Consider the following 144,179-nt stretch of genomic DNA (forward strand, 5'->3'; position numbering starts at 1 on the left):
GAGTTCCTTCTGAAGGCTCTAGGAGAGAATCCGTTTCCTTACTTTTCCCAGCTTCTGCAGGTGCCCTGTGCTCCTTGGCTGTGACCCCTTCTTCTGTCATCAGAGCCAAGAGTGGCACTTCTCTCTGACCTGTTTCAGTGGTCACATCTCTCTCCGACTACAGACAGGAGAGGCCCTCAGCTCTAAAGAACTAAGTGATTAGATTAGGCCCACCTAGTCTGGAGAATCCAGGACCATCACCGCAGCTCAAGGTTGTACATCTATTGTCTCTTTTGCCAGCTCAGGCTACATATTCCCAGGTTTGGAACCTTAGGGCACAGACATCATTGGGGGGGGGGGGCAGGGAGAGGGAAACACTGTTCTATTTACCACAGGGAGAGAAGTGAAAGAATGCTTTCCTCTTTAAATGTCTGGTAGGATTCTAGGGTGAAGCTATCTTGGCCTAAACTTCATGAGGATTTTAATTATGGATTATCTCTTATTATGAAATTTCCTATTAATTTTTTATCAGTAAGCTATTTTTAAAATGAATTTATCATTTCTTCTGTATTTTCAAATTTATTGATGACACTTTAATGCCTAACAGGATCTGTAGTGACATCTTCATTTCCATTGCTTTTGCCTTTAACTTTTTAAGAAAAAATATCAGGCTTATTGAGGTATATGGAATATTTCCACCACTCTAAGAGATTTCCTTGTGTGCATTTGAAGTCAATCTTCCTCCCTCAGCAGGCCCAGCAACTATAGCTGATTTCTGTCCCTATGGTTTTGCTTTGACAAAAATGTCACATAAATGTAGTCATATAGCCGTTTGTGTCTGGTTTGACTTAGCAAAGTACTTCTGGATTTATTCATGTATCTACATGTATCAGTGTGCCCCTTTTTATTGTATGATGAACTACAACTTGTTTATACATTTATCAGTTGATGGACATTTGAGTTGTTACAAGTTTGGCAGATTATGGAAAAAACTGCTATAAACATTTAAATACAGGTCTTTGTATGGACAAATATTTTCATCTATCTTGAATACATTTTTTAGGACTGGAATTGCTGGGTTTTATGGCACGGCAGGTAGAACAATGTCCTCCTAGAGATCTGAATCCACAGAACCTTTGAATGTTAGGTTGCATGGCAGAGGGAAACTAAGGTTGCTAGCCAGCAGATGGGGAATTGCTGCTAGTGGGCCCCATGTAATCACCAAAGTCTCTTAAGGTGGAAGAGGGAGGAAGAGAAAAAGGTCAGACTGAGGCCATGTGAGGATTCAACTCACCACTGCTGACTCTGAAGATGGGGGAAGCAATCATGAGCCAAGGAATATGGGCAGCTTCTGGAAGCAGGAAAAGGCAGAGGATTCTCCCCTAGGGCCTCCAGAAGGAACAGATCCCTGGCCACACCTTGATTTTAGCCCTGTGAACCCCATGTCAGCCTTCCAGCCTCCAAGAATGTAATACAGTGTTTTTTAAGTCAATAAGTTTGTGGCAATTTGTTATAGCAGCTGTAGAAAACTAACACATATGGTGAGGGAACAGGAAGCTGGCCGACTTTCCAAAATGACTGAACCATTTTGCATTCCCACCAGCAATGCAGTGTTCTAGTCATTCCACAACTCCCCACCTTCATTTTCGTAATGTCAGGTTTGTTGTTTTCAACTCTAGCCATTCCAAGTCTCTTTCCTTTCTTCTTGGTCATTCTTCCCTTGGTTTTTTAATCTTAATATATCTTTTAAAAATATAAGAAATTTGGATTTTTTTTCTATTTCACTAATTCCTGTTTTCATCTTTATTATTTTGCTTTGGGTTTAATTTACTATTCTTTTCCTAACTTCTTGAGATGAATGTGTACAACATTGGTTTTCAGCCTTTTTTCCCTCCTGATACTAGCATTTAGGATTATAAGTTTTAGCCTTTTTTCTCTTCTAATGCTAGCACAGCATGGAGAATTATAAATTTTGAGCCTAAGCATAACTTTAGCTGTTTCTCACAAGTTTTGATATAGGTTTTCATTATCATTCAGCTCAAAATATTTTTCAAATTTCCTTTTTGATTTCTTCTCTGACCCATGGGTTACTTAGAAGTTTATTTGTTAGTTTCCAAATATATGGGAATTTTTGTTACTAATGATTTCTATCTTAATTATATGATGATCAGTCTACATGTAACTCCTTCAGAAGGTACTCAGGCTCACTTTGTAGTCAAATGTCCTGGTCAGTTTTCATAAATGTTCCCAGTGGGCCTGAAAGCAGTGTGTGTTCTGTGATTTGGGGTATACTGCTCTATAATTAATTGCTCACCTGGCCAATGTGGTTGAATGTTTTCTTCAAGGCTCCCATATTTGTACTAATATTGGTCCGCTTGGTCTATCATATACAAAAGGTGTATGGAAATCTCCCAGAGTATGGATTTGCATACTTCTCCACATATTCTCATCAATTTTTGCTTTAAATATGCTCACAGAGGCTGTAATGTACATACAAATTTGTTGTTATATATTCTTGTATTTGAAGGTCTATCTCCAACATTACCTTTGCGTTAAAGTTTTTTTTTAATATATAGAAAATATAGCTACACATTAGCTTTTGGTTAGAGTCTGCATGATGTACCTTTTCTTATCTTCTGTCTATGAAGACAGAGAAAGTTTCAGGCCTCTCATAAAATGATTATAGCTGATTTTTAAAGACTTTGTCTAAAAAAATTATAGCATGTAATCAATGTGATAACATTTACTTGGGTCTACATCTACCATATTATTAAATGTTTTCTGGTTGTCATACCTGTTTTATTTTCTTTGCTTTCTTTTGAATTATCATTTATTAGACTAGTGTTCCCTCTGTCAGTTTGAAAGTTACATACTTTACTGTGTTTACGTGCACTCTTACGAAGTCTCATGTTACTGGGCTGACTGGGACTCATTCTCCTCCCAGTTAATGGAAGAACCTTAGATGACTTGATTTATCCCACTCCTCCAATTTATATGCCACTCTAGTCTTGTGTTTTAGTTTTCTGTATATTTCCAACTCTTTAAGACCTTATCATTGTTTTGCAGTCATTATTCATTTAGATTTATCCATTTGGTTACCACTTCCATTACCATATATACCTTTCTGCATCCGTATTTTTTAAATACTACTTATTTATTCTATTACACAAGAACTGCTCACCTGTTTTCAGTATGGAGGTTCCTCAAAAAATTAAAAATAGAATTACCCTATGACCCAGCAATTGTACTACTAGGTGTTTGCCCAAAGGATACAAAAATACTGATTCGAAGGGGCACATGCACCCCAATGTATATAGCGGCATTATCAACAATAGCCAAATTATGGAAAGAGCCCCAATGTCCATCGACTGACGAATGGATAAAGAAGATATGGTATAGAATACTACTTGGTGATGAAAAGGAATGAAATCTTGCATTTGCAACAACATGGATGGAACTAGAGAGTATTATGCTATAAAAATAAGTCAGTCAGAGAAAGACATACATTTTTTCACTCATATGTGGAATTTGAGAAACTCAACAGATGAACACAGGGGAAGGGAAGGAAAAAATAAGAAAAACAGGGAGGCAAACCATAAGAGATTCTTAATACAGAGAACAAACTGAGGGTTGCTGAAGGGGAGTTGGGTGGGAGGGAGGATGTGTTAAATGGGCTCTGGGCATTCAGGAGGGCACTTTTGGGATGAACACTGGATGTCATATGTAAGAGTTCAGGTTCTACTCCGGAAACCAAGACTACACTGTAGTCTTGAATTAAAAAAAAAACTTTAATTAAAAAAAAAAAAAAAAAAAAGAACTGCTCACCTGGACTGCAGTCTCTCTACTGAGTCACCCCGCCCAAGCCAGTTCCAGCTCCTTCCAATACATCTTTTCTGTTAACTCTGGAGGAATATCTGACCATGTGAGGTCAAATCTTTCCATGGCTCCTACTGCCTGTGGGATTGGGTTTATAAACTCTTTCTTGATCTGTCCCCTAATTCTAAAATTTCATCCTCACTCTTTTTCCACATCTCCCCTATACTCTCTACTCATAGTTAGCTATTTTCTAGAGTACACAGATATTATCAAAAACATGCTATTCCTTGTACCTGGATTATGGTTCTCCATTCACATATCTAAAAAACTGCTTCCAATCCTTCAAGACCCAGTCACTTCCCTGAGTGCTTTCTTGTGTTCTGTGGGTGAGATAAAAGCCCTTCTGAGACTACTCTATGCGTAAATTTGCTCTCTTGTCTTGTTACTGTTCTGGTTGCTCCATTAGAGCATGGCTAGCCTTAACCATGTGTATGCCTATTTCCTAGCTCAATAGGAAAATGGGGCCTAAATTGAGTTCTTCTTCAAAAAGGGGATAATAGTCCCTGTAATGTTTTTTCCCCCTTTGTGTTTTTCTGAAGCTGAAATCATAGTCTATGTGAAAAAGCTTTAAAGATCAGACAAGTATGTAAAGATTAATGGTTGATAATGAGGTAATTGTTCCACATGCTTTATGGAAAACAAATTACCAAAACATGTCTAGCTTTATTTTGTTCCCAGGGAATTTATTAATTCAAGCTTCATTGGATCATAACTCACTTTGTAACCCTGCATCTGGATAGTGAAGAATAAATCAGGTTTGTAAGAAGAACATGAACATTATAGTGTATTTGTTCTCAAAACTTTTGAATCTCAAATAAATGAAATAAATTAAAGATCACATTGTCAGTTGAAGCACATGTGGTGAGTCTTGCTTACAGCAGAGTCAGTAGTAGTAATAAATGATTACCCTTCTGCTAAGTTCAGAGTCTTAGGCAGGTTTCCATAATCTTTTCAACTAGAAAATTGAATAATTTTTTTTAACATTGCCAACAACCAATTTGGCATTTAAACTTACTTTATTAAAGTTGAGGATAGCTGTTTAATACATAGTTTGATATAATAAAACTACAGATGACCAGCACTCACATTACATAATTGAGCTTCCAGGATGACACTCCCCTCAGCTAACGCTCAGTGCTGTGGCAGTGGATGGGCTCTGTACGACAGGCTACCTGCCCTCAGGGACTCACGGGCTCTCCTGCTCTCACCTTCCAGCTGGGCTCCGTACAACAGGCTACCTGCCCTCATGGACTCAGAGGCTCTCTTGCTCCCACCTTCCAGAACCTGGGCATTACTGATCCTGAGAAGAAAGTTCAGAGCTTTTTCTGTGATACTTATAACTTACTTTACTAATGTTTTAAAAGGCTAAGAGACATTTGTGAATTTCAAATGCAAAACTGGAATTTAAGGTGTTTGTTCTGATAAATTATGCTATGAAATGAAAGGTTTTATTTGCAACTTATACAATTTCATGAAAATATACACTGCTCAGAATCTGACATAGGCTAAGTAAAACCTTTTGTTTTCTGAAAAATACTGGTAATATACATCTCTGTCTTAAAATAATTCAAACACATGATTAAATGAACTAATTTTGACAAAATGTTTCTTTAAGATGACAGTTTGCAAAAAGAAAAGTTAAAGTAATTTTAAACCAATTTTAGTAAATACGTAGATATATTTTATTTGTCAAGAGGATATTTTATTTAGGATATTCAAGTACAAAAGTGAAAAATTATATACCTATCTATGACTGTTAAGAAAAAGTTAGAAGGCATCCAATTGTTCTAAGAATACTATGAAGGCACTGAATTCAAATATCTCAATATATGAGTTATCTAAATTTTTATATCTTTAATATTCAGATGCTGACAGATATTTTCTTAAGAAATATTTTTAATAAGACAATTCAACCTTATGATATTTTCCCCTGGAAGACAGTTTTAAACATATAAAATATCCTAATGAAATAGAGTGGCAACACCCCAGATTCAAAGGTACTCATCACTAGAAAAGGGATTTATACCTAGATGTTATTACTTTCAAACATATCTTGCTCCATTACAACAATACTTCAACCACAATAAGGTATAGTGAAGCATAGAAGGCCATCATGTTACATAATTTCATACAAAAGCGTAGGATCATGTTATCAATTGGATAATGGTACAAAAATTAAAAACTTCTATAAAACTATTAAGAGATTAGAGCTTCAGGTATATAATACATTTTAAAACATATTTCCCAAATTTTACCTTTGGTATGTACAAAAAAGGAGTTCCTCTTGGAATATAAATGCAATCAGATAGCCATACAATGAATGAGTTCTATATTTTCAATGTCACTGACACTTTGCTCCATGGTACAATGCATGTAAGTGACAATAACCAGGCAGCAGGAAAAATGATCTACATTCATCACAAACCAGCAACTTGAAAACCTCTAACAACAGTGAATATATAAGTGATATCATTCACTGTGGCTTATATATTAACTTTATACTTAAAAGCATTTAAGTGCCATTTGTGGCAATTTGCCAGATATAGAATAAGTGATACAGAAAATAAAAACAGCAAGAAAATCAGAGCATACTTCTAACATTTTAATAACTTTTGCTTGTGATGACCTTCTATGATCTGGAACCTTTGTTTTACATAAAATTGGAGCTGCAAAGAGAAAAAAAACCTTTTGATTGGTACAATAAAAAACTATATAGGAAATAAAAATTATTAAAATCATTAGTTTTACAAAGCTTTTACAGAAAGAGCAAATATACATCTAATATACTATAGGATATCTAGCTATGGGACTTTGGAAAAGAAAAAATAAAAATACCTCATCAAACTCTATTTTCTTGAATATTAATTCTTCTGAGCTCTCAAAAAACTATGGGCTTTGCCCTTACTTTATAAACAAGAACACACACTAATGGTTGTTAAGTGGAGCAGGGTGACAATTTTTACAAAGCAAATGTAAGCTGTCTTTCATACATGGAATAAACTTGGGGAATCCAATTTTAGTAACACTGGATTAAGATGAAAGGATAAGAAGGTAAAAGGTCCCTTAACTGTACAATTCAAAGCATATCTCAAAGCAGTAATAAACTATATTTATAGCTTATCTTTTGAAATTCAATTATTGAATAAAAATAGCTATTAAAAATCATATACATTTTTTTGACAAGTAATTGCATGCCCACTATATAGCAGGCACTGTTATAGGCTCTGGACATGGATGCATCAATGAACAAAACAAAGATCCATGCCCTTGTAAAGTTTATATGGAAGGATCACACATGAGAATTCCTTCCTTCTTTCTTCTCCCCAAACTATAAAATCCACAGGTCGGCTAAATCCACCAAAACCCTGTGGATTTACTTCTCCATAGTTTAAAAATTGGAAAGTCCCCATGGTCCAATGTTAGGTTTCCCTAATTATTTGAAGTAAGTCACAATATTCTGAAAATGCTGGGTTTGAAATAAGATATGATGATAAAATTAAATCAGAAATGTTGCTCTGTGAGGAACATAAGGAGAGCTGGATGCTGCCAAAACAGAGGCAGCTGGAATAAACTAAGGCAAAGAGTCACAGAGAAGCACTCTCAACAGAACAGGTTAATGATGAATTTCAAGAACAGTCAACTAGCCAAAATGACAAGGGCATTTTAAGTAGGAGAAATAAAGGACATAAAATATAGACAAGAAAAAAAATCTTATTTTCTAAAATGTTGGTAACTTTGATTTTAACACATACCCCAAACCTATAAGTCTTGAGATTATCATCCAAATGCTACTCATGGCCACCCCATTGTACAGGGGCCCTCTCTACCTTCCTCTGCATCTTTACGTCCACCATTGATTTCACAAGCTCTGACATCAAAGCACAGGAGTTCAAATCGATAGCCTGGATCCCTTATTAAAATAAAAATTCTCACAAAATCATTATCAGTAGAATTTGTAAAATAAAAAAAGAGAACCTAAGAATTTGGTCTTTTATCACGTATTACTTTACTTCTATGATTCCCCAACAAAGTATATACATGAAATTCAAAATATATATAACCAACAGTAGGTAAGTCAGCAGTTATCAGAAATACAGGCTAGGTGACAAAATAAGAACAGCCATTCTTCCCCCCAGGTAGCTGACCCTTTCTACATTATGATACTTTTTTTTCACTCATTCATTTGCTCACTTTGGCAAATATTTACTGAGCACCTAATATGTACCAGGTGCTGTTCTAGATGCTGCAGAAACAGCAGTGAAGAAAAGGGACAGGTCTCTGCTCTCAAGGAGCTGATATTTTAATCACAAGAGGTTGACAAGGAATAAGGAAACTGGTAAGTTCAATGAAGATCAAACAGGGCAATGAGAAAGAAAGTAATGGAGGAATTGGGCCACCAGAGTCAGGGAGTTGGGGATGGCTTACTTCTTACGGTCTTTGTCCTTCTTCAGGTTGCTGCCTGATGCCATGTAGGACTGGTTCTGGTATATCTCTGAAGTAGCTTTCTTTTTTGAGAAAGTGATTATTTCTTCTTCCAAGAGTCTTCTCTTTTCTTCAAGCTTCATTCTCTCTTCTTGGTGAACTCTTTTAAGGTGCTCAAATTTAGCCTGTAGCTGTGAAAGAAAGGTGCAGTTCCCAGCAACAACACACTGTGGCAGCACATGCACAGGAATGTTCTCCGGCTTAGCAACAATTTCTAACACTAACCTACACAGCAATCTACAAGTTTTCCTGATGTCTCGAAAGTTCATGCTTTAAGGAAAAATGTACATATGGAACTGCCTTGGTAACTTTAATTATAAATGAGTTCCCATGCAAAAGATGCATGAACAAAAACACATAATAAAAAAAATACAGTCTCATGTAAAATCCTGTTTTTTTAATTCTAATTTTATTTTTTCATTTTTTTTTTAAACATAATTGATTGTCAAGTTAGCTAACATACAGTGTATACAGTGTGTTCTTGGCTTCAGGAGTAGATTCCCATGTTTTTAAAACATTTGACCTTTTCTTAGAGTTTTCATTTTCTTGTTCTATATATTTCCCTGCAAAGCCTCTTCAAATAAAACTCTCTAAAATCCATGCTTAATAAAAGTGAGGGACACAAATTACAAAAGCAAGTTATTTTCCAAGTAAAGATACCAAATATAGTGAAACTGTTAAAAGTTTTATTGGTAATCCTGCTTGGAAAGTGTCAACTGTCAATTTAAATCAAGAACCTTAAAAATCTATTACATTTTCCCACAGTCATTCACCTTCTTGAAATCTAAGCTAAATCAAGAAATCCTAAATTGAGTAAGTTTTATTCATAAAAATAATCACTATAGTTGAGTTTACAGCATAATGGAAAACATAGCCCACATCTAATAAAGTCAAAAAGTAAATTTGTGCTAAATACACTCAATGCAACCATTAAAATGAGTTTGTAAAAGTTTATAACATTATAACATGATATTTCCTTGGTTTGTTTATCTAGAAAAAGAATCTAGGGACTTTAGTGGATCCTATATCAATGAGCCGCGTGTCTTGCCTGCCAAGAACACACGCACAGCATCCAAAATCTAGATAAAAAAGGTAACTTTTTGAATTCCCTGGTCTAGTTAGATAACGTTTAGTATTTTCAGTTCTGGGTAGCATTCATATAAAAAAGTAGACTTGGTTTCTAGAAAAGATGGCATATAAGAAACTGAAGAGCTAAACTCCATCCTAATAAAAATTCACTGTTCCAAATATGGAAGAGGTTGTCTTGTGCGCCAGTAAATCCTGACAGGAGATGTATTTAAAAGGAGACAGAACAGGATTGAAACAGATTAAGTAAAATTCTTCTTCCCTAAAATGCTTTTATTACTGAGGATGGCATTTCAGAGAAGCATCAGTTCATTACTATTTGCTTATTTCATAGTTCCTGCTTTTACAAAAATTTATGTGTGTGTGTGCATGTGTATTTAAAAAGTGGGGTTCATCTAGTTGTCATTCAAATCAATGGTATACACAGAGTCACAACTGAGTATGTGTGTATCTTCTATAAATGTGGGAGAGGAGCTGAGTAAAGCCTGGAAAGACAGGATACAGGTGTGGATTTAGATTATGTGTATAGGAGTGGATTTAGAGGACATGTATAAAGACATCTCTGATTACTTAAATGTAGGCTGCATACTCTATATGCATAGTTAAATATCTTGAAAGGTTATAGACTACTTCATAGATCATTCATGAAGTTGACTAAAAATTGCAGAAATACTACAAAAAGAAAAATGTTTTAAAAAGGGAGGCAGAGATAGGTATGACTATTATTTACATAATGTGGAATTCACAACTTTTGACAGCAGCAGTCTATTCCATGTACATAAAGCACTCACTTATGGTTCCACTATGTAATTCAAACATATTTCAAATACTCAGAAGCAGTGTTTACAAAAGATATAGCATATTGGTGGTACTGTCTTAAGGGCATTGGTGAGAAGTTATCAACAGCACAGAAGGTCTCCTGTTTTTTTGACCCTGACTCTAAAGTATTAATGCTACTGGCTTTACAGTATTAAAACTAGCCATGAAGTACCTTGTAACATTAATAAGAGAGGCCCAGAATCTACTGCCTATAATGCTATATAGTTAAAAATTTAGGGAGCACCTGGGTGGCTCAGTCAGTTAAGCATCCAACTTCAGCTCAGGTCATAATCTCATGGCTCATGAGTTCAAACCCCGTGTTGGGTTCTGTGCTGACAACTCAGAGCCTGGAGCCTGCTTCGAATTTTGTGTCTCCCTTTCTCTGTACCTCCCCCACTTACACTGTCTCTCTCTCAAAACTAAATCAACAGTATGGAGGTTCCTAAAAAAATTAAAAAATAGATATACCCTATGATCCAGCAATAGCACTGCTAGGAATTTACCCAAGGGATACAGGAGTGCTGATGCATAGAGGCACATATACCCCAATGTTTATAGCAGCACTTTCAACAACAGCCAAATTATGGAAAGAGCCTAAATGTCCATCAACTGAAGAATGGATAAAGAAGATGTGGTTTATATATAAAATGGAATTCTACTTGGCAATGAGAAAGAATGAACTCTTGCCATTTGCAGCAATGTGGATGGAACTGGAAGGTATTATGCTGAGTGAAATAAGTCAGAGAAGGACAGATATCCTATGTTTTCACTCATGTGGATCTTGAGAAACTTAACAGAAGTCCATCGGGGAGGGGAAGGGGAAAAAAAAAGTTACAGAGAGGGAGAGAGGCAAACCATAAGACACTTTTAAATACTGAGAACAAACTGAGGGTTGATGTGGGGGGAGGGGAAAGTGGGTGATGGGCATGGAGGAGGGCACCTGTTGGGATGAATACTGGGTGTTGCATGGAAACCAATTTGACAATAAATTGTATTTAAAAAATAATAAATAAATAAATAAATAAATAAATAAATAAACATTAAAAAATTAAAAATAAAAGTCTATAAAGGATCTACTGACAAACGGTCTTTCTCTTTTTCTTTCAACCATGTGATTTGAAATTCAACCCTGAATTTTCAATTTCCTTTTAAATAACACACATTTAAACAAGATAATCTTGTATCGGATTTTAAAAATTAAAAACTCAACTATAGGGGCGCCTGGGTGGCTCAGTCAGCTAAGCATCCAACTCTTGATATCAGCTCAGGTCATGATCTCAGGGGTCATGAGATTGAGCACCACGTCAATGTGGAGCCTTCTTAAGATTCTCTCTCTCCCTCTACCACTCATGCTCACTCTCTCTGTCTCTGTCTCTCTGGAAAAAAAAAAAAAGAAAAAAAAAGAAACAACTCAACTGTAAACCACTTCTACATCTTTTCTCCTCACTGGAAAAACTAAGAATCATGATATATGAGAATTAAACTCTTAAATAGTTTCACTCTACTTCTATCTTAAAGATGAATCTACTAATGAAAAAAAAGTCAGCATCCTCATTTCCTGCTCATTACAACTCTTTCCTCAATTTTTATACTTAAAAATAACTCAAAACTAGGGAACTATTCTTGGACAAAAGAGACTAAACAAACAGAATACCCGAATGTGATATGAGACCTACAACTGAATTCCAGTTCAAAAATAAAAAACTAAAAAATCTGTAAACAAATAAAAGAAAAAAAAACAATAAAAGACCATCTTGGACAACTGGGGAAATGTGACTGTGGACAGGAGATCAGGTGAGATTATGGCATTCCCATTAATTTTCTTAGGTGTAATACTAGTACAATGGTTATGGAAGAAAATGTGCCTAACTTCAGAGATGCACACTGAAGTGCCTAGGGATAAAGTGTCATAATATCTCCAACCAGCTTTCAGATGACCAGGGAAAAATGGACACCCCTCTCTCCCAGATGCATACACACACACACACACACACACACACACACACATATATGTAAAATAAAGGTGGCAAAACACCCATTGCTAAATCTAGGTGTGGGGAGGGACATAGGTAGGTACCCTTACTTTCACTTTCCTGTTCGAACTTTTTCAAAATACAAAGTTCAAATTCAAATTATAAACAAGATATATCAGACTATTAATTTTATAAAACTACTTACAAGCATACTGGAAAAAATAAATTTGTAAAAATATAAATAATTCAGAAAATCTTGTATTATCAAGTTCACTTGTATTAACATTTTTGTCTTAGAAGTTCCTTTTTGAACTCATCCTTTTTGACTCTCATCTTGAATGTGGCCATTTACTTAAAAGTAGCCATTGTAGTTAGGTCTATAGAAAATAGTTTAACTCAAATAAAACTAAAAGTGTTGCTTGAAGAACTAGAAGCAAACAAAACTATGGAAATAACTGCAATGTTTGTGTGTGCATGTGCACATGTGTGCCAAGGTTACCCAAAAGTGATTTGACCACCTCACTGGTCTGGAAAGCCTGAGTTCAAACTCAGAAGAGTTACTTAATTGTTTTCATAGTTACCTGTTTCATGGCATCAACCCTAACAGCTCTCAAGAACTCTCAAGAAAGGTTTTATTAAGCCACGGCTAAAACATTTCTGGTTCAAAGTTAAGGTATTTATTCCATTAGACATTCTTTCCTGCTTTGCTGAAGATTAGTTGACCATAATTTTACTATTAGGTATTTACCCAAAGGATAAAAAAATACTGATTCAAGGGGTACATGTTCATAGCAGTGCTATCAACAACAGCCAAACTATGGAGAGAGCCCAAATGTCCATCGACTGATGAATGGATAAAGAAGCTGTGGTATGTGTATACACACACACACACACACACACACACACACACACGCACACACACAGCCTCAAAAAGAATGAAATCTTGTCATTTGCAACAATGTGGATGGAACTAGAATGCATCTACTAAACAGCGAAATAAGTCAATGAGAGAAAGTCAAAAAGCATACCATATGATTTCACTCATAAGGAGAATTTAAGAAACAAAACAGATGAACATGGGAAGGAGGGGGAAGAAAAAGAGACGGAAACAAACCACAAGAAACTCCTAACGACAGAGAACAAACTAAGGGTTGATGGAAGTGGGTGGGAGATGGCTAGATGGGTGATGGGTATTAAGGAGGGGACTTGTTGTGATGAGCACTGGGTGTTGTATTTAAGTAATGAATCACTGAAATCTACTCCTAAACCAATAATTGCACTGTATATTAACTAAAGCATAAATAAATAAATAAATAAATAAATAAATAAATAAATAAATAACAAAGTTAAGATACTTAAAACACCTCTTAGTGACCTAGTCCCCTTGGAGAACCACTTCTAATGGAAGACGATTTGCTCAAAAAAGCCAAATTTTTATTTGATTTCAGATTTTTAAAAGTCTGTATCCAAAGACTATGTGTTAAAATAGCTACTTTTTAAAGAACAATAAGTACTCTCCAAAAGCATCTCAGCTAAATTCTTGAGATAAATCTCTCAAACAGGACACCTAAAAAACAAATGCAGATCACATCAAACCAGTGTACTTGCCTCTCTTTCAGCTTCTTTCAATATGGCTTCTTTCTCCTTTACTCGCTGCACAAACATCTGCTTCATTTCTTCTTCCTTCCTCTGACGTTCACCATAAAATTCATGTCTTTTGGCTTCATAGGTCTCTTGAAGACTACAAAGTTATTTGTGGTACTCTCATGTTAAAAAGCGATGTAGGAAACTTTCAAACAGTCAAACATCTTGGATTAATCCTCATAAGTATACCATACTTTCCAATACCCTCTTACACACAGCAACCCAAAACATGACATTTCCTATAGCAATGAGACATAAAAAGCCACCAGTGACACAGCTAACAGAGAGTACTGGACTTCTGAAATCTCTGCTTTTTATAAGCCCTTTACAAGAAGTATTCTAATTTTACCCCAACTGAATTCCTCTTTCAGTCTTTGTTAATTGGCATCACTGTGTCTGAAAACCTTGAAGTCTTGAAGTCATCCTTGACTCTACCCTTACCTTACCTGATCACCAAAGTCTGGGAGTTCAGTCTGTGCCCCTGACATCATTTCATTCCAATCTTCTGATTTTTAAAGATATCCTAGCTCAATCTTGGTCATTTTCTGCTTTCACTATTGCAATATCATAACTGATTTCTGGGCTTTTAGTTCCTCTTTCACTTTCTTCTTTCTTTTCACTCCTAAGATTTTCCAAAAAGCTCCACAAATCTCATCTTTTTTTCCATTGCACTAGTTATGTTATCTACAGAATAAGGTCCCACCTCCTTTAAATAGCACTCAAGAAACTTCACAAACTGGCCTAATTCTACCTTTCCAGATTCATCTCTTTTAAAACAAAAAAACTTTATTTATTTATTTTGAGAGAGAGAGAGAAAGAGAGAGACAGAGACAGAAAAAGAGAGAGATGGGGGAAGGGAGAGAGAGAGAAAGGGAGAGAGAATCCCAAGCAGGTTCCCTGCTGTCAGCACAGAGCCAGACGAGGGGATTATGAGATCATGACCTGAGCTGAAATCGAGTTGGATGTTTAACCAATGGAACCACCCCAGATGCCTCTCCAGATTTGTCTCTTAACAAACAAATCTAATGCCCTAAGGTTCCAGTCATAACAGCCTACTCGTTGTTCCTAAAACACACCACAAATTTCATGCTTTAGCTTATGTGTCTCCTGTGCTTCCCATGTTATTGCCCACCTCTCAATCCTCATTCTACCCATCTAACCTTCTACTTCTCAAGGTCAAATTCAAATGCAACTTCCTCTCTAAAGCCTCCCCTAGTCTCCCCCATTGGAACTAACTGTGCCTTTGAAGCATTCTCATGGCACTTTGTACCTTTTCCTTGGCATTTATATCCTATCTGCCTCTCTCTTCTAATAGATCATTATCTTTGTAACGTGACTACAGCAAAGCTCTCTAGACATTTCAGTCTCTTAATAAATGTTCATTTGGTGACAGAAATTGGCAGAAAGTAGAGCCAGATTTAACCAACCAGAGAAAGGACTGTACTGGAACACTATGCCTAGCTGCTCTTTCTTACTTATAGCATTTCAGATGTACTTCTTATACATCAGAAATGCCAAGCCCTTCCAGCTCACTATGAGACTATCCTAAAGATTTAACAGGGAACACAAATGCACCTTCCAGCTGTGTTGCAGTGAGAAATTTCTACTGCTTACAAGAAAAAACTTTACATCTAAATAGATATAAAATGTGATAAATTAAGGCATTTTACAATCTTAAATGTTGTAACTGGAGAAATAAATCTTCCAAGTATAGAATTTTAAAAGTTCATGAAGAAATAGAGTAAGAAATGTTGCATAACAGCTATTATGGCTTATTGCGTGTGGTATGCAAAGCAGGTGTTCTGAGGAGGAAAAGATCCTGAACACTTTCTTTAAAAGCAAAATGTACAAACTGCCCTAGATAAGCACATAAATGTCCCAGATCTCAAGAACATTTTACTTTTTACCAGGCTTTTTGCTTTTCTGTGGTTGTCTCGTCTTATTTTTGTTCTTTAAACATTTTTTTAATTTTTATTTATTTTTTTAAATTTACATCTAAGTTAGCATACAGTGCAACAATGATTTCAGGAGTAGGTTCCTTAATGCTCCTTACCCATTTAGCCCATCCCCTCCTCCCACAACCCCTCCAGCAACCCTCTGTTGTTCTTCGTTTTTAAGAGCCTCTTATGTTTTTGTCCCCCTCCCTGTTTTTATATTATTTTTGCTTCCCTTCTCTTATGTTCACCTGTTTTGTATCTTAAAGTCCTCATATGAGTGAAGTTGTATGATATTTGTCTTTCTCTGACTAATTTCGCTTAGCATAATACCCTCTAGTTCTATCCACGTAGTTGCGAATGGCAAGATTTCATTCTTTACTCACTCATTACTCCTCATTACTTGTGGAATAATTAATGAATTATTCTTTATTATTTCATTACTCCGCATTACTTCTGGAGTAATACTCCACTGTACATATATACTCATTGTGGTTTTGATTTGTATTTCCCTGATGATGAGTGATGTTGAGCATTTTTTCATGTGTCGGTTGGCCATCTGGATGTCTTCTCTGGAGAAGTGTCTATTCACGTCTTTTGCCCATTTCTTCACGGGATTATTTGTTTTTGGGGTGTTCAGTTTGATAAGCTGTTTATAGATTTTGGATACTAACCCTTTATCTGATATGTCATTTGCAAATATCTTCCCCCATTCCAACAGTTGCCTTTTAGTTTTGCTGATCGTTTCCTTTGCTGTGCAGAAGCTTTTTATTTTGATGAGGTCCCAATAGTTCTTTTTTGCTTTTGTTTCCCTTGCCTCTGGAGTCATGTTGAGTAAGGAGTTGCTGTGGCCAACGTCAAAGAGGTTTTTGCCTGCTTTCTCCTTGAGGATTTTGATGGCTTCCTGTCTAACATTTAGCTCTTCATTCCATTTTGAGTTTATTTTTGTGGATGGTGTAAGAAAGTGGTCCAGGTTCATTTTTCTGCATGTTGCTGTCCAGTTTTCCGAGCACCACTTGCTGAAGAGACTGTCTTTATTCCATTGGATATTTTCCTGCTTTGTCAAAGACTAGTTGGCCATATGTTTGTGGGTCCATTTCTGGGTTCTCTATTCTGTTTCACTGATCTGAGTGTTCTTGTGCCAATACCATACTGTCTTGATGATTACAGCTTTGTAATACAACTTGAAGTCTGCGATTATGATGCCTCCTGCTTTAGTTTTCTTCTTCAAGATTACTTTGGCTATTTGGGGTCTTTTCTGGTTCCATTCAAATTTTTGGATTGTTTGTTCCAGCTCTGTGAAGACTGCTGGTGTCATTTTGATAGGTATTGCATTGAATATGTAGATTGCTTTGGGTAGTATTGACATTTTAACAGTATTTGTTCTTCCTATCCAGGAGCATGGAATATTTTTCCATTTTTTGGTATCTTCTTCAATTCCTTTCATAAGCTTTCCATAGTTTTCAGTGTATAGACTTTTCACCTCTTTGGTTAGATTTCTTCCTGGGTATTTTATGGTTTTTGGTGCAATTGGGACTGATCCCTTGATTTCTCTTTCTGTTGCTTCATTGTTGGTGTATAGGAATGCAACTGATTTCTGTGCATTGATTTTATATCCTGCCACTTTGCTGAATTCATGGATCACTTCTAGCAGTTTTTTGGTGGAATCTTTTGGGTTTTCTGTATACAGTATCATGTCATCTGCGAAGAGTGAAAGTTTGACCTCATCCTGGCCGATTTGGATGCTTTTATTTCTTTGTGTTGTCTGATGGCTGAGGCTAAGACTTCCAATTCTATGTTGAATCACCGTGACAAGAGTGGATATCCCTGTTGTGTTCCTGACCTTAGGGGAAAAGCTCTCCGTTTTTCCCCATTGAGGATGATATTAGTGTTGGGTCTTTCACATATGTCTCTTATGATCTCAAGGTATAATCCTTCTATCCCTACTTTCTTCAGAGTTTTTATCAAGAAAAGATGTTGTATTTTGTCAAATGCTGTCTCTGCATCTATTGAGACGATCATGTGGTTCTTGTTCTTTCTTTTATTGATGTGATAAATCACATTGTTTTGTGGATATTGAACCAGCCCTGCATCCCAGGTATAAATCCCACTTGGTTGTGGTGAATAATTTCTTTAATGTATTGGTGGATCCAGTTGGCTAATATCTTGTTGAGGATTTCTGCACCCATGTTCGTGAGGGAAATTGGTCTATAGTTCTCCTTTTTAGTGGGGTCTCTGTCTGGTTCTGGAATCAAGGTAATGCTGGCTTCATAGAAAGAGTTTGGAAGTTTTCCTTTCATTTCTATTTTTTGGAACAGCTTCAAGAGAATAGGTGTTAACTCTTCCTTAAATGTTTGGTAGAATTCCCCTGGAAAGCCATCTGGCCCTAGACTCTTGTTTGGGGGGAATGTTTTTATTACTAATTCAATTTCTTTACTGGTTTGGATCTGTTCAAATTTTTTATTTTTTCCTGTTTCAGTTTTGGTAGTTTATATGTTTCTAGGAATTTGTCCATTTCTTCCAGATTGCCCATTTTGTTGGCATATAATTGCTCATAATATTCTCTTATTGTTTTTATTCCTGCTGTGTTGGTTGTGATCTCTCTTCTTTCATTCTTGATTTTATTTATTCGGGTCCTTTCCTTTTTCTTTTTGATCAAACTGGCTAGGGGCTTATCAATTTTGTTAATTCTTTCAAAGAATCAGCTTCTGGTTTCATCGATCTGTTCTGCTGATTTTTTGGCTTCAATAGCATTGATTTCTGCTTTAATCTTTATTATTTCCTGTCTTCTTCTGGTTTGGGGCTTTAGTTGCTGTTCTTTTTCCAGCTCTTTAAGGTTTAAGGTTAGGTTGTGTATCTAAGAGCTTTCTTCCTTCTTTAGGAAGGCCTGGATTGCTATATACTTCCCCCTTATGACCACCTTTGCTGCATCCCAGAGGTTTTGGGCTGTGGTGTTATCATTTTTATTGGCTTCCATGTACTTTTTAATTTCCTCTTTAACTTCTTGGTTAGCCCATTCATTCTTTAGTAGGATGTTCTTTAGTCTCCAAGTATTTGCTATCTTTCCAAATTTTTTCTTGTGGTTGATTTTGAGTTCCACAGCATTGTGGTCTGAAAATATTCATGGTATGATCTTGATCTTTTTATACTTGTTGAGGGCTCATTTGTGTCCCAGTATGTGATCTATTCTGGAGAACGTTCCATGTGCACTGAAGAAGAATATACACTCTGCTGATTTAGGATGAAATGTTCTGAATATATCTGTCAGGTCCATCTGGTCTAGTGTGTCATTCAAAGTCATTGCTTCCTTGTTGATTTTCTATTTAGATGATCTGTCCATTGCTGTAAGTGAAGTGTTGAAGTCCCCTACTATCATGGTATTATTATCAATGAGTTTCTTTATGTTTGTGATTAATTGATTTTTATATTTGGGTGCTCCCACATTTGCAGCATACATGTTTACAATTGTTAGGTCTTCTGGGTGGATAGACCCCTTAATTATGATATAATTCCCTTCTTCATCTCTTGTTATAGTCTTTATTTTGAAGTCTAGATTGTCTGATACAAGTATGGCTACTCCGGCTTTCTTTTGTTGACCATTAGCTAGATGGTACTCCATCCCCTTACTTTCAATCTGAAGGTGTCTTTAGGTCTAAAGTGGGTCTCTTGTAAACAGCATACAGATGGATCTTGTTTTCTTATCCAGTCTGTTACCCTATGTCTTTTGATTGGAACATTTAGTCTATTGACATTTAGAGTGAGTACTGAAAGATACGAGTTTATTGCTATTGTGTTTCTTGTAGAGTTGGAGTTTCTGGTGGTGTTCTCTGGTCCTTTCTAATCTTTGTTGCTTCTGGTATTTTTTTTGTCTTTTCTCCCCTCAGAGAGTCCCCCTTAAAATTTCTTTCAGGGCTGGTTTAGTGATCACAAATTCCTTTAATTGTTGTTTGGGAAACTTTTAATCTTTCCTTCTATTTTGAATGACAGCCTTGATGGATAAAGAATTTTTAGCTGCATATTTTTCCAATTCAGCACATTGAATATATTCTGCCACTCCTTTCTGGCCTGCCCAAGTTTCTGTGGATAGGTCTGCTGCAAACCTGATCTGTCTTCCCTTGTAGGTTAAGGATTTTTTTCCCTTGATGCTTTCATGATCCTCTCCTTTCCTGAGTATTTTGTGAATTTGACTATGATATGCCTTGTTGATGGTCAGTTTTTGTTGAATCTGATGGGAGTCTTCTGTGCTTCCTGGGTTTTGATTTCTGTGTCTTTCCCCAGGTTAGCAAAGTTTTCCGCTATGATTTGCTCACATAACCCTTCTACCCCTTTTTCTCTCTCTTTATCTTCTGGGACCCCTATGATTCTGATCTTTTTCCTTTTTAATGAGTCACTGATTTCTCTAATTCTTAAATCGTGCTCATTGCCTTAGTCTCCCTCTTTTTTTCTGCTTCATCATTCTCCATAAGTTTGTCCTCTATATCATTGATTCGCTGTTCTGCCTCATCCATCCTTGCCACCGTGGCATTCGAGATTGCAGCTCAGTTATGACACTTTTTTAATTTCATCCTGACTAGTTTTTACTTCTTTTATCTCTTCAGGGAGGGATTCTAATCTATTTTTGACCCCAGCTAGTATTCTTACTATCGTGATTCTAAATTCTGGTTCAGACATCTTGCTTTTATCTGTGTTGATTAAGTCTCTGGCTGTTGTTTCTTTCTGCTCTTTCTTATGGGGTGAATTCCTGCTGAGTTCTGTGGCTCAGGTTGTGCAGACTGTTGTGTTAATCCTCCAATCAGTTTTCTAGGTGTGCAGGATGGTTTAGTGTTGATCTGGCTGTATTTCATGGATGTGAGATGCAAAAAGACTTCCATGCTGTTCCGTAATCTTGGCTCCTCCCTGTTTTGGTCTTATTTTAAAGAAGCCTCTAAATCTATCAGGCTACCTTCACTATTGTCAGAAACCTCACTACATTTCACCAGCCCCATATTGGATTTGATAGTCTTTGATGACAAACTTGATTTAAATAATATGTGGAATTTAAATGAATTTTAAACTGTTTTCAAAATTCTCATTATCTGTTTATACATAAGCACTTGAGTTGCTTAGGAGGAAAATAAATCTACCTGGTAAAGAGAAAAGACCTAACATTTGTTGAATAGCTGCTAACAGCAAGGTAATTTTCTGGTAATTCCCATATCTATCTAATTTCCATACCATCTGTGAAGATCAAGCACTAATACTCTGTTTTACAGATAAGAAAACTAAAGCTCAGAAAGGTAAAGTAATCTGCCCAAAGCAACATAGTTGGTAAGTAGAAAGTTGGAAATTGAACCAGGTCAGATTTTTGGGTTTTTTTAAAGATAAAAATGTACTACTCCTGCATATTTTCCACCATGTCATATTGGTTTTTCAACTTTGACAACCAAAAGCCAATTGTAAGTAAAGAAACCTGCACTATCTTTCAAAAAGTCATAAAGAAACTCTTAGAAAATCTGTAAGGGAATGATTTATTAGTTAGTGTTGTAAAACTAAGACAACCACTGTTTACTATCATGGATTTATTCATTAAATGAAAATGAAAAAATGGTTTTCTTGCTATTTTAATATAAAATTCTTGCTTTTTCTAATATAAAAGTAGCTTGCTGTGAATATTCAACACAACATATTACTATACTTAAAGTATCACTGTTGAAAACCAAAAAAGAAAAAAATTCTCAGAAATTCATTTTCATCAAGAAAATCACTGCAGTCCCTTCACTTGGGATTTCTTTGTGTTTCATATACAGTTCTAATAAACCTGCTGAACTTTCTCCATTTCTGCTGTAGACTAAATGCAAAAGTTATTTATTTCTTGAGAATTCCAAAGACACAAATTTTATAACACAAAAAATCACGCCAAACACTTAAGCAACTCTAAAATACTACAAAAATCTTCTTTTCAAAACTATAGGTCCCTCAAATCTATAGGCCCCTTCTATTCTCTAATGTTAAAGATGATTAATTTGGGGAATAAGAGTGGTTATGTTAATCTAAAATAACTTGGGGATTTAAGGAGCTTTATAAGCATGTCTGATCTAGCTTAAATAACTAAAGATCAGTTAATTAAGACTAGAGGAGAGTATAATGCCATTTACTGGGACCTCATGATAAGCACCTGAACAGTGTTGGGAGATTAGGATGCTAACTATGACTCAGCATAACTGTTCAAAATAAAATGTAAGTGGAAAACAAGCTGACGGTATGGCAGTGAAGAATAAAGGTCATCCTAACAGGTTCATAGAACTATTTTTTATTGATAGATATAATAGGGATGGATTTCATATGCCAACCAAATCACAGTGACTATTTTTTTTTTTAATTTTTTTCAACATTTATTTATTTTTGGGACAGAGAGAGACAGAGCATGAACGGGGGAGGGGCAGAGAGAGAGGGAGACACAGAATCGGAAACAGGCTCCAGGCTCTGAGCCATCAGCCCAGAGCCTGACGCGGGGCTCGAACTCACGGACCGCGAGATCGTGACCTGGCTGAAGTGGACGCTTAACCGACTGCGCCACCCAGGCGCCCCCACAGTGACTATTTTTACATACACCCCAAATTAAATGGAAAACATTGCCCAGAAAATAGAATATAACTTCTTGAAGCTGTAAAACCTTCCTAAGACATCAGGTTATACTGAATTATAGAAGCTTTATCAGATAATTCATTCACGAATGAGAAAACACCAAGAGAAGAAACATCTGCCATGCCTGACTCAAGAAATCCAGTAAGAAATTTCTTCTCTCTTAAGGATGACAGAGGACCCATGCAGGCAGAGGTCTTCCTTACACTGAGATCTAGTTCCCCATCTTTTCTTGCTTGTTCCCTATCCAATCTAAAATCTGGCATAGGGGCGCCTGGGTGGCGCAGTCGGTTAAGCGTCTGACTTCAGCCAGGTCACGATCTCGCGGTCCGGGAGTTCGAGCCCCGCGTCAGGCTCTGGGCTGATGGCTCAGAGCCTGGAGCCTGTTTCCGATTCTGTGTCTCCCTCTCTCTCTGCCCCTCCCCCGTTCATGCTCTGTCTCTCTCTGTTCCAAAAATAAATAAACGTTGAAAAAAAAATTTTTTTTTAAAAAAATAAAATAAAATAAAATCTGGCATAAATTGAAGAACCTCCTTTGCCAATTTTCCATTCTTCTTCTGATTTGTGAGCGGATGTTTCCCAGACTGAAGATATGCTCAAAAAAAAAAAAAAAAAAAGATGTTCTAAGCACTCTTTGATTCCGACTGCCCACCATCTATCTATACCTCCTTTTGGTATTGTTACCTGGATTACCTTTTGGAGAGCTACCTCTCCCCACTGGGGATATCGTATGATGGGACAATTAATTAGATTCATGCCCACTCTGGCCAAGACGAGGCAAGACGTCCTAAGGTAGGCCTTTGGACACTCTCTCCTGGGCTATAAATTGTCAAGCAGAGAATTAAAAGTCTGGAAATGGTTTCAATTCATTCACTCCACTTCCAGTATAGAATGAAACTGGTTTCTACCTGTTCTAAGCCTTCCCTTTAAATCTGTAAGTCTTGGCCAATGTAGTCTTCCAACTATTGCCCTTTTTCTTTTAGACGGAGTGGTTTTCATTTTCAAAGAGCTGTAAAGGAAGCAATTGGATTGTATTACACTGCTATACTTCTACAGCAAGAACTTGATCCTCAGCTTCAACACAGCTGACCTCTTCCTTCCTGAAACCCTCTACATTTGGCTGCCAAGACATGACACTGCTGGCTTTCCTGCCCAAGCCTTCTCAATCTCTTCTATCTGCTTCTCTGGCTGAAAAATATTAGAGTGACTCAAGTCTGTTTCCAAGGTACCTTGCTTTCCAGATATACTTCTCTCTCCAGGCAATCTCATCCACACCCATACATTCAATTAAACATCTAAATGCTGATAACTCTTAAGTTTATTCCTTTGGCCCAGCCCTCTCCTCTGAGCTCCAGAGAAGTACCCAAAGTGCCTATCAACATTGTTATTTGGATGTTTGAGGGGAAATTCATGTCAGCAGGTCCCAAACCAAGCTTTTGATCTCCATCATGGCCATCACTGCTGCTCCACAAAAAAAGCCAGTTCTTCCAGAGATAACTATCTCAATGAAAGCAACAACCATCTGCCTAGCCAATGAAACCATAATACTAGGAAACCAGAAGTCTTTTTTTTACCATCTTCTGACATCTCTTGCTTCTTTACCTCATTACACCCAAACAATCACTAAGTTCTTTCAATTTCATCTTCTAGATATCTTGCAAGCACATCTAGTTCTATTTTCATTGCTTTTACTCTCCCACTGGTCTCTCCAAAGTAGCTTTGCATATCCCTTTAATACCTTCTTTGCATTATAGCTAAAAGTGATATTTCAAATGCAAATATGATATAACTCCTTGAATGGTTTTGCCTTTCCCTTGGGACAAAGCCCAAATCCTTACCAGGTCCTCCCCAGTTTGACTCCTATATACCTCTTCTCTCAATCTTATACCCCCCAACTTGTCTGTTCTCCAGCTACAATGACCTTCCTACAGCCTTCAAAATGTTATTCTCTCTGCTTACACAGTCTTTTCATGTCTTTCTCTTATTTCCCCAAATTATTAGCTCAAAACAGTAACTGCCTCAAGAAAGTCTCTAATTTTCCACATTAAATCAGGATACCCCCCCAATATAACATCTCTCCCTTAGTGTGTATTTCACAACTGTGATTGTGGAATTAGTTATTGATTTTGGCCTCCCCTACAAGAATGTAAACTCCATGACAGCCATGTCTACAGGATCTTATTCAGTATTATATCCCCAGCACTTAGCCCAGAGCCTTGCAAAGAGTAAACACCTTTAGGGGCGCCTGGGTGGCGCAGTCGGTTAAGCGTCCGACTTCAGCCAGGTCACGATCTCGCGGTCCGTGAGTTCGAGCCCCGCATCAGGCTCTGGGCTGATGGCTCAGAGCCTGGAGCCTGCTTCCGATTCTGTGACTCCCTCTCTCTCTGCCCCTCCCCCGTTCATGCTCTGTCTCTCTCTGTCCCAAAAATAAATAAACGTTGAAAAAAAAAAAAAAAAAGAGTAAACACCTTTACAATATTTATGATTTTACATAATGTTAATCACTGTTGATTCCCAAATTATTATCTCAGCATTAACTTCTCTCTAAGCACTAGATTCATTTATGCAAGAACCTACTGAAACTCTTCACTGTAATATTTAATAAGCAATTTAAATTTAACATGTCCCAAACCTCTCAATTATCAACCATAACTCCTAAAATTGACCCTTTCCCCAGCCTTGCTCATATTAGTAAACATCACCACCATTCAGCCATTTCTCAGGTCAACCACAGTGACTAGAGTTATCCTTGATTCCTCTGTCCTCTACATCCCATATCTGAAACATCAATGAGTCCTATTAACTTTACCTTCAAATTAGATGTCGTAATGTGTTTCTGACCACCTCTACATTACCACCCTAATCCAAGCCTCTCTGGTCTCACCAGAACTACTACAGCAGTCATCCTGACTCTATTTTCCACACAGGGCCAGAGTACCCTCCTCCCACCTCTACCCCAGAAACTCTGTAAGGCAGGGTTCCTGTTTAATCCCACAGTGCATACATATCCATTGACTAGCACTGTGTGGGGCAGATGGGAGACAAAGAGTAAATATCTACTAAATGACTGAATGATAATTTTAACTTAAATGTAGATCCTTTGGCCCATCCCTGGAAATTCTGAACCTGTCTTTCTTAATCTTTCACAGATGCCTGATGACTGACCCACCAGACAACCTGAATCCCTCTTTTCAGAGTATTTCAATGCTGTCCCACTTGCTCTCACTCAGGATCCATGTCTTAGTAATGTACATTGAGACCTCTGAATTTTTTTCATGTTTATTTATGTACTTTGAGAGAGAGAGAGAGAGAGAGAGAGAGAGAGAATGTGTATGCAAGTGGGAGAGGGGCAAAGAAAGGGGGAGAGAAAGAATCCTAAGCAGGCTCCATGCTTAGCAAGGAGCCTGATGTGAGGCTTGATCTCACAACACTGAGATCATGATCTGAGCTGAAATCAAGAGTCAAATTTGATTGACTGAACCATCAACTTGGTGACTGAACCACCCAGGCGCCCCAATGAGACCTCTGAATTGACCCTTAGACTTTAAAGAATAAGAAGTAAAGTCTCATCTGGGAAACAGTGGCAAAGCCAGATCTTCAATAGAGAAAATAATTTTATCAGAACTGACCCATAACCAGAAGCACAGCATGCCTGAAATTGGTGAGAGGGGTTAAGTACATATAATTCTTAATTTATCATGCTACTAAAGCTAAAACAGTAATTAAATCCATGGATAGAAAAAAAATTGAAAATTTAACCTCATCTATTAAATCTTCCCAAAGGTCATATGCAATAGCAGCATTCATTTAACATTCTCCTCCTCCTTCCTTTGTGTTTACTCTAGTGCAAATAGGAACAGCCAGGGAAATGACAGAAATGCAAATAATGAAATGGAAAAGGAATCCTTAGTCCCATAACAGAGTTTTAAAGAGTGTTTGTCTTAAAGATCTCATGCTTTCCTCCATGCAAAACTGTTCTGGAATGCTACATCAAATCAAATTTGATTAGGTTAAGGATTAGAGTTTCATGTTTACATATCTTAATAAGAAAAAAAAAAAAAAGTGAGGAATGTGGCAGCATATAAAATTACCCAGCAAGTTTACTATAACATTGAATGCTATAATCACTGAGCAAGAAGGTCATCAGGCTCTAAAATTCTTATAACTATACTGAAATATTTTAAGAAACAAGTCTAATCTCTGACTTCCTGCAAGCATGTTTATTTTTCCTTTACAAGATAGTTCCCTAAGTTTAAGTCATTCCAAACTTTCATCAGGAGGAAAACCAAGTGATTTTTTTGTTTGTTTTACTATGATGCACATTCTAACTTTCTTTTAGAAGAAAGGATAAATATACTTTCATCGTTTTCAGAAAAATACAAACATAGAACCAAATAATGAGAGTTCTTTCCTTTAGTTATTCATTTCAGCATGTACTGAGATAGTGGGCTTTTGCCCCATGTTCTTTCTTAAACACTTCAGGTCAGATGAGGTCTTAGAGACCCTTCAAAAGCAAGAAGGCCTCAACTAATCTGAGAAGCACAATATTAATCATTAGGAAATGATTCTACTTCATGGTTTGCCTGATTTCTGAAAACCACATTCTCCAACATCCTGGATATATAACATAGTATAGTTCTAACTTCCTCTTTGGTTGGCTTCTCAGAGAAATCCCCCCCCTTACCTGAGCGGCTTATTCTCTGGACCCACATCTGTAAAGCCCATTTCCTCCAGTTTGCAACGCCTGTAAAGTTCATAATGCCTAGTATGGGTCTGTTCTCGCAGATCCTCCATGTTTGTACAAATTAGCATTTCTCGGAGCTTTACAAAGTCACAGTGGTTTTCATTTTCCACTAGTCCGAAAAACAAGAAAACAGCAACACCAATTTTTAATTCCTGGCACACAGTTAGCATTTGTTGAATGAATGAATGTATAAAAACACATTTGAAATAACAGTAAAATGATCAGTTACCTACAACTATTTTTATATAAATAACCAAGGAAGAAACTCTTGAATTATATACACTGAATTACAGGCATGTAAATTAACAGACTGGGAGATTGCTTTAAATTTAGTAGGCAATAGATAAACAGGAAACAAATACATTATGTTATGTTACCATATGCTCCAGTTATTTCACTAATATTTTGTTAGCAATTTACAAAACCATCCTCAGGACATTTCACAAAGTGCTTAAAAAGAGTCTGTAACATTATTTTACTAAAACTTCAAAGTACTCAAGATACCACCTATACATGCTATAATTATCAAATTCTTTTTATACAATGTCACATTTATGATGCTATGTTTGACATGATACAGAATTAATGAATAAATACACTGAGTCCTCCTTACATGGTCCTTCATCTGTTTACAGTGGCTCAAAGACTACAAATAAATGTGTTACTGAAATGAATAGTTTTAAGTATACTATTTGTATATTTTTTTACACATTAAAAATGTTAAGTTTTGTCAATATTTTTATTAATTACAAATTTGTCAATTTAAAAAAGAAGCAGCACTGGGAAATCAGTACTAGTAGAGGTAATCCATTCCTCATTAATTAGCACCACAAGTAAATGAACCAGATAGTACTAATTACTTATTCATTATAATGCTAGATAAATCCTAAAGTTTCTTAATTGCCTGACTAGTTTGTTTTAGAAATAGTAATACTTTGATGAGTGAAAATATATAAATGTACAAGATGGTTTACTGTGCCTAGAATTACCTAGTAATTAGTTTATGTATCATGTTCAAACACTAGTGTTTACCCTCAAATTCTGTTCAAAGGACCTGACCACTGCTTCTACCATCTGAATGTCTTGGCACACCAGACATGAAATGTGTGTGGGATCATGCAGAAAATAGAGAAGCTCTGCCAGCCTCTACAGAGTTGGCTAAAATAAAACACATTCCACACTCCTGATAAACAAATCATAACCCAAAATAAATAATACCTCAGAATATACTGAATGCTACTTTCAGACTGTTAGGTGACATACATATTCCTAGTCATCATTCATCTCATTTACCTTGTACAACACCCCAAGGGTATTGGCGAGCTTTGACCATCTTATTTCCAACTTTTACCTCATCCATACTTCCTACAACAGCAAATGGCAAATGTCCCTGGAAAGGAACCATGATATCAATCATATCTCACATTACTGTGATAAATGCCTAACTAAAACAAGTTTTATAAAAATAACAGATTAGAGAAAATTTACTAAATAATGAAGTTATTAAAATCAAATGACCTGCTATGCCTCCAATTTTAAAACTTGGCAGTGAATATGTGCCAATTGTTCTCTAAGAGTAAATTTTAGGCCCTATAAAGAAAATTATTTATTGAGCATCCCCCACATGCAAGGTATTATGTAATAGGAATACAAAAAAAATTCTAGTATTAGTATAATTTCCCTCAACATTATCTTGGTTCTAAAAAACAATGTTTAGGAAATTGCACAAGTACATATACTCACACACACACAAAATACATAACTAAAACATATGTCTATATTTAGTGTGTGCACAGATATATGATAATATGAAGCAATATTTAAGTCCAAAACTAATGGTAAATGCAATAAATGCTACATAAACTTAGAAAAGTGAAGGATTACTGTAAGCAAGAAGATACAACCTAAACCAGAGATGGATCAAGGAGAGTAAGAACTAACTTTGGCAAGGGGAAGATTTTGAACAAAGACATAAATAGTTAGATTTAGGAAACAGTGAATAGACTGGTCTGTCTGAAACTGAGGAATACTATAGGGGAAAAGTCTAATATAAAATGTATTAAGTGTTTTGTTTAATATTTAATAACTGACAGTGTCTTAATTGGGCCTTTCTGGAAAATTATTCCAAGTGGGCACAAAAAATAAAATTGGATCGGAAGACAATATAACACATAGGTATTGAGATCACTTCATTTACATAGTCAGCTTTTTATATATTTAAAGTATCTGAATGAAAAAATCAGAAAAGGAAAAGGAGAAATAGCCTGCAGGGTTACTGAATGTCAATGTGTTAGGCAGTGAACAAGGACTGTCTCCTCACAACAACACATACAATAGGTATTAACCCAATTTTGTAGGTAAGTTAATAGTCTCAGGGAGGTTAATAACTCCCAGAAGAACATATGGTTAAGTCTATATAACTCCAAAACCCATGACCCTTCAAAATATAACCAGATATTTAAGAAATTTAGTAGCTTGGAGAAAGTAACACAAAGAAATTAGCCATATTTGGTTATATTAAATTAAAAGTTATATGAATGTTTAATATGTACATGTAACACCATAAGGGAGAATGAGCTTAAATACCAGATTAGAAACATATCGTTAAAGGTTTTAAGATTCTAAAGCATTCCAAGGGAGAGTATAAAGACTTCACATGTTTTTAAAGACAGGATAGAAAGGCATCTTCCTAAGGCAATTAGGAAGTATAGTGCCACAAAAGGAGAACCCCAGCCTCACCAAAGTATCATTCTATTTAGGTAAAAGTAGAGGAAAGAAAATATGCTCAAAAATATATTCTCTTTATATTTTTCCCAACTCTAGAAAATAAAACATTTTTCTATACTGAACATTTGAAAATTCACCTTGTGTGAAGTCTTTTGAGAAGACGCAAGTGGAAGTGTGTTAGTAGGAATGTCATTTATACATTACTCTTTTCACATGTAAAACAGAATTAACATTCAACTAGGAGCTTACATTCATTGAAGCATTGATTTTAGCAATAGTTTCATCATCTGTTGGGAATTGGTATATCTGGACACCATTGCTAACCAATTCACTCATGAGCTTGATCTTAAACTTCTGTAATTCAGCTTTAGAAATTGCATCTGCTTTGGCAATCACTGGTATAATGTTCACCTACCAACAATAAAGAAAAAACAAAATCTCACAATTGAGGATTTATTTTTTTAATTCTATGTTTTTTGCATTCAAAACCACTCAGTCTCGACAAACTTTTAACCTAAATCAGATGAACAAACTATAGTCCAGCTCATTGCCTGTTGATATAAATAAAGATTTACTGGAACACAGCCAGGCTCACTCATTTACATATTATCCATGACCACTTTCATGCTACAATAGCAGAAATGAGCAATTAACTCAGAGACCATATGGCCTGTAAAGCCTAAAATATTATTTACTACTTGGCCCTTCACAGAAAAAGCTTGCCAACTCCTAACCTAGAAAATCTCTGGCTGTCATTGTCACCATATTCCCCTATACAATCATTCCTACAGATGCTGGCCTTAATAGTAACTCCTTTTAAAATGCAGAGTTCTTATAAGATTAATCTTACACCTGAATTTATGGTTATAAATTTTACGTTTTCTTTTCTTTTTCAACGTCTCTTATAATTCTATCACATACAAAATGTAAGCAGGAAGCTGAGATCATCTGCTTAATTCACTAAGAATTTTTTATTTCTTAATAATCTAAGCACTAAATAATAAGAGTAATTGATCCCTTGGCAAAACTATGAAGCAGGTGAGTTTCTCCTTCTGCCCCTCATTTCAGCAGGTCCTCTCCCCAATCAATACATCCTATCTGAACCCTGTTGTTAGAGACTCCTACCTATGTTGAAGGAAGGAAATTTATGAATATTAACTGAAAGTGTTCATGACTCAAAGGAATAACACTCTTAGCATTAAAGCCCTATCACTGGCCAAAGAGGAAGAAATCTGGGGTTGTGAAGACTGACTAACTTTACAACATTAGTCCCACAAAAGACTAATGTCTCCACAAATCTAAGGGTTTGTAGGGTTTTTGTTTTTTGGTTATTTAGTTGGTTTTAGAGAAAAACTTCAGGCTAACTAATCACATGTATCAAGAGAGTGAGATATCAATGTAATTTTCAGAATGAAAAGTAAAAATCATGATTCGTACTCTATTCGTAAATTTCTTGCTCTTCTCCAATTTCACAGTGACTTACTATGTATATTCAGATTTATTAGTCTTAATATGCTCCACAGAAGATAAAGATTTTTTCATCTACCCATGAAAACTTTCCAGCAATTATGGGCAAACAGCTTTCATGCTAAATTAATCAAAGTACATAAAAATTTGATCCAAGTTCTTGGTTTCAATATTGTATACTTAGATTGTCAATAAATTATGCCAAGTTAATAACTTATAATTGCTTCCACAGTAAATAGCAGAAGCATGCTCTAATGTAAGTGCCTAACGTTAAGCTTTTGATTGCCAAGATACTCATTTCAAAGACATCCATGTTGAATAAACATATTGCCAGGTGTATGACACAGCTACTAGCAAAACTGAATAAAGCACAAAGCCACCCCCACCCATGAAGCTCCCCTTTTAGAAAACCTGGGTGACTTACCCAGGTAACTGACCACTTGAGTGAGCCCACTTCTCCCTCCCCGTGCCCTAATTCCACTCTTATCCTTTAAATTTGCCAGGAGTGAACCCGCAAAACCCTAGACACCCGGCCCTAAACCCTAATAAAAGCAGAGCCCAGGTTCACTGTCAACTTTATTGTGTGGCCCTCCTACATGTTGTGTACCCTCCAGGACCTGTGAGTAATAGATCTTGTTCTTCAAAGTTCCCTGATGGTATCTGGCTGAAGTGCATCCTGAAATCATAGTAAAAGAGCTATAAGGGCCGGCTCAGCCATGACACTGGTCCTGGGAAGGATATCTGTGGGGCATGCTGAGTAATATAGTTGGGGGAGTACCTCAGACATTCCTAGCCAAGAATATCACTCTAATTAGACTGGGAGGGTATATCACAGACTGAATGCTACACATCCATTTATTTGTATGTCGCTGGGAGGGAAAGAGATTTTACACTGTTTGCATAAGATAACTTTCCATGTCAAGCTTAGGAATAAAAGACAAGATATCAGTTTAATTAACCCTCACATCTGTCCCTTGAGGTAGGTATTTTTCTCCTTAAATTTTTATTTTAGAGGTGAGGAAACTGAGACTCAGGGGGCTAAAGAAACTTGCCAAAAACCACAAAGCTATTAAGGGACAGACCCAGTATTTAAAACCGGCCTCTACTGACACCAAATTCTATAATGTTTATACAGATTACATCATGTTGCTTCTGTCTAGCTAAGACAAACTAGCACATGCTTGACTTTATGAGTTTCCATATAATCAGACTCAACTATTAAAATACTGGGTAAATGGTTACAACATCTAATCAGATGAAGAGACTATCATGTAAGCTTCATCAAATTTTTGCTAAATCCAGGGGACTGTGCAACTAGTCAAAAATCAATCAATCTATGTACCATGACCTCACTGGCAGCTTTATGCTTTCCACACGGATTTCTACATAGAGAGTAGTACTGGACAGAATGCCCTTTTCCCTGAATCCTATTTCATAAAATCATTAGGCAGGATAATGAAAACTGCATTTCTCACACCATCAAAGGTTATGGGAAAACTCTGTGGAGTTTTTTTTAGAATAAGATAGTAGTCTTCAACCATCTTCTACGCAGATTAAAAAAAATGAATTAAAAAAAAACCCCAAAGTGAGTTAATTTGTGGATATTATTTTTATAGCTCCCTGAATTTATATGCCACTTCTTTGCTCAGATGTTCAAAACTAGCTTTTCTTGGTATGGTTCAAATTAAAACATAATTACTATAACACATGATGAAACATTAGATCTCAACCTTTGTCAATGAACTTCTTCTCAGTAGCATCATTAAGTAAAATCAGTGTCAAATTCTGGCATGCAATTTAATCACTAAAAAAAGGACTAAAGTTTTATGTTAACATATTTTTCTTTGCAGTTCATCTTCCAAATTGAATTTCCCTGGAAAATAACCTAAGATTGAAATTTATCAAATGTTTTTAAAATGCACAGAATAAAAGTTAACATATACATACATATCATAAAGATATTATAATAGTTCAAAATAAATATTAAAGCATAAGCGGATTCCTTTTCTAAGCCCACCTTGCTGTCAAGGGTCTTCATTGTTAAGAGATCCAGTGTCTTCAGAGAGTGGCCTGTAGGTGAGATGAAGTAGAGGCACACATGGATGCGAGAATCGTGGTAATTAAAGAGAGAACGCTTGATCTTTAGCTCTTCTTGGAGATAGGCCTCAAACTGAGCATCTATGTAGTCAACTACTGGTTGGTAGCTGAAAAAATTAACATTTAAATATTTAATACAGCATATTCATGCTACCGTAATAAGATATTTATGTAATTCTCAAGTGTAAGATGTGCATTTTCACCATTAATAAACAGCTACTATCTATGCTAACCAGAGAACTTTAGTAATAAAACAAATTGTGCAGAACATGCATATACAAAGGTAGTACTTTAAAACCATCAGTATACCCTGTGCTTTACAGAAATAGAATGAATATACAGACTCACTCTCACCTTCATTTGCACACTGCACGTCTGACAAGGATTCCCACACTTGCCAGACTGCTGAATGAGTACAGGCATCTAACTATAACCAAACTGGACATGACACATTATTTGACTGATAAAAGGTATGAGTACTAATACCTTAAAAGATATTTAAGTCAAATTCTATGATTTCTTCCTTCTTAAATAAGACCCATAAGGCATGAAGAATAGCAACATAAGGAGGAAATGCATATATAAAATGAACGTAACCAGTAATGCAGGCATAATTTTATTTTTAATTCTAAAAGCGCATCATACTCTATGCTGAGTCCTTGCCCAAATAAATTCTCCTCTAGCTATTTCATTCTATGCATCCTTCAAGATGCAAATCATATTACGTTGCATGTGCACCAGCATTCACATTAGTTTGTGACTGTTCCACTTCATTCTGATATGCTAAATCACTGTCTATTCAACTCAACTTTCTACTCTTAACCATTCTAGTTAAGTAAATCTGGGTTTCCAAGTGAAAATAACAGCAAATAGTTCCTCTGTCAAATTCTCTGGACACCTTATTAATTATCTTTGTAGCGCAAATGGAGTGGTACTTCATACAGCTGAGATACTCAATACATGTGCCCAGAACTGAATTCTTCCATGAAGTTGCCTGACGTTTTTAGTCCTTTAGGATCATCACCTCTTTTAATCTCATAGAATACCTTGTTCTTCCCACACAGATGGTAAACAATGTGAGGACAGAGACAGTATCTTCTATGTTCTCCACAACACTTAGTACAATACTTTGAACATTATCAGAGAGACTATTAGAAACACCAGTATTAACTATCAGGAACACTACACTTGGAAAACTTGTCTAAATGTGACTCAACATGATTTCCTCCCGCAAATAATAAAATACTAAAAATTAATTTGTTAAATACATATTTAACATAAAAAAATCCAAAGCTTTTATTAATGACTTGAAGGTGATGAGTAATATGACCTATTTTATGCCCTAATAGCCATAAATGGTCCTCTACCTGACTGTGTTGCATTATGCTTGTCAAAATGTAAACCAAAACATTTTCTGCTAAATAGTCTACCATTAGGTGTTCTTCCATAGTAATTTGCTTTAGGTTTCCATTTCCAATACACTGCATACTCATTCTTCCAGTGAAACAAAAGACAATGGCTTAAAATACAAAAATAACCTCCTTAAAAACTTCCAAGTACTCATAAAATGGTAAGGAATTAACCAGGTCAAAATTGAAGAGAGTGGAACCTGAGAGAGGTGAGCAGAGGACTTAGAGGAGAGGTAGTAAATGGGCCAAGTCCAGACGATGCTTGTATATTATAAGTTTCACTGAAACACAGCCCTGTTCACTGGTATATGTAATGCCTATGGCTGCTTTTGTGTTACAGTGGCTGAGTTGAGTAGTTTGGACAGAGACCATATGTCCCGCAAAGTCTGGAATATTGACTATCTGGCACTTTGCAGAAAAATTTTACTAACCCCTGCACTAAAAGCATCAGTGCTAGTTTTGTCCTGAGGTCACTTGTCAATCTAGTTCTTGAGCTTTAGTTCTGAAGGACTCACAGGACAAGAAAGAAGAAATCAAAGCCCAGGACCCACACAAAGTGGCAATCTATTAAGAGACTGCCTCCCCACATTGAGCTGAGATCCTGAGAGCCTACACCCTCAGGGTTAAGAATGAACTAGAAGTTAACCTACAATTCCTCCCCTCCCCCCAAGTTGTTGCAGGGAAGGTTGCCCTGGCAGTAAATGAAGTAGGGAAAATAAAAGGAAAGAAGAAAAAAAGTCTTTGAGAACTTGAGGCCACAGGGTCTGCCCTCACATATATCCACAGCCCAGGTTCACAGCCTCTTTGATGCTGAAAACTTCTAGCCATGAAACGGATTTAAGGATCCTCAGAGTATTAATGCCACAGGGGCATAACATAAGCAAATCTAAATCTGTTCAAAGGAAGGCATCTTCATCTTACACCTCAAAGTATCTCTGCAAATAATTTTTCAAAGACCATGATACCTACAATAAAAAATAACCAAGCATATGAGAAAAAAAAACACAATGAATAAGACCCAAAGTAAAAAAACAAACATCGGTAAAATAATTTATAATCTTAAGTATGCAAAATGGTATTTAAGATTTCAAGGCTAATTTACCAATGAAAACTCAGTTACTAAAATTCACCTTGCTACAGATTAAACAAGAGAAAGTAAATTCTTTTCTACATAATGAATAAATAAAATATCTGATAATATTTATTCATGAGGAAAAAAAGCCCTTACCAGTAATACAATGGAACTTCCTTACTACAACTAAAATGTTTAAAAAAGCAGGCAAGCATAATACGTGGTAAAAATCAAGCTTTCTCTTTGCATCAGGACAAGGCGAAGATACCCACTAATACTACTGGCTATCCAATATAATACTGTACACCCTACCCAGTGCAGTCAGGTTTTAAAAATGGAAGAAAGAAAAATAAAAACTCTCTGCAGCCATGATGAAGTAACTGGGACTGGATTTACTCTCCCACCCTAAACAATTAGAAACTTGGATAAAACACAGGAAAAAGGCTCTCAAGACATGGGACAACACATCGTATAAAACTGTGTTCATTGAGAAGGGAAATAAATGAGAAAAACTTTACAATTCCCTCAGCTTACTCCCTGGATATAAGTTTCCAGGGCACAGCACAAGAGAGCCAGAGCCTGGTGGACTCACCAAGTTGAGGAGACAGAAACAGGAGTTCAGGGAGGCCAAGGCAAATAAAATTTGTAAGCAAGAACACTAAATAGAAGACAGCTGCACCAACAAAAGTGCTAATGATCTGGACAGCAGTTCCCTCCAGTCTTTGGTGAAGCACTAATCTGCATATATGTCTGAGGAAAGAACCCAAGACTATAGATATATCCTATATTATAGTCCTGGTGGTGGTTATGAAACCATGTATGTGTAAAAATGAACTGAATTGTACACTTAAAAAAATCAGTGCATTTTATTTATGCTATATAAATTATACATCAATAAAATTTATTTTAAAAGGAACAAAAAAAACTGAAAAAAAAGATATATAAATGTCATTTGGAGATTACACATTACATACATAGAAAATCTACACAAATTTAGAGATGAATTGTTGGAATTAATCAGAGAATTTACAAATGTCCCTATATGCAAAATCAATTATATTTCTATACACCAAATAGAAAGTGAAGTATTTCTAAAAGATATCATCTATGAAAGCATCAAAATGCCAAATATCTAAGAATAAATTTGAATAAAGCTGTATAAGATGTCTACATAGAAAATTATAAAAAAATTATGAAGATTTAAAGCAACATGTCACAGGCCTTTGACTCTACCACTAATCTTCTTCCTCTAGAAAACCCACATAAATGTGCTGATAGGCTAACATAAGTCACATAAAGGGAGCCAATTATGCAAAGTATTTCTCCTCTCAAGCAAACTTTAGGAAACTAAAAAATTACCTCTAATAATGAAAATACATGCATTTCGAAAAGGAAAGAGAACAAAAAGTTATTGCTTTACTCCAATCTATTTCCCTATTTCATACTTTAAATTTCATATAGATTCTATAATCATTCTTCATAGTATCATAGGAGAAATAATGCTATCCTATAAAATATAAGTAATAATTTATTTATATCAGACCTTTCCTGCAATGCTTAATAATGTACCTGGCTGATTTGGTTAGAATTTCACACACAAAAAATTCAAGCACCATGGATTGGGCCATTATATATCTGCCACTGTATGTCTTGTTATTTTACCCTCAACAAAATAATTTCCTGCCTGAAAATTATTACAAATCACTTATTATATACCAAATTGGCATATGAATAATTAAAATAATTTTTGCTGAAATACACATTTCAATAATGTGATTCAAATTATTCTAAAAAAATTAAACTGGATAGAAAATGTCAATTTGTTAAGAACAAAATATAGCTGAATTATTAAAAAAATTAAAGTCTGGGAGGAAGGGTTTGAATTTCCATAGTAGAAAACCAAATCATGGCACAAGACAAATGTCTTTTTTTTTAAATGCTTTTACTAATTTTTAAGAGAGAAAGATAGAGCGTGAGTGGGGGAATGGCACAGAGAGAGGGAGACACAGAATCTGAAGCAAGCTCCAGGCACTCAGCTGTCAGCACAGAGCCTGACACAGGGCTTTAACTTGCAAACTGTGAGATTATGACCTGAGCCGAAGTCAGATGCTTAATGCACGCACCTCAGACAATTGTCTTAAAACAAGAAAAAACTTATTTCATTACAATAAGAAAACACATACCTTTCTTCTTTGTTTATTTGGTCACCAAATCCTACTGTATTCACAATGGTCAATTTCAATCGAACATTACTTTCATGGAGTTCATATGTCTGAGCTTTAAGTCTAACATGTGGGTAAAAATGTGAGGATTCATGGTCTTCAAAATTAGTATTAAACAGTGTGTCAATCAATGTTGATTTTCCAATGCCAGTTTCCCCTGAAAGAAACAAAGGTGTATCTTCACAGGTGCATTAAGACAAATGAGAAAAAAATAGAACTCCCAGAGTGGTTTCAAGGGATCCCAAATATTTCAAACATTTCAAAGGCTGAGTTGTCTGTGAAAGACATACATGTAAAGGCTGGTCCACTGAGTCATTAGCAGAACATAAAAGTAAGTATGTATGCTAAGTTACTCAGAACTCTGAAGAAAGCACTGAAATATTTAAAGAACAAAAAAAATTTAAAGCAGAAAAGCTAAGAAAAAACTAATAGAATTTAAATAACTGAAAAAATCTGCGATCATGATATCAAATTAATGACATGAGCATCATACACTTTGCAAGAATGAAGAGAACACAAGGAATATAAAGGAATAATATAGAAGAAGAGTTTGGCCCTTACCCACACAGAGAATATTAAAACAGAAGCCTTGCTGAATGGATCTATTGACCAGCTGATCAGGCAAACTCTCAAAACCAACATGGCCAGACATAGTTAAAGAACGAATATTTTCTCTTTTTTGCTGAAAGAAAACAAAGACAATGGCAATAATTTAAAAAAAAAACTTTTACTAAAATAGGATATAAACACATTTCAAATGATAAATATAATTTATCAAAGAAACTAAAGATTTTATGATCATTATACCTTCACCAAGATATAAATGTGTTAAGCAAATTTGTGAGAAATCTGTGTCCAGACCCTCAAAACACATCTGCATTTCTTATTTTCTTCATACAATGAGAGTCCAGCATTGTTTATCACAAATATTTGATTTCCAAAAAATAGGAAAATAATCATATAAACTATGGCATATTCATTCATAAAATGGAATGTTTAAAGTGATTAAATACGTTTATGATAAATATTTAGTAACTTAAATTTTAATTTAAATGTCACGTGAAAAAAGTACAATACAAAATTATACAGTTTTAGCTCCCAGCAATGGGACAGCAAACTTATGTCACACTAATGTTCCTACTAATTAACAATTATAATCAATTCTTCCAAGTTGCTGAAGTGCAACCAAAGGCCAATAGACACTAGAGGGAATGAGACTCTTGGGAACAGGAGACCATGTAGGGTGAGATGTACATTTTCTAGGTCTTTCCGAGGGCACAACCTAGTCACTGCTACACAAAGAAGATAGACCTCAAGATGGAAGTAGTAGTCTTACTGGGTTGAGTAGTCAGTTGGAAACAAGAGCAGGTAGATCAGCTGAAAATTGAAGAAGAAAATTCCAGAAAGGAAGAAGATTTTGGACTAAAATCCAGAAATACACTCCTCTTAAAACTCTGGCTGACTGGGGCGCCTGGGTGGCGCAGTCGGTTAAGCGTCCGACTTCAGCCAGGTCACGATCTCGCGGTCCGTGAGTTCGAGCCCCGCGTCAGGCTCTGGGCTGATGGCTCAGAGCCTGGAGCCTGTTTCCGATGCTGTGTCTCCCTCTCTCTCTGCCCCTCCCCCGTTCATGCTCTGTTTCTCTCTGTCCCAAAAATAAATAAAAAACGTTGAAAAAAAAATTAAAAAAAAAAAAAAAAACTCTGGCTGACTGCTGAACTTGAGTATAAGGGGAGCACAAAGAGCCTAAAGTGGGGAGGGGGATGGAAATTGGAAGGAGCTATATAGAAATGCCACCCTGGGGAGCATAAATTTTAAGTCTATAAGTTAAAGGGGCTCAGTAAACACTTCAGGCTTTCTATTGAAAAACTATATGGACTACACTTTAGGAGTAAGGATCACATCCCAGAAATCAGAAATGTTCCCTAATACACAGCTGAAATAGACCTGCCCTAAAAAAGCCTATAACCAAGGTTCAACATGAACAATGCAACAACCTAGCAATTTACTGCTTGCTAGAACAAAGGTCAACACTCTTCAGAAGAAGAAAACAAAATCCAACACCTCCACAATGTACTATCCACAGTATCTACCATATAATAAAAAATTACTAGAAGAAGTAGAAAAATGTGATTCACAGTCAAGGGGGAAAAAGGCACAGAAAGAGATCCACAAATGAACCAGATGTTGAATCAGCTGATAAGAACTTTAAAATAACTATGATAAATATGCTGAAGAAGAAAACTATACTCTTTTTCTACAGGAAAAAGAGATGGATATAATGGCTGACATGACAGAATTACAAGAGAGATATAGAAGCTCTCAACAACAAAAGTCAGCAAATGGAATTCCTGGAAGGAAATTACAACGTCTGAATAAAAAACTTATTGAACCATATTAACAGCAGATCAAACAATGGAAGGAAAGATTTCTTCAATAGTTATCATCCAAGCTAAATACCTTTATTTCTCCAAGCTAAAAGTCTCTCATAGAAAAGATAAAACTGCAATAGAGCTCCAAAAACTGTGGAATGATATCAAATGGTCTAACATACCTGTAACTGGAGTATCATATAGAAAAGATGGGGAGAGACTGGAGGAGGATGGAAAGAAATATATAAGTAACAGTGACTGAAATTTTTCCAATATTCTAAACATGAACTCAGAGATCCAAGAATTTCAGCAAACCAGAAACAGGAAAAATCCAGAGGAACCCACAACTAGCCATATCAGAACAAAATGTTTCAACAAGAGGATAAAGAAAAATTTTATGAACAACCAGATGTGGGGAGACATATTACACACAAATAATACATAAAATGACTACAGTTTTCTCACAAAAAAAACAATGCAAAGCATAAGACCACAGAAAATAATCAATAAAATGACAAAAGAAAAAAATGACATGTAAATGTGTGTAAAATAACTTTTTGTTTTAATTTCTTGAAAATATTATCATTTAAAGCAACAACAATATATTGCAGAATTTGGAATCATGGGAGAAATAGAATGTATGATAATGACAACACAACAGAGGGAATGGACAGTTATGGTTGTAAGGTTTCTGTATTATACATGAAGTATTATAATATTGTTGGAAGATATGTGTAATAAATTAAAGCGTACATCAACTACTATTTAAAAAAAAAAGACATAAGAGGTATAGGTAAGAAGTCAATAGTAAAGATGAAATGCAATAAAAAAAACTAATCCAAAAAAAAAAGGCAGAAAAAGAAGAAAAATGAAAGAACAAACGGGACAAAGGGAAAACAAATAGCAGCAAATTGGCAGACTTAAACCTAGCTATATCTATAGTTAAATTAAATGTAAATGATCTAAACCAGCGGTATCTGATAGAATGAACTTCCTGTGATGGTGGAAGTGTTCTGTATCTGATCTATGCAACAGGTAGCCACCAGCCACATGCAGATATTGAACACTTCAAATGGGACTAGTGCAACTGAGGAACTGGTTTTTAAATTTTATTTAACTAATTTAAAATTAAATAGCCACATGTGGCTAGTGGCTACCATAATGGACAGTGAATATATAAAAATTTCAGTTAAAAGAAGGAAATTGTCAGATTGGATAAAAGAATGACTCAACTCCATGCTGTCAATATAGTAACTGACAAGATCATTCTAAAATTTATATGGAAATGCAGATGATTTAGAATAGCTAAAACAATTATGGAAAAGAACAAAGCTAAAGGATTTATACTATCTAATCAAAAAGTTACAATCACCAGGAAGTGTGGTATTGGGATAATCTTATTATTTATATTTTTCTACCTTATCAATATTAAAAACTTGTGATCATCAAGGAATATGTAAGTCACAGACTGGAAGAAAATATTATATATATGACATATACATATGACAAAGCACATACACTCAGAATACATATGATTCAATAATAACAATCTATTTTTTTAATGGGTAAAAGACATGAACAGAGATAACAAAATAGCCAATCAGTGAATGAAAGAGTGTGCAACATTATCAGGCAAATGTGAATTAAAACTACAGTAAGATACCACTGAATAACCACTAAAATGTCTAAAATTTAGCAGGCATATAATGTCATGTATTAGAGATTCTGAAGAACAAATGGAACTCTGATAAATTTGCTGGTACAAAAGCAAAACAGTACAGCCACTTTGGATAACAATTGAGTACTTTCTTATAAAGTTAAATACACATTACTTTACATAACCAAAAATCCCTAACTGAAGGTATCCAAGATAAATAAAAACATGCATCCACACACATGAATATTCATGGAAGCTTTGGTCCAAATAGTCAAAAACTAGAAACAACCCAAATATCCAACAATTGTTGAATGGGTAAATAAAATGTAGTATATCCATACAACGGAATACTAAACTACTGATATGTGCCACAACATGGTTAAGTCTCAAAAACTAAGTGACTTTTTTTTACTGTGATTTGACTAAGAAAAAAAAGTATTATTTTTTCATATTTTCTCATATATATGAATATGGATGAAAATGTCCATGAGAGTGGTTATTACTGGGTAATGGATTTGCAGGTTGAGGGAGTGGTCTTGGAGGTGGAGGTGAGAAAGATTCACTTGTTACTGTATATGGTAGGTAGAATTCCAAGATGGACCCCAGGATTCATGGCCTCTGGTGTACTCACAACCTTCTATTTTTTCAACCCAACAGCAAACTATGTGCTGCCATGAAGGGATTTTGCAGATATAATTAAGGTCCCAAATCATTAATCTAAGAAAGGGAGATTATCCTTGGTGGGTCTGAACTAATCAGGTGAGCCCTTAAAATGCACTGGGATCTTTCAGGTGAAAGGGATTTGAAACCTGATTTGACATTAGTTCTCCCCTGTTGTATGAATGACAGAGAAGCATATGGCAAGGACATAAGAATGTTCTCTAGGAGCTGACAGCAACCAGCCAGCAAGAAACTAAATTCTGCCAACAACCTGAAAGAGTCTGAAGGGGAGCTTCAAATAAGAACCCAGCCAGCCAACATCTTAAGTGAGACCCTGAGCAGAGAAGCAAGCTATGCCAACCTAGTTTTATAACCTACAGAACTATGAGCTAATAAATAGGTATTGTTTTAAGAAGCTGAATTCACGGCAATTTGTTATGGGGCAATAGAAAACTAGTATACTATATTCTCATTTCTGCCCTTTAGATCCCTTTTAGTCACATAAGTATGTTATCTTTATCATTAAGAAAAAGAAAGTAAAGTGGCACCTGGGTGCCTCAGTCAGGTTAAGCGTCCGACTTCGGCTTAGGTCATGATCTTGCCATTCTTGAGTTCCAGCCCTGCATTGGGCTCTGTGCTAACAGCTCAGAGCTGGGAGCTGCTTCGGATTCTGTGTCTCCCTCTCTCTGTGCCCCTCCCCTGCTCACACTCTGTCTCTCTCTCTCTTCCTCAAAAATAAATTTCACGTTAAAAGAAATAAAATAAAAAAATAAAAACAAAAAGCTTTAAACTTTAAAATATATATAATTTTGATATGTCAATCATACTTCCTTAAAAAATATTTGAAATAAATAAATAAACATTAAAAAATTTTTAAAAAAAGAGAAAGTGAAGAAACACTGTGCTTCTCAGTAATGAAAGTATTCAAGATTAGATACTTGTTAGAGTTTTTACTTGATTAGCACATGCTTATCAGATAAAATTTGAACTAAATGGCCTGTAGAATCCCTTCGGGTTCTACAGCTGTAAGACTGTTAGGTCATGAAAATAACAGAAGCTTCTCAAAAATGTGCCAGTGGTCACCATAATTTAACGAAGAACAGGGACCAGAGAAAATGAGGACTAAGCAATCCACTTAGTGCATTCATCACTAAAGGATTACTAGTGACTATTGACAGCAGTTTCAGCAAAGCAATGTGTTAGAAGGCAGATAAAGAGTAATTCTAAAAGTTTGCAAGTTGATAAAATAAAGATGGAGCAGACCATTATTACCAATGAGAGAAAAAAGATAAAAAGGATGGTAGTTTGGTGGTCAAACTATAATTTATCAAAACCATGGGGAACTTAGCATTTGTGAAGGAAGAGGGAAAAGCAAGAAGAGGCTTAATGGGCACAGAACTAAAGGAAATCATTTAATCTTACTGAATTACCTGTGCTTGTTTTTGCCATTTTCTATTTAAAAACTCATCAACTCACCTCTTTCACCAAGTTAAATATACTCCCTCTTTTTTAATATATATTTTAATATGAATTACTAAAACACATCCCTCTTATTCAGGCACACTTAGAAGAATGTTGGAAGCATTAAGAGCTTGATCTCACACTCAGGAAGGCATCTGCAGGGCCACCTGGAGACTTCCTACACCCTGTCATTAAAGGAGTTCTCTATACCCACCAAGTTCTGTAAGCATGCCCAGCAAAAGCAGTGCTAGTCCTCCTACTGAATGCTCTGGAAGCAGTCAAGAGTTTTAATTTGTTTCAAGTCCCATACATCGGTAAGAGACACTGAAAACATTCAACAATTATTCAATCTATTACTGATTTTCAATTTCAATCAACATAAAAGTTAATTTACATTCAAGGTACAAACAAAATGTCAGGTCTCTGAGCAGTTATTTTGAAATCCTAGAGGTATGTGGAGTACAATATGGCTCTATTTGAAAGATATACTCACTTTCTGTTCATCATCAGATACTTGTGAGGATGGACAAGTTGTTTTTGTTGGCATGTGAGACTGAAAGAGCTAAAAAAAGAAAAAAATATATATATTAAAAAAGAGATTACTCTAAAAAACCCTATATCTAAATAATATATCCATGTTAAAAAGGAATTTAAAAATTTTCATTATCATCAAGTTGTCACTTGTAATCTACACACTTGACTCATGCTTAAAACCATGGTTTCCTTGCTGGATAAATATATGCAATATATAATATATATTAAAACATTTACCCACATATGCAAAAATATTATAAAAGAGTAAACTCCCATTTACATCCAGGAAAACAAAGCACATTACTCTTACTTAAAAGACTTTACAGGATTAAAAAGGGAAAATAAGCTATTTCACTAAAAAAATACTCTAAGAGCCAAGGAGATATTCAAAATTAGGTATTTGCCACAGAAGCATGCCAGAGTAAATACAATTGTTAATGATCCAATTTTAGTACATTTAAGAAAGCAGTGATCTAAAAATCTGAACAAGTCCTGGGGCATCTGGGTGGCTCAGTCAATCATCCAACTTCGGCGCAGGTCATGATCTCACTGTTCATGGGTTCAAGCCCCACATTGGGCTCTGTGCTGATGGCTCAAAGCCTGGAGCCTGCTTTGGATTCTGTGTGTGTGTGTGTGTGTGTGTGTGTGTGTGTGTGTGTGTGTGTGTCTCTGCCCGTCCTCTGCTCGCACTATGTCACTCTCTCTCTCAAAAATAAATAAACATTAATGAATTAAAAAACTTAAGTCCTTTAGTTATCCAACTAAAATAGAAATAATTATCATTTGTAGAATTCCTATTATATGTCTATCACTATGCAGCTCATTAAGTATATTTTATTTAACTATGTTTATTATTTTCTGAGCTATACATATTCAAGGCTTCTATAAAATTAAATAAATTACTCCAAATCATAAAAGCCAGTATGATGTAGACACAGGTCTGATCTGCCTGCAAAGCAGATATTCCTTCTACTACTGTCCCAAGTTGTAAACCAAACACATATTCACTGTTTGCAACAGTGAGGAATGGGGGGAAAAAGGTACAAGAGAAGTTGTGGGAATTTCAAATCCATACTACCTCAAAAACTGCTATCCTACTTTTGACTACACAAGATACTAAGGAAATGTGGCATTTTTAAAAATAGTAGTAATATGGATTATAGTAAGAAAAATGCAAACAGTGCCAATAAGAAAACTGCAAAATAAGTTCCCTTCCTACCCTTGACTTGCTAGTACTTCAGCAAACCTATGTATACTTCCAGAGACAGACCATACGTGTATGAGCATAAGTGAATATGCAAGTGTCTTTGTTTATATAAATGGTAGTGATCTATTGCTCTGCATTGTGATTTTTTTTCCCCTTAATCTCTCCTGAAAACTGCTTCTAGTATGTAGATCTACTACATTCATTCTGTGGTATAGTATTCTGTTTTGTATATGACAATATATGATGAAAGGGAGAAGAACCTTACCACTGTAGCAAGAAAATAGTGTTTCTGGCACCATGCACACCCATACACACACCCGCCCCCATACACATACACACTGGGATTGTGAATGCAATCTCACAGATAGGCAGGTATATATCATAACTGGATTTTACAGAATGCTAACAACAATCTACCTCTGTACATTCTGGGTAACAGAAGCTTTTGAAGGCTGGCCTTGTGACTTAACCACTCCACATACAACTGAACACATTGTTCCAACATGAAATGACTCCTGTCAGTTGGAAGATGTCCTTATATAAAAGCACACAACAAAAGCTCTGTGATGAACACTTACAGATGATAGCCATATTTTCACATTAAAAAGTGAAAATTACATAATGATACAAAGCACATCAAATTGGCCTAAGGTTTTGTTTTTTAATTATATATACTTCACCTTACTCCCTCCATCCTGCTGTCACACCTCTAGTCATTGTGTGGCATGTAGGCAGTAGCTCATTCTATGCCAGAACAGAAAAGTAAGAAAAAACTAAGGGAAAGAGCAATGGTAGTTACGGACATGTGGAGAAAGAGATCATTAAAGGTCAAAGCAGTTTTCAGAGAAGACAATAATATTGAAATGAGTCAGGAAAGTGGTATACATACCAAGAGAGAAGGTGGCATTTAGGGTAGAAAAAAATCCCTAAGCACTGGAGTGAGGTAAAATTTTGTATTTGGAGAAAGTAAATCATGAGTATAGTAGTTGGTACAGGGAAAAAAAAGTTCATTGTCTCCTTTTGCAATTATGAATGAGGTTATGAAGGAGGATGAGAAACAGATTAGAGACAAGAGATGAGTAGCTGACTGAGGAATTTTGAAGAGTCTATCTCAAGAGTCTCACTTGTTGGTAAAGGCAAAGAAGTACCACAGAACACAACTGTTTGGGGACCCTGTTGAGAGCCTTGCCTTAGATAAATCGAGTAAGAGTGTAGAACATTCCATGCTGAATGCTACTTCCTGATGTAAAAAAAAATATGGTAAGAAAGTAGCTTTAGGGTTTTAATGTAATGAATAGCATATTTTTGTTAAATGCTTGCTTAGTAAGCAATTCGGTTGATAAGTAAAATTTGCTTAAAAAAACAGGATAGGTTTTGTACTAGTTCATCATTAAATTCTGACTAATAAAACCTAGGTTATTTTTCTGTCATTTATGTAAGCTCATTTCAAAGATCTGCTTTTGATTATTCACTTCCTGTGTTTCTGAATACCTGCCAAAAAGTCTACTTAATATCTCTATGGATAAAAGTTTTGATCAGGAAGTATGAATGAGTCACATAAAAATATTATAAATAGTTGTTTTTAATATTTTCCACTGCTACTACCTGACTAGTCAAATTTCCAAAACAAGTTTTAGAATAAAAAGGTTTTAATAAATTAACAGGACATTATTGAAGGTAAAATAAGAAGGCGACAAGAGCTGACCAAGTCCTTCTAGTGGCAAAACCTAAATTAAAACAAAATAAAACAAAACAACAAACTGGAAGTGAAATTCCAGTCTGCAATATCAATGATCACTTACTATGTGTAAATCACTGTGCTGGGTACCAGCGTCTCAAGAGGAGTAAGACACAGCCCTGACCTTAAGAACTTACCTCTGAGAAACACAAACTCATGACAGGCAATCACAGTCTCATTCCAAGTTAGACTAATGAAACCACTACCTACACTTGATTATGCAGTTTGCTTTTACACTTTTTTTTAAATACATATATATATCATACATTCACAAACATATATATATTTAAATCTATACATACACTACCTAGAAGTAAAAAACATATAGTACCTTTAATTCCTAGCAAAGTCTAACACACTTTTTTTTAAGTTATAATATATAATGAATCATGGGAAAAAAAGTACCAAAACATTGAGATAGCCGAAGGAAGTTTCGGTGCTCTACCTTCTTCAAAATTTCACTTTGGGGAGTATCGGCAATACAACAGAGGTGGCACACAATTGTTCTGGGTCCCTAGGGAGACATATAGTAGATGACCTTTTTCCTATCAGCCAATTATGGGGAAACATTTGCTGATTCTTTCACAAAATACATTAGATAACAAGTTTCCTTACTGGTAAACATTCTTGAAACTGCCCCTTTCTCTAGGTATAACAATGAGCCTTAGAGGAACAGAAATGTGACTTGGTTTTAATAGCTTCATTTTAACTTTATTTTCCCACAATTTTTATCTTTATAAAATTAATCAAAGTCTCAGGATACAAAATCAATGTACAGAAATCAGTTGCATTCTTATACACTAATAATGAAGCAACAGAAAGACAAATAAAGAAACTGATCCCATTCACAATTGCACCAAGAACCATAAAATACCTAGGAATTAACCTAACCAAAGATGTAAAAGATCTGTATGCTGAAAACTATAGAAAGCTTATGAAGGAAATTGAAGAAGCTATAAAGAAATGGAAAAACATTCTGTGCTCATGGATTGGAAGAACAAATATTGTTAAAATGTCAATACTACCCAAAGCAATCTACACATTCAATGCAATCCCAATCAAAATTGTACCAGCATTCTTCTCGAAGCTACAACAAGCAATCCTAAAATTTGCATGGAACCACAAAAGGCCCCGAATAGCCAAAGTAATTTTGAAGACCAAAGCAGGGGGCATCACAAACCCAGACTTTAGCCTCTACTACAAAGCTGTAATCATCAAGATAGTATGGTATTGGCACAAAAACAGGCACATAGACCAAGGAATAGAATAGAGACTCCATAATTGGACCCACAAAAGTATGGCCAGCTAATCTTTGACAAAGCAGGAAAGAAAATCCAATGGAAAAAAGACAAGTCTCTTTAACAAATAGTGCTGGGAGAACTGGACAGCAACACGCAGAAGAATGAAACTAGACCATTTTCTTACACCATTCACAAAAATAAACTCAAAATGGATGAAGGACCTGAATGTGAGACAGGAAACCACCAAAACCCTAGAGGAGAAGCAGGAAAAAACCTCTCTGACCTCAGCTGCAGCAATTTATTACTTGACACATCCCCAAAGGCAAGGGAATTAAAAGCAAAAATGAACTACTGGGACCTTATGAAGATAAAAAGCTTCTGCACTGCAAAGGAAACAATCAACAAAACTAAAAGGCAACCGCAGGAATGGGAAAAGATATTTGCAAATGACATTATCTGACAAAGGGCTAGTATCCAAAATCTATAAAGAACTCACCAAACTCCACACCCGAAAAAAAAAAATTATCCAGTGAAGAAATGGGCAGAAGACATGAATAGACACTTCTCTAAAGAAGACATCCAGATGGCCAACAGGCACATGAAAAGATGCTCAACATCACTCCTCATCAGGGAAATACAAATCAAAACCACACTCAGGTATCACCTCACGCCAGTCAGAGTGACTAAAATGAACAAATCAGGAGACTATAGATGCTGGCGAGGATGTGGAGAAACGGGAACCCTCTTGCACTGTTGGTGGAAATGCAAACTGGTGCAGCTGCTCTGGAAAACACTGTGGAGGTTCCTCAAAAAATTAAAAATAGATCTACCCTCTGACCCAGCAATAGCACTGCTAGGAATTTACCCAAGGGATACGGGAGTGCTGATGCATAGGGGCACTTGTACCCCAATGTTTATAGCAGCACTCTCAACAATAGCCAAATTATGGAATGAGCCTAAATGTCCATCAACTGATGAATGGATAAAGAAATTGTGGTTCATATACACAATGGAATACTACGTGGCAATGAGAAAGAATGAAATATGGCCTTTTGTAGCAACATGGATGGAACTGGAGAGTGTTATGCTATAAGTCATACAGAGAAAGACAGATACCATATGTTTTCACTCTTATGTGGATCCTGAGAAACTTAACAGAAGACCATGGGGGAGGGGAAGGAAAAAAAAAAGTTAGAGAGGGAGGGAGCCAAACCATAAGAGACTCTTAAAAACTGAGAACAATCTGAGGGTGGGAGGGAGGGGAGGGTGGGTGATGGGCATTGAGGAGGGCATCTTTTGGGATGAGCACTGGGTGTTGTATAGAAACCAATTTGACAATAAATTTCATATTAAAAAGAAATTAATCAAAGAACCAAAGTTTTCAAACTGTCTCCTGGTGTGTTTCTTGGAGTTCTTTAGGACAAAAAAAAAAAAAGTAAGAGACAACGAAAAGCAGAGAGTGGTCAAAATAATTACCTAGGCCTATTGTATGGCTTTCAAACAGGCAGAGTTCTTTGAAAGATTCCACAGACTCATTGATTAAAATCATTTTATTAAATCTTCAGGTTAAGGAAACTTTAAAATAAACTTAAGAGTGCTGATCGAAAATTTTCCTAAAAACAAGTACTAACATTACCTGATTCTAGAAGTGGATGCTAATTACACCGCAGGGGAAAAAGAAAGAATTCAACTGAAACCAGTGAGACTGGGCAGTGTAAGGCAAAGCAATACATTGGCCTCCTATGTGCACACCTGGATCTCCTCCAGGGCAGTCTCAGTTTAAGGCAGTTTGGGGTAGTCTAAATCCCATCAAAATATCACCTCAATTTTACCATCATCTCCAGTAAATATAAAAGTTAGAGGGTAAATACAAAGTCTAATATTCAGCCTCAAAAGATCAAGACATGTAAATTCTTGATAGTAGTTCATGTGATAAAAAATTAGGGGTATCAAGGTTAACAAAAGTTTACAGTAATACATGGCTGCTTAAAATAATAAATGTAATCTTATCTTGAAGTTACCTTCCCACTCTTAATTAGAAATGGGTGTATTTTATGTTTATTATAGGAAAAAATAGCATTTCTAATCATGTCATTTTAATAACACTGCAATGAACATCCATTTTGTGGTATAGTACTTACATCTCCCTTTCAGCAAGAACTAGCCCTTTGGCTACAAAGAATGCAGTTGGCTGATAGCTTCCAGCTTTAGAGCCTTCAGGATGCACAGTATTCCACCCAAGACCACTCCTTCCTGGCAGCCCCTAGCCCAGGACTGAGCACAAAGAGCGTGTCAGGGCCTGGCCCCTTCTGCACTAGGTGAGCCCCCCCAAACAGGCAGTCAGAGAGGTCTCCACTGGGTTGGCCCAGACTGCCAGACCTGAATAGCCTCTGAGGCTCTCTCTGCCAAGTTCTGCTTCAGCTTCTTTCCTTTCACAGCTGTCAAAATCTGCATCAGAGCCTGAAGACTTTTCGTTTCCAGTACTGCTTCCTCCCTGTCTCTTACAGGCATTACCTCCCCTCCCTGCCTCTCACTCCCAATCTATTTCTAACACTCATAACTTCAGCATCTGCTTCCCAGAGGACCCAAGAGGACACACCTGTATAAACATCAATCATTTTGTACATCTGATAATTTCCTCATGATAAATTCCTAGTATCAAAGGTATGAACATATTGTCCTGATCAAAGGTATGAACATATTGTCAAACTCCTCCTCAAAAAGGCTATATACCTGCTCACATTTCCAAAATTAGTATGTTAAAAAAAAACCAAAAAATAAAATCTGTATGTTCATTTCACTATGAAGTCATCAATACAGTATATTAACATTTTTTTAAGTGTTTGTCAAGTTCACAGGCAAACACTGACATCTTAATTTGACATCCAGTATTTTGAGTATTTTTTTCAGAATATTTTCATAAATCTTAAATTCATGTTTTCCCCCATTTGCCCATCGGGGTATCCCCTTTTTTGTTCCTCTTATTAACAAAAGCTGTTAGATATAACTGTGCTTGTCATGTGTATTACAAATATCTTTTCCTGATTTGTCACTGACTCTTTCAATTTTCATAGAGTCCAATCCATGTTTTCCTTTCTGGTTTCTTCCTTAAATGTGAAGCTTAAAAAATCTTTTCATACCCTGAGGTTCAAAAAAATCCATTTGAATTTTTTCCAAGTTCTTTAAGGGTTTCATGTCTTACACGTAAGTTTTTAAGCCTTCTAAAAATTATTTGCTAGCACTGCGTGAGTCAAGGCAATCCAAATTTTTCCCAACATCCTTAGCCTATTGCTCTATCAAGGGATAGCAAAGTATATTCAAACATCTCTATAGTCTGTTTTAGGGAAATGAGTTCCCAAGGGAAAACTTAGGATGCATGAATGGACTAGAGAGGTCAATCTGACACAGTGAAGAGAAATTACTGAATGACTAGAGCTGCCTAGCAAGAGTGGAATGGGCTGTCCCAGGAAGGATTCAGTTAGTGGCCCCGGGGGGGGGGGGGGGGGGGAGTTTAAACAGTGACACAGTCATCAACTGGATACACAGAGCCAATTCCTTCACTGAGTGAGAAGGAAAAATAATGAACTTCTAAGGTCTCTTTCAACTCAGATTTTATGACTGTATAACTATAAGCAAGCAGTGAGGAAAAAGTATGTGATATGGAGAATGAAGAATGAGCCATGGAAACTGCATGCTCAGACAAGGGGAAGTAAGGACAGGCATAACATAATTGTATCTAGTTGATGTGAAAAGGCTTTTTGGAACTAAATCTCAAAGGCTATTAAAATGAAAAGTAGACAGCTTGAATTCCTGGGAGAGGGAGCATGTTCCATGTAGACTCATGAAAAAAAGCCAGTCAAATTTGAAAAGTAAATGGGAAAAGCAAGCAAATGGGAAAAGGAGCTGAAGAAGGGGGAAAGGCAGAAGAAATTCATTAGAAGGACTTAGGGGCACCTGGGTGGCTCAGTTGGTTGACAGTATGACTCTTGATTTCAGCTCAGATCATGATTCCAGGGACCTGAGACTGAGCCCCACGTCGGGCTCTGAGCTGAATGGGAAGCCTGCTTAAGATTCTCTTTCTTTCTCTTTTTGTCCCTCTCCTGGGCTTGTGTGCACTCTCTCTAAAAAGTAAAAAAATAGGGGTTCATTCAGTTAAGTGTCTGACTTCAGCTAAGGTCATGATCTCAAGATTCGTGGGTTTGAGCCCAGCCACCCAAGTCTACAGCCTGTTTTGGATTCTGTGTCTCCCTCTCTCTCAGCCCCTCCTCCACTTGCATTCTGTCTCTCTCTCTCTAAAATAAATAAACATAAAAAAATAAAATAAAATAAATAAAATTAAATTAAATTAAAAGACTTAAAATTGACATGGAATATCTGGGAAAAAAGAATACTGAGGAGTCAGTATGAAGACTATCAATATACTGCTTTTTATTTATTCCACAAATATACACAATACTTACTAAAAGGTTTTCCATCTTCAGGACAGAATAACAAAGGTGAATAAGCCAATATCCTTGCAATTTAAATTTTAGTACTGTGGGGAGACATGCATTCAACTTATAAACACCACAGTAGCTCAGGGTATACTGAACCCTGCATGGTCAGAGAAGGTACTGCCAAGAAAAGCCTTGAGCAAAGACTTGAAGGAGAAATAGGAATATTCCTAGCAAATGGGAAAAGAAAGTAGAGGAATCAATGTGTGCAAAACCATGCAAGTATACTAGGAAAGCTAGGAAAACTGCAGTAAGCTCATTATCATTTAAGCCTAAGGAGGCTTAAGGTTAAGTGCAAGGAGGACAGAAGAGGTAAGCCTGGACAAGGAAACAGGGGGCTGGACATCCACTCTGCCTTAGAGTGAAGCCATGCCCACCTTCAAAGGTGGTAATTTGGTAGATGTTACTGTGAGGCAGGAAAGAAAATGAGATAAATCAGCACTGGTTTGATGCAATTTTGGAAATACTGAGTTTAAGGTTTTCATGAGCGCTCTGGATCCCTCAAGGAGATTCTACATAACCACTGAAGTCTTCAGTCAAGTGTATAATTAATCTAGGGTAACTTTTACATGATTATTAAAAATAAATACAGTGGTGGGACACCTGGGTAGCTCAGTCAGTTAAGCATCCAACTTTGGCTCAAGACATGATCTTGCAGTTCGTTGAGTTCAAGCCCTGCGTTGGGCTCTATGCTGACAGCTCAGAGCCTGGAGCCTGCTTCGGATTCTGTGACTCCCTCTCTCTCTGCTCCTCCCCCACTCATGTTCTCTCTCTGTCTCTCTCTCTCTCAAAAATAAACATTAACAATAAATAAATAAATAAATACATACATACATACATACATACATACATACATACATACAGTGATAATTCCCATTTCTCTTGAAGTTGCCACTGATTCCCTAAGACTGGAATTCATCCATATTGGTAATTCTTCCACATTTTAGAGCACTAAAAATTCAGCCTAACTCACTAAGCCAGTCAGGCTTGATTTTTAGACTGAACATAGTTAATGCTATATATTACTAGTAACAGGCTGCAGTTTAGAAAGTATTACCCTATTTTTACAACTCAGAAAAAGATAAATCTTTTTTAAAAAAAGGAAGAAGTTCCATATAAGTCTATGTTGAAATACTTTTTTTACAAAAAATTGGAAGTGATAGTTAGGAAAATTAAGATTAATGACATGATGTGATATTAAGTAGCAAAATAAGAATATAAAACTGTATTGACACCATGGTTACAGATTATTTATGCATATGGACAAACACCTGGAGTCTGATTCTTAGAGGGAAGAGAATACTACCTTTTCTTCTTGATAACCATTAATATTATCATTTATGTGAATTTAACAGAGACTAATAGAATATAAGTATTTTTCAAATATCTATAAAAATGCATTTATTCAAAAGATATGTACTGAATGACTACTATGTTCCAGGAACTATCCTAGGTATGGGGGAAGTATAACTGAGCAAAATAGAAAAAAGTCCTGGCCATCAGGGAGCTTCCATTCCAGTTAGGGAAAGACAGGCATAAAGCAGACACTGCTAATAAGAGAATAATAAACACAATAAAGAAAAATAAGACAAGAAAGGGGGACAGGAAATGTGGAGGTGACATGAGTGAGGAGATATCATTTTGGTTTTGTTTTTAAAGATTTTACTTTTTTTAAGTAATCTCTATACCCAACGTTGGCTCAAACTCGAAACCCCGAGATCAAGAGTTGCATGCTCTACTGATTGAGCCAGCCAGGTGCCCTGAGGTTAGGGAAGGCCTAATTGGAAAGGTGGTAAGTACGTCCTGAAGACGTAGGAGTTAGGGGACCTGAAGGAGTTAAGGGAGGAGAGCAGATGAAGGGGCTACCTGGAGGAAGAGCATTCCAGGCAGAAGGAATTAAACCATTGCAAGGATCCTGAGGCAGATGTTGCTGTTGGTATGAGGAACATCAAGGAGGCCAATGTGGCTGGTGGCTGCAGGGGAGGAAGGGAGATACAGAGGGGTCAGAGAGAAATGAGAGCCAAATTATGTAAGGACTGGCTTTGAAGAGTTTTTAGCATAAGAGAGACATGATTTCTCTTTGTATTAAATAGTTCGCTACAGCTACTATGTTGAGAGTAGACTAAAGAATGGCAAGGCAAATGGAACTAGAGTGTATTATGCTAAGTGAAGTAAGTCAGTCAGAGAAGGATAAATATATGATTTCACTCATATGTGGAATTTAAGAAACAAAACAGATGAACATAGGGGAAGGGAAGGAAAAATAAGATAAAAAGAGGGAGGCAAACCGTAGAGACTCTTAAATTCAGAGAACAAATTGAGGCTGGCTGGAGGGGTGCTGGGTAGGGGGAATGAGCTAAACGGGTGATGGGCACTAAGGAGAGTACTTGTTGGGATGAGGACTGGGTGTTATATGCAAGTGATAAATCACTAAATCCTACTCCTGAAATTAATACACTATATGTTAACTAACTTGGATTTAAATAAAATTTAAAAATTCAAAAAAATAATGGCAACACAGAAACAGACTGGTTAAGAAGCTACTATGTTAATTCAAGAAAAGAGATCATGGCAGAATGTGAATGATGTAAGAGCTAAGACATGGTTAAATTCTGGATCTACCTCAAAAGTAGAACTTGTTGAGAGGCACCTGGCTGGCCAGTAGGTTAAGACTTCAACTTTGGCTCAGGTTATGATATCACCATTTGTGAATTTGAGCCCCGCACTGGGATTTGTGCTGACAGCTCAGAGCCTGGAGCCTGCTTTGGATTCTGTGTGTCTCTCTCTCTGCTCCTCCCCCACGTGAGCTCTGTCTCAGTCTCTCCCAAAAATAAACAAACATTAAAAAAAAATTAGAACTTGTTGAATGTTCAATGTGGGATGTAAAGAGATATAGAGAATGGTTTCCAAGTTTTTATTTGAGCAACATGGAGGAGGGAGCTTCCACTTACTGGAACTGGGAAGACAATAGAATGAGGACTGTGGAAGGTCAGGAGTTCTCTCTGAAACATATTAAATTGGAAATGCCTATTAGATGCTGAAGTGGAGGTACTAGGTAGGTAGCTGGATAGACAAGTTGAGAGTGAAGGATCTCTAGATCACAGGTGAAAATTCTGAAGTCATCAGTACATGGCAAGTAGTCAATGCTACAGGAAGAGATGAAATCACCCACGGAGTAAAAGGTATTTAGAAAAGAGAAGGGATCACAGAAGTGAACGCTGGGGGAACTCCAACATTTAAAGGCTGGGGAACTGAGGAGCAACCAGTCTAAGTGACTGAGAAAGATCAGCCAAAGAGGGTGAAAGAAATCCAGATATATGTGGAATCCTGGAAGACAGGTAAAGAAAGCCTTTGGGGGAAGAGAGAGTATGCCACTATCATTCCTTTACGTATTGTGTGTGGTTGTTTTCAGGCCACAACAGAGTTGCATAGTTGTGAGAGACCATCTGGCTTACAACGCTGAAAATACTATTTGACCCTATAAAGAAAACCCTTACTCTAGAAGATCCTTAATCTAGAAGAATTAGAGGGCAAATAAATGAAGAAAATGTGGTACAATTTCAGGCAGCACCAAGGCCTCTGAGTCCAGTGGTCATGACTTAAGAGTGAGACCATTCAGCATGATTACCCTCAATCTTATTCAGCTGTGAGGCTGCATGAGCAGAGTCTGGAGATAGTATAATTTCACTGTGTGTGGCTTTTGCCAGTGGAGAATGATGAAGCAAGGAAGGGAACTGAGACACGCAAGGAAATGACTATAAATGTTATGAGGAAGGACTTACAACTGGGCAAAAAGGGGAAAGAGCATGGAAGACATGAAGGAAGGGAAAAGGTAGTAGGAACAACAGGTCAGGTCAAAGAATTGTGGGACTTGGTACCACAGGGAGTAAACAGAAAAGGTAGGAGGTGTGGCTGAGTGGACTGCCTGGAGGGGCTGCATTTACAGGGAATAACAAGGTCAAGATATTAACCACAAGAAGGACAGGTGAAAGCAGGGAACAGAATACAAGACATTGAAGGAGAAGAGGCCAAAAACTGAAAGGCAGGGTACTGAAAGGATAATCCATGTGGATACTGAAATCCCATAGAATTACCACAGATCTAATGTTGGAGAATCACAGGGAGCCAGTACCTACACCATCATGCATGGAGGCAGATAAGTTTCAGAGATGAATGTAACAGAGAGATAGTGAGTATACAGTGGGATAGCTGATTGAAAGTCAAGAGAGAATGTTTAGGGAGGAGAGGAGAATGATCTGGAAGTGGCAATGAGAAATAAAGGGTCAACCAGGCCATCTCCAGGTTTTGTGCTACAAGAGGTATCCATTAGTGACAGGAATCCTTGAAACATAGCTCTCGCAAATCTCCTCTGGGAAAAGTTTGGTCACATGTAAATTTAGTAAAATATTACTATATTCTGACTAAAATAACCAATACGTAAGGAAGGCTAAATCCATTTTAACCCAAGAAAAGCAGTGGGCAGAACTCTTTAGGGAGCTGTGAAACATGACACAGGTAATAAATAAATGAAGTTTTTTATTGCCCCTCTTTTATACACTTTGGCAAAAAGGAGTATCACAGTGTGATGATGCCCTGTTCCCTCTCTATGCCAATCCTTTTGTCCTAGACCATAGTCTCCTTTGGTACTATAGCCTCACTAAGGCCCTACAGGATTTGACCACCATCTATTTCTGCAGCTTCATGTTGTTCTTGATGACCCCTTTTGGCATGTTTTCAGACATGTCAAAGTTCTACCCCAGCAATTATCATTACCTCTGCTTGGATACCCTTTCTATCCTTGGTCCCATACAAAAGCTCCTCCTCTCAAGGAGCTTAGTGAAGAGGAGGCACTTAAACAAGAAAGCAAAGTGTGGTCATTATCATGAAGGAAAGAGAGTGATGTGAGCCAGAGCAGTCAAAGGAGAGGGGAGGGTAGATTTCCAACAAGGTGCAAATGCAATTCAATGTGGAAAGGATAGTGTTTTTTAAAAATGGTGCCAGAGGGACGCCTGGGTGGCTCAGTTAGTTAAGCATCAGATTTGAGTTCAGGTCATGATATCGAAGTCCATGAATTCAAGCCCCACGTCAGGCTCTGCGCTGACAGCTCAGAGCCTGGAGTCTGCTTTGGATTCTCTCTCTCTCTCTCTCTGCCCCTCCCTCACTTGCACTCTGTCTCTGTCTCTCAAAAAAAAATAAACATTTTAAAAAAATTTAAAAATGGTGCCAGAATAATTAAGATTCCAATATCTGCCCCCAAAAAACAAAAACAAAAACAAAAAAGGAACCTGGTAACATATACAAAAATTAACTCAAAACAGATTGTATACATAAAACCTTGTGGCCTTAGGTTAGACAAAAACTTCTTAGCTACCACACCAAAAGCATGATCCATAAAAGAAAAAAATGATAAATTGAACCTAATAAACCAAAAAAGCTTCTGCTCTTCAAGACACTGTTAAGAGAATGAAAACTCAAGACACATACTTTGATTGATAAAACATTTGTAAATTATTTATATCATAAAAGAATATGAGAAATATATATCTTTTTAAAACTTGTACAACTCAATAATTATACAATAACTTAATTTTAAAAATGGGAAAATATTTGAACAGATACTTCACCAGGAATACAGAGATGGCAAATAAGCAAATGACAGTAGCTCAACATCATCACTCATTAGATAAAGCCAAATAAATTACAAGATATGACCATATACCTATAAAAATGACTTTTTAAAAAACTAACAATACTGGCAAAGATGCAGAGCAACAAGGGCTCTCAGTCATTATTGTTAGGAAGGCAAATTGGTACAAACATTTTGGAAAACAGTTTGACAGCTTCTTAAATACATACCTACCATTCTACTCAGCAATCTTACTCCTAGATATCAACCCAGATGAAATAAAAAACTTATATTCACATAAAAGCCTGTATGTGAATGTACACAGTGATTTTATTCAAAACTGTTAAAAACTGGAAACAGCCCAAGTATTCCTCAAATAAAGAATGAACAAACACAACTGTGACACATCCATACAATGGAATACTACTCAGCAATAAAAAGGAACATGCAACAACATGGACAAATCTCAAAAGTACTGCATTCAGTGAAAGAAGCCAGCTCAAGGCTACAATAATTCCATATGTAGGACACTCTGGTAAAGGCAAAACAACAGGAGCAGAAAACTGATCAGTGATTGTCAGAGATGGAGGACTACAAAGAAGCACAAAGGAATAACAGGGGATGGAAATGGTGATAGAAATGTTCTATATCTTTGATTATAGTTGTAGTTACACACAACTATATGTGTTCATCAAAACTCCTAAGACTTTATAATAAAAAAGGGTAAATTTCACTACACAAATTATACCTCAATAAAAAAGCTTAATTTATGAAGATATAACAAAATTTTCTAACTAAACATAAGTAATCAATTCACGAGAAAGCAGAGGCTAACAAAAACTTAGAATATGTGAGGATAAACTAGGTCATTGAGACAATAAATGATAATTTATAAGCAGCAATAAAAAAGTAAATATACACCAAAATAAGCAAATGCAAAAGGAGATTAAAATATTTTCTCCAATTGCTCAAATTACAATTCAGTATGAAGTTCTTTTGGCTCTCAGAGTTAGGTGGAAACTGCAAATTAGATTTCTTTTCTATACAACAGAATCTCTGTTACCATATGACAAGCAGCCTGTCTTCTCCCAAAACAGAGATCCCCTAGAAATAATCTCAATGGCCCATGTCACAGTAGAGAAGAATTAACATGACATCAGTATAAATGTATGGCTTAAGAAGGCTGTTAGAATTAATTGCTTATGGTGGCAACAGACGCAAACTGTTGGAGCACTAAATCACTGCCAAAGCCATGTAGGAGGGCCTGGGACAAGGAGGTACAACGACAACATAAACAAAACAAGACTTCTCAGCAAAATTTGAGAAAGTTAAGCCTCATCCCTCCAAAATGAAAATAACAGTTCTGAGCTCCTAGGGTTGGGAAGATAAATGTGATATTACAACTAAAGTACTTGTCACAGTGAATGCACTTTAGCATTTGGTATTATCCAATTACCCCAGTGGATTTACTCAAAGCAGCAAAGGAGAAAACCATATAAAAATGTATCTTGAATACTTTAACTTTTGCAAAGATCTTTAAAGATTACTAGACCACTAAAAAAAGTAAAAGTATGTACAAAGAAATTGAAAATAATGGGTAAAGTTCACTTTAGTTTTTAAAAAAAAAACCTTAAAAAATTTTAAGTGAATTTTCTCTTGATTGGTAAATACAATTAAAAGGCATCTCATGTTCAGGCGTCTGGGTGGCTTAGTTGGGTAAGCATCCAAGTCTTGATTTTGGCTCAGGTCATGATCTCACAGTTTGTGAGCCCTCCCTCGGGCTCCACACTGTCAGTGCAGAGCCTGCTTGGGATTCTTTCTCCCTCTCTCTCTGCCCCTCCCCCCACTCGCTCTCACTCTCTCTCAAAATAAATAAATAAACATTTAAAAAAAAAAACAAAGGTATCTTTTTATTTTCAAAACTGATTCAATCATTTCTGGCTTAATCTGCAGTGCAAAGTAACATTCCAGCTAAAAGGTATACATTCAACTAAGAAAAATATTGCTGTGCACATTTTATATTCATCTATGAAAAAAACAGCATACAGATGACTCACAAAATACCTTTCTACACATATCATGATAAACAGAATAACAGGACTCCTTGCTGTCTCTATAAGCATAGCTCACACAGAAGGTAGGATAAACTTGACCTAGTTCTTAAGAGGAGAGGTAAAAGGAGATCAGAGAAGATGTCTCATGGTTCTCCCATCTTCTCTTTGGTAAACCCCTGGGTCATATGACAATAGGCTGTCTGAAACTAGCTTGAAGGGGTTAGAGCACCCATTATACCTGGCAAGGACCTGCAGGGCCAGATCATCCTCCTGGTCTTACCCCACATCCAAATCTCAAACACAATTATCTTTTCTTTCCCAATGGTAGCCCCTTCTTCTTCCTGTGTATATATTACTTTGTTCAACATATGGCATTATTTTAGTTTATTTTTCAATTTAATACATTACTCAAGTCTGATATTCCAGCAAATAATCCTGTGTCTCCTATCTAATTTCTACGTCTGGTCATAAGCATTTCTGGGACCTATCTTTTGTTAACTAAATGATGACAATGCAATCTCTAAAATACTGCCATATATTTACTTTTTTACATCTGTCAGTTGTCTCAGGCTTAGTATCAGATTATGTAGGATTCCTTAAATGGAAAAAGACCTGGGACAGCCTTAAATGGAACTTGGCTGAGAGGGTATATCTTTATCCCTCTCCCCTAATAGAGGTTCTACAGCCTTAGCTCTCCCATGTTCCTATCACAGAAACTACCACTTCCTGTCACTTCAGTTTTCAAGCATCTTCCCCTATAAGAGAAAGAAGTAGAAGTGAAATTCTAAAGCCTAGGGTCCTTCTCCTCAGCTTGTATCTCCCTTAGGATACATTTCAAAAATCTTTCACATGCTGTTTGCCTTTACCTTCCTTTCTAGCCTCAATACCCAGTTCACTTTTTAAAATTTGCCCCAACAATTTATTTACTCTGTAACTTAAAATGATCTAGTGTCTGAAAAAACAGACTGAAAGAAACTGAAAATTCTAGAATTCCCAATGTAATCAATTCATGGTTACTGAGAGAATATGGTAACCATGTTTCTTCAAACCAAGGTCTAAAGGGATCATGTACTAAGACACCTGGCAGTGTTCCAGGACTCAAGACTTCTCTAGGTAAAACTGTAATCACACACCTTCATTTGTCTATGATAATATGGTTTATAGGGAGCCAAAGGGAAACCTGTACATCTGACGTAACATTATTTAAATTGAACAAAACAGAGAAGGAAAAGGGGGCTGCCAAAATATAATAGTGAACAACTTTAAGACTGGCAAACAAGGGAGGGGTGCCTGAGTGGCTCAGTCAGTTGAGCATCCAACTCTTGATTTCGGCTGAGGTTGTGATCCCAGGATCATGGGATATAGCCCTGACTGGGGCTCTGAGCTGAACATGGAGCCCACTTGAGATTCTCTCTCTCTCCCTCTGCCCCTCTCCCCAGCTCGTGCTTGCTCTCGCTCTAAAAAAAAAAGACTGGCAAACAAAATTCACCTTTAAAAGAAGCAATGGAATAATACTGGGCAATGAGAAAGAATGAAATATGGCCTCTTATAGCAACATGGATGGAACTAGAGAGTGTTATGCTAAGTGAAATAAGTCGTACAGAGAAAGACAGATACCATATGTTTTCACTCTTATGTGGATCCTGAGAAACTTAACAGAAGACCATGGGGGGAGGGGAAGGGAAAAAAAAAGTTAGAAGGGAGGGAGCCAAACCATAAGAGACTCTTAAAAACTGAGAATAAACTGAGGGTTGATGGGGGGGGGGGGGGGGGGGAGGGAAGGAAAGAGGGGAAAGTGGGTGATGGGTATTGAGGAGGGCACCTGTTGGGATGAGCACTGGGTGTTGTATGGAAAACAATTTGACAATAAATTTCATATATAAAAATAAATAAATAAATAAATAAATAAATAAATAAATAAATAAAATTTAAAACATAAGGAAATAATTTTTTAAAAAAAGAAAACAGAAAGAAAATCCTACAGTTATGACATCTTGAAGGGGGAGGAATTGTTTTAAAGAAGGGACCAGCAACAAGAAATTCTGAAATATTAAATAACTAATAAAATGTGTCCATTAAATTTAGCAATAAAGACATCTTCCTAAGAAAAAAAAAGAAGATGTTCTGGAATGAACTTTGAGTTCTACTATATTTAAATTATTTTAGCTAAATCCTCAATGAAAAATCTCTAGACTGGGGTGCCTGGGTGGCTCATTCCATTAAGCGTTCGACTCTTGATTTTGGCTCAGGTCATGATCTTGCATTTTTGAGTTTAAGCCCCTCATCAGGCTCTGAGCTATCAATGTGGAGCCTGCTTGGGATCCTCCCCCTCTATCTCTGCCCCTCACCCACGCATGCCCCCCCTTTCTCAAAATAAAAAAAAACTTTAAAAAAAAGAAAAATCTCTATACTTGCTAAGAAATGCAAAAAAGAGCAGTTAATTTCAAATAAGTGTAACTGCCAAAGACAAATTTTCAAAAATGGGAAGAATATTAGAGAATAACATGCATATTTACTAAAGGTAATACTAACAAAATCTAAATGCTATATCCCAGTCTACTACATCATAATATTTATTTTAAAGGTATTTAAAATGAGAGTTTTTAATCTTTTATTTATGTTATTGAAACTATAAATGTGATTCCTACTTCCCTGATCTTCAAACCAGTAGTAGATACATATCTTACAAGGTGTTAAGTAAATTTTTAAAATACAGCATCATCTAAATCAAATTTCCTTCCAATAAATGACAAGAAATTGTAAAAATTAAAGTTCCCAGTAAAAGAGCTTTTAGAATCAGGTATTTTGTATTAGGAATACTTAAAATCTTAAGCAGAGAAAGCTATATTTAATATGGTTAAAAATGAGGTCTGATACATATTCCTAAAGAGAGAAAATCTATTTGTAGTAAAATATAAAATTTTAAAAGCACCCTTCTTCTTCCTCCTCTTCCACACACTGAAATGCATACATACATACCAGTACAAATAGGTATAGTCTGGGACTATGTTAGGATCAAAATCAGTCTGGAAATACCTAAAAGGTATGACACTATCTGTGTCCAGCCTGGATGAAGGTGGAGCTTCACGAAAGCATAAATGTAGACTAAGAAATAGCTCCTGGCTACCTACAAGAATTCATAATTTAAGCATTTAACATTGAACAAGAATAAAATGATTCAAGGTGAACTTATTTTCCATATAAAATATAATCAACATCTGTCCTCAACAATATAAAATCATGGCTATGAAGGATACAAAGAATATTACAGGCTCTCTTCCTGAAGACAGATCATTTAATAGAGGGGGAAAATGCAAGGCTCATTACAATTTAATTGATGCAAAAAGTTAAGTAACAATACAAACATAAGTTAGGAAGTATTACAAGGTAGCATGTGACTAAGTGGCAAACGAGTAGTATGACAGATTGTCAAGGATTAGAATTCTCTGGAAAAGTTTTAGAGAAGGTGAGAAAGGAACTTGGTCTTTCATTATCCCATAATGATTATAGGATATGGATCAGTAGGAAAGAAGTCTCTCCAGATGATGAAATGAAAATACATCAAAGCACTGAGGTGGTCATTAATTCCAAGACATGAAAGTAAAGAATTAAGAATCACAACTTTGAAATGGAAAATAAAATGAGGGAAGCCTCTAAGATACAAACATCCTCACTGAAAGATAACTAAAAAAGAAACATAAGAGTTCTGAAGCATTGCAGCTGAAAGAGGAAATGACAAATACAGATAAGAACTGAAAAAATATGGATACCATTTAAAAGTTTTGATAAGTGGGAATTTAAAGGTGCTTTTCTCAGGAGAAAGGAAAAGGTAGTTAATGTTATTTCAAGATCTATTATCGCAGTCAGCAATATATAACTATATAGTCAAGATCTTTTGAAATAAAACTTATGCAATTACTAATAAGGGGCATCCTGGAGACTGGCAGAAACAATATGCCAAGAGCAGATCTCACCATCACCAGCTATGATTCCATCAGCAAAATACAAAACTTTCAGAGTCTTGATGTCCTCTTCTCTTAAAAAAACAAAACAAAAAAAAACCTGGAAACCTGAGTATCAAGCGAGATTTAATTATAACTCTTTAAATAATAAAGGTAGAATGAAAATGAAAATAAAACATACCCAAATTTGTGGGACACAGCTAAAGCCATGCTGTGAGGAAAGTTCACACCATCAAGTCCATATATTAGAAATGAGGAAGTCTCAAATCAATGATCTGAGGTCTGCCGTAAAAACTTAGAAAAAGAGCAAAATAAACCGAAAACAAGCAAATGAAAGGAAATAAAGATCATAAATCAGTTATATTTAAAACAGAAAAACAAGGGCACCTGGGTGGCTCAGTTAAGCATCAGACTTCCACTCAGGTTATGATCTAACGGTTTGTGATATCAAGCCCTGCATCAGGCACAAAGCCTGCTTCAGATCCTCTGTCTCCCTCTCTCTCTCTGCCCTCCCCTGCTCCTGCTCCCTCTCTCTCTCTCTCAAAATAAACTTTAAAATAAATGAATAAATAAATAAAATAGAAAAACAACAGAGAAAAATCAATGAAACAAAGCAGGTTCTTTGAAAAGATGAATGAAATTGACAAACTTCTAACAAGACTAACCAAGAAAGGCAGAAGACACAATATAACCCTATTAGGAACGGAACAGGGAGGGATGCCTGGGTGGCTCGGGTGGTTAAGTGTCTGACTTGGCTCAGGTCAAGACCTCACACTCTGAGTTCAGGCCCAGCATCCAGGCTCTCTGCTGACAGTGCAGAGCCAGCTTCAGATCCTGTCCCCACCCCACCCCCTTCTCTCTGCCCCTCCCCTCCACCCACATCATTTCTCTCTCACACAAATAAAACATTAAAATTAAAAAAAAAAAAATAATGGAACAGGGAATATTATTACAGGCCCCAAAGACATCAATATAAGGGAATATTATTAACAACTTCATACACATAAAAATAACAACTTAGAAGGAATGGATCACAAAACCACCCGCTACCACAACTCACCCAATATGAAATAATATTAATAGCCACATAACAACTAAGGAAATTAAATCTGTAATTTTAAAACTATAAAAAAGAAATCTCCACACTCATATGGTTTCACTAAAGAAGTCTATCAAACATTTAAGGAAGAATTAACACCAATACTATACATACAGTCTCTTCCAGAAAAAGGAGGGAACACTTCCCAATTAATTTTATGAAACTATTATTACCCTGATACCAAACTAAATAAAGACAATACAAAAACCTACAGACCAAAATCCCTCGTGAATTTGACAGAACATCTACAAAAAAAATCTACATCTGTGATAAAAGACTGAATGTTTTCCCCCCATCACAAACAAAGCAAGGATGTCTGTTCTCACCACTCTTATTCAAATAATGTTACAAGTCCTAACCAGCATAAATAAGGCAGCAAGAGGCAAACAGACTAGAAAGAAAGAAATAAAACTGTCTCTATGTGTAAATGACAAGATTTTCTATGAAGAAAATCCCAAGGAATCTAGGAGGAATCCCAGTTCCTAGAATAAATGAATTCAGTAAGGTCAAAGGACACAAGATAAACATACAAAAATCAACTGTATTTCCACATGTTAACACTGAATATGTGGACAATAAAATTAAAAATGCAATACAATTTACAATTGCTTAAAAAATGAAATGGGTTTAAATCTAGTAAAACATACAAGACTTGTATGCTGAAAACTACATAATGCTGATGAAAGAAATGAAAGAAAATATAAAGAAATTGGAAGAGATACCATGTCTATAAATTGGAAGATTCAACATAGTAGAGACTTCAATTCTCCCTAAATTGATATACAGATTTAATACAATTCCTATCAAAATCCTACCAAAATTCTCTGTAGATATAGACAAGACTATTCTAAAACTTATAATGAAAGGCACAGTAACTAGAATAGCCAAAATAATTTCTGAAAAAATAAGAATAAAGTGAGAGGAATAAGACTACTCTATTTCAAAACTTACATAGCTACAAGAATCAAGACTATGTACTAGTGCTAATAGGGAACCCAGAAATAGATCCACACAGGTATGTTTAAATGGTTTTTTGGCAAAAGGCAAAAGCAATTCAATAGAGGATAGACAACATTTTCAATAAACGGTATTGGAGCATCCATAGGCCAAAAAATTACACCTGATCTAAGTCTTATACCTTATACAAAAATTAACTCAAAATGGGTCATGGGCTTAAATGTAAAACACAAACCACAAAACTTTTAGGAGAAAAATAAGAAAACGTTTGAGATCTAGGGTTAGGCAATGAGCTCTTAGACTTGACACCAAAAGTATAATCCATAGGAGGAAAAACATAAAATAGATTTAATCGAAATTGAAAATTTTTGCTCTGCAAAAGACTCTGTTAAGAGGATGAAACAACAACAACAACAACAACAACACAACAGACTGAGAAAACATTTGCAAACTATGTATCAAGAAAGGACTAGCATCCAGAACATATTTAAAAAGAAAACTCTAAAATCAACGTAAACAAAATCCAATTCAAAAATGGGCTGAAGAAATGAAGAGACATTTCACTTGAGAATATGCAGATGACAAATAAGCCCATGAAAAGATGCTAATATCATTAGCCACTAGGGAAATGCAAATTAAAACCACATACCTGTGATACATACATACATATATACCTATCAGAATGTCTAAATAAAAAATAGGAACACTAAATGCTGATGAGGATGTGGATTGATCCCTCATAACATCTCTGGTGGGAATGGAAAACAGTACAGAAACTCTGGGAAACAGTTTAGCAGTTTCTCATTAAAACTAAACATGCAACTGCCATGTGACCCAGCAACTATACTCCTGGCAATTTATCCCAGAGGATTGAAGACTTATGTTTTCTTTTTTTTATATATATACTAAATATAATTTATTGTCAAATTGGTTTCCATACAACACCCAGTGCTCATCCCAACAGGTGCCCTCCTCAATGCCCATCCCCTACTTTCCCCACTCAGCCCTCAGCTTGTTCTCAATATTTAAGAGTCTCTTATGGTTTGCCTCCCTCCCTCCCTCCTAACTTTTTTTTCCCCTTCCCCTTCCCCTCCCTCATGGTCTTCTGTTAAGTTTCTCAGGATCCACATTAGTGAAAACATATGGTATCTGTCTTTCTCTGCCTTACTTACTTCACTTAGCATAATACCCTCCAGTTCCATCCACTGAAGACTTATGTTTTCATTAGGTGACATTTTATATTACTATACTGGAATGTTTATAGAAACCTCCTTCATAGTAGCCCAACAATGGAACTACCAGATGTCCTTCAAACAAAGGTGGTATATCCATACCATGGAATACTACTCAGCAATTAAAAGGAGCAACTCAATGACACATCCAACAACCTGGATGAAAGTTCCAGAGAATTTTGCTCCATGAAAAAAAAGCCAATTCCAAAAGGTTATATACTATGTGAGTCCATTATATAACAGTCTTGAAATGAGAAAATTATAGAAATAAAAAACAGATTAGTGGTTGTCACGGGTTAAGGAGGAAGTGAGGTAGAAATGAAGTGGATGTGGTATAAAAGGGAAACTTGTGGGATGCTGTGATGATGGAAATTTGCCTTCACAGTATCAATGGCAACGTCCTGGTTGTGGTCTTGTACTATGGTTTTACAAGATGTTATTATTAAAAAAAAACTGGATAGGGGCGCCTGGGTGGCGCAGTCGGTTAAGCGTCCGACTTCAGCCAGGTCACGATCTCGCGGTCCGTGAGTTCGAGCCCCGCATCGGGCTCTGGGCTGATGGCTCAGAGCCTGGAGCCTGTTTCTGATTCTGTGTCTCCCTCTCTCTCTGCTCCTCCCCCGTTCATGCTCTGTCTCTCTCTGTCCCAAAAATAAATAAACGTTGAAAAAAAAAAAAATTTAAAAAAATAAAAAAAAACTGGATAAATGGTACAGAGGATCTCATTATCTCTTAACTGCAAGACTGCACCTGAATCTTCAATTACTTCAAAATAAAAAGTTTAATTAGAAAATAAAAGTACACTTACTATTGCAAAATAAGTACAGCAGTTGACAAGCAATCCAACACCAATTAAATGAAGTGATCTCTTCAGCTCAAGTTTAATTCTGAAGATGACTGTGAATGAGTTTATAAAATATTTTCCTCACCCACACATGCACACAAAGCAACTGTAATGCAGTTCAGACAGAAAAACTGATATTTCTCTAAACATGTGACAAAAGTGTCCAGAGACCTGGGCTGAATCAGTGAGAAAAATCCTTGTCCAGGATCTATCAAAGAAACTGGCTGTGTAACTTTCCACACATCACCTAATCTCTCAGGCTACAATCTGAACTCTGTTTCTACAATCTAATTTAAGAGCTTAGACCAGTAATTCCCAAACTTTTTGGTCTCAGGCCCACATAGAGCTTTTGCTTACCTGGCTTACAACCATTAATATTTACAGTGTTATTAATTAAAACAGAAATTTCTTATTTTTTTGTTTATTTATTTTGAGAGAGAAACAAAGACAGCAAGCAGGGGAGGGAAGAGAAAGACAGAATCCGAAGCAGGGTCCATGCTGTCAGTGCAGAGCCCAACACGGAAGGGGGGTGGGGGGGGGGGGGGGCAGGCAACCATGAGACCATGACCTGAGATGAAACCAAGAGTCCCAGAGACTGAGCCACCCAGGCACCTCTAAACAAAAGTACACACATTAGCCCTCAGAATGGTGAGGTCATTCCACATCATGTAGCCTCTGGAAAACTCGTTTTACACTCATAACAGCAAGAGTGTGAAAAAGGCAAATAACAGCTTGGTATTGTTACAAAAATAATTGTGACCACACTTTGGGAACCACTGGCTTACTATATCAAGTGACGTAAATATATAAGTGATTTTAAAAGTATAAAATATTGTGGGTGCCTGGGTGGCTCAGTGGTTGAGCATGCCACTCTTCCTCTCTGGTCATGATTCCAGGGTCCTGGGATCCAGTTCTGCCTCGGGCCAGAGCTGAGCAGGGTGTCTGGGTAAGATTCTCTCTCCCTCTGCTCCTCTCCCCTGCTCTCTCTCCCTCTAAAGTAAAAAAAAAAAAAAAAAAAAAATTTAAAAAAAGTATAAAACATTGAACAAATTAGTCACATACATCATTTTAAGGTTCAAGGGTGCCAAAGCAAAAAAACAAAAACAAACAAAAAAGGCTCAAATCGTAAAGAGTAAGGGAAGAGTATACAAATGTAAAATATTACACTACTATTGCATTAATCTGTGCCTCCAAAACCGTTACAAAAATGATGGATCCACAATCGCTGTTTCAGATTTAACTTTTGGCTAGACAGAGAAGCCGTGCAAAAAACTCCCAGCCACTCCAGCAACGTGGGGTCGGGAGGCTGGGGAGTCCGCCCTGTGCCTCCGCTTCTGGCAGCGGGAACAGCCCCGCTCCCTGCCTCCCGCGCTAAGAGAGAATCCCTTCTCCCAGAAGGGTCGGACCATCCGGCCTCGGGAGCCCGGGGATGACCGGCCGAGAGGGCAATGGGAGCTGAGGAGCGGCGCGGCTCACAATCCCGGCCACGACTGGACGGGGCCTGACTGTGTTAAGGGGCCCCAAGCTCCGGACTGAGGAAGATACGCTGGGACCCTGGGAAAGGCGGGGCGGCGGCCCGGGGAGTCGGGCCCAGGGTGGAGGGGGCAGCGCTTGGCAGCGGAGGGGTCGTGAGGAGTCGACAGGGACTCACCAGATGCCGCGCCACCTCAGAGGTCATGGTCCCGAGCGGGAGCTGAGCGGAGGCTGGGGTCTCAGCGAAGTGGGGTTTCAGCCCGGGCCCCCGAGCGTAGCGTCCCGACCGCGAAGGGTGCAAAGGGGCGCCGGGAAGAGTTGAACGCGCGGGGCGCGGACCGGAGGCGGTGTAACGGGCGAGGCCAGCCTCCGCGGGAGAGGGGGGTAGGGGTGTCCGGGGAAAGGGGAGGGGCCAAGTCTAGTAGCCTCAGTGACGCGAGGGCAGAAAGCCAGAGGGCTAAGGCCCCGCCAGGCAGGACGCGCGACATTAACCGCGCCAAATAGTTGCGCGCGTGCGCGAAGGGAGCCTCTCTCAAGAGTATCCCCTCGACGCCTCAGAAGACTACAAACCCAAGCGGAGGGAGAGTGACTGGAAGAGATTCAAGACCTTAGGAGAAAGACGCGCGGAAAAAAACTCAGCCAGCAGGCGGCGGGTGGGTGCAGTGATTGCCGGCCCGCGCTAAGGCCGGAAGTGGGCGGGCCATGGGGCGGGGGGGCGTGCCCGCCGACGGCCGGCCTGAAGCCGCGCTAGCGGCCAGCGCGGGGACCGGAAGTGGGCGGTCTTGGGGGGGCGGGGTGAAGCCGTAGGGGCGGGGCTGTCGGGGGGGTGTTCCCCAGGGGCGCGGCCCCAGTGAGGCGGTGGCGGCGTCTCCTGCCGAGGACGCTCTGGCAAGAATCCACTGGAGCCAGGCGGTTGGACTCTACGTCCCTCAGAAGCCAGTGTTTTCAAGCGGGCCGCGATGGGGCCGGGTTGAGCCACCCGCCGCGAGAGGAGCAGGGCGGCCACGGATGGAGGGGCCCGTGGAGCTCAGCCCAGAGGCCGTGCTGCGTTTCCTCGCGGAGCGCGGGGGCCGGGCCCGGCACGCCGAGCTGGTGCAGCACTTCAGAGGTGCTCTGGGCGGCGAGCCGGAGCAGCGCGCCCGCGCCCGCGCTCTCTTCAAGGAACTGGTCAATGCCGTGGCCACGGTGCGCACCGACCCTGCTGACGGCTCTAAGTACGTGCACCTTAAAAAGAGGTTCTGCGAGGGACCCCCCCAGTCAGAAGCCGCGCCCTCGCGTGACCTGCCCAGCATCTCGGTGACCGTAGAGCCAGAGTCCAGTAGCGGCGCCCCAAGGACGCCCGACGGCCGGGTCGAGACCCAGGAAGGCGGCTTATGCCCAGAGGTGGCGTCTCCCGAGGCGTCCTCGGGTCCAGACTGCGAGCAGAGCCTTGGGGAGACACCGGCTGCCGCGCTTGGGCCGCCAAGCCTGACTGGCGACAGCCTGAGCGGGCCGCCGCTGAGCGGCGGGGCCCGGAGGAAAAGCTCTCAGCGCGAGGTCCAGCCTTCCCCCCGGGGACCGGACCCCGGGCCCAGCGAGGACCTAGAGCCCCCAACCCATGGCTGCGAGGAGACGGACGCGGGCAGCTCCCCCGGCGGCGGCGTCACCACCCCAAAATCTACGCGCCAGAACCTTAGGGACCTTGTGATGGGCAGCTCACCGCAGCTGAAGAGGAGCGTCTGTCCTGGGGGCAGCAGCGCGGGGACCTCCTCTGGGGGAGGACGCGGCAAAGGCGGGGGCGACTCAGACAGCGCATCCGTCGCTTCGTCGTCGGCAGAGGAGGAGAGCAGCGGTGGGGGCTCCGTGACGCTGGACCCTCTGGAACACGCCTGGATGCTCTCAGCCTCTGACGGCAAGTGGGATAGCCTGGAAGGGTTGCTCACCTGTGAGCCCGGCCTGCTGGCCAAGAGGGACTTTATAACTGGCTTCACCTGCCTGCACTGGGCCGCCAAGCATGGCAGACAGGAGCTCCTTGCCATGCTGGTCAATTTCGCTAACAAACACCAGCTGCCAGTGAACATTAACGCCAGGACGAGCGGAGGTTACACTGCCCTGCACTTAGCTGCCATGCACGGGCACGTGGAGGTGGTGAAGTTGCTGGTGGGGGCTTACGACGCAGACGTGGACATTAGGGACTACAGTGGGAAAAAGGCCTCTCAATACCTGAGTCAGAGCATCGCTGAGGAGATCAAGAACCTGGTGGGAGCCCTGGATGAGGATGATGGAGAGAGTGCCACTGGCAGCGGGGGTGGGCGATGGAGGCTTTCAAAGGTGCTCCCTTCACACCTCATCACCTACAAACTCTCACATGTCTTAGAGGATGGAGGGGATCATCACCATCACCATCACCATCACCACCACCACCACTTAACTGAGGGATGGGCTGGAGGCAAAGCAAAGGATCCAGGTCGCAAGGCCCCCGGCAGCTCTAGTGGACGAATAAAACCCAGACTCAACAAAATCCGCTTCCGAACCCAGATCATCCACACTACACCCTCTTTCAGAGACCCAGAGCAGCTACTGGAGGAAGGAGAGGAGGAAGAGGAGGACCGGGCTCTTAAAAGCCACTCATCTTCATTCAAATTGAGACCGAAGTCCAATGTATTTGGGTAAAAATAATTTCTTTTAGAAAATTCTAGGTTTATTTGTTTTCAGGAATAGAATACTAGGAGGAGGCAAGAAAGTAAGACCAGATAAGAGGTTAAATTCTGCATTCTGACTTGGGAAGTTGGAATGGGTGGGAGGAATTACCATAACCTAGCATTCTGGGTGAAGTAAATTTCCAAGTGATTTCATCAAACCTTGCCCTAGGCCTCTTTTCCATATGCCACCCCTCTGCCCTGGAGTCCCTGTTTCTGAGGACTGGAAATGTATTTAAATTGGGTGTACAGAATTGATGATTAAGGGATCCTTTGATTTTACCATTACTGGATGCCATGCAAAGTAAGGAATGTTGCGCTTTTATGTTTCTGTTTTTAAAAGTGGTTACTCTTCCAAGAGTGACAAGAAATGCAAATTGTAATGAAATTTTAAGTGTGAACAAAACTACATACTGCCCTGCTTTTTGTTTTTTGTTTTTTACTAATTACATTTGGCTTTAGAGTAGATACAGTAGAGATACTACTGAAGGTCAGGTCAAAGTTGAAATACAAAAAGCTATTTAGAGAATAATGAGTAAAAATGGTATCCTGTTTGTATTAGGTAGTGCTCAGCTATTTTTTAAATAGCAATTTCAACTTTACTGAACTAAAGAAATAGGCAGCATTCACTTTTAAGTTAATCTGTACTCTGGTTTTCTTTTAACTGTCTCTAAGACCACTGCACTTAGTGTTAAGGTACATTATTAATAACTACACAAAATTTTATTTAAAGAAAACACTTGATGACCTATGGTACTTTTAAGTAAAATGTTGCTTCTGGTTCTGATTCTCAGTAATTTGTTTTGCTAGTCTAACAGTCTAAATTTGTTAGAGTTTTTATTCTGGGGATCATTTGTTCTATTTGACATGACCCTATTTGGTGGTGCTTAGAGTTGAATTGCCTACAGAAGCTGTTTCTGGTTTAGAGGACTAGCAAAAATTGGCATAAATGCTAGTCAGCTTATGCTTCTGTGAAGTAATTATTAAATCAACTTAATGATTCTCACATAAGGTACACTTTTTATTTTATTAATAAAATACATTCATAGTCTGTGCTTTGTACAATGTTTGCAAATATTTCTAATACTAAAGACTTTCAATTTTTCAGTGTTTCCTTGAATCTATTAGAGACATACAGTGAAGTTACTGAAAAGCTGGATAGTAAATCTACCCAGTTAAAAATAGCACTTTATAAAAGGGAAAAGAGAAGAGATGGAATTATATCTTTATTTAAATGCTGCTGGCTATTGAATTCCTTTGTATGTAAATGAAAAATGCCTTTCATTAAAATTAAGGGTGTAGTCCTTAATTACATTTCATTCAAATTTGTTAGAGTAAATGTCTTTATAATTATTATAAAATTTAACTCACAAGCATATTAAATCAATTTGTAACTAGATTCAAAACTATTTTGTGGGAGACTAATTCTAACAAGTCCTTCTCCCTTAGTCTTTTTGGTCTCATAATTGCTGAAACATAAGTACCTGCAGCCTCTAGAGATTAAGGAGTGAGTTAACAGCTTGCAGAGTGAGTGAACCAGTATATGAATCACACTGAATTGCAGAGTTTAGAGAGTTCTTAGATCTTTACTTTCCCAAGTCAAAGAAATTTGTACCAAGTTTGTTACACCTCTCTAGATAGCAATTGAATTTGTTTAAAGGTGTATCAAAAATATTCACATAAAACATATAAACTATTATCCATTTGTGTGCCTGTTTTGTTTTAGGATTATGGAAATGGACTGTGTACATTTGATAAGCACTTTTATGCATACATGTGGGTAAAAACAGTCTAATTTTGTATAAGTTAAAAGGGGGCTCTTTGAAGGTGAAAAGTGCCATTTGTTCTGAATCCTATACATATTACCTGTAGCTAGTGCCTGACAAGCTTTATAACTTCCCACTGAGGAATCTTACATTTCATTGACATGTGTAGTTAAAGTCAACTATAAAAAGTAGATACTTCAGAACCATCTAAATGTTCTATTGAAATCAGTATTAATCTTGAAATGTGTATGTTACTAACTAATTGCACAAAATCTATAATTTACTGGGTCTTTAGAGATTGAGTCAACACTTCATTTAACCTGATTTTCACACTAAGGATATTAGCTTTTCAATAAAATATACTTTAAATTTTCAAATTCATTCCTGAGAGGAAGAACTTCTAGCATTCCTTGTCATGATGTGCTTGTGTGCCATAAGTATATCATTTTCAGCTACTTAACTATACATTCCTCTAATTTTTCAGTTTCCAAGTTGAGATTATTAAAAGCAAATTATTCATATAATTTGATTTTGTGGAGTTGTGTCTGCCATTAATGGAAATATATATGTCAATTATTTAGATATTTGTTAATATGAAGCTGTGTGGTTAAAAAACCCAAGTTGCCCACGTGTCTTATAGGTACATTTGAAACTAGTGAATGCTTGTCACAATTCTCTTCACTTTTATGGTATGTAAAATGCAACTAGCTTATATAAATTGAAAATCTGGTACTATTTTATTCATGCCTGAAATCTTGGGGTCCAGGATGCCTCATCTCTTATATTTTAAATGAGTGAAACTTTGGGAGTTTAGAGTGTATAATTTGTAAAAATTTGTTTTGTCAAAATAAAAGGTTCACGCTAGACTTTTTCTCTGAATTGTCTAAATCTTTGTAGTCCTTTATAGTTCATACAATGCTTTTTGAAGTTCACATTTATTTGATCCCTTTCCTGTCCCTTAAAATTGAAAAGGGAATGAAAGCCGATGACTGTTCAGGGTCACGAAGTAAATAGCACTTAGTAAGATTTTGAGATTCAGTGCTGTTCCACATTATATTTTCTGCACTTCCAATTGCCTAATTTTGGCAAAACTATTGTAGTTTGTCTTCAATGATAGAGGAATCCACTTGGACAGAAGGTAGTACTTTTACCACTACCTTAAAAAAAAAAAACAACGCTGTAGTTCATGCACACACCAGCTAACTATGAGCCCTTCCTATCCAGACCAGATCTTAGGAAAGATACGGGAATACCTTTTTCAATTTTCTTCAGTATCCATTAATCTTTGGACATTAATGAGCCCATTTCCTCACCAAGGAAATACTTTGATCTTCATTTTAACGAAATTCACCTCTGTTCTGATGGCAAAGGGATGCATCAGAAACCTTGATGTAATTGTCAGCCATGGCTCACTTGGGAAGATCCATTATGATTGGTTTTGGAGATTTTTGTTGTTGCTCTTGCTTTATGACAACTTATAAAATATTTTTCAGTGCCACTGAAGAACTGAAGTCTAGTTTCTGTTTCTAGAATGACTTCTTTCCTTAGAAATAGGCATCTTAAAAGGATTCATTGAATAGTCCACTTGAAGATCTCTGTAATTAATCCTGGTGAAAAACTTTTTTTTTTTAATTTTGCTAAAGGAAGGCAATTATTTGGAGTTTCTTAGAATTTATTCCTAAAAATAAATACTCTGGGAATTTTCTGCAAAGCATTGTTCCTTCAGTGATTAGCCAGATTTTCGTGAAATAACGTTAGAAGTTAAGCAGGAAGATGACAGTTTGTGAACTCATTTTTCAAGATTCAGCAATAGAGTTGTTTGCATCTTTTTCAATTATTTTCCTCTGTAGAGTATCACTTTCATGTTATACTTAAAAAAATTTTTTTTAATGTTTATTTATCTTTAAGAGACAGAGAGAGACAGAGCACAAGCAGGGGAGGGGCAGAGCAAGAGGGAGACACAAAATCTGAAGCAGGCTCCAGGCTCTGAGGTGTCAGCACAGAGCCCAACGTGGGGCCCGAGACCACGAACCGCAAGACCATGACCCGAGCAGAAGCCGGACGGCCAACTGACTGAGCCACCCTGGCGCCCCTCATGTTATACTTTTTTCTCCTTAATCTTCTCTTTAAATCTCATTTTCATCTCAGGAGAGGCTTCCCCATTCAGTTAAAAAGGTGTCTATTTTTCCACATTTATTGGTGAGGAATATGAAACAAGTTCCAACTCTTGCACAATACCTAGTATATTGAAGATGATAAGTGGGTTTTTTTTTTTAATTTTTTTTCAACGTTTATTTATTTTTGGGACAGAGAGAGACAGAGCATGAACGGGGGAGGGGCAGAGAGAGAGGGAGACACAGAATCGGAAACAGGCTACAGGCTCTGAGCCATCAGCCCAGAGCCTGACGCGGGGCTCGAACTCACGGACCGCGAGATCGTGACCTGGCTGAAGTCGGACGCTCAACCGACTGCGCCACCCAGGCGCCCCGATAAGTGGGTTTTTTTAAAAATAGAAAACGCTAAAGAAATATTTCATAATGTCGCATCATATGGGTAAGTTCAGAGATATGCCCTTCTGCCAAATGAATAAAAGTAAGTATTTTTCATAGGATCTAGCTCCTAAATACTAGTCAACTACTTCATTTGCAGACCAGCCAAAAGAACAGTATTCCAACCCAGGAGGTAAAATAGGCTTTAATAGGATTTTACTTTGTGATCAACTTAGAAGATTTTCATGAGTAAATTTCATTATAAGAAAGTTTTACCTTACAAGTTGATCCAAGTACATAATCCCTAGGAGAATCTACTTTAACTGGCTTTAAATATTCTAAGTATTATCATGTATACAAATGACTACTTTGTGAAACCCCAAAAAGCAAAAGAATAGAGATGAAATTTAGTTTAGCTTAGAGAAATTTCTAATAGTCACTTTAAACATGATGTGGCCTGTCTTAGGAGGTAGAACATAGCCCTTGGAAATAATTGATCAGAGGTTACATGAGCACCTGAGAAGTTAAAATAGATTTAAGGCATCCTTGTGCCTGATTCTGTCTTGATAAACCTTGCTCTAGGCCATATCTATTCTGACCAAGGGTTTAGCCAAAACTGGCCTGACTTTGAATGAAGTAAGTTATCCAGCAAAGTAGCACTATATAATTTTTTAGCCCAAATTTATGGTGCTCTAATGAAAGAACCTGGAAGTACCTGTTAGAATACTCTTACAGGTCTCTCAGAAGCTTTGGATTTAATTTCTATAAATATAATTGAGTATTCCTGAGATCTGTCCAGAAGTTTCCAATATTAATAAACATGATCTTTGAGTTTTGTTTTAGTCCATGCAGGTTGCTATAACAGAATACCATAGATTGGGTGGTTTATAACAGACATTTATTTTTCACAGTTATGGAGGCTGGGAAGTTCAAGACCAAGGCACTGGCAGATTCCATGTCTGGTGAGAACTTGTTTCCTGGTCATAGACAGTAGTCTATTCCATGTGCCCTCACATAACAAAAGAGCAAGGGAGCTCTCTGGGGTTTCTTTTACAGGAGCATTAATTCCATTCATGAGGGATCTATCTTTATGACCTAATCATCTCCCAAAGGCCTTACCTCCTAATACCATCACATTGGGGATTAGGTTTCAACATACGAATTTGGGGAGGACACAAACATTGAGTCCATAACAAGTATGCATTCAAGAGGTGATGATTTGGTTTTGGTCAGCAGTTCAATCCTATGGTTGCATGCTGAGTTTGCACTGAGGAGATTCCAAACCCAGCTAAGGGTTCTCTTTGGCTGTATGAAAACCGTTAATACTTCCAGTGCATGCCAGGCAAGGTTTTAAGCACTTTATAAAAAGTAAGCTGCTGGGGCGACTGGATGGCTCGCTCACTCGGTTAAGTGGCTGACTTTTGATTTCGGCTTAGGTCATGATCATGATCTCACAGTTCGTGAGTTGGAGCCCCATGTGGGGGTCCGCACTGGCAGTGTGGAGCCTCCTGGGGATTCTCTCTTTCGTCCTCTCTCTGTCCCTCTCCTGCTTGTGCATGTCTCCCTCTCTCTCTCTCTCAATCTCTCTCTCAAAATAAATAAATAAACTTAAGAAAAATGTAAGCTGTTTAATTCTCCCATCTCCCTCCCCATTCGGTTCCAGTCTCCCCATTTCACTGATGAGGAACTGAAGGGCAGAAACTGGCTATTTGTCCAAGTTCACAAAGCTAGTTGGTAGTAGACCTGGGCCTAGGGTTTGTGGTAAGCAACAGACTATACTACTTCTCAGGGAACAGAAGTTATAGTCAACTGGCCATAAGTTCACAAGGCTACCACCTAGTGATGTAGAAATGATGTAGAAAATTCATAGTCCCTGTGTAAAAGACCAAACAAAAATCACAACCACGCACTGATGATTGAGACAAATACTGACATTAACACCCTAATATTACTACACAGGAATAAGATTAAAACTAGATTTTTAGGTGTTTAGATTTTTCTGTCTCACCTAGGATAAAATTCATTTGGGTTGGGAAAGAACATTTTCTTAGCTCAGAATGGTGGAGTTCCTAAAAGTATAGGGTGTGGTTATATTTCTTTGGTCAGCCTCCCCTCCCCTCTTCCTAGTCTCTCCTCCCACCTTGTCTGAGCACTAAACTTTAATGAAAGGATTTGGGCCACTTATACACAATCTTAAGATTAATGATCAACCTGGAAGAAAACCAACAATACATCATCCATTTTCCTTGACATAAATTTAACCAATAAATCTGAACTTTGATAACCCATTTTGGAATAGGCAGAAACTTGCCTTTGCTGTATTGAAAAGGGTGACAGTTGAATGTTTTAAAGAAGAGAATCTTTAAGGATGCACCTGGTTTGCAAACTGCTCTTAAAAATGAATCGTTTTTCAAAAAAGAAAAGAGAGAGAGAGACAGAGAAAGTGGGAGGCAAACAATAAGAAACTCCTATCCATAGAGAACAAACTGAGAGTTACTAGAGGGGTAAGTGGGCAGGGGATGGGCTAAATGAGTGATGGATATTAAGGAGGGTACTTGTGATAAGCACTGGGTGTTTTATGTAAGTGATGAATCAATAAATTCCACTCCTGAAACTATTACACTGTATGTTAACTTTCATTTTTATTGAAATTAACTTAGTTAACATACAGTGTAGTCTTGGCTTCAGGAGTAGAACCTAGTGATTCATCTCTTAAACATTACACTCAGTGCTCATCCCAACCAGTGCCCTCTTTAATGCCCAACACCCATTTAGCCCATCCCCTACCCACCTCCCCTACAGCAACCCTCAGTTTATTCTCTGTATTTAAGTCTCTTATTGTTTGCTTCCCTCTCTGTTTTTATCTTATTTTTTCTTCCCTTCCGCTATGTTCATCTGTTGTGTTTCTCAAATTCCGCATATGAGTGAAACCATATGATATCTGTCTTTCTCTGACTTATTTCGCTTAGCATAATACATTCTAGTTCCATCCACGTTGTTGCAAATGACAAGATTTTATTCTTTTTCATCACCACGTAGTATTCCATTGTGTATATCTAAACTTCTTTATCCATTCATCAATCAATGGACATTTGGGCTCTTTCCATAATTTGCCTATTGTTTATAGCAATGCTATAAACATCGGGGTACATGTTCTCCTTCGAAACAGCACTCCCATATGTATCCTTTGGATAAATACCTAGTTGTGCAATAACTGGGTCATAGGGTAGTTCTACTTTTAAGTTTCTGAGGAACCTCCATACTGTTTTCCAGAGTGGCTGCACCAGTTTGCATTCCCACCAACAGTGCAAAAGCCTTCTTTTTCTGCATCCTTGCCAATATCTGTTGTTTCCTCAGATGTTAATTTTAGCCATTCTGACAGGTGTGAAGTGATATATTATTGTGGTTTTGATTTACATTTCCCTGATGATGAGTGATGTTGAGGATGTCTTCCTTGGAAAAATGCCTTTTCATGTCTTCTGTCCATTTCTTCACCGGATTATTTGTTTTTTGGGTATTCAGTTTGATAAGTTCTTTAAAGATTTTGTATACTAACCCTTTATGTGATGACATTTGCAAATATCTTCTCTCATTCCGTCGGTTGCCTTTTAGTTTTGTTGATTGTTTCCTTCGCCGTGCAGAAGTTTTGTTGTTGTTGTTGTTTTTCTCTTGATGAGGTCCCAATACTTCATTTTTGCTTTTATTTTCCTTGCCTCCAGAGACATGTCAAGTAAGAAGTTGCTGTGACCTAGTTAAATTCTAGTTAAATTCTGACTAGAATTTAAATAAAAACTTGAAACCAAAAAAAACACTTCCTAAAACTTTGATACCCAATTAACTACATATATACTTCAAATGAATAAAAATGTCTTGCTTTAGGAAAGAATATCCAATGGAAAAAAAAACAGTCTCTTCAACAAATGGTGTTGGGAAAACTGGACAGCAACATGCAGAAGAATGAAATTGGACCACTTTGATACACCATACAAAAAAATAAATTTAAAATGGATGAAACACCTAAATGTGAGACAGGAAACCATCAAAATTCTAGAAGAGAACACAGGCAGCAACCTCTTTGACCTCAGCTGGAACAACTTCTTAGTAGACACGTTTTTGGAGGCAAGGGAAATAAAAGCAAAAATGAACTATTAGGACTTCATCAAGATAAAAAGCTTCTGCACAACCATGGAGACATTTGACAATATTAAGAGAAAGCCTACAGAATAGGAGAAGATATTTACAAATGACATACCTGATAAAGGGTTAGTACCCAAAATCTTTAAGGAACTTATCAAAATCAATACCCAAAAAACAAATAATCCAGTAAAGAAATGGGCAGAAGACATGAATAGGCATTTTTCCAAAGAAGACATCCAGATGGCTAACAGACACATGAAAAGATGCTCAACATCACTCATCATCAGGGAAATACAAATAAAACCACAAGAATATATCACTTCACACCTGTCAGAAGGCTAAAATGAACAACTCAGGCAATGACAGATATTAGCGAGGATGCAGAGAAGGGAACCCTTTTGCTCTGCTGGTGGGAATGCAAACTGGTACAGTATGGAGAGTCCTCAAAAACTTAAAAATAGAACTACCCTACAACCCAGAAATAGCACTGCTAAGTATTTACCCAAAGGATACAAAAATATGGATTCAGAGAGGTACATGCATCTTGATGTCTATAGCAGCATTAACAATAGCCAAAATATGCAAAGCACTCAAATGTCCACCGACTAATGAATAGATAAAGAAGATGTAGATATACGGGGTGCCTGGGTGGCTCAGTCAGTTGAGCATCCGACTTTGGCTCAGGTCATGATCTCATGGTTCATGAGTTCAAGCCCCATGTCGGGCTCTGTGCTGACAGCTCAGGGCCTGGAGCCTGCTTCAGATTCTGTGTCTGCCTCTCTCTCTGCTCCTCCCCTGCTCACACTCTGTCTCTCTCTCAAAAATAAGTAAAGATTAAAAAAATTTTTTTAAAGAAGATGTAGATATAGAAGATGTGTGTGTATACACATATATATACAATAGAATATTACTCAGTCATCAAAAAGAATAAAATTTTGCCATTTGCAACAATGTGGATGAAGCTAGAGTGTATTTATGCTAAATGAAACAAGTCAGTCAGAGAAAGACAAATATCATATTATTTAATACGATTCCACTCATATGTGGAATTTAATAAACAAAACAGATGAACATACCGGAAGGAAAAAAGAGAAAGAGAGGGAAGCAAACATGAGACTCTGAATGATAGAAATTAAACTGAGGGTTGATGGAGAGGGGTAGGTAGGGGTGGGCTACATGGGTGATGGGCATTAATGAGGGCACTGGTTGGGATGAGACCTGGGTGTTATACGTAAGTGATGAATCATTAAATTCTACTCCTGAAACCAATACTACATTACTTGTTAGCTACCTTAAATTTAAATGAAAATTTTTAAAAAAATGCCTTGCTTTAATTTATTAATGATTTTTATATAAAAAAAAATGTGATGTGTGCTCATGGATTTCAACAAATGACAAGATAGAAGCAGATAGGGCAAAAAGTATTCATTTTTCCTATTTACATTCCCCAGAATAACTCCAACTTAATGGTTCCTTCTATACTTTAAGATATTTGACTTTTCTTTAATTCAGACTGGAATCTCTCCTTGGTTTAAAATAATTTATTCAGGGAGCACCTGGGTGGCTCAGTTGGTTGAGTGACCGACTTTGGCTCAGGTCATGATCTCATGGTTTGTGAGTTTGAGCGCGGCATCAGGCTTTGTGCTGCCAGCTCAGAGCCTGGAGTCTGCTTCGGATTCTGTGTCTCACTCTCTCTCTACCCCTTCCCCACTCATGCTCTGTCTCTCTCTGTTTCAGAAATAAATAAAAACATTAAAAAATAAATAAAATAATTTATTCAGTTTTTATTGGATTATACCTAATACAGATATTGAAGGAGTGAAAAAAAGCTATTGTTTTAAAAAGTAGCTTCACACTCAGTGGGGAGCCCAGTGTGGGGCTTGAACTCACAACTCTGAGATCAAGACCTGAGCTGAGAACAAGAGTCCCATGCTCAACTGACAGCGACCCAGGTGCCCTCCCAAAAGCTAATATTCGGACTCTCACCGTGGACACCTTAACTACAAGGCTTCTGGGACGACAATAGGACTTGTTACAGTTTGGGTATCGCAGGAAGTTTCATTCAGGGACTTGTTCCAGCTCCTCTGCCAGTCCAAGGCACCCTTTCCAAAGGGAGATTTGCAAATGAACATCTGACCATGCTATCCCTGGCTTTGGACTTACAAGGGTTTTACAATCTCCCAGAGTCTACTTTCAACTTTATGTCTTCATCTTCTGCCACTCCCCTTGCTGCCTCCCACCTCACCATGATAATATGCTTTCATCCACTTTGCCAGTTTTATAAACATTATTTACAAATATTTCAAATTTACAGTCTCTTAGACGGTTACTTCAGGTGTCCATCTGAAGTTATCTGCAAGTTGCCTGGGGAATGTTACTTGAGGTCTGCTCTTCTTTTCTTTGCCTTCTGGGGAGGGGAGTTAATGAGTATAGTCTAGATATGTATAATTCTTATGCTGACTGCTCAGATTAGCTCTCTCCCTGTGTTCTTCCATACATCTCTCACTGTCTCTTGGGCATACACAGAAAATCTTTTCATATTTAGGCTGCATTGAAATTAAGCTCTTAGCTAATTATGAAGTCATATTTTTGTAAGCAAACAAATAGAATAAAGGAGTATTTAAGGGAAAGATTGCTAGGTGAAGACTATAAACCACCATCATGTGTGCCTTTCATTTGAGGCTAATACTTAGTGTAGGATATTGAAGAGAGAATTCTTGCACTGAGTAGAAAGTTGGACAGAATAAACTTTGAGATCATTTTAACCAAAAGATTCTGTGATTACAGATGCTTATTCTCATGCCTCAGCATAGAGGCAGGTCACTCCCAGCATTCATTAACACTGGGAACTATGTTGAAGCAGAAATTTTTCAGCCTAGTTTGATTTTATAAATAGAAATTAATTTCACTTATGACATCTTAAAATTCATATTTTTCATCAATTCATGTTGATCTGACCCCCAATCAGTATTGTTTATCATACTATAAAATATTTATTTAGATATAATTTTTTATATGTTTAGTAACCAATGTGTTTTAAGTTTACTTAATTTTTTTGAGAGAGAGAAAGAGCAGGGGAGGGGCAGAGAGAAAGAGAGAGAGAGAGAGAAACTCAAGCAGGCTCTGCGCCAGCAGTGCAGAAACTGATGCAGCGCTCAATCTCATGAAATGTGAGATCATGCACTGAGCCGAAATCAGGAGCCGGGCACTTAACCGACTGAGCCACCCAAGTGCCCTGGAAGTGACCACTATTCATTTAAGAAACCAAACAAATGAGGAAAAGAGAGACAGACAAACCAAGAAACAGACTCCTACTTTACTTTAGAAAGAAGGGGGGTGGGGAGATGGGTGAAATAGGAGATGGGGATTAAGGAGTACACTTATGATGAGCACTGGGTGTTGTATGGAAGTATTGAATCACTATATCGTACACCCAAAACTAACATAATACTGTATATTAGCTAACTGGAATTAAAATTAAAAAAAATAAATCGATCAGTATTTCTTGGTCACCAGAAAATTTATCTGCCACTTATGTGCCATTTAAACTCAGGCAAGCACTGTATTTTGAGTTTCAGTAATCTTCATGTATAAATTGGAGATGATATATCATATAACATATCACACATAGTTGTTTTGAGTTTCAAATGATATATCATGTGGAATTGCTTCAAATCTGTAAAGTATTGAACACATAACATGTAGAATTAAAGAAGTCCAGTATCAAGGTTCCTTTTTCCTCTTCTCTCACTGAATCAGGCAGTTTCCTCATTTATTAAAGTTTATTTATTGGGGCGCCTGGGTGGCTCAGTTGGTCGAGCCTCCAACTTCGGCTCGGGTCATGATCTCACAGTCTGTGGGTTCAAGCCCCGCATCAGGCTCTGTGCTGACAGTCCAGAGCCTAGAGCCTGCTTCAGATTCTGTGTCTCCTTCTCTCTCTGCCCTTCCCCCACTCATGCTCTGTCTCTATCAAAAAATGAATAAACGTTAAAAAAACTTTTTAAAAGCTTATTTACTTTGAGAGAGAGAGAGAGAAGGGTGAGGGACAGAGAGAGAGGGAGAGAGAGAATCCCAAGTAGGCTTCAAGCTGTCAGCATGAGCCTGTTGCAGGCTTGATCTCATGAACCTCAAGATCATGACCTGAGCTGAAATCAAGAGTTGATGGCCTAACCAACTGAACTACCCAGGCACCTTGGATGTTTCTTTAAAATCATGATTATATACTCAAAGCTTTCCCTGAGTAAAGTTAAAAGTATGCAGATTTCAAAGAGAAAGTGATAAATTAGAGCAAAATATTTAAAATGCCTTTCAGAGACTGAGAGTTCATGCATCCCAAATGCTAGAAATGATGTAGAATATAGGAATAACTACTTAATATATTTATAAATGAACACTGTGCCTAACAAATTGTAGGTATGTATCTGTGTGTACTATAGACACAGAAAATTTTACAAGCATTGATCATTTACAAGTCACAAAAGGAAGTTACAACAAATTATTTTTAAGTTTATTTTTGAGAGGAAGAGAGAGCATGAGTGGGGGAGGGGCAGAGAGAGAAAATCCCAAGCAGACTCCACACTGTTAGTGTGGAGCCAGATGAGGGGCTCAGTCCCATGAACTGTGAGATCATGGTCTGAGCCAAAATCAAGCATTGGACACTTAACTGGCTGAGCCAGCCAGGTGCCCGGCAACAAATTTTAAAGAATCAATATCACACAAACCAATTCACTTACCACAGTGCAATTAAATTAGCTCAACAATAATCATTTTATAAATAATTTCTTTGGAAACCTAAAATTATGTTCCTAAAATTCTAATGAGTTTTAAAAAATTGCATCTGAAATGACAACATATTGGGCCTAGAAGTGAACTACATTGAAAGTACTATTGATATATCAAGATTTGTATGATGCATCTAATGGGATATTTGAGCCAAGTTTATAGCCTTAAAGAAATTCATTTAGAAAAAGATTGAAACTAGGTCAATCACTCAAATCAAACTAGAAATACATTAAACTTAAAGATGATGGTATGAAATTATTCAAAAACAATGTAGTAACTTTATGGTAACAATTTGAGAAATAATATTAAATAGGTCATGTTTTAGGGGAAGAAGTCTTAAAAAGCAATAGAAAATTCTTTAAAAAACAAATAAGCATTCAATAAATTTAGTTATTAATTAAAAGTCATCTTTCCCCAAACACTGTAATCTCTTAAAACAAATAAAATGTATCAACAGCAGATACTTCCTGCCATATATTGTTTCAGATAATGTAAAAAGAAATGCTCTATGAATTTAATGTAATCTTGTTACCAAAATCAGACTGGTAGATTACAAGAAAAGAAAATTATAGCTCAATTTCACTTATTAACTTAGATTTAAAAATCCTTAATAATAACTTATCAAATTCAAGTAAGGTCCTCCCTTCAGCGGTGAAAAGCTGGTTCCAAATGAGAAAACCTGTTTGATATAACATACCACAATCAGGTGTGGAGAAAAACTGTATAATCATCGAAACAACTTTATATTCTTATAATACCAAGTGTTAGTTAAAATGTAGAGCAAAGGGAACTGGAGAGTAATTTGGAAAAATGTAATGAAGTTGAAGATACATATACCCATTAAGCCAATAATTCCACTTCTGAATACATACCCTACTCAGCAGGTGGCCTTCGGACCAACAGCATCAGTATCACTTTGGAGCTTATTAGAAATCCAGAACCTCAGGCCCCACCCAAGACTTCCTGAATCAGAATTCGCACTTTAACAAGATCCCAGGAATTGGCAAGCATAAGTTCTAGGGAATTCAAGCAGGGGTACATGTATGTTTGTTGTAGCATTGCTTCTAATAACAACCAAAAAGGGAACAACCCAAATTTCCAACACAAGGAGAACAGATACTACAGATGGTAGTACTGCCATATAATGACATATTATAAAGTAGTTAAAAATAAATGAAGTAAAACCATATATAACAACATGGATTAAATTCAAAATTGTAGTGTTAAGTGAACGAAAAAAGCAAATTGCAGACTGAAATGTAGAGTATGATATACTTTATATGATATGAAAATAAAATAATATTCTGTTTCATTTGTGGTACAAAAAGAAGCATGGGATGATATATACCAAATTCAATATGGTTGTTATGTCTGCATGAGAAGGAGAATGAAGTGGATAAATAACTATATCCATGGTGTTCTTTTTCTTAAACTCAGAATCAAACATAGCAAGATGTTTAAATATGGTACAGCTTGGTGATAGGTATATATTTGTTTACCATTTTTAAAATATGTTTGAGATAGATATTGCACGAGGAAAAAAAGTACAAAAAAAAAAAAAAAGACTTTGGTCTCCTGTCACAACTTTTCCATTCTTCCTTATTTTGTTGTTTATCTGAACTCATTCACGGTATAATTTAAAGGATAAAATATAGTCTCTGAGAAAGTTAGAGTGTCAAGCTGTTAACAGGCTAGGCGGAATTAAACTAAAGAGGGAAATATCAAAGACATCAGCTAGTGGATGGGAAAGTGAGACTGATTTGCAGACTGGTCACACAACTCTATTCCAGCCCTCTGTCCTTGCCTCACTCTGAAAACTGGCACATTTCAGACTTGCAGCTATACCTCTTAGACCCTCAAATTTGAGAATTTTTATTTAGACTGGTTTCCATCAAATTGCTGCCTTGCAGATTAGGAAGGTCAAGGTGAGATGCAGGAGCTTCTATGTCTGTCATTCCACAGACAAGCTGGGGATGGAGATCCTTCCTGGGAGTAGAGGCCTAGTTTGGTCCTTAGATTCATGAAAGTCTAGAGCAGTGTGAAGGCATCCAATTTGCTGGTGTGCACTGGGGCTTTGGGGCCTAGGTCCATAGTTGAGGCAGTGGCTTAAAAAAGTATTTTATGGAAGTATATAAAATATTCCATAGATTAATTTTGACTGTCTTTGTATAAAAATGGAACTATACAGTATGTACTCCTTGTGTCTGACTTTTTTTTTTTTGCTGAACAGTGTTAGTAAGATTCGTCCATATTATTGATTGCAGATTGGTTGTTTATTCTCATTGCTATATAGTTGTGTGACTATAACACAATTTATGTCTTCTGTTGATGGTCAATTGAGTAGTTTCACTTTGAAGCTATTATGAATGTACTATGAACATCCTAATGAAAGGATTTTGGTAAGCATATGCTGGGTGGCACAGCATGCAAATGTTTAAATGTGGTCCATCTGGGACAGTGACTTGCTTCTCTATCTTCCAGGTAGAAACAGAGGTGGCAGCTCCAGTAGTCCTCTTCTGTGGTGGTATTCTGGGAAGGTATTAGAAGCCCAGCTGATAGCCTCTCTCTAACTCTTACAAAGATGTTCCAGACACCTAAGAGACTGCAGTAAATCCCCCTTTCCTGGTTTCTGTTATGAACAACTGATCATGACCCATTAAAGAATATATTTCCCATTATTCCCATTACAGCCACATTCAGTTTACTAGGGTAGACCCCTCTCCTCCATATGCTTATTTATATTCTCATGCTTTTTAGGTGGATGCATTTTTCTGCTTCCAAAGCTGTCTGCTTGTTTTATATATTTTAAAATCTATCCACATTTCATTTTCAAGGCATTTCACCAATATGATGACCTTTTCAAGGCAACTCATCTCAGGTAGTACATTTAATTTAATGGGTTTATTTATTTTATTTTATTTATTTATTTTTTAATTTTTTAGAGAAAGAGAGCATGAGCAGAGGAGAGGGCCAGAGGGAGAGAGAAAGAGAATCTTAAGAAGGCTCTACTCTTGGTGAAATGCCAACATGGGGCTCCATCCCTCAACCCTGGGATTATGACCTGAGCCAAAATCAAGACTCAAATGTTCAACCAACTGAGCCATCCAGGCAACCCTTTTTATTTTTTTTTTTTATGTTTATTTATTTTTGAGAGAGAGAGACAGAGTGTGACTAGGGAGGGGCAGAGAGAGAGGAAGACACAGAATCCAAAGCAGACTCCAGGGTCTGAGCTGTCAGCACAGAGCCCCAAGTGAGGCTTGAACTCATGGACTGTGAGATCATGACCTGAGCCGAAGTCAGATGCTTAACTGACTGAGCCACCCAGGCACCCCATAGGCAGCCTTTTAAAAAAGTATCTATCTATCTCTATCTATCTATCTATCTATCTATCTATTATTTATTTTTCAATGTTTATTTATTTTGAAAGAGAGAGAGACAGAGTGAGCAGAGGAGGGGCAGAAAGAGAGAGGGAGAGAGAGAATCCCAAGCAGGCTCTGCACCGTTAGCACTGAGCCCAATGTGGGGCTCAATCTCAGCAACCGTGAGATCATGACCTGAGCTGAAATCAGGACTTAAGGCACTTAACCTTTATTTTTTAATTTTTTTTAGAGACAGTATGCAAGCTGCAAAGCAGAGCAGAGGGAGAGAGAAAAAGAATAATTTACACTTAAATGGCAGATTTTGTTAACCTTACAAAAGTACTTATGTAGTTCTGGGTGTTATCCCCCTTTTTTTTTTAAGAAACTCGTGTTTTTGGCAAATAAGCTGGCAATCATTTAATTGTAAGCATCTGGCTAAATAAAAAATACTACCAAACGGATAAATACTACTGAATAGCCACTAGCAAAGTACAACTATTACTTGGCCTAAAAGTAGTTTTTTCCTTAATAAATTATAGTGATTTTTCATTTTTGGGGGACTTAATTCCACAAACTTGAAAAATGAGAGATCTCTACCTTAATATAAAAATTAGCTTTATAAATATTTACTAAATTAAGAATTGATTTTTAAATCTCAATTACCATACCTAATGGTAGAAAGTTTCTAAGTTTAAAGCTTGAAAAATATGTACTAAAAATATTCTAAGAGTGTTAGTTATTTGAAGCTTAAATACACATGATGCCATCATTGTGTGAACTGGCAGTTGACTTGTAGCAGGCCTACGATGGCAGATGCCATCTTGTCCAGCTCTTGGTGTTATTATCGAGTGCAGCAGAGATAAGGTAAGAGTAACATTGTGGCTGAGCTAGGACTTGAATCTAAGCCTACAGAGTCTCAGTATTATTGCCTTCACTTAGACTATTTTCTATGGTTTAGGTGAATTATACGTTCTTAAAATAGGACATTTTGAAAATAAGTCTTATTCATAGTCCCAAATCTTTTTGGAAATTGAGCTAAGTATGTAGATATCAATTCATAAGTTTAATGACAACATCTGTCATAACTTGCCAAATCCTTAATTTGGGAAACTCTAGTTGCAAATGTTTAAACCTAAGTTATATGCTGATTTTTGTCCTTTGTCCCTTCTCAGTACTAATATGAAGCTCGAAAATCCTGTGCTCTGGGAAAGCTACCAGTTCATTAAGCCATCTTATGATCATTGTGTATAATAAAGAATGTTTCCGGTCTTTGTCTTGGGTTCCTGGCAAGGAGACTCTAAAATGTCTTGGAATTTCCTGAATGATAGCTGTATCTTTGTTATGCTAATGATTGACTCAAGATAGGTCCCTAGATAGCTTCAGGATGGGGGCTGGTCACCAAAAAAGCCAACATGCATTTAGAGAGTTGGGACTTTGAGCTATACCTTTGGGGAGGGAAATGGGACTGGAAGTTGAGTTCAGTTATGTGGCCAGTGATTTAATCAGCCATGCCCATGTAATGAAGTCCCAGTAGTGACATACCCTGATTCCACAGGGAGAAGGCACAGAAATTCTGCATTTGGGACCCTCCCAGATCTTGACCTATGTGTAACTTTTACAATAAAACTATACTCCAAAGTATAGCATTTTCCTGAGTTCTGTTTGTTGTTCTAGTGAAGTATCAAACCCAAGGGGGTCATGAGAAACCCTGAATTGTAGCCAACCAGTGAGAAGTGCAGGTGGCTTGGGGACCGTCTGAGGTTTAGGGCTGCCATCTAAAGTAAGGGCAGCCTGTAGAGGACTCTACCCTCCACCTGTGGGGTCTGCACTAACTTCAGGTCGTTAGTGTTGGAATTGAATTACGGTGTACCCAATTGGTGTCAGATCAGTTTTGGTGGAAACAATTCCATATTATCTATTCAATACTTGATGTCCAAGATGAAATGCACAATTATCATGTGACATTTCTTTCCCTTTGAATTCCTTTTTGCCTCCAAAATCTTATACATTACCATAAATGTTGTTACTCCACTTTTCCTGTGCTCATGCTGTATGAGAAATGATTTTGGGAAACTGTATTAGGCAGAGTGATGATGGGAAACAAAAGGCATGTTCAGCTGGAATTTTTAAAAAGACATTTGAATGAAGGAATTCTCAACAAAAATTCTTGGAATGCAAAGATTTGGTCAGAGGGAAGAGGAAGCTTTATCGCCATGCAGTTTACAAACTGGGGAGACACAGCCTCTGTTACAAACCAAAAATATGCTTCAAGAGGGAAAGTTTAGGCCCAGAGTTAGATCAGTGAAAACTGGAAGTTCTGTGCCCTTTATTGAAATTGGTCAGAGTCAAGGTGCCAAACTGCACACTTTCGGAGCAGAGTGGACCAGAAGGATACAGCTTGTGATTTCTGGTAGCAGTTTCAGGATGTGGCAGAAGTCTCTAAAGAGCATGATAAGGTATGTTGCAGTGGTCTTCCTGCAAATTTGATGAATTTTGTGCAAGCCTGTCACCTTAGCGCTGTTTTTTTTTTAATGTTTATTTACTTTTAAGAGAGAGTGCAAGCGGGGAAAGGGCAGAGAGACAGGGAGACACAGAATCCAAAGCAGTCTCTAGGCTCCTAGCTGTCAGCACAGAGCCCAAACCAGGCTCAAACTCACAGACTGTGAGATCATGATCTGAGCCGAAGTCTGAAGCTTAACCAGCTGAGTCACCCAGGTGCCGCAGTGGTGACTAATTTTGTTTCTTATAGCTGTTCAGCCCGATTAAAATTTTATTTTTTTCTCTTGACATGAGGGAACTCATCTTGTCTGTTAGCTGTTGCTGTCTAATTATTGGGGTGTCTTGTTCTTAGAAAAATTTTATTTTTTTAATGTTTATTTATTTTTGATAGAGAGAGAGAGAGAGAGTGCAAGCTGGGAAGGGGCAGAGAGGGAGAGGGAGACAGAGGTCTAAAGCAGACTCCACACTGTCAGCATAGAGCCCAATGCAGGGCTCAAGCTCACAAATAGTGAGATCATGACTGGAGTCAAAGTCAGATGTTTAACCAACTGAGCCACCCAGGCACCCTCTCAAAACAATTTAAAAAAGAAAAGACAGGATTAAGGAACCAGCTGGGAGGGCTGAGGCACCCAGGAAGCTATTACCACCTTCAAGCCTGAGATGTTACCAGCACCTGTTGAGAGAGCTGGAGAAAGGGGCTGTCCAGCAAGTCCTGTCATCCTGGGAAGGATGCAGCCACTGCTAAACCACAGCCAAGGGCAAGGAGTGAGTCAGTCCCCCTCTTCCAGTGCTTGTCAGCAGTTGGATAGAACTGAAACAAAATTAAACCTAGATGATCTGTCCCCCAGGTAGAGAATTAATCTAGGGTTGAAAGGATGATATTGAGCACAGAAAATGAGTGTAGGAATCAAAATAAGAGATTGCTAGATTCCAGGACTGTTACAGATTGGTTGATTTTCAAAAAGTCAGTGGATATTTGTTTTCTCTGGTAGCATGGAATTGATTCTATTTAATTCTGTTAAAGTCTAACTTATGCAACATTTGGTATCATGTGAATGTTATTGCTCAAGAGAAATATGGATTAACTGGTAACTTCACTTGCAATTCGTAGCTAGTCATTTTCTTCAAGAAACCTTTGACAAGTTGATACATTTACATGTTGTGTGCTCCCTGTTGCACTTTCTCTTATGATGTTGTAATTTAGTTTTTCTACCTAACTATTACCCATACTATGTGGTGAGCTTTTTCAGGGCATGGATTTTTTTCATATTCCTTTCTGAACGCTCAGTACAAAAACGTGAGCAGCTAATGAGAGACTATAAGTTCAATAAGCTTATTTGAAAAAAACTAAACAAAACTTTTATAAATAAAATGTAAAGTAATTTAAATTTAAAATAAAAAAACTTAGTGGATAGCCTTACACCAGATTAGACATTTCAGAGGAAGAAAAAAAAATCAACTGGAAGACACATTTGAAGAAATTATCTAGATGGAACTCAGACAGATTTTTTTAATAGAAAAAAGAAGTTAAGACACATAAAGACTAGGATGAGACCCAACATACATGCATTTAGTAGGAGATAATGAAATAATGGTGAAATTTTCCCCAACTGATGAAAAATGCCAATCATTGATCAGGAAGTCCAACAAATCATAAGCAGAATATATATTATAGTTAGACTGAAGAACACCAAGTACAAAGAGAGGACATTAAAATAAGCCAGAGAGAAAAGGCACATTATCTCTCAAAAATGGACAGCTAGGCTGAGGGCCAATCTCTCAATAGCAATAAGAGCCACAAGGCCATGGGTATGATGGCTTCTATGCACTGACAAAAATAATAGTCAGCTATAATTGAAGATGAAGCTAAGAGGTCTTTGAAGACTGAGGGCACAATAAAGATATTTTCAGATAAGTAAAAATTGAGAGACTTTGCTGCCAACATAATTTCTCATTAAAGAACTATATTCAGAAAAAGCCAAAGTAATCCTAGATGGAAGTTCTGAGACATATGTGGTTATGTGTACATTAATGTGCATATGTGGGCAAATCAAAAGTCTAGTGACTGCATAATACAATAATGACAATCACTTGCAGTGTTAAAAATTAAGAGAGAACTAACATAGGAAGGAATTTAGATCTGCATACAAAAAAAGATCAATGTTGACGATAGTACTAATTTGCATATAATATGAAGTCAAACCCAAATGAGTATCTATGAAAAAATTAAAGCCTGGTAAACAATTATGATCTTCTTTTTCTAATTAAATATCCCATTGCTGACATGTTTACTTATTTCATCTGCCAGCAACCACTAACACATAGGCTATGGCAAGAGCCTAAATGCTGAGTGTTAACACCAATTTATGGGGAAACCTGAAATTGATGATACTAACATTTTCTGTAAATTGCAAAAAGAAAAGTTTCTGAATGTGAAATTCCAGTGTTTAGCAGAAGTGAGAGAATTACTTGACATATTATATTTTAAACATGTTTTATTTAGTGATCCAATATTCTCAAACATTGAAGTGAGTGGCATTTTTTTTTTTACCACTCTGAGCTCCCAAGGGGAGGCATATATCATGTCTAAGAGGGAGCTGTATCCAAACTGGGCTACTGTCTGACTCTGTCTAAATTGAGGAAGAAGCCAAGGTTGAGGAGATACAGAGCAGAAACCAAGAGTAAAGATGATTTGTAAAGATGAAGTGAGTGCTCTCCTCTTCAAAAATAATTCATTCAGTACGTATTATTGAGTGCAATTAGATGTCATGCACTTTTCTGGCTGCTAAATTGTAAATATGAATAAGAGATGATCTACACTTTTCTCACTGCTGGAAAGTGATAAATAAACATAGAATTGTACTACAGTTATTAAGAATTCGATAATGGTTTAGAATTATCCTGTGTTTTTTCCCATTGAGAAGAGCATACCAAGATAGAGTTTTTCTATGAAAAATTATTATGCATCAACATAATATGCCTCCTGATATGAGGCACTGAAAAGAACACATTACTTCTATGAAATCTCTACCAAAAGCATGTAACCTGAATGGAATAATTAGGAAACATCTGACAAGCCCAAATGGAGGAATTTCTATAAAATATAGTTAACATGTCTTCAAAAACATCAATATCAAAAGAGACAAAGAGAGTCAAAGGAGCTATTCCAGATTAAAGGAGACTCAAGAAATATGACAACCACAGGCAACACATGATCCAGACTTTCTTTCGCTGTGAAGGACATTCTTAAGATGATTGACAAAATCTGAATAAGGTCTGTAGATTATAATGGTATTGTTTTGATGCTAATTTCATGATTTTGATCATTATAGTTATGTAAAAGAATGTCTTTCCTTCCAGGAAATACACACTATCTGGGCTAAGGAGCATCATGTCTGGAACTTACTCTTCAATGGTTCAGGAAAAAAATTAGCAAGAGAGAAAGTTAAAGCACATGTGGCAAAATGTTAACATTTGGGGAATTAGGACAAAAGAAATTTGTCCTAATTCTTTGTGGAAATTCTTTGTGCTCTTATTTCAACTTACATTAAAAATTAGGTAAAAGAACAAACTATTGTGCAAGAGTTAACAGTTAAGATGTAGCATTCACTAGAACCAAATTAAGTTCATATAAAGATGTGGTAAACACAAGGTTTGCTCTCTGAAAAATTTTTTTTCTGAAACTTTCATCTTTATGTTCTATAAAAACAAACCAAAGTTCCAAATTCTCCCCAAGGTATGCATATTACATGTTTGGATCAGCATGTGCTGTTCTTGTTTGTCCTGAACCTGGTTTTGAGGTTGACTTCCAAGAGTGGGACTGAGCCATCTACAAAAAGATAATAATGATTTAATTGCTGGTCTTCTGTGTGACATCTTTCGATTGACCAGCTTAAAAATCAATCCAGTTCAATTTAGCTTTCATACATACATACAAAATCAACTTCTGATTCCCCATATAATATATAGTAATACACAGTAATACAGAGTAGGTTTGCACAGTGCTAAAAAAAATTGTTTTAAATGGAGCCTCAGCAACAGGGCTCTCATCATTCTTCTAAAAATTCTTTTAAAATAATTTTTATTTATTTTTAAATTTTTTTTTTTTTTAACGTTTATTTATTTTTTTGGGACAGAGAGAGACAGAGCATGAACGGGGGAGGGGCAGAGAGAGAGGGAGACACAGAATCAGAAACAGGCTCCAGGCTCTGAGCCATCAGCCCAGAGCCCGACGCGGGGCTCGAACTCACGGACCGGGAGATCGTGACCTGGCTGAAGTCGGACGCTTAACCGACTGCGCCACCCAGGCGCCCCAATTTTTATTTATTTTTAATTTAAATATATTTGATAAACACATTTTATAAATTTAGGGTGTACATGTTAACTTGATGCATTTTATAGATAGGTGATAGAAAGATATAGATAGATATAGATAGATAGTTTATTTTTAAAAATTTTTCTTAACGTTTATTTATTTTTGAAACAGAGAGAGACAGAGCATGAATGGGGGAGGTTCAGAGAGAGAGGGAGACACAGAATCTGAAACAGGCTCCAGGCTCTGAGCTGTCAGCACAGAGCCCGACACGGGGCTCGAACTCACGGACCGCGAGATCATGACCTGAGCCGAAGTCGGACTGGCTTAACCGACTGAGCCACCCAGGCACCCCTATAGTTTATTTTTTAGAAAGAGAGAGTGTGAGTGGGTGAGAAGGAAAGAGGGAGAAAGAAAGTGAATCCTGAGCAGGCTCCACACTCAGTGCAGAGCCAATGTGGGGCTCAATCCCATGACCCTGGGATCATGACCTGAGCCAAAGTCAAGAGCCAGAGGCTCAACCAAATGAGATACCCAGGCACCCTGATACATTTATATATTGTAATATTGCCGTTGTAGCAATAATTAGCACCTCTATCATATTACATAATTATCCTTTCTTTTTAGAGGTTGGAATCATTAAATTCTAATCTCTTAAGATTAATGATTATAGTACAGTATTGTTCTCTTTTAGATTCTTTTAATGGCTCACTCAAGGTGTCTTGATCTCAGCTACTAGCACTGGCTCTCCTGAAAACCACTAAACTGTTAAAAACCATTAAAAACAACTAAAACTGTTGAAAAGCAGTTTCAAATGCCTAGGAAATTGCATTGTTGAGATGATGTTCTTATAAGACTCCCTGCTTCTTCTGCCAACACCAAGATGATGTTTCTTGAAATAGAGCTTGGAGAATTTTTTCTACCTCAGGAGAGTTCTGGCCATGCTCCCAAACAGAGCCTGGACCCAGCAGACGTTGCTACTGGCCAAATCCCTTTATGGCAAACATGGAGCAATCTAAAAGAAGTGTCACCTAGCTTTTCTAGCCAATAATCTTAGAGAGTAGGAGTTAGTTTCCCTAATGCTTAGAATGTTTTTTGTTGTCAGATAGGGCTTTCTTCATATGTCAAAGTAGTTTGATCTGCAGCACTTCCTCATTTGCAGAGATTCACTGAGATTTTTTTCAAGTGCTTTTATTCTCTACTTTCTGAATTGAGGAGTAGTAATGGATTTAAACATTAGGCCAAATTTATGCTAAGAAAATGAAGCATATGTTTCTCCATCTCAGTGGATGGGAGTAAAGAGAATCCCTCCGGAATTCTGCAGGTTTTAATTAAGTAGTTATTTGACTCTAGAAATCATGTGAGGAAACTGATTGTAATCTAGAGGCTTTGACATGCCTTTTACAAAAGGTTATTACAGGCCACTCATGTTTTCTAACAGTACTAGATTAGAAAAGAACCCATGGAAATTTCCGCTCAGAAAGGTACTGGGGATATTCTCTCTCTCTCTCTCTCTCTCTCTCTCTCTCATTTTTTTTTTTTTTTTGGCCTTCTATTTTTTTTCTGAAAGAGTATATTAACCATAGTAGAGGATTCACACAGTTAGGAATTATGATTTCTTTTTTTTCAAAGCCCAACTCTCTTAATATTTAATATTTATTCACATGGCTCTGAAACATGAACAATAAAGATCCCTTTTCTAAAAGCTAGCAAACTCAAACCAGGGAAGGGCAGAGTTGATTAGTCACTGAGGGCCACAGCCAATGCTTCATTACCATAGTATGTCACTGCAATCCTTAACTCTGGGCTGCCAGCTTCCTGCTCCCATGAATCACAGTCAGACTCAGCCCTTTCTTGATAGGAGGCTCAAATTCCTGGGCTCTGTTTTTACCCTGTCCGACTGCTGTTTACTGAACAGTCATTCCAAATCCTCAAGCCTGGAGATTGAAGCATCTGTTATTCTAAATTAGGCCCAGGTGTAGCCGGAAGGACTGAATCAGATGTCTCAGCGTCCATCCATATCCGCCTGGCTGCTGCTTCCAAATCAACTCCAACAATCTTCTGGCACTTAAAGGCTGTTGCTTTTATATGAGGCTTACCAGAGGCTAGAAATTGAAGATAAATCTCCTAGAATTACTTAAAAAATAAGAGAAGAAAGAAGGGAGATATCCAGGATGCCTAAGAAGTATAACTGCAAATAATGGCTTTCAAACATGGATTGGGCTGGGCATATACCCAAAACAATGGAAAAGTAGGACTTGAACAGATATTTGTATGCCAACGTTTATAGTGGGATTATTCACAATAGTTAAAAGGTAGAAACACCCCAAATGACATTGATAGATGAATGGGTAAACAGATGTGGTATATTCATATAATGGAATATTATTCCACCTAAAAAGGAGGGAAATTCTGACACATGCTACAACCTGGATTAATCTGGAAGATATTATGCTAAGCAAAATAAGCCAGACACAGACAAATACTGTATAATTCTACTTATATGAAGTACCTAGAGTCAAATTCATAGAGACAGAAAGTAGAATGGTGGCAGTGAGATGATTGGGGGATAGAGAATGGGGAGTTAGTAGTTAATGGGTATAGAGTTTTGGTTTTGCAAGATGAGAAAGTTCTGGAGATGAATGGTAGTGATAGTTGTACAGCAAGAGAATGTATTTAATCACTGAATTGATCTAAAAATGGCTAAAATGGTAAATTTTATGTTATGTATATTTGCTACATTAAAAAAAATGGATTGGGGAAAAAGGGATAGTATCCTAGCCAGTCATGTAAATGGTAGAGACAGGTTCTCTGTTTCTCAAATAATCTTTCCTTATTTTCTTTTGGCTATTTGAAATACATTTTAAAAAGAAATTAGGATTAATAAAAGGAACTGAGTAATGTCCACTTAATGCGTGGTTCAGGGTGTTTCAGCCAGATTGTGTACTTTGGCAACTGAACATTTGGGACAGACAGAAGTTTTATGCTGTCAGCAGGAAATAAAAGTCCCTTGTGTGTGAACAAAATGACACTTTACTTAAAGCTTGAGTAAATCTGCTAATATTATCTGCTAAGGTCATAAGACAAAATCTTCCCATACTGAGACCAAAGTATTCAGCGTTTATTTATTTTTGGGACAGAGAGAGACAGAGCATGAACGGGCGAGGGGCAGAGAGAGAGGGAGACACAGAATCGGAAACAGGCCCCAGGCTCCGAGCCATCAGCCCAGAGCCCAACGTGGGGCTCGAACTCACGGACCGCGAGATCGTGACCTGGCTGAAGTCGGACGCTTAACCGACTGCGCCACCCAGGCGCCCCGAGACCAAAGTATTCAGAAGGCTGTCACCAGGTAATTTTTTTCTCTTCTGGACAGATTGCTTCACTTCTAGCTTTTCTTTTTCCCAACTTTGCTTTCAAATATCACCATCTTTTTCCTTTCAAAGTTCTACCTCTAGCATCTAAGTCATTACAGCCATTTAACTAACTCATATTTATTTAATCACTTACTATTGACCATAGTGCTAAGTCTTCTACTAATAAGTAGAATACAAGGTTTTGGGTCTCAGGAACTTATACTAGATAGGGAAGAAAGTCACATACATACAGAAAGGTAACTAACAATGTCCGTGCTAAAGGAGGGATATGCATACTAATGTGTTAACTGATGTTCCAAGAGGTGAAAACATATTGTAAAATGGGAAGCATTAAAGGAGACAGACTGAGGAACCATGTACTTGGAGTGATGATGGAGGGTTGGTCCCAGCAACAGGACAATATAATGCATGTCCTCAGTGTCTGGGGTCTGCACCTCACATTGGGAAACAATGAATAATTCACTTTGGCTAGAACAAGGTGTACTTCCAAGAAGTAGAACATAAGGTAGGAAATAGGAATTGCTATTGAAAGACTGTGGGTCCTAAGAAACAAGATATTATCTTGAGGGAAATGGTTAGCTTTTGTTGTTGTTACTAACTTTTCATTTTGGAACATGTCAAAAATATGGAAGATTATATATGAGCCCTAATTAACTCACAAATCAGGCTCCACAGTTATCAGCATTTTGTCAAATCTTCTTTCATCTATTTTCCTACCCACTTTCCCTTGTCTCATGTTGTTTTGAAGCAAATCCCAGACATCAGAAATGGTGGAGCTCATACATATTGTTGAGATGCTTAAAACTGCTGCTGGTAATTTAGGAATATAAATTTTGAAATCTAAATGGCTGTTTTCAAAGAATTTTAAAAATAGAGGACACTCTTTGTGCTGGCAAGTTGCACATCTTCAGGGTGTGTGCACAGTGAAGTATATGGACATGTTTAATGCAGGAGGGTGTTGTGTCCAGGAAGCCTTCCCAGTCCCCTCCAAAATATTTAGATTTTTAAATTATTAATAAAATTCAAGATTAAAAAAATGTTTGTGTCCCTAAAAGGTAAATGTGTGTACCACATGCATACACACAATCACATAATCACAATACCATTATCACACCTAAAATATTGGCAATAATTCCTTTACACCATCAAATATTCGGAGTGTTCAAATTTCCCCCATTTTCTCAGGTTTCTAAACAGTTTTTTTTTTCCTTTCATCTTAAAAAAAACTTTTTTAATGTTTATTTATTTTTGACAGAGAGGGATAGAAAGAGAGAGAGAGCACAAGCAGGGGAGGGGCAAAGAAAGAGAGGGAGACACGGAATCCAAAGTAGGCTCCAGTCTCCAAGCTGTCAGCACAGAGCCCAATGGGGGCATTCAAACCCATGAACTGTGAGATCCTGACCTGGATTGAAGTCGGATGCTTAACCCACTGAGCCACCCAGGTGCACTGATAGATCATTTTTTTTTTCAAAACAGAGTCCAAATTAGGTTCATGTATTTCAATTGGTCAATATGTCTTAAGTCTCTTAATTGATCTGTTTCTCCTCCAATTACTCCATCAACATTTTTTTTTTTATAGTTTCTATTTATTTGTTGAAGAAACTGGGTCATTTTTCCTGCAGAGTTCCCATAGACTAGATCCTGCCAACTGCATCCTTATGGTGTCATTTAGCATGTTCTTCCATCCCTTATTTCCTGGAAATTGGTATTCATATCTACAGGCTTGATTATATTCAGTTTCCATTTTGCCAAGAACACTTCATAAGTGGTGTTGTGTACTTTTATCAGGAAACCCAAGATAACTGTTGTTTGTATGTATAAATGTGAAGTTAGTGGTATTGAAGATTGGTGCCCAGATTCACTATTTCATTAAGGGTTGTCAAATGGTGATCTTCTAATTCTATCATTCCTTCTTCAATTATTAGGTGGAATACTTCTGTAAGGAGAAACTTCTCATCAGCTATTCAGTTACATTAAGATATAGTTCATATAGGAAAAGAAGGACAAATGCATGGGCTTTACCTCATTTAGCTGTCAATTTTCCAAATAATAAAATGGTTTCCTAGAATCTCCCAAAGGTGACCAGTGAGTTGGAATTTTAAAGATAACTTTATGAACTGTGAGCTCTAACATATTTAACGTGTTTCAACCCTCTCCAATTATTTTTTGATGCTCTAATTTTCATAGCCAATGTGAGAGGGTCTTTCTGACCTTTGGTTGGCTCTCAGGTTGGCTAATAATTCATTGTGACATAACTCAAGGACTCTGTTACTTCTTTGCTTTCTAATATGACAATATGTTCCAAGTTCATTTTGTACATTTTCTTCACCATACCTGGCATTGGACACTTCTCTAAAGAAGCCTAGGTGTTTTTTGTTTGTTTGTTTATTTGTTTGTTTATTTTTAGTGAGAAACGCTATTGAGACATCTAGAGTGCTATTGGGTTTATCATTGCTATTGGGTCTATCATTGTTTCTAGGTCTTTCAGAGGACAATGCTATAAAATCCATTTAAAAGAATAAAACAGGGGTGCCTGGGAGCTCAGTCGATTGAGTGTCTGACTTCGGCTCAGGTCATGATCTTGCATTCATGGATTTGAGGCCCACATCAGGCTCTGTGCCGACAGCTCAGAGCCTGGAGCCTGCTTCTGATTCTGTGTTTCCCACTCTCTCGGCCCCTCCCCTGCTCATGCTCTATCTCTCTCTCTCTCAAAAATAGATAAACATTAAAAAAATTTAAAAAATAAAACATATTACTAGCTGTGAGACTTAGATCAATTTGATTCACTTCTCTGAGCCCAAGCTTTCTTATCAGCAAAATAAAGATGAATAATAGCAACCATTTCATAAGCTTGTTAGGGGAATTCAACAAGACAGTATATGCTAAATTTAACTAGATGTCCTTCTACACAGCTTGAAATGCAATTTATAAGGGTGCCTGGGTAGCTCAGTTGGTTGAGCATTGGACTTCAACCCAGGTCATGATTCCACAGTTTGTGGGTTTGAGCCCTGCATCAGGCTTTGCACTGAAAGCATGGAGCCTGCTTGGAACTCTCTGTCTCCCTCTGTCTCTGCCCCTCCCCTGCTCATGCTCTCTCTCTCTCTCTTTCTCAAAAATAAATAAACATTAAAAAAAAAAGAAGTGCAATTCATAGACCCTCTCGATCTCAGAGCAATTATATGCTATTGGGAGGTGGCAGACTGAAAGTCTAGTCTATTCCCTTCCAAAACACTATCCCTTCCTCTTGATACACACAGGATATCCCCCATAATAATAGGGGTCATTAGGGAACATATCTTTGACCCATCTTCTTTTGGGGCACAGCCTGCAGTGGATAGATGGGGTGCATGGTTAAGAAGACACTAAAGCTGAAAAGATTACTCTAGCATCTGCCACTTCCTAAACCTGCAGCTGACAGCTCCTCCCATCCTCAATTTCTTTCTTTCTTTTTTTAATCCATTTTTGAGAGAGAAAGAAGGCACAAGTGGGACGGACAGGGGCAGAGAGAGAGGGAGAGAATCCCAAGAAGGCTCTGCACTGTCAGTATGGAGCCCAACGTGGAGCTTGATCCCACAAACCATGAGACCGACCTGGGTCAAAATCAAGAATCAGATGTGGAAATGACTCAGCCACCCACGTGCCCCTCAACTTCTTGCTGACTAAGTTCTTTTGATAAATTTTTCTTAAACTCTCAGAACTCAAAACATCTTGTTTCATCATTCTTCTAATGCATTCAAGAGATGACTGGCCCACTCTTAGCCTGAGTATTTTTAGTACTGACTATGCTACGAAGTAGCTGGCATTTTCTCTTTAAAGGAGAAAGCAAAAAAATCAATGTAATATCAGCAAAGGCCCCTTTCTGGCAAAACACCCTGCTCCATGCGTCCAGACAGAACAGAGGGCTGGTAGGGTAGAGGTGAGTGTCTGGAAGAAAAAGATCAAGTCAAGGTCAAGAGCCCATCTCAGGTTGACATCATTCAGTATCTGATCCCAGTGGTGAGACAGGTGGCCTGAGATTTTGGGATGCCTCACTGTCATGTCCTTATCCCTTATTTTCAACCAGTCCCAACTAATCACGTTGTTCCATTTCTCCCACTTACTATGTAGACTCTAGGTTTGGATCACCAAATAAAATTCCCACATAATTTTTAAAATTATAGCTCCATTTCATTAATTTTGACCAAAGGGATTCTCAACTGTAGCCTATATAAAAATAAGTCAGACACTTGAACCCACAGTCAATCATAAATGCACTAAAACTGGAACTGTAGACATTATACCTCCTGATATGATGCAGGAAGTTTTCAGCACCACTTATGTAGCGCTTGCCATAAAAATGTAACCAAAACTTAATCAAACCTGTATAACTAGTTACTACCTTTCTTACAGGAAATAGCAGGGAACAGTGAAACAATTTAAGTGACATTATGGGGATGTTATAAATTAATCAATCCAGAATGTGGAAAACTCCACAGGACAAATGACCAGGACCCCCCCAAATTAATGTCATAAAAAGGTAGGGGAAGGATGATTATAAAAGGTTTATGGAGGTTATTATATTATTTTCTTTACTTTTTGTATGTTTAAAATTTTGCAAAATAAAGAGTTCTTTAAAACATAATTAGGTAGGGGCCCTGGGTGGCGCAGTCGGTTAAGCGTCTGACTTCAGCCAGGTCACGATCTTGCAGTCCGTGAGTTCGAGCCCCGCGTCGGGCTCTGGGCTGATGGCTCAGAGCCTGGAGCCTGTTTCCGATTCTGTGTCTCCCTCTCTCTCTGCCCCTCGCCCGTTCATGCTCTGTCTCTCTCTGTCCCAAAAATAAATAAACGTTGAAAAAAAAATTTTTTTTAAATAAAAAAAAAACATAATTAAGTAAAAATGAATAAGTGAGAGAGAAGGAAGAAGGAAACTTTCATGAAGTAATCTAGGTGAGAGGTGAAGGTGTCTGGTACTCTGGTACTGTTAGTGAGATTGTAAGAACTGAATGATTAGGTTATATTTTGGGGGAGTAGAGAACTGTTTTCTAGTAGTATTAGGAAAGGGGTACCAATTATGATTTCTAGGTTTTTGGTTTTGAGCAACTGGGAGGATGACTATGAACTTGTTGAGAAGAAAACTGGGAGAGGCAGAACTCAGAAGTTCAGATTTGGCCATACTGAGTTTGAGGTGGCGATTAGAAGTGTCAGTCCATAGTTGGATATCCAGCTCTGGGGCTCAGCGGAGATGGAGCTGGTGCTACACAATAGGAATCATCAACCAATGGATGGTATTTAAGGACAAAGAATTGAATAAGGTCACTTGGGGAGAGAGTGTGATTGAAGGAAAGTAGTCTGTGTTTCAGTTAGAATGTTCCAGAGTCTAAGATGAGTACTAAGAAATCATCTGCAAAATTTCTGTGAAGCGAGAAAATAGAAATCAGACTTTTGAAGTAACCACATTTGAGCTGTGAATTGGCTCCAGTGTCTCTTTATCCCCAAGAGTATCTAGAACACTGTTGCTGGGGAAGTTACAGCAATGCTGCCTCAGTGCAGCCTTGGGCTGGAATTTAAAGCTGCCAGCCAGCATTCCACTTTCCAAAGAAATGGAGCTGTCATCCAAACCTGGACTCTGTTTCCTGCCCTGCTTCCTTAGCTGCTTGTCAATATTTGATTTCCAGATCACAGGACCCCATCCACTGCCAAGCCCCAGGGCCTGACACTTAGAACAAACAGAAGAGGAAGTCAGCAGAAACCACTGGGCTCACACTGTCTAGTTTTAGGGACTTCCCCCTCTCTCCCGTTGGTTTGTTCCTGCTCTTCCCCACCCCCAGGAATAGCAATGCAATGCTAACTCTGAGCAGTTTTTGTTTGCTTCCCTATGTAGTCCCAAACAACAATGCCTCAATTCACAAGCAAGTGAGATCCTAAATGTTACAGTGAATGCTAGCAGCAAAGTTAGTCTTCAATCCACTTGCAAAATTCTTCCACTGGCATTTTATTGGTAATGCACACTTTCATGTGCTCAGTGAGTTTAATTCCTTACACATTGTTTTTGAGCTTCTATTGCCAACAGAGTGCAGGGTAATCTTTCAAGGCAAAGGACTTTAGAAACAGATAGGAGGAAGGCAGTGGGGTGGGACTGGCATTGCAAATCCTCACTAATCCACTAGGTAATTTCAGCTACCTGTCTTATAGCAACAAATAGTCTGAACTGGCAAGTGGGCACCCAGCCTCTTCTGGCCAAATCTCTGATGGGAGGTGCCTGAAATGCACCCTTTTAGCCTGAGATTTTTGTTCTTTGTGTAAAGCCAAGTGTTGCTGCCATTAGTAAATGAGCCCATGCCTTATTAACATAAACCCAGGTCCTCCCAAGTTTATATCTGAAAGGAGACTTTCCAGGTGAGGATTACACTGTAAGGCTCCAAGGGTCCGTGTGGATAGATGGGAGAACATTGTGTTTCTGTGCCTGGAATCTATAGGAAGGCCAGGGTGAGTGTTATAATTATTTTTTATGGCTAGCTCCCAGAGGTGCACAGTTCCCATTTTAAACTCTCTGCTCTCAGTGTAAATAAAGTTCTTATTTCCTCTTAGCACAGCCAAGATAGGCTGCAACATTCATAAAATCTTCACTAAGACATAAGGAGAACTAAAGGGATCTAAAGTGAAAGGAAATCTGAAACCTGATACCAGCTGAGTAGGGCTCTAGGGGATATGGTGAGATGGGTCTGGCACCCCATCCAGGTGACTTCCTACTTCTTGACCTCTGACTTTCCTTCCTCAGTCACCTTGCTCTTCTGAGGAAGACCACACTGTGCACACTCCCTAGGTTATTTTCTGTTGGTTGGTTATATTTCTGGTCTCCTTTCAGGTGACTTGACCCTCATATTTCACTCAGGTATCAGGGAGAGGCACACACCTTGCGCACAAACTGCAAGGGGAGCAGTGCCAGAAAACTCAGTCATCCAGATAAATAATAGTTTGATTTAATATTTTAAAAGATCACATGAATGCAAAGCATTCATGATGAACAAAGTATTAAAAATTTAAATGAAGACAGAATCCAAGCAATATTGAAGCTTGAGGTAAAGGGAATAATGTGCTTCCCCATATTCATGTTTTTATGTTTTTTAAATGGCTAACGATTTTGATAAAACATTATTAAACATTTTATTTCCATCAAAGCCTGGAAAGTAAAATGATAATTCTATTTTGAGTATAAGTAAAATATTTAAACTTAAAATAATGCTGGGAGTTTTAATAAGCTTATGTTTCAAATTTTTCAGTACTTTTTTAACTATTTCAATATTCTGGGGCAAAAAAAAAATCCTTACAAAATACATAAAACTCTGAAAAGTCATGCACCTTTCAACCCTCTGCCTCAGACTCCAATATGGCTGGTCAGCAGGACCCTGGGCTTGCCTTCCATGCCTAGTGATCTATGAATATGTGTGTGTGCTTGGGGAGGCATAAGCCCAACCAATGGCTTTATCTATCTATCTATCTATCTATCTATCTATCTATCTATCTATTTATATTTTAATTTATTTTTTTATTTTTAGCCTCTCCTTATTTAAAAATTGTTCCTTCACCCCCAGCAGTGATCCATTCAGGTCATTTATTCCAGGTAAAATGAATACAGTTTTACACCTAAGATGGCCTACAGGACTAAAACAAGCTCTGGTCTCTAGCTTAGAGACCCCTCTTCCAGGTTCTTCTTGCCCTGTTTGCCACCCAGGCATGTGAAAACCGGCCACAGATATGGAAGCTGACAACTATAAATTACCCTTCTCCCTCTTCATCTGGAGCTCAGATTTTTGGAGAAACAGTCTCCTCTGAGCTCACTGGTGTTAAATAAATCTCTCATCCACCAAGATCTCCAAGTGCTGCTTGGTTTTTCTGCCAGTGTTCCAGCCTGTTTCCATAACATATTTGGTTTCCTGACCTGGAAAACCAATTGCGCTGGCCCATTGTTGCTGTTGGTTTGGGAAAATGGTGAGGTGGTGAAGGATCGAGGAATTGCAAGGGAGAAGGTGCGCCCTGCCTGAATGTCAGCAGTCTCCCCCTTTGTCGCCTCAGGCCAGCCCCAGCTCTGCCATTCCCACCAGACTCAGGAGACTCGGTAGGTGAGGACCTGGACCCAACGTTGGAATTGGTAAGGCTGGGGCCCAATCTAGTCAGACCCACTTGCAAGAGTGGAAGGGGAACTTGATCACTCCCCAGAGACCTCAGAAGTCTCACAGGTAGGAATTCTGTGGGAGGGAATATAATAACCTCTGGTGTGTATGTGAGTGTGAATGTGTGACTCAGTCTAGCTTGCCTGCTGAGTTTGATTCTGTGGCTCCATGGACGGGCACCCTTAAGGTCCCCAAAAGCCCATGGAGTCTGAGTGGGCCTATCTGCCACTCCGTGGTGAATGGCACACAGTCTATGGTGGCATCAGAATAGCTTCTGATCGTAAGTCACAAAGCTGAGACTGCTACAGCTTAGTGTCACCTAAGTTCCTTTGGGACATGGCCAGACAGGCATCTGACTGGTCTCCTCATTAGAGGGGATAGAGGGCACCCGTATCCCTCTGTCTGTCTTTGTGACTCTGCCTCATGGGAAGATTATGGGGTCAGGACAGAACAAAGAAGCAGTTTTTGGGAGACTATGGAATTAAGATAACTCCCGGCACATTAAGGACCCTATGTGAGTTAGAATGGCCCACTTTTGGTGTAGGAGGGCCCTCTGAGGGAACTTTGGATGTCCCAATGGTCTGCTTCATCTGGCATGTTGTCTCCAGAGACCCAGGTCACCCTGATCAATTTCCACACATCCACTTCTGGCTTGAAATTGCCTGAAATCCTCCACCTTGGGTGTGATTCATCCATAGCAAGCAGAGCCAGGCAAAGGTTTTAGCCACTTTATCTGGAGACTCACCCAGGGAGCCAAAAAAGCAACCCACTGCTTCCCTAGAGTTTGCAGGAGACCTGGAGGAAGATCCTGTCTTTTTGCCACCTTATGACTCACCAAGCTCCCTCCCTGCTCCCCCTGAGTTTGAAACTCCTCCCCCATCTGTCTCTCTGCTGCGGCTGCAGTTGTGCAGTCAGCGCTGCCGCCATAGTCACTGCTGCAGTGGCCGCCACCACAGTTACCACTGCAGCCGCCACCACAGCCACAGTTGCCATGGCAGTGGGCGCTGCCCATCTCCCCTCCTCTCTCAGACCCAGAGAACCCTCCCCCACAAGGGCCAGCAGCCAGACTGTGCCCCAGACCCAGATCTAATGCTCTCCAAATGCCTGTAAGGGAGATGAGAGAGCCTGAAAGACAGAATAAAGATGGAACAGTCCAGCCCAGCCATTCCGTGATGTATTATCAACCTTTCTCTACAGCCGACCTCCTCAATTGGAAACACAACACTCCATCATACTCTGAAAAGCCACAAGCAATGGTCGACTTGATGGAGTCCCTCTTCCAGACCCACCGACCGAGTTGGGAAGATTGTAAACAGTTACTCCATACTCTGTTTAATACAGAGGAAAGAAGAAGAAGAATGAGAGAAACAAGACAGTATCTAGATCACGCACCTCCAGGGATCAATGACCCTGCTGTCTGGGCTCAAGCTGCTGCACCTGCAGAACACCCAACATGGGATTTCACCACAGAAGAAGGGCAAGCCCACATCTGATGCTACCAGGAAGCCATCCTTCTGGGAATTTGAGCTGGAGCCAAAAAGCCCATGAACATGACTAAAATATCGTCAGTCACACAGCAGCCTGGGGAGTCTCCCAGAGACTACTACGAAAGACTATGCATACCATGTATACACCCCATTTGACCCCGAGGCACCAGAAAGTCAACAAATGGTAAATACCTCTTTTGTGGCACAGGCTGCCCCAGATATCAGAAGAAAACTCCAGAAGTTGGAGGGCTTTGCCAGGATGAATATCACTCAGCTGATAGAGGTCACCAGTAAGTTTTCATGAACAGAGAAGTAGCCAAAAGAGAAGCAGGGAGAAGACTAAAAAAGAAGGTCACCTTTCTTTCACTAAAAGAAATAGACACTGCTAAGACAGGAAGACCCCAACCACCAAAAGGGGGGATGCCCAAAGCCCCCTTAGCAAAAGACCAATGTGCATACTGCAAAGAGAAGGGACACTGGAAGAATAAATGTCCCATCCAGGGAAAGTCCCAGAAACCCAGCTGATATCAGGAGGAACCCTGGGAAGGGGACCTTATTGGTCTGGCCAAGATAGAATCAGACTGAAGGGGACACTGACTCTCTTTCCCTGTTCCTCTGCCTAATAGATGTGAGGGATTCTCCCTCATTTCCCAGGTTAACAGCTATAATTGGAGCCAACTGTGGTTAGTCTACCTCACGATGGGGACTTTAAGGAATGTTCCCAAGCAGTTGCTGAAACTCCATTTGTTTCAGGGAAATTCCCAGTCTTCTCTGGCCTGATGTGGACTCCATATTTCCACTTTGGTGGAAAAAACATGGTGTCTGCTCCTCTGTCTGAGTTAAGGTTTTGAATTAGGTTTTCCTTCTCTGCCTTCTACTGGCACCTTGCCTCTTCTGCCTTCTGCTCCCCCTGCTGTTTCTGCACCAACTTGTGTGTGGTCTACATAACTGGTTCCTATACCCTCCTCAGTGGCTCCTCCTCCCATCCTTAAGGTCAAGGAGTAAAGTGCACCCCCTTGGACATCTAGGTCTTTTCCAAATAGAATGAATTGCTAAAGCTTTGATTACTGAACATAGGTTTGTGTTTTTAACTTCTTATTGCAGAGAAATTAAGGCTATTTGGACCTATTGGAAAACGTGCTTTGTACTTAATTGGTTCATGAATTTACCATCTAAAAAAATTCTGGTGTAAACACCTCTCAATTGGTTACTAAGTCCTCAATTGGAGACTAAAGTTTCCTAAGAGTTAAAATTCTGCTAAGTGTACTTAAGACTGATGGAAATAAGGAAAGCAATCCTGTATGTAGGAAAGTAGGAGGTATGTAAGAAAGATATAAGGAATGGAAAAACATTTTTGTTGAGCTTAGAAGGAAGTAATTTTGTCCTAAATGAGACTGGTTATTTGCTCAGGATTGACTAAGATTGAGATGAATGGAATTTTAAAAGAACACTAGTATAAGGTTAAAATTCTGCTTTTCTCTCTGTTCAAATGACAAAGTTTTCTTGGGCTGTTGATCTACTCTTGATAAGACAATGCAAACAAAGGTTTGTCTTCTGGGAAAACCAAAGTTTTAGGTTTCATCTTTATCAGGTCTTTGATTACTTAGTTAAAACTTCTCAATGTTAAAGGACCTAGGTTTTGGTAACTAATGCTATACATTCACCTTTAGGATCTTTTACTGTCAGCTTGGTTGAATAAATAAAGTTTTAAGATTTTTAATGATCTATAATCCTATTTAGGATATACTTATAACTTCCTAAGGTTTAACAAACTTCCAGGATTTAAATAGTAAATGAAGTCTTTTTGACCAATTAGGCCCTTTAATTTGGGATGATAAGTTACTTGGAAAAGCACTGTCATACAATAGTAAACCTTAGGTTGTATTGCACAGGTAAATGCTGTATATGCAATTCCTAAAGTTTTAATGTTTTGGTATAAGGTCATCACTTAATATTCTGATTACTTGAAGTGTTATGTGTCACAGAAATAACCGAATTTCTTTATCACTTGCATCATAATGAACTCTCATCAGATCTTTAACAATGTCTATTTCTGAGATTTTGTCATTTATAATTGTTCTTATTCTCTCACAAAGCGTGTTTCTTTTTCAAGGAGATTTATAAGAAGGACTTTGGGGACAAATACAGGTATTTGACATCTTTAAGATTAATACTAAAATGGGTAAGAATTTCCAGAACTAAAAAGCTGCATTGAAACTGAACAAAAATTAGGAACATGGGATTAAATGAATTGAGGAAGATTATAGTTTTGTGATTCTTGTCAAAAATATTGCTCGTTCTCTAATGTTTGCTCTTCCAGATTAAGGAAACTTGCTCCTAAGATATCTATGAAATACAGAAATGTCATAAAGTATTCATTTGTAAACTGAAGCATTTATCTTTTCTCTCTAAAGAACTCCCCTGAAATTAAAAAACTCTCAGTGAATATTCTTTCTTTCATGGCAGTTACAATTGTTTGCATAAGTTCAGTAAGAATCTGTTCATCTTGTAACAGGTCACCATTGGAAATACTGGTTATTTTACCAAGGCTTTGACTGGACTGTCATATTTGAAAATGACATTCATAGACTCAGATATGACCAGACAGCTTTCAGGAACTAAGGTGGGCTTTATGAAACATGGAGCCATAAAGCCCCTTGGAAATGTTGGCCTGATACTTTGCTTACAGAGTTCCCAGAAGCCTCACCTGGTGAGTAAAGAAGGTCACTTTCTGGCAGGTGCAGGAACCTCAGGATATCTTGAGGACCTCATGAAGAGGAATTTGCCCAATTCTACAGGTATTGTAGGCCTGTCTCATGGCAAGTATTTGGCTTGGCTTCTGGTCTGGAGAGGCTACTAAATGTTCAACTGGGAGATTCCTTATAAAAGTTTCTAGCAAAGTAAACTTTACAAGATCCTCATGATCAATCACTATTCTTGCTGAGCTTATGTAAATAATTAGGCCAGGTTTGTTAAGACTGGACTTATTCTACAAATGTATTGGTGTCAATTTGGCTGTCTCTGGAAAGGGGAGTTTTTAGAGAGAAAAACTATGTTTCAACAATGCACCGTTATGGATGTTAAATTCTAGTTATGATTGTCTTTAAATGTTGTTTGCCTAAACTAGACAACTTGAGGTAAACTTCAGAAAAATTGTCACAGTATTTCATGTATATACAATCTTCTGTGCTTGTTATTCTGTGGGGATAATAATAAGACCCCATGGGCATATGATCATTTAAACAATTGGAAAACAGGATGGATACCTAAATATGCAAACCATATCTTCCCTAACCCTGATCTTACAGTTACCACAAACATGCCCCTTTCGAAGGCTTGGAGGTGGACTTTACAGATATACCACCAAATAGAGGATTCCATTTCAGGTATAACCCCATGGGTCCATCACTCCAGAGCTAAGAAGGCCAACTCAGAGGAACTCTCAACCTGGTGAAGTGATCCAGATCTAGTCAACCTGCTTAAAACTGACCCTCAAAAAGACACTGGCCCCTGAGATCTCCAGTCCTACTCCAGCCACACCCTGGTAGCTGGCTGATCTGTGCATGGCAGAAGCTTGAGGAATCAACATGTGGACGGAGCCCAGGGGTTTGGATGCAACTCTGCCAGCCCTTGCCCCTTACTGGTGTCATAGCCCTGATCTTGCTTCTTGTTGTTGGGCTAATAGAGACTGCATCAACAAACTGGACATGGAATGGATAGCAGACTCCCTGACAATCTTACAAAGCCAAATAAACTCCCTGGCAGTGGTGTCCCTCCAAAATAGGTGAGCTCTCGACCTCCACACTTCAGGAAAAGGAGGGACTTGTATCTTTCCGGGGATGAATGCTGCTATTTTGTAATCCAATCAGGAATAATCAGGACTAAGGTTAAGGAACTCAAGGAAAGAATTCAAAGTAGACAACAGGAAAATATCAGTCAATGGAGAGGATGGGATCTCACAGACTGGGCATCCTGGCTCCCCTGGCAGGGCCCCTCCTTTCCATAATTTTACTTGTGACCATTGACCCATGTATACTAAATACCCTGGTACGTTTTATTGAAAACACTGATGCTTGCTAAACTGCAGCACGTACCTTAGCCCTCCAAGGGTACCAACCCCTAGAGCTAAAAAGCGATGCCTAATAAAAGATTTTAAAAGGCATCAAAGCGGGGAATGTTGGGAAAATGAATAAAGTTTTACACCATAAGATGGCCTATGGGACTAAAACAAGCTCTGGTCTGTAGCTTAGAGACCCCTCTTCCAGGTTCTTCTTGTCCTGTTTGCCACGCGTGTGCGCAAATACCTGCCACAGATATGGAAGCTGACAACTATAAACTAACCTTCTCCCCTTCATTCGGAGCTCAGATCTTTGGAGAAATGGCCTCCTCTGAGCCCGCCGGTGTTAAATAAATCTCCGATCCACCGAGATCTCCAAGTGCTGCTTGGTTTTTCTGCCAGCGTTCCAGCCTGGTTCCGTAACAGTGGCCCTCCCAGGCACACATCTGAAAGCATGACCAAAACTACACCAAGCACAATAGATCTTGATTGAGAATTGAGAACTGGGATGCAGAAAAGCCAGTCTGTGCTGTCCAATTCATGGGGACATGCTAGCCTGGAGACCAGGGGACAGTTGTAGCTGTGTATGCAAAGAGTGAAGGGCCCTCAGAAAAAGAAAGATGAGACTTACTTTTTGTGACACAAAAGTCCTTTTAGGCCCCCAGCTATTTTCCAACATCTATATGCCCTATGTACCTGCTCTACTTTGCCCTAGCACATTTCTTGGGAAACTTCCTAGGTGTCAGAATTACAAAAAAATGTAAAAACCTCAGTAAAGATTTTAAGGTAACAAAGGGAGTGCAAAAACAGTCTCTACTAGGCCAGAAAATAAGCCTAACCATATCAGAGACAATAAATCAGTACTAAAACCGCTAGTGCTATTTCAAAAGTTAAGCAAAGGTCTTGCATGCCTTACAGAGATAAGGGGATAGAGACCCCATCCAGTTTATATAGGTACTCTCTGGAGCATGCTCATAGCCCCTTCCCCTTGCCAACTTGTTACCTCTGCCTCATTATAGTGTTAAAGTCTCCACCCTGTGCTCCCCTGAGGTGCAAAAGCTTCATTAACATATATATGCATGCATGTGTAGGCTTATTTTCTAAGTAGGCCTTTGCAACTTTATGCCTGCCTTTACCTGCGATGACAAAGCTCCCTTCTCTGAATATTTATCCTAAATCCTAAATAAAAAGAACCCCTGCTCAGACAGTCACAGCTTTGGAAGTTATTCCCTGTATCTCCTTATTTGCTGCAAATTATGTTTACTTTGAGTGACAGCTCCACCTGCAGTAGTTGCTACCTGTAACTCACCAAGGAGTGAACTCATGTTTGGTGATAAATGTTCATGTAAACAGTCTGCAAAGACAGACAATGGGCGATGTGCAGATGGAAATGGAGACAAGTGACCATGGGGCTGGGAACAGGACTTGGAAACAACCTTCTAGGTCCTGACTGTTTCTTCATGAAGCTGCAGTGGGTTTCATGATCATCTACATGCATGTCCTTGTAATCCAGTCCTTTTTAAACTCTTGAGCTAGTGTAGATGGATTTCCATTATTTAGAATAAGAAACTCCTTGAAGCACATTTAACAAGTCAAATAGGATAGCAGAGGCCTACTAACATGGTTACTCTTTGCACAGCTGTCGTTGGCAATACCCATAGATTAATAAAGACAATGTATGAGAAAGGTCAAAGAGGGAAGATAATATCAACAAACCAATTAGCAGGTGTAAAGTAATACAGGGCAGTTCCAGGAGTGGCTATTTCAAGCAACTGCAGAAAGTCTGACAGCTAACCTTCAGGTTTCAGTTTAAACACCACCTCTTCAGAGAGTATTTCCCTGACCCCTACTCAGCTAAGTCCTTCAAAAATTATGTAATAAAATATTTGTAAGAATGTTTTAGTGTCTGTCTTCTCTTCTAGAATGTAAACTTCCTGGGAGCAGGGGTCTACATCTGTTTGGTCACCATTCTGTCCCCAGGACCTGGTAGAGTGGGTGACAATGCCATGTGCTTACCTCTAGTTGACTGAGGTAAACAAACACATACTTTGGGTAAAATTGTATCTTATTGTTATATCATGACCTAAAGCCACCCTAGAACTTACAAATGCATGGCTACAAGCGACTTCCATTCTTCACGAGTAAATATTTTTCTTAGAAACAATACTCACAAAACATGCTTAAGTAGTGCTTGTTCTCTACCAGTGCTATTAGCAGCACTTACCTTGAGTTACCATTTTACTCCTAACAACACTTTTAAGTGGCAGTTCAGGGGAGGGCTGGGCTTTGAATCAGCCCTCCAGCCTCAAGGCTACCCTCTTTGGAATTGAATGAGTGAATGGTGAGACAGAAATGATTCCATCTCAGTGTCATTAGAAACTCATATCATATGAATAGAACACTTAAGAAAATATAACAGGGAGACCCGAAGAGGATTAGAAGACCTTGGCACCTAGAGGAGGGAGGCATATAGAAGTCGTTTGCATAGAAAGCAAGGAAATACACAGCTCACCCAGATTTGCAACATTAGAACCTAAGGACAAACTAGACTTGCTTTTATGCCTTTCCCTCCTGAAAGGCTTTAGAGGTCACACCTGTGCTGGCCAGGTGTAACTGAGACCTTGAGAATAAGTATCATTCTACAAACCCTCCTTGGTCACCTTACTGCACTCCATCCCCCATGCAAAGCCCTGTGACCAGTGACAAGTGACCTCTATCCCTGCCCTGGAGTTGCTTACAGTCTTGTTGGGGGAGGCAGACAATAAGGAACTAAATGGACAACTAAGCAGAATCACACATCAGAAGAGTCTTAGGGAAGAAGCACAGAGGATGAAATAACAGAGTGACCAGGGCTGGTTTCTGAAGGAAGGCTAGCAGGAATCAATGAACTATATTCTCCATGTATGGGAAGCCTCTGGAAGATTTTAAGTAACAGAATGACACTGTCTAATTTACATCTTTAAAAGCATATTGCTGGCTGCGTTGTGGAGAATGGACTAGTGAGTTGGAGGACAAGAGGTAGAGGTGGAACATGAGGTAACCATCCTAGCAACAACGGAGCTCTGGTGTGGAGGCCAAGAGAAAGGCCTAAACTGGAAAACTGTTTTGGAGTTAGCATCCTCAGGACTTACTAATGGAATGAATGGAGAAAACTAGGGAAGACTCAAGAATGAATCCCAGTTACATTTTCAAAAAGAGTTCCTATCTTTTAGACATATATACTAAAATATATTTGGGTGAAATGGTATTATATCTGTCTGCCTGAGATTGTAGAAGTAGATGGAGAGGTCTTAATGAAAAAAGACCAGCCATGTGTTGATAATCACTGGTCTGGTTTTGGGTGTATGGGGTTAAGTATGCCATTCCTTCTTCCTTTGTATATGAATGAAACTTTTCATAAAACATTTTTTTTAAAGAAAAAGCTAATGTTATATGACATTTGATCCTGCCAGACACCATTCTGAATGTGCACTTCTGCATTTGAATGCTATATTTATCATCACCATGCCCATTTTATAGATGGGGAAGCTGAGACACAATTTAAAACTTAAGTGGTAGAACCAGGGCTCAAACTCAGGCAGCTTGGAAGAAGAGCCACCACATCACATCGATTTCTGTCCAGTCTGAAGAATTAGGTTCCAAGCAATTTTACATGACATTCTAATATTTTTGAGACAAACATAGCAAAATTAACATGTAACAATCTCAAAGAATATTAAAATAAACTTTAAAAATAACATACAAAATAGAAGAGTAACATACAAATATAAGGTAATACTAATACCAACATATTTCAAAAGAGGCAAAACAATATTCTTGGGCCTGTCTGCTCTTCTGACAGTAGAGTAGGGGGTCAGTTACTGCTGTTCAATGAATCATTACAATGTGAACACACTGGGTGACCACTACCCAGACCAAGACAGAAAACCTCATCACCTCCCAGAGCTTTTCTGTGCCCCTCCCAGTCCCTGCCCCACCCACCTCCTCAGAGGGAGCCACTGGCTTGTGTTCCAACATCGTCAGTTAATTTTTGTCTGGTTTGGAGTATATAAAAAAAACAAAAGATTCCAGTTTCTGACTTGAACAATGTGGTATCTTTATTGAGATGATGAACCTGTGGAAGGAAAAAGTTTTAGGGGAAAACCGAAGTTTATATTTTGGGATGGGTTAAATTTGAGATGCTTATCTAAGTTGAAAGGTGAGGCAGCCAGTTGGAAATAAGAGCCTAGGAGTGCCTGTTTGATTCAGTTGGTTGAGCATCCTACTTTGACTCAGGTCATGATCTCAGGGTTCATGAGTTCGAGCCCTACATTGGGCTTGCTTCTGTTAGCACGGAGTCTGCTTCGGATCCTCTTTTCCTCTCTGCCCTTCCTGGTGCATGCACTCTCTCTCTTTCTCAAAAAAAAAAACTATTTAAAAAAAAAAAGAACCTGGCGAGTGTCTGGGTCAGACCAAAGAGCTCATAGATGACATGGAAAGCCAGGCTGAGCTCACCTGGGCTGGGGTGCTGTCACTAGGTCAGACCACACCCTCAGGCCCTCCTGCAGGTATAACCTGGGGAGGTCGGTGGTGGTACAACTAGGAAAGTATGTCCTTTGCTCTCACTGGCAGTAACTGCATGTCACCTGAAAATGCTTGGACTGGTCAGGCTCTCATGGGTCACCATTTCCTGGGGGCAGATAGGTGTGTTACAAAGGCAAGCCCCTCAAGAACTCAGAGATATACATAGTCCCACTCCTGTAGAGTGGCTCTTGTCCTAACCAGAACACCCTCTCCATCTCAGAACCAATTTCAGAAGATAGAGGAATGAGTACTCCTCTCCCTCAAGCTAACCCCCTAACTTAGCAAATAAGTAGTGATTGTGACCATGTACGTTGACAAATAATGAAGGAACCTACAGATGCAAGGCAATATTGATAAACTGGCCACAGGGCAAAGCCTGTGCTTTTTCATTGTGAGTAGCAGGGCTACTCTATTATTATCAGTTTCAAGTTCTAAAAAATCCCAACCAAGTTGTCTAAGGAGGAGTGTTTATTATCTCTTATCACATGACCTTCCAAAGATGTGATGGTCATTTCATGATGTCATCAGGGACTCAGGTTCATTCCATCACTATGCCCTATGTTCTGCCATTCTTAGACTGCTATGCTCAGCTGAATCCCCTCCATGGCTGCAGATGTGGGGCCCCATCACTGAGGGACTCAGTTTCACCCTGGAGCTTCCTTTCAAGAGTAAGGGAATTTTTCTCAAAGGCCCACTGTCCCCACATGTCTCAGCCCAAATTGGGTCAGTGAGCCCTGGTTTGGGGAGGAGCCTTTATGGAGGCTGACATATAATGTATTTAATAGTTAACTTGAGTCCCTAGTAAGGGAGGGAACACTGGACAGCTTCTGATCACAACCACTGAGGAAACCAGGCCTGTTGTGCCATTGGGCCCTCTCTGTTCAGGCTGGCTGCTTAAATCAGAGGGCCTGCTCTTCAGGCATCTTAGGGACCTCCATCAGATTGGGTCTGTTTTTCTGCTTACCATTCTTTCTATCAGTGCAATAAGAGATAATCACACAAAGTGAAAAGTGCTTCGCCAGTGTGCTAAGGAAGAACACACAGGATTCCACAGCCTGGCCTTCCCGGACCTGCATGTCTGCGATTGCCTCCAACAAACTACTGGCCCATAGCCATTGAGGATGGGGGTAAAACCGAGAAGAGGAAATGTAAACATTTCTAATGTCCCTCCCACACCCACACCCAACCTGGCCTGGAGGAAAGATGAATAGCTGATTTCTAGTCCTGTGGATTTGGAGAATATCATTCGCTATAACAGAGTCATGAAAATTGCTTCATCTGGGCTCAGGTCCACCTTTGAGGTGGCAGCCTCCCCACGTGTTGGCTCTTACCTCCCCAGAAAGCAGGAGGTTGTGGGTCTTGGGGGGTACACAGCTGGGGGAAGGTGGGGCATTCCCCTCCCCTCACACTCCTTTGTTTGCCATATCCACCCTTTTTGACTGGCCCAGATGACTCCCCTGTGCACACTGATACCTGAGCACCTTACTTTTTGTAGTAAGCACTTTTCTTTTTCCCACTTATGCCCAGTAATCCACTGTTTGGGAATGTGACTTTTCCTCAGTGTAGAAATCTTGGTCAGTCTTAGCCCATTGCCAGACTTGTTGCCTTGACATGCAAGTTCCCCAAGGGCTAACAATTTACCCTGGCTAACAGTATGTTGGGGAGGCTGTTGGAGAGCTCTGGGAAAGGGTCCCTCATTCTTTAAGGAAGGAACACACAGGCCTTCAGCTGACCAGCGTCTACACAAGGCTGGGATAGGGATGCCTGTCTAGGGTGGTGCTTGGTTGAGAATGAAGCAGGAGGGAATGGATGTCTGCTGTGGTCACTTCAGGTTTCTGAAGAACTATAGGTGGCCTCTATGCTTGCAGGATTTGGGGAGAAGAAGAGACACACTGATGCAAAATAAGCCATGTACCCTCCTTGTCCAGTCACTACCCTAGGGCCTGAAGGGACCAAAACTGCTTTCTGTTCTTCCTTTAGAGCCATGTCCTTCCCAAGATAGTCAGTGCTGGAACCCAGACTCAAGACTCAACAGTCTGTGTGTGCTTACCCACTACTTTACTTTTTTTATTGCTTCTCTAAAAACCTTTATACCACAGAACCGTGCTTCCCAAATTTGAAGGGTGAATGTGAACGAACTGGGAACCGTGTTGAAATTCGAATTTCTGACTCAGTAGGTCTGGGTGAGGTTAGAGATCATGTTCCTAAGCAGAGCCCAGAGGATGCTGGTCCACAAACCAAGAGTAAAGTGACCAGGCCAGGTCACCTTGGACCTATGACTCATCTGTACCCTATTTAGAGCTTCTGTGATTTCTCCTTAGTACAGTGCTTGTTAACTACTACCTTCACACCATAAAACAAAAAAGTAAGACTTGATGCTTACTAAAAATTAAAATGTTACAGTTTTTGTTGAGAATTAGAAAATAAAAACCTGACTAAGTATAAGACAAACTTTGAAAACAAGGAAAAGAAAAACAAAAAGCCAGTTTCGTATAAGCTGAGAAATGGAAAATTAGACATTACTTAGAAAGCAAGAATGATTTAACTGTCTCCATGTCTAGGCCTGCATGCCAAATGAAGGGAGCTGAAGTTGAAGCTTTCTAATGAGATATGTTCCTGAAAATATTTTTAAATGCATTACACGGATTTTGTGTTTAAAGGTATTATGAATTTTATGCTTTCCTAAAATAACCAATATTTTTATAATGCATCTGATTAATTCCTCATTTCTCTATTTTAAAATTCCAAGTTTTTTATATTCCATTTTCTTAAGAGGTGATTTCTAGAACACAACTTTCCTTTAAGAAAGTTTCCCCCTACTGTGTGTTTAAAGGAAATGAATAACTACTTAGGCAGAGATGAACTTAGAAGACCCATCACACTGATAATTAGCCCCTTGGAGGACATGGCCTCTCCCTCATCAGCATGTCATACTAGACACGATTAAAGGATGATTCTAGGACGCAGCTGTTTGTTGCAAAAACAGTTGTGACCTTTTCTTTGAGCAGAGCTGCAGTGGTCCTAAAGCTTCCCAGAGTAAGCTCAGTTCTGGATGTTCTTTGCAAGGCACTGATGTGTGTGAATTTGATTTTTTAAGTGATTCACAAACACATGTGCTCATTTGGATTTCGTGGGAAAGAAAAGTCAAGCAGATGATAGAAATTCATAAGACTTAACACAGTACTTTCTAGTGATGTGACAGCACACAGAATAGTAATTAGGTTTGGGAAACATAGCCTAAACCACACAGATCAACAGCAGGAATTTAATCTGGGGAACTAGGAGCAATGTGTAAAGAAGCTGACAGAGCACAGTGGAAGGTAAGGTATCCCAGACATTAGTAATTTCAGGAAGCTACTACCTCCCTAGGGCAGAAAGGACAAATAAAGGAGGTAATGCATGGAGTCCAAAAGCCAGAACCACCTGTGTGAGCTGAAGCTGGGGCTATGGGAAAGAAGCCACCTAGTCAGAGCTGAGGGACAGAAGAGACACAGCTAGAGACACTGTAAGACCAGGGAGAATGGGGAGGGATTACTTTGCTTCTCTCTTTTTCCTTCCTGCCAATCTCTTGCTAGTTTCTACCATTGGCCAATCCTAATTGGAGGTTGGCAAGGAAGTCTGGGAAATGAAGTCTGAGAGAACACAGCAGGCTGAGGGCTGGGAAGCTATGAGAGCAGATGGCAAATAACTGGCACAACCACTCCTTTTGTGTCTCTATTTATTCTCATATATTTAGACATATTTAACTCTCATTCGATAATATTACTGAGTCAACTACAAGGATCAGATCTCCTTTAAGATATCTTCTTCCTTCAGAGAGAGAGACACAAAGTCCCAGCAATCTCTGGCTCCATCTCAAAGTGTATACATAGTTCTCTCTGTCAGATCCAGATTTGGCTTCACATGTGGTATATGAACTATACTGGTTAAGTACCACCAATTCTCCTTGTCTAAAATAATAGGCAACAGGTAAAATGGATGTGTGTGTGTGTGTGTGTGTGTGTGCAATCTAAAAACTTATTTATATATTTTGTATTTTTATTTCCATTTATATCTATTTTACATTATATTGTATTATTGAAAACTACTACAGTTCTCATTTCTGTAACTGTCATTAGGTTGATATTATCACCTTTTTTCCCCCACTACCCTTTCCAAATTCCCTTTGCCATCACTTCGTTGGCATTCTTTACTTTGGTAAAATGACACAAACCTTTATTTCTGAGTCGTGTGAGTCCTCAGGGGTCCTGACTTGAATGGATAGCTGTAGTTTCTATTAGATTTTACTTTTGGACATGGGAGTACTAAGAAGAGCCCACTAAATCCTGTGGGTGCCAGACCTGGTCCTCTCTTGTCCCCCACTATATAGCACCAACTTAATATCCCGTTGCAAATCAGGATGTATTACCCAGCCAGCTCATTATGTCCTCTTTCCTATCTGCCTGTTGGTACGAGGTAGTGGTATAAGGTGGCCCCAAATTGCCATGTCTCAATATGCGAGTCAGTGGGAACATTGTACATCACCTGAGACAGTATTCCCTGGTGACAGACAAAAACTCTAAACCTCCAGACCAAGTTTTCAAGGATGGTAATGGTGAGAGGGTTATTTAACATTTCTACCCCTTGATCCTTGGACTTGTGAATTCATGCTATGGGAGAAAATGGCACCATATATTGCTCCCCAGCTGAAAGCATTCTGAAGGGTAGCTTCCCCCTCCCGATGTTGTTTCCCTGCTGGTTTGATAGCTACATATGTATAAGATTGGGCTCAAGAAGAACCAGAAGGTAGTCTCATGATACCTCTTCCTGCTGCATTGCTCCCCTTCACTTCCTCCAAACTCAAGCCTCATAGAAGCTCTTTATGACCATATGAGAGGGACATAAAAACTTATATCTGGTTTACAGATGCATCCACACAACATAGTGGCACCAACAAGAAATAGACTGCCCTTGTATTCAGCTCCTTTCAAGATGGCCCTGAAGGAGAGTGGTGAAGAGAAATTTTCCTGATGGTCAGAACTTTGAGCACTTTGCTCAGCAGGCGAGGTAGCCAGAGGTAAGGATCATTAGACAATGGCTAATGGTTTTGCTGGTTGATTGGGGACTTAAAATAGATTGGAAGATTTATGACAAAGAAATCTAGGGAAAAGGTATGACCTCTCAGAATGGATGGAACATGATAATATTTATGTCTCATCTGATAACCAATGGCCTCCACTGCAGAGGAGACTTTCAAAAGTCAGATGGACATAATGATATTAATATGTGAATATTAGGTTTCTCCTCAGCTTGCTCAGTGGTCCATGTACAAAGTAACCATAGCAATAGGGAGGATGGCTCAACAATATGGATTATCTCTTACCAAGGTTGATCTGGATATTTGCCATTGCTGAGCACCCAATTTGCTGATGGCATAAATCAACACTTCTTCCCTAATAGGGAACCATTTCCAAGAGGGGGTTGGTAACAGACCAGCTATGTGGTGGTATGTTGATTACATTAAATCCCCTTCCATTATGGAAGGGGAAGCAACTTGTTCTCACTACAACAGACACCTATTCTGGATGTGGACTTGCTTTCCTTGCCTGCAATATTTGTTAGCCCCACTATTCACGGACTCAAAAAATGCTTTATTTACTATCATGGTATCTTGTAAAACCTTACTCTGACCAAGGAACTCTTACATATCAAAGGAAGTAAGGCATTTCTCACTTGATAATGAATTCCTGCTGTGCGTGCACAGCCATATGGCTTGATGGGTCAGATATCACCCAGTTCATGATGGCAAGTTGTGCTGCCTACTAATCTGATGTCCCATCGTCAAACTTTCAGTCTCCACCAGAGTTCAATAGGAAACTAACAGCTGTTTCTCAAAAACATAAATTACAGTTGTCAGTAGAATATGCTATAGATTTGCTCTGAGTGGTAGATGGTAGAACACAGGGTAGATGGTAGAATGGTACAACAGGTAGATTGTAGAACACAGAATGGTAGAACACAGGGATGTTTGGGCTTTTCAGAGATTTATATCAACATCTGTTTAGTGCTTAGTAAGACCTCAAAATTTTCATTGTTTCTCTTTTCCAGATACTTAGTCACCCTGGGGTCCTTTGCGGATGGCTTGGAGGAAGATTTATATATTTCTGACAGCGCTAAAGTTTCCTTCCTAAGGAGACCCAGTCTTCTCTTCATCAAATAATTGGGACTCCTTTGAGCTGGCAAAAGTCTTGGAATTGAAAGAAAAATAATTTCCTTTTGTGATTACTCAAATCATGTTTCTGCTGACCTAGAATTTTTCTGCTTATGTAAAATAATGGTTTAGTAGGGTACCCATGCTTCTTTTCAAAGGTGACTGTGTGATTCCAGCATTTCAAACCTAAAACTGTCTTCACCCCTTTTGCATATTATAGTAATTGCACCCATCTTGTCCACTGGTTGAACACTATCTGTTGGACTCATTGTTCCAGGACCCCATCATTCCCACTGAACCAAAAATCCCATTTCATTGTAAATTCTCCCACTGTCATTCTCAAAGGGCTGTCCAAGGCTCTGGTCTTGTCTTTACTATAGCATTTTTCAAATCCTTAATAAAGGTCAGTCTCTGGCTTCTCCTGGGAGACATAGTCTGGTGGTGGGTAAGCGGGTTGCACAAAATAATTTCCTTTCAGCTTTCTCATATTATTAAGTCTTTGACATTATTTTAGGGAAGTTCTAGCCTCTCTGCTTTGTTAAATATAGACTTCTGTTGGGCCAACAGTCAACCAACAGTCAACCAGCCAACCAAATTGTTAGAGCTACTTCCAGCTCTTCAAACTAGCACATGAAGTCCAGAATCTTGGATAATAATACATGTAGTCCAGTCCAGTATTTTTCCGTATCAGGTTCTTATGGATATAAATTTAGCAAAATCTTGCTGTTGTTTTGGTATATAAACTATCTCTAGGGTTAGACTGAGGACTCATGGATCAGACTATAACTATGGGTTTGGAAGTAAGGAGCAGAGTGACGGCAAATTTTCAGAATAGGCTTTTTCTTGAAAGCCTATTACCTCAAGTGAGTGGCCTCAGATGGTATGTAAGGATGTGTTTGTATTGGTATGAAAGTCTCAGTAGATTTGGGGTGCAAGGTTCTCAGATTTTGCAAACCCATCCAAATGTCTTCACCTCAATTTCAAGGCCCCACATACCATATTAACATAACGTAACCTCAACATAAGACACTTGGCATTGCTGAAAGTTGCACTTGTGTTGTAATTCAGAAGTCTGTACAACCAGATTTTGATCTGGTCCTCAGCCTATGATATAAAAATAGGAAGTTCTGTTAGCATCATCATGGAAGTTCTCTATTTCTTTGACCATGCGCTGACTTGAGCCAAGAGGTTGAATCCCTGAGCTTAGAACTTTCTTCTACATAAGCTCTCCAGTGCCAGATGAAGAAACAGGCCCTTCTTCATTACTATCATAATCATCATTATTACTATAACTATCAAGTGCAGTAGCTCCTTTATGTCCAAAAGTCTTGCTTTCCAATGGCCTTTCACCTCAAGTCAGCACAGATGATATTATAAGCTTGTGATATCATAGAATTGGTAGAGTTCATAACTGCTTTCAAGATGAAATAGGTAAGCATTCTCAGAATTCTTGAATCTCTAAATTCCTGGGACTACTTCTGGGATCAGTCAGGAACTAGCCAGGGCAAGGAATATATCTCTGTCCTACCACACTCTGCTAAATGGCCATGAACCATATGTCTCTACTTCTGCTGCTTCTAACCACAGTTCTTTGGAACTAGGAGGACATCCAATCAGCAGCTTATAAATGATGGTCAATGAAGGGCTCTGCCCAGAAAGAACTGCTCTAATAAGTCTCTTATTTTAAAAGTAAAATGGATAAGACCTGGAGGCCCCTCAAGTTTGGGAAAGTTTGAAGGCCATGGATAAACTGATAAAGAAGCAAAGATAACTCCTTCATAGGAGGAAAAACAGAGCAAACTGGGAGGGACAGACTAGGGAGACTTTAAGGAGAGAGTGAGGGCAGACCTTCATTAGGGGTCAGCGCCTATCCCAGCATGCATAAAGTTCTGTTTATTTCCTCACTTGGGTTCTTCAAGAGGCCCCTATATCTTTATTTTAAAATTAATTTTTTAATGTTTATTTTTGAGAGACAGAGAGAGACAGCATCAGCAGGGGAGGGGCAGGGAGAGAGGGAAACATAAAACATGAAGCAGGCTCCAGGCTGTGAGCTGTCAGCACAGAGCCCCACGCGGGGCTCGAACTCACAAGCCGTGAGATCATGACCTGAGCCGAAGTCAGATGCTTAACAGACTGAGCCACCCAGGCGCCCCTGTATCTTTATTTTAAAACAAATGAGCAAAAGCAAATCGAACAAAACAAAACCCTCCCTTTCACTTGAATTATTTGAATGGTCTCTCTTCCTTAAAACCAAAAGATCCTGGCCTGAGGAAAAAAGAATATCTTTAATACACTGTTGTATTAAATGAAGTAATTTGAGCGAAAGCCTGGATGTACTGGGAAAAAATTGTTTTCAGAATCAGCTCAGAGTTCAAATTCTGGACCCACTACTTTATTTATTTATTTATTTATTTATTTATTTATTTATGAGTGACAAATCATATTTTTTACTTGTTTACTTTGAACCTTTAATGCTCTTAGGAACAATACTGTTGTTAACCCAAATTATAAAGCATCCTACTATTCAACAGATCTGTATACTGCTAAATGGTTACATCATAAAATTTTTTAACTAATTAATTTATTTTAATTTACATCCAAGTTAGTTAGCATATAGTGCAATAATTATTTCAGGAGTAGAATCCAGTGATTCATTACCTACATATAATATCCATTGCTCATCCCAACAAGTGTCCTCCTTGATGCCCCTTGCCCAATTAGCCCATCCCCCCACCCCAAACCCTCCAGCAACCCTCAGTTTGTTCCTCTACATTTAAGAGTCTCTTACTCTTAAGGACTGAGAACAAACTAAGGGTAGTTGGGGGGTGGGGGAGAGGGGAAAGTGGGTGATGGGCAGAGAGGAGGGGACTTGTTGGGATGAGCTCTGGGTGTTGTAGGGAAACCAATTTGACAATAAATTATATTTAAAAAAGGGTCTCTTGTGGTTTGTCCCCTGCCTATTTTTATATTTTTGCTTCCCTTCCCTCATATTCATCTGTTTTGTATCTTAAATTACACATATAAGTGAAGTCATAAGATACTTGTCTTTCTCTGACTGGCTAATAAGCTTAGCATAATACACTCTAGTTCCATCCATGTTGTCATGTCGTTACAAGATTTCATTCTTTTTGATCATCGAGTAGTATTCCATTATAAATATAAATATAAATATAAATATAAATATAAATATAAATACACACACACACATACCATATCTTCTTTATCCATTCATCAGTCGATGGACATTTGGCTATTGTCAATAGCCCTGCTGTAAACATTGAGGTGCATGTATCCCTTCAAAACAGCACTCCTGTATCCATCCTTTGGATAAATACCAAGTAGTGCAATTTCTGGGTCAAGGGTAGTTCTATTTTTAACTTTTTGAGGAATCTCCATACTGTTTCCCAGAGTGGCTGTACCAGTTTGCATGCCCACCACAAGTGCAAAAGGATTCCTCTTTCTTCGCATCCTCACCAACATCTGTTGTTGCCTCAGTTGTTCATTTTAGCCATTCTAATCAGTGTGAGGTAGTATCTCATTGTGGTCTTGATTTGAATTTCCCTGATGATGAGTGATGTTGAGCATTTTTTCATGTGTCTATTAGCCATCTGGATGTCTTCTTTGGAAAACTGTCTATTTGTGTCTTCTGTCATTTCTTCACTGGATTATTTGTTTTTTGGGTGTTGAGTTTGATAAGTTCTTTTTAGATTTTGGATACTAACCCTTTATCTGATATGTCATTTGCAAATATCTTCCCCCATAACATTGGTGGCCTTTTAGTTTTGCTGATTGTTTCCTTTGCCATGCAGAAGCTTTTACTTGATGAGGTCCCAATAGTTCATTTTTGTTTTTGTCTCCCTTGTCTCCAGAGAAATGTCAAGTAAGAAGTTGCTGTTGCTGAGGTCAAAGAGGTTTTTGCCTGCCTTCTCTTCTAGGATTTTGATGGCTTCCTGTCTTACATTTAGGTCTTTCATCCATTTTGAGTTTATGTTTGTGTATGGTGTAGGAAAGTGGTCCAGATTCACTCTTCTGCATGTCTCTGTCCAATTTTCTCAACACCATTTTCTGAAGAGACTGTCTTTATTCCATTGGATATTCTTTCCTGATTTGTCAAAGACTAGTTGGCCATACATTTGTGGATCCATTTCTGGGTTCTCTATTCTGTTCTATTGATCTATGTGTCTGTTTTTGTGCCAGTAGCATACTATCTTGATGATTACAGCTTTGTAACATAGCTTGAAGCCTGGAATTATGATACCTCTAGTTTTGGTTTTCTTTTTCTTTAAATTTTTTTTTTATTTTTGAGAGAGACAGAGACAGAGGGTGAGTGGAGGAGGAGCAGGGAAAGGGAGACACAGAGTCTGAAGCAGGCTCAAGACTCTGAGCTGTCAGCACAGAGCCCAATGCAGGACTCGAACTCACAAACCGTGAGATCACGACCTGAGCCAAAGTCAGACTCTTCACTGACTAAGCCACCCAGGTGCCCCTGGTTTTCTTTTTCAAGATTGCTTTGGCTATTCAGGATCTTTTCTGGTTCCATACAAATTTTAGGATTGATTATACTAACTCTATGAAGAATGCTGGTGTTATTTTGATAAGGATTGCATTGAATATGTCCATTGCTTTGGATAGTATTGGCATTTTAACAATATTTGTCCTTTCAGTCCAGGATCATGGAATGTTTTTCCATTTTTTGTGTCTTCTTCAATTTCTTTCATAAGTTTTCTATACTTTTCAGTGTATAGATTTTCACCTCTTTTGTTAGGTTTATTCCTAGGTATTTTATGGGTTTTGGTGCAATTATAAATGGGATTTCTTCCTTGATTTCTCTTTCTGCTGCTTCATTATTGGTGTATAGAAATGCAACTGATTTCTGTACATTGATTTACATTCTGTGACTTTGCTGAATCATGGACCAGTTCTAGCATTTTTTTTTTTAGCTGATGCTTTTGGCTTTTCCACATAGAGTATCATGTTGTCTATGAAAAGTGAAAGTTTGACTTCCTCCTTGCTGATTTGTATGCCTTTTATTTCTTTGTGTTGTCTGATTGCTGAGGCTAGGACTTCCAACACTATGTTGAATAACAGCGATGGGAATGGACATCCTTGTCTTTGGACCTATCACTTATTATTAGTATGAACTTGGGTGGCTTAAACTCCTTAAGCCTCAGTTTTCTCAACAGTAAAATGAAGATAATAGTTCCACTTGAAATGCCTTTCCAAACCTACCAATTTCCATTTGTGAACCCATTCTTCAAAGTCCAGCTCAAGCATTACCTAGACAAGCCCTTCCTAAGTCCCTAAGGGGAGTCACCTCCCTTCTGTGCCTCAGCACATTGATTCTACTCTGCCTCACATACTACATTTTATACACCTCCTTCATCTCTGCTACCATGCCATTAGCATCCTGCAGTTAGGGGCCATGTCCAACCACCCTTTATTCCCAATGGGGCATGGCAGAGAGCCACCAAGATAGTAGTTACAGAATAAATGTTTCTGGAATGAGACAAGTGTCTACTGTCCATTTCAACCACTTTCTTTCTTTTAATTTTCAGCTACTTTTCTTAAAAATAAAATTCCAAAGAAAGCTCAGCTTCATTTGTTCAGGTGCTTATCATATACAGTCATTTCTGAAATAAATCTCATATGATAATTATTAGAAATTATAAAATTAATTTTCCCTTTGGCATTAATTAATGTCATATGAGTATTCTGGGTCTTCTTCAGCTTAAATTTTAGTGAATGTAGGGTAAGACCTCAAGGGAATGGAAAAACATAAAACATGATCTGCTGTGATTCTGTTAGGATAATGGAAAGAATTTAGAAACAGAAAAATTCATAGGAGAAATCAGGATCTCCGTGAAGAAAAAAAGGCAGATGGTAAAAATTAATTATATGATGGGGATGATCTTTTAACCAATTATTTCAATATTGGGGCCAAGAAAATCTATGATATGATTTGAAAGGTGAGGTCATTTCAGGTAAATTAGAAGCAACCCCTGGATACCCTGTTTTCATGAATAGTCTAAACCTAGACATTACCTAACTGCTAAATAGTTAATGATCATGCTCTATGGAGACTCACAGACATCCTTGTATTTTAATGTGCTAAACAGCTGTTTGTGAATCAGACACTCCCAATCATGTTCTTTCTGTGTATATTCCCATAGAAAGAAAATTATAAAAGTCTGCAGAGCAAAGTTCAACTTGAAATAAATATTTAAATTGGTTACAAATTCTTGGTCAGTGTGTTTATTAGTAATTAAGAATGGTATCACTATTAAGGGAGAGGACCAATATGTTCTCAGAAGGGAATGTAAGTTGACTGAAATCTCCAAAAGCATGAATTAGTTTGTCATTAGTTACTTGATGTGGAAGTCTTACTCCATGTTTATAACTTTGAAATTAGCACAAATCTGAATTCATGGTATATAAGCTAATTCTCACTTTTTTCATCCAAATAAAATAATTTCATTTCTAACACATATAAATTACAATTACAACATTCTCTCCTCATATAAACAGACCACCATGATATCCAGTGGTAAGATCATTTTAGAACAATGTTGATTTATAGTGAAAGGATTTTATTAAAGCTATTCAAAGATTGACAGATGATATCAGTGATTTCTCAGGAAGGAAGTTAGATAATAAAATCAAATAAGCTCAAATAACAGCATCCCAGTGGCCTGGGCTCCATGTCAAAAGTTAGTGTTGGCGACTATCAGAATCCTGTCTTCTGATGGGGAATGTTCTGGTTTCTCCTTAGATGGCTATTAGTGTGGTTGTGAGCTTGCTGCTGGGTGGGCAGTGGGAATAATGGGTGAGACACAGCTCCTGCAGCAGGTATTGAGCACAAAGGTTTGTCTGGCAGACAAAGTGTGAAAGCCCAGGGCTGAGGGTTAGAAAAGGAATCAGCAGGAGCTCCCGATGAGGTGAAGGTGCCCTAATGCAGAGGGAAGCAGACGGGCCAGGAAACCTGAATGAAGAGTCTGTCTGCATGGGTCCAGTTCTTGGTACCTAGGGACTGACATTCTCAGAAGATTAGCTGGACAGGGCCCTTGGGACTGAGGGCCAGAGCATAGTCTTTGTTATGAGAATTGGGGCACAAGGTGGGGCTGAGTTTCAGGCACAAGTGGATGCCAAGATGGCTAGAGTACATGATGGGGGCACAGATTAAGCAGCAAGAGCTTAGCTTTGTTTTAGGTCAGGATTAGTCTAGGGAGATGATAGGCAAGAAGAACAGAGCTTACAGAGAGGGACAAAGCATTTTACACTCTTTCCTTGGATTCCTTTGTCTATTCATACAACTACATCTTTAGATTTGTCTTCTTTCCTGAACTTCATTGCACTAGTAAGAATTCATTAGGTTAGTTAAGGCTGGTTTATCTGCTGTAATAAATATATAATAAATAGGTAATGGCTGAAACATGATAGAAATATATTCTTGCTCCGGGAAACAACCTATGACCATGCTAGGTGGGCAGAATGACTCCATTCCATGTAGTCATTAAGGGACCCAGGTTGATGGAGGTTCTAATACTTTTAACATGTAGCTTCATGGTTGTCCTGTCAATGCCACTATGACAAAGGGAAGAGACAAGAGGGAGCAGAAGAAGACTTTAAGGGTTAGGGATGTAAGTGGCACACACTTTTTCTTATATTCCACTGTCTAGAACTCACATGGCTACACCTAACCTAAAGGAAGGATGGAAAATGTAGACAGGTGATGATCCTGGAAAGTGGGGATACAGTGTTTAGCGAATGGCTTTATGTTGCTGTCACATTCATCTTTTATTTCCAACTATTTTCAGGATATATTCCATGGATGCCCCACAGGAACCCCAAACTAAATCTATTCAAGTCCAAACTCACTAATGTCCCCAGTGAAACTTGCTCCTTCTACTATGTTCCTTCCTCTGTTAATAGTATTATTACCTGTTCAGAAGCCTGCCTACAAATCTCCGAGTAAGCTTCTCCTTCTTCCAGTAAGTTTTTGGTGGTGGCCATGGAAATGCACTGTTCCTGTCTCCTGCTTCAGGGAGCATGATTGACCAAAGGCCCCAGCTGCTAAAGATCCCTTCTGGGGCCATCTCTGTGTTTGCACTGAGCCCATACTCCCCACGGGCCACTCTCTGACCGAGCATGCACAGCCCATTCCTGCAAGTTGTGAGGCTCCTCAGAAGGGAGCTTTGGCTTGAAACCTCCCCATCAGTACTGCAGAAACTTTATTAGACCTCTGCCAAGTCTGAGATTCTCCTCCCCAGCCCTTCCTTTTCTCTTCTCCATTGAGATAGGACCTTCTCTGTGGTCTGAAGGCTCTCCCCACCTTTAGCTTTCACACATATTTCTTTCATTAAATCTCTTGCAGATAAGTCTAATACTGTGTTGCCATCTGCTTTTCAGAGGAGCTGAACTAACGCAGTTTTCAAAGCTTTGCTTTTTCCCATTTCCCACAGCCACTGCCCTTGTTCAGGTGTGTTCTCCTTCTCCCTGTACTAATGCAAAAGCTCCTGATGGTCTCCCTGCCTCTTGTCTAGTTCTTTTCAAGCAGAGCTTCTACATTCCATTTCCAAAATATAGATGTTAACATGTTACTCTTCTGATCAAACACTTTCAATCATTCCCATCTAAGAAATCCACCTGAATTTCTTAGAACATGATTCAAAATCCTTCATAATGTCTCCTCTGCCTCACCTCCTCCCACTGTCCTTCCCATACCTGGAGCACTTGCCTTTCCCTGAACCTGTATTCTCCCTTTGGGCTCCTCCCTCTACCTGAAATTGCTTCTACCTGTTTTTCATTCTACCAAATCTTATTCATTAGTTAGATCCCAGCTCAAAAGCCTTCCTAATTCTCAAAGACCTATTTTTTCCTTCTTCTGGGTTCTCATCAGCACTTTGCACATATCCCTCACCTTGCTTATCTTTATTTAAGTGCATGTCTACTTCCTCCACTAGCTGGAGAACCTTAAAGGCAAGGATGGTATTTCATTCATTCATTCATTCATTCATTCAGCAAATAGTTATTTAGCACATACTGTGCCTTAGTTCTTGTCCTGGGTGTTGGGGATAAATCAGCAAAACATTTAAGAAACCCTCCTATGGAGTTCCATTCTAATATATACCCAGTGTTGAGTGATGCTCAATATGTGCCTCACTGTGGGTCAAATACTAAAAAGGAGATCATATTTAAAATGCTCTACTATGTTCAACATCACTCATCATCTGGGAACTAAAAATTAAAACCACACTGAGATATTACCTCACACCAGTCAGAGTGGTTAAAATTAACAACTCAGGAAACAGATGCTGGCAAGGATGTGGAGAAACGGGAACCCTCTTGCACTTCGTGGGAATGCAAACTGGCACACTCACTCTGGAAAACAGTATGGAGGTTCCTCAAAAAATTAAAAATAGAATTACCCTATGACCCAGCAATAGCACTACTAGGAATTTATCCAAAGGATACAGAAGTGCTGATTCATAGGGGCACATGTACCCCAATGTTTATAGCAGCATTTTCAACAATAGCCAAATTATAGAAAGAGCCTAAATGTCCATCAATTGATGAATGGATAAAGAGGATGTGGTTTATATATACAATGGAATACTGCTTGGCAATGAGAAAGAATGAAATCATGCCATTTGAAGCAATGTGGATGCAACTGGAGGCTGTTATGCTAGGTGAAATAAGTTAGGCAGAGAAAGACAGATATCATATGTTTTCACTCATATGTGGAACTTGAGAAACTTAACAGAAGACCATGGGGGAAGGGAAGGGGAAAAATAGTTTCAAACAGAGAGGGAGGCAACCATAAGAGACTCTTAAATACAGAGAACAAACTGGGGGTTGATGGGTGGGCGGGGGAGAAGGGAAAGTGGGTGATGGGCATTGAGGAGGGCACTTGTTGGATGAGCATTGGGTATTGTATGTAAGTGATGAATCATGGGAATCTACCCCCAAAACCAAGAGCACACTGTATACACTATATGTTAGATGACTTGACAATAAATTGTATTAAAAAATACTCTACTGACCTAACATATAGTTAATGGCAATGCTGAAACTCACACCTATTTTAGGAGGAAAAAGTGGAATTATGGCTCAGAATGTCTGTAGAAATTGCAGAAGTACTACACAGATGAAAGTGAATTCAGCTATGAATTTAGGCCCAAAACACCTGAGGCAAAAGGTGAGAAGGCTGACAGAACATTCATGTTAAGTGGAACAGCTTCTGTGTTAAAGCTAACAAGAATCCACATCAGCAAAGAGACCAGATGTGTTGAGGAGTCATTTCCAGAAATAACTCCTCCTTCAGTTGGCTTTGGGGAAAATGCTGTTGTGACACTGAGATGCCTCCAAAATGTCATTGGGCAGCAGCCAACCTGAAGCACAGTCATGGACTCAAACACATTAATTCTGAGATCTGGGAGGCATACTGGTGATGAAGACCCTTCATCTTCTTCTGCTTGGACACTTTCAAAATGAGGAGGTGGCTCTCTTGTAGAATAGACCATTATTTTCCTGTTGCTGGACAATCCTCATTACATTTATTTTTCTTCTGATATATCCTGTTTTTTGCCCATCCTTCCCACTGGACAATGTCTCTGCCTGTAGCAAAATGCTTTCATTATATTTCTTAGAAATAATCAATGCATCATAAAGTTTCAAACAATAGTACAAAAAAATTTTAAATCATCCCAAGTGCCATAACCCAGAAAGAACTATCATGAATATTTAGTGAACATCTTACATCATTTAGTGAACATCATCTCTTCATGAATACCTAAACATAGATAAAAATAAGTATACCAAAGTGAGATACCAAAATCCTACTTTTAATTTTCTTTGAAAACCTTGCGTTGAATTACAGCATATGTACAGAAAAGAGAACAAATCAAAACCATAAGTGCAATGAATTATCACAAAATGAATATATTTGTGTAACCTTCACTTAGGTCAAGAAACAGAACATCACCAGCATCCCCAAAGCTCCACTTCTGTCACCCTGCTAAGAGTCTTCCTAACTACTGTTCTCTCCCTCCCCCAAATACTCCTATCCTGACTTCTAACACTGTAGATTAGTTTTGCCTTTTCCTTTTAACTTTTTTAATTAAAAAAAATGTACACATTAGGTATTATTTTGTGTCTGGCTTCTTTGACCCAAAATTATGTTTGTGTGCTTTATCAACATATATTTATAGTTTATCTTCATTGCTGTATTCATTCCATTATTACAAATTTATGTGTGCATTCACTTGTCAATGGGCATTTGGTTTATTTCAGTTTGGGACTATTATAAATAATGCTAGTAAGATAGTCCTGTCAATATTTTGGCACACATAGTACACAGGAATAGAACTGTTGTTTCATGAAGTATGCATATATCCAACTTAATCAGAAAAGTCTGAAAGTTTTCCAAGGTAGTTATATCAGTTTACCATTACAAACAAGGTATGACAATTCCAGCTATCTCCAACCTTGTCTATACTTGACATCGCAAAGGTGTTTTTGGCCTTTTCTTCATTTTAGGTGTTCTGGGAGTAATGTTACTACATACTCAATTGGTTTTAATTTGCATTTCTCTGAAGACTAATGAAATTGAGCAACTTTCCATGTATTTAATCACCCATTTGGCATATTTGGTTGATAAAGTGCCCATTCCAGTGCCCCCCCTTTTTTTTTAAACTGGGCTGTCTGCCTTTTTCTCATTAGTTTGTTGAGATTATGTTGCAAATAACTTCTCAAGCCCTGTGTGAAAGTGAAATACCACTTCACTCTTAATACTATCTTGACAGCTTTTTACTGTGTCAGTTTTTATAAACATTTAGTGCATACATCCTAGTCTGAATATAATTTAGCAGAAAAAAGCTTGAGTAAAATTGAATTTCTGAATTTCAGATAATTGTTTTCTCACCATAAAAAAAAATACTAGTTTCTAAAATAAACATGCTATAATTAAGGAAAGGGTTTATAAAAAGCATTTTTAAAAAGCAGTTATTTTAAAATGTATTTTAACTTTACAGTGTCTACTAACTTCTTGTTATGAATAAGGAAATTAACACTCGTAGATTTCTTCTACCCTTCTCTCTCCAACCCTCCTGAGTTTGCCAGCTGTATACCGTGAAGATTTACATTTTACTCTGAAACCACTATTTCTACCATAGTAAGAATCTTAACTCTGTTTATGTGGGGGGTGGGAGGAGTCATCCTTCTTTACCAGTCTTTTTACCATGCCTTCTCCCTCCCTTAATTTTTAATTTTGATTCATCTCTTGATTGGCTAAGTTTCATTTTCAACTAATATTTGTAAGGGCTCTCAGGAGCTGATTTCCTCTGATATTGGAGAACATCTGTTACCTCCAGATTCAAAGGAAAACTTGGCAAAGTGGAAAGTGGTGAGGTGGGCCTCTGGATACAGTCATCCATATACCTCCCACAGCATTCTACTTTACAAATCCAGGGAGTGTGCAGTAATTTCCCACTGACACCTCCCTCCTTGGTGCGCTGAGAACACCAAGTTCCCAAGTTCCTGAATCAGTCAGCAGAAGCCAGATCCTGAGTGGAGAAAGGAGCCACGGAAATTTAAGTGGCTCAGTGTTAATCCCCGGCCCCCTTGCTTGTTCTAACTGCCTCTCTTTCCCTAGGGTGGGACCTGTTTGAACGTCTGCAGTGAGATAATCCCATGCAGATTGCTGGTTTTACAGCATACTGGGCTTTCAAACCCTGTGATCTTCCAGGACACTACAGAGTGGTTGTTAATGTTACATTGTGAAATGAACTGTTTGGTTCCCATGGGAACCATATGGGTGGATTAGTGAGATCACAATGGCCAGTGAGGAAGACTGAATCTATTTATTCAAGTTGTCCATGCATTTATTCCTCCCACAAATGTTACATACAAGGAGTTCTACCAGTGTAACATCCACCACAGTCTTGCTTGTGTGTGAGGTGCTCCAGAGAAGTCTTTTCAAACAAGCTGAAGGGATCAGAGCCAAATTGCACAACATTACTCCCCCTGAACCTTGCACTCTGTGCTTTCCTACTTCCACCCACATGGTCCTGGAAGGCATGGGTGAAAATGGGGCCAGGTTCTTCCTCAGCATCTTTATCGCCCTTCAGAGGACAGCCTTTCCCTGTACCATCCTCCACCACCATACTGGACATGTTCTCTCCTGCCCTTCCTCTCCACTGACTAAACTTTGCTGAGTGCAATTTAATTGTTGCTCTTAAAGCAGGGAATCCTACCAACAGACATGTGCAGACATATTGAACACACCCATTGCCCATTGTGCAATATTGTCAAGTAAATTTTCTGCCTATTCAACATTGTCAAGTAGAAAGCACCAGTTTTACCCTAAGCACTTAGATTACCTTCCTCAGAGCTGAAGCCAGACTGCTGACAGGACATGACAGGCTCAGGAAATTCAGCTAAAGGAGGGGTTGTGAAGTTATCCATGGAGAGAAAAGGAAGAATTTTTTTTTGATACAAAATTTATTGTCAAATTGATATCCATACAACGCCCAGTGTTCATCCCAACAGGTGTCCTCCTCAATGCCCATCACCCACTTTCCCCTCTTTCCCATCCCCCATAAACCCTCAGTTTATTCTCAGTTTTTAAGAATCTCTCATGGTTTGCCAACTTCCCTCTCTGTAACTTTTTTCCCCCTTCCCCTCCCCCATGGTATTCTGTCAAGTTTCTCAGGATCCACATATGAGTGAAAACATATGGTATGTCTTTCTCTGTATGACTTATTTCACTTAGCATAACACACTCCAGTTCCATCCACGTTGCTACAAAAGGCCATATTTCATTCTTTCTCATTGCCACGTAGTATTCCACTGTATATATAAACCACAACTTCTTTATCCATTCTTCAGCTGATGGACATTTAGGCTCATTCCATAATTTGGCTATTGTTGAGAGTTCTGCTATAAACATTGGGGTACAAGTGCCCCTATGCATCAGCACTCCTATATCCCTAGCAGTGCTATTGCTGGGTCAGAGGGTAGATCTATTTTTAATTTTTTGAGGAATCTCCACACTGTTTTCCAGAGCGGCTGCACAAGTTTTCATTTCCACCAACAGTGCAAGAGGGTTCCCATTTCTCCATATCCTCGCCAGCATCTATAGTCTCCCAATTTGTTCATTTTAGTCACTCTGACCAGCATGAGGTGGTATCTCAGTGTGGTTTTGATTTGTATTTCCCTGATGAGGAGTGATGTTGAGCATCTTTTCATGTGCCTGTTGGCCATCTGGATGTCTTCTTCAGAGAAATGTCTATTCATGTTTTCTGCCCATTTCTTCACCGGATTATTTGTTTTTCAGGTGGGGAGTTTGGTGAATTCTTTATAGATTTTGGAAACTAGCCCTTTGTCTGATATGTCATTTGAAAATATCTTTTCCCATTCCTGTGATTGCCTTTTAGTTTTGTTGATTGTTTCCTTTGCTGTGCAGAAGCTTTTTATCTTCATGAGGTCCTAATAGTTCATTTTCGCTTTTAATTCCCTTGCTTTTGGGGATGTGTCAAGTAAGAAATTGCTGCGGCTGAGGTCAGAGAGGTTTTTCCCAGCTTTCTCCTCCAGGGTTTTGATGGTTTCCTGTTTCACATACAGGTCCTTTATCCATTTTTAGTTTATTTTTGTGAGTGGTGTAAGAAAGTGGTCTAGTTTCATTCTTCTGTGTGTTGCTGTCCAGTTCTCCCAGAACCATTTGTTAAAGAGATTGTCTTTTTCCATTGGATATTCTTTCCTGCTTTGTCAAAGATTAGTTGGCCATACTTTTGTGGGTCCAATTCTGGAGTTTCTCTTCTATTCCATTGGTCTATGTGTCTGCTTTTGTGCCAATACCATGCTGTCTTGATGATTACAGCTTTGTAGTAGAGGCTAAAGTCTGGGACTGTGATGCCTCCTGCTTTGGTCTTCTTCTTCAAAATTACTTTGGCTATTCGAGGCCTTTTGTGGTTCCATGCAAACTTTAGGATTCCTTGTTCTAGCTTCGAGAAGAATGCTGGTGCAATTTTGATTGGGATTGCATTGAATGTGTAGATTGCTTTGGGTAGTATTGACATTTTAACAATATTTTATTCTTCCAATCCATGGAATGTTTTTTCCATGAGCATGGAATGTTTTTCCATTTCTTTATATCTCCTTCAATTTCCTTCATAAGCTTTCTATAGTTTTCAGCATACTGATCTTTTACATCTTTGGTCAGGTTTATTCCTAGGTATTTTATGATTCTTGATGCAATTGTGAATGGGATCAGTTTATCTGTCTTTCTGTTGCTTCATTATTAGTGTATAAGAATGCAACTGATTTCTGTGCATTGATTTTGTATCTTGCGACTTTGCTGAATTCATGTATCAGTTCTAGTAGACTTTTGGTGGAGTCTATCGGGTTTCCATGTATAATATCATGTCATCTGCAAAAAGTGAAAGCTTAACTTCATCTTTGCCAATTTTGATGCTTTTGATTTCCTTTTCTCATCTGATTGCTGATGTTAGAACTTCTAACACTATGTTAAACAACAGCGGTGATAGTGGACATCCCTGTCATGTTTCTGATCTCAGGGGAAAGCTCTCAGTTTTTCCCCACTGAAGATGATATTAGCTATGGGCTTTTCATAAATGGCTTTTATGATGTTTAAGTATGTTTCTTCGATACTGACTTTCTCGATGGTTTTTATTATGAAAGGATGCTGAATTTTGTCAAATGCTTTTTCTGCATCTATTGACAGGATCATATGGTTCTTATCTTTTCTTTTATTAATGTGATGTATCACACTGATTGATTTGCGAATATTGAACCAGCCCTGCAGCCCAGGAATGAATCCCACTTGATCATGGTGAATAATTCTTTTTATATGCTTTTGCGTTCGATTTGCTGGTATCTTACTAAGAATATTTTCATCCATATTCATCAGGGATATTGGCCTGTAGTTCTCTTTTTTTGCTTGGTCTCTATCTGGTTTGGGAATCAAAGTAATGCTGGCTTCATAGAATGAGTCTGGAAGTTTTCCTTCCCTTTCTACTTTTTGGAACAGCTTGAAAAAGATAGGTATTATCTCTGTTTTAAAAGTCTGGTAGAATTCCCCAGGGAAGCCATCTGGTCCTGGACTCTTATTTCTTGGGAGATTTTTGATAACTGATTCAATTTCTTCACTGGTTATGGGTCTGTTCAAAATTTCTATCTCTTCCTGTTTGAGTTTTGGAAGCGTGTGGGTGCTTAGGAACTTGTCCATTACTTCCAAGTTGTCCAGTTTGTTGGCATATAATTTTTCATAGTATTCCCTGATAATTGCTTGTATTTCTGAGGGGTTGGTTGTAATAATTCCATTTTATTTCATGATTTTATGTATTAAGGTCATCTCTCTTTTCTTTTTGAGAAGCCTGGCTAGAGGTTTATCAATTTTGTTTATTTTTTCCAAAAACCAACTCTTGGTTTCATTGATCTGTTCAACATTTTTTTTAGATTCTATATTGTTTATTTCTGCTCTGATCTTTATTATGTCTCTTCTTCTGCTGGGTTTGGGGTGTCTTTGCTGTTCTGCTTCTAGTTCTTTTAGGTGTGCTGTTAGATTTTGTATTGGGGATTTTTCTTGTTTCTTGAGATAGGCTTGGATTGAAATGTACTTTTCTCTCAAGACTGCCTTCCCTGCATCCGAAAGCTTTTGAATTGTTGTATTTTCATTTTCATTTGTTTCCATATATTTTTTAATTTCTTCTCTAATTGCATGGTTGACCCATTAATTCTTTAGTAGGGTGTTCTTTAACCTCCATGATTTTGGAGGTTTTCCAGACTTTCCTGTAGTTGATTTCAAGTTTCATAGCATTGTGGTCTGAGAGTATGAATGGTATGATCTCAATTCTTTTATACTTGTTAAGGGTTGTTTTATTATCCAATATGTGATCTATCTTGGAGAATGTTCCATGTGCACTCGAGAAGAAAGTATATTCTGTTGCTTTGGGATGCAGAGTTCTAAATATATCTGTCAAGTCCATCTGATCCAATGTATCATTCAGGGCACTTGTTTCTTTATTGATTCTCTGTCTAGATGATCTATCCATTGTTGTAAGTGGGGTATTAAAGTCCCCAGCAATTACAACATTCTTATCAATAAGGTTGCTTAGTTTGTGATTGTTTTATATATTTGGGGGCTTCCATATTCGGTGAATAGACATTTACAATTGTTAGCTCTTCCTGATGGATAGACCCTGTAATTATTATATAATACCCTTCTTCATATCTTGTTACAGCCTTTAATTTAAAGTCTAGTTTGTCTGATATAAGTATGGCTACTCCAGCTTTCTTTTGACTTACAGTAGCATGATAGATAGTTCTCCATCCCCTCACTTTCAATCTGAAGGTGTCCTCAGGTCGAAAATGAGTCTCTTGTAGACAGCATATAGATCGATCTAGTTTTTTATCCATTCTCATACCATATGTCTTTTGATTCAAGCATTTAGTCCATTTACATTCAGTGTTATTATAGAAAGATATGGGCTAGAGTCATTGTGATGTCTGTAGGTTTCATGCTTGTAGTGATGTCTCTGGTACTTTGTGGTCTTTGCAACATTTCACTCACAGATTCCCCCTTAGGATCTCTTGTAGGGCTGGTTTAGTGGTGATGAATTCCTTCAGTTTTTGTTTGTTTGGGAAGACCTTTATCTCTCCTATTCTGAATGACAGACTTGCTCGATAAAGGATTCTTGGCTGAGTAATTTTTCTGTTCATCACATTGAAGGTTTCCTGCCATTCCTTTCTGGCTTGCCAAGTTTCAGTAGATAGGTCTGCTCCTACCCTTATGTGTCTATCTTTGTATTTTAGGGCCCATTTATCCCTAGCTGCTTTCATAATTCTTTCTTTATCCTTGTATTTTGCCAGTTTCACTATCATATGTCTTGCAGAAGATCAATTCAAGTTACCTCTGAAGGGAGTTCTCTGTGCCTCTTGGATTTCAATGCCTGTTTCCTTCCCCAGATCAGGGAAGTTCTTAGCTATGATTTGTTCAAGTACACCTTTAGTCCCTTTCTCTCTCTCTTCATTTTCTGGAATTCCTATGATACGGATACTGTTCTGTTTGGTTGCATCACTTAGTTCTCTAATTCTCGCCTCATATTCCTGGATTTTTTTATCTCTCTTTTTCTCAGCTTCCTCATTTTCCACAATTTTATCTTCTAATTCATCTATTCTCTCCTCTGCCTCTTCAATCCATGCTATGGCTGCCTCCATTTTATTTTGCATCTCATTTATAGCATTTTTTAATTCCTCATGACTATTTTTTAGTCCCTTGACCTCTTTAGCAATAGATTTTCTGCTGTCCTCTATGCTTTTTTCAAGCCCAGCAATTAATTTTATGACTATTATTCTAAATTCTTTTTCCATTATATTGTTTAAATCAGTTTGGATCAATTCGTTTTTGTTGCTACTTCCTGGAGTTTCTTTTGAGGAGAATTCTTCCGTTTCATCATTTTTGGTAGTCCCCGTAGTAGCTCCAAACTGCAGGGCACTTCCTCTGTGCTGTCTGGAGTAACGTGTTGGTCAGTGGGGCTGCAGTCAGACCCGATGTCTGCCCCCAGCCCACTGCTGGGGTCATAGTCAGACTGGTGTGTATCTTATCTTCCCCTCTCCCAGGGGCAGGACTCACTGTGGAGTGGTATGGCCCCTGTCTGGGCTGCTTGCACACTTCCAGGCTTGTGGTGCTGCTTTGATGGGATCTGGCCAAGGGTGTATTAGCTGGGGTGGATCCACAAGGTGCACAGGGGTGGGAGGGGCAGGCTTAGCTTGCTTTGCTGTAGGTGGTCCTCTGTGGGAGGGGCCCTGCAGCACTGGGAGGGAGGCAGGCCATTGGAGGGATGTATCCACAGAAGCACAATGTTGGACGTTTGCGTGGTACAAGCAAGTTAGGTGGCAGGAACTGGTTCCCTTTGGAATTTTGGCTGGGGAATGGGAGAGGGAAATGGTGCTTGCCAGTGCCTTTGTTCCCCTGCAGAGTTCTGTCTTTCTGGGACTCAACCACTCTCCCTCCTGGTGTCCTCTTGCCCTCCCCACTCTCCGAGAGCAGATCTGTTGACTTTTTTTTAACTTGTTTTATTTTTTATTTTTTTAAATTTACATCCAAATTAGTTAGCATATAGTGCAACAATGATTTCAGGAGTAGGTTCCTTAATGTGCCTTACCCATTTAGCCCATCCCCCCCACAACCCCTCCAATAACCCTGTTTGTTCTTCATTTTTAAGAGTCTCTTATGTTTATGTCCCTCTTCCTGTTTTTATACTTTTGTTTACCTTCCTTATGTTCATCTGTTCTGTCTCTTAAAGTCCTCATATGAGTGAAGTCATATGATTTTTGTCTTTCTCTGACTGACTAATTTCACTTAGTATAATACCCTCCAGTTCCATCCACATAGTTGCAAACAGCAACACTTCATTCTTTTTGATTGCCAAGTAATACTCCATTGTATATATATACCACATCTTCTTTATCCATTCATCCATCGATGGACATTTGGGCTCTTTCCATACTTTGGCTATTGTTGATAGTGCTGCTATAAATATGGGGGTGCATGTGTCTCTTTG

At 38.4% G+C, this 144,179-nt stretch overlaps 2 protein-coding genes across 8 annotated transcripts; one reads left to right on the forward strand and one right to left on the reverse strand.

Moving 5' to 3' along the window:
* Window positions 1-4,852: 4,852 nt before the first annotated feature.
* On the reverse strand, window positions 4,853-72,478 carry SEPTIN10 (septin 10). Of its 7 annotated transcripts, none has more exons than XM_086701501.1 (12): window positions 70,935-71,398; window positions 70,126-70,275; window positions 44,793-44,861; window positions 38,714-38,834; window positions 38,114-38,309; window positions 33,370-33,556; window positions 30,135-30,296; window positions 28,452-28,548; window positions 27,099-27,267; window positions 13,824-13,956; window positions 8,281-8,468; window positions 4,853-5,155 (listed from the first exon to the last, which is right to left on the reverse strand). In XM_086701501.1, the coding sequence occupies exons 3-12, from the start codon at window positions 44,844-44,846 to the stop codon at window positions 4,987-4,989; spliced, it is 1,476 nt and encodes a 491-aa protein (XP_086557627.1). In that variant the 5' UTR covers window positions 44,847-44,861; window positions 70,126-70,275; window positions 70,935-71,398; the 3' UTR covers window positions 4,853-4,986. The 7 variants fall into 7 exon arrangements, with proteins under 7 accessions (XP_086557627.1, XP_086557624.1, XP_086557626.1 ...); XM_086701499.1 differs by lacking the exons at window positions 4,853-5,155; window positions 70,126-70,275; window positions 70,935-71,398 and adding exons at window positions 6,445-6,521; window positions 7,608-7,765; window positions 72,456-72,477; XM_086701498.1 differs by lacking the exons at window positions 70,126-70,275; window positions 70,935-71,398 and adding an exon at window positions 72,456-72,478.
* On the forward strand, window positions 71,579-76,066 carry SOWAHC (sosondowah ankyrin repeat domain family member C). The gene has a single exon (XM_025932578.2). The coding sequence runs from the start codon at window positions 71,765-71,767 to the stop codon at window positions 73,406-73,408; it is 1,644 nt and encodes a 547-aa protein (XP_025788363.1). The 5' UTR covers window positions 71,579-71,764; the 3' UTR covers window positions 73,409-76,066.
* Window positions 76,067-144,179: the final 68,113 nt, after the last annotated feature.

The sequence above is a fragment of the Puma concolor genome, chromosome A3, assembly GCF_028749965.1.
Source record: "Puma concolor isolate L17-30 chromosome A3, mPumCon1.1.hap2, whole genome shotgun sequence".
In the NCBI taxonomy this organism is placed as follows: Eukaryota; Metazoa; Chordata; class Mammalia; order Carnivora; family Felidae; genus Puma; species Puma concolor.

Excerpts from the sequence above, each read along its gene's own strand:
- SEPTIN10 (XM_086701500.1), bottom strand. The coding sequence starts at position 70,961 with ATGACCTCTGAGGTGGCGCGGCATCTG. Across the intron at positions 38,835-44,792 it reads TATCTGATGATGAACAGAAA|CAAAAAAGAGAAAATATTCG; the intron begins GTGAGTATATCT and ends GTTTTCTTTCAG. Across the intron at positions 38,310-38,713 it reads TTTTAATATTCTCTGTGTGG|GGGAAACTGGCATTGGAAAA; the intron begins GTAAGGGCCAAA and ends TGTTTCTTTCAG.
- SOWAHC (XM_025932578.2), top strand. The coding sequence starts at position 71,765 with ATGGAGGGGCCCGTGGAGCTCAGCCCAGAGGCCGTGCTGCGTTTCCTC.